General features: G+C 36.0%; 9 protein-coding genes and 1 pseudogene across 15 annotated transcripts in view; 6 read left to right on the top strand and 4 right to left on the bottom strand.

Annotated features, from left to right (window-relative positions):
* Window positions 1–1375, top strand: part of LOC132617984 (nuclear transcription factor Y subunit B-6-like) — a 4197-nt gene extending 2822 nt beyond the window's left edge. The window contains exons 2-3 of the mRNA XM_060333053.1: window positions 260–794; window positions 1020–1375. Coding sequence (XP_060189036.1) covers window positions 260–794; window positions 1020–1125 — 641 coding nt within the window. The 3' untranslated portion in view covers window positions 1126–1375. The remainder of the gene's footprint in view (window positions 1–259; window positions 795–1019) is intronic.
* A 30876-nt stretch (window positions 1376–32251) lies between these two features.
* Window positions 32252–36921, bottom strand: LOC132618316 (nicotinamide/nicotinic acid mononucleotide adenylyltransferase). 2 transcript variants are annotated; one of them, XM_060333383.1, is made up of 10 exons: window positions 36687–36921; window positions 35854–35938; window positions 35223–35296; window positions 34709–34794; window positions 34301–34384; window positions 33965–34049; window positions 33060–33139; window positions 32833–32934; window positions 32619–32677; window positions 32252–32527 (listed from the first exon to the last, which is right to left on the bottom strand). In XM_060333383.1, the coding sequence occupies exons 1-10, from the start codon at window positions 36691–36693 to the stop codon at window positions 32434–32436; spliced, it is 756 nt and encodes a 251-aa protein (XP_060189366.1). In that variant the 5' UTR covers window positions 36694–36921; the 3' UTR covers window positions 32252–32433. The 2 variants fall into 2 exon arrangements, with proteins under 2 accessions (XP_060189366.1, XP_060189367.1); XM_060333384.1 differs by lacking the exon at window positions 36687–36921 and adding an exon at window positions 36302–36342.
* A 3715-nt stretch (window positions 36922–40636) lies between these two features.
* On the top strand, window positions 40637–52833 carry LOC132617040 (uncharacterized). 2 transcript variants are annotated; one of them, XM_060331906.1, is made up of 11 exons: window positions 40637–40965; window positions 41776–43910; window positions 45056–45739; window positions 46180–46746; window positions 47327–48659; window positions 49622–49971; window positions 50058–50255; window positions 51628–51782; window positions 51968–52059; window positions 52141–52247; window positions 52570–52833. In XM_060331906.1, exons 1-10 carry the CDS (start codon window positions 40800–40802, stop codon window positions 52182–52184), a joined length of 5724 nt encoding a protein of 1907 aa, XP_060187889.1. In that variant the 5' UTR covers window positions 40637–40799; the 3' UTR covers window positions 52185–52247; window positions 52570–52833. The 2 variants fall into 2 exon arrangements, with proteins under 2 accessions (XP_060187889.1, XP_060187888.1); XM_060331905.1 differs by having other exon boundaries at window positions 46060–46746.
* Window positions 52834–56566: 3733 nt separating this feature from the next.
* Window positions 56567–58998, top strand: LOC132618575 (probable L-type lectin-domain containing receptor kinase S.7). Its single transcript, XM_060333602.1, has one exon. It carries the CDS (start codon window positions 56752–56754, stop codon window positions 58774–58776), a length of 2025 nt encoding a protein of 674 aa, XP_060189585.1. The 5' UTR covers window positions 56567–56751; the 3' UTR covers window positions 58777–58998.
* A 2686-nt stretch (window positions 58999–61684) lies between these two features.
* Window positions 61685–67439, bottom strand: LOC132617054 (poly(A)-specific ribonuclease PARN). Of its 3 annotated transcripts, XM_060331924.1 has the most exons (7): window positions 66951–67438; window positions 65843–65973; window positions 64327–64655; window positions 63917–64030; window positions 63444–63570; window positions 63096–63366; window positions 61685–62703 (listed from the first exon to the last, which is right to left on the bottom strand). In XM_060331924.1, the coding sequence occupies exons 1-7, from the start codon at window positions 67307–67309 to the stop codon at window positions 61899–61901; spliced, it is 2136 nt and encodes a 711-aa protein (XP_060187907.1). In that variant the 5' UTR covers window positions 67310–67438; the 3' UTR covers window positions 61685–61898. The 3 variants fall into 3 exon arrangements, with proteins under 3 accessions (XP_060187907.1, XP_060187908.1, XP_060187909.1); XM_060331925.1 differs by lacking the exon at window positions 63917–64030 and having other exon boundaries at window positions 66951–67439; XM_060331926.1 differs by lacking the exon at window positions 66951–67438 and having other exon boundaries at window positions 64327–64636.
* Window positions 67440–69659: 2220 nt separating this feature from the next.
* LOC132616848 (E3 ubiquitin-protein ligase UPL1-like) lies at window positions 69660–90092 on the top strand. 3 transcript variants are annotated; one of them, XR_009573426.1, is made up of 16 exons: window positions 69661–69927; window positions 74611–74706; window positions 74812–75018; window positions 76246–84177; window positions 84265–84582; window positions 84755–84956; window positions 85035–85321; window positions 85420–85757; window positions 85941–87078; window positions 87173–87319; window positions 87409–87489; window positions 87629–87854; window positions 87941–88080; window positions 88497–88603; window positions 88735–88907; window positions 89583–90092. XR_009573426.1 is itself a non-coding variant. In XM_060331577.1 (15 exons), exons 1-15 carry the CDS (start codon window positions 69895–69897, stop codon window positions 88835–88837), a joined length of 11355 nt encoding a protein of 3784 aa, XP_060187560.1. In that variant the 5' UTR covers window positions 69660–69894; the 3' UTR covers window positions 88838–88912. The 3 variants fall into 3 exon arrangements, 1 of the variants encoding a protein (XP_060187560.1); XR_009573427.1 differs by having other exon boundaries at window positions 89531–90092; XM_060331577.1 differs by lacking the exon at window positions 89583–90092 and having other exon boundaries at window positions 69660–69927; window positions 88735–88912.
* A 2175-nt stretch (window positions 90093–92267) lies between these two features.
* LOC132617924 (protein NOI4) lies at window positions 92268–97886 on the top strand. The gene is made up of 3 exons (XM_060332986.1): window positions 92268–92424; window positions 94730–94912; window positions 97559–97886. Exons 1-3 carry the CDS (start codon window positions 92419–92421, stop codon window positions 97601–97603), a joined length of 234 nt encoding a protein of 77 aa, XP_060188969.1. The 5' UTR covers window positions 92268–92418; the 3' UTR covers window positions 97604–97886.
* Window positions 97887–98602: 716 nt separating this feature from the next.
* LOC132616545 (cellulose synthase-like protein E1) lies at window positions 98603–110162 on the bottom strand. The gene is made up of 12 exons (XM_060331019.1): window positions 109775–110162; window positions 109060–109372; window positions 107744–107884; window positions 107449–107580; window positions 107158–107367; window positions 106840–107064; window positions 106392–106739; window positions 105220–105723; window positions 102151–102360; window positions 100105–100291; window positions 99921–100028; window positions 98603–98953 (listed from the first exon to the last, which is right to left on the bottom strand). The coding sequence occupies exons 1-12, from the start codon at window positions 110044–110046 to the stop codon at window positions 98820–98822; spliced, it is 2784 nt and encodes a 927-aa protein (XP_060187002.1). The 5' UTR covers window positions 110047–110162; the 3' UTR covers window positions 98603–98819.
* Window positions 110163–127233: 17071 nt separating this feature from the next.
* LOC132619262 (cellulose synthase-like protein E1) lies at window positions 127234–136855 on the bottom strand (annotated as a pseudogene).
* Window positions 131353–132489, top strand: LOC132618217 (uncharacterized). Its single transcript, XM_060333276.1, has 2 exons — window positions 131353–131828; window positions 131923–132489. Exons 1-2 carry the CDS (start codon window positions 131625–131627, stop codon window positions 132370–132372), a joined length of 654 nt encoding a protein of 217 aa, XP_060189259.1. The 5' UTR covers window positions 131353–131624; the 3' UTR covers window positions 132373–132489.
* Window positions 136856–144179: the final 7324 nt, after the last annotated feature.

Here is a 144179-nt window from a genome sequence, read left to right as displayed (position 1 = left end):
AAGTACGTTTATTTGAAGCTTATATGTAGCTACAATCTTTATAATCAATAAGAGTCTTAAACATAGTTTAAGTTTTTATGTTTGGAAACTAAAACTATTTGGTCTAAGATAGCAAACTAAAGTACGTAATTGTATCTACACAAGCCACACATTTCATACTACTTAGCTTATTAAACTAGCGGTGGATCCGGATTAATTTAGAATTCGTGTTTATATATGCTTATTTTAAAAAAAAAAAAATCATTTATATGTATGTAAGGTCCGAGTAACACTGGCACTAGCACGGAGGTGGACGAGCAACTAGCCAAGCGCCTGCAGGATTTGCACCTCCCCGTCGCCAGCGTGACGAGAATCATGCGCCGAAATCTTCCGCAACACGCAAAAGTCACCATGGCCACGAAAGAGACAGTCCAAAAATTAGTGACCCGTTTTATCAACCACATCACTAAAAAAGCTAACAAACGCTGCCAAAGGGAGCAAAGGAAGACTGTGACAGCTGAGGATCTTCTTTGGGCCATGAACGAACTGGGGTTGACTAACTATGTTGATCCTCTCACCTTGTACCTCTACAAGTATCGTGAACAGGAGGAAGCTGATAGTTCTTTGAACTCACACAGGTCCAATATTGTGAAGCCCAATTTTGAACTTGCGCTTGCACCACCTACTGCGCCAGCCCAAATTTTACCAATAAATTTTGCGCCGACACCAGAGTATTCGTACCCCCATTATCCTCCTAATGGGTTGTTCTTTGATCTTGCTGCACCAGCCATGATGACTGGCAACATGACTTTCAGGTAAAGATAGGAAATGGGTTAGTTCGTTCAAACATGAACGGGTCAAATAACGGATCATAACTTAACCTCTGCAACATGGCCCAACTTCTCATGCTTTTTATTTTTATTGTATTTTTATTTTTCTTAAAATGGTTTTGGTTGCATTTGACCCATTAGATCACTATTTTGACCGAGTTAAACAGATTACTAAAATATAAGTTGATTTTACCGCATCTAAATTTACAGGAATAGAAGGCTGACAAATGATGACGGTCCTGCTGAGTCATCCAATTCAAGTTCTACTAACTATGGTTTGCATGGGGTTAAAGATCCATATGAACAATGGAAATGATGATGAGTACAAGAAGATGACGTAGCATGTAATATCCCAGGAATAATGCTTTGTGACTGTATCTTTTAATTTCTTATTTTCTTTTCAAGTTTGTGTGCTTTTTCCTTGTTAAGAACTCTATGTTGTGTAGTGTGTACTAATAAGCTACCTGTATAATAAATTAGTTGGGAGACCAAAGACTTTAACGGAAATATTATTTATATTTTGTGGCATATGTACTTTGCAAACTTAACCAGCAATAAAAAAGATGACTATTACAGCAGTAATTCATAGCATAATTCTATTTCTAATTCACATTCTCATTCTCCACAAATTAGCTAAATTAAACATACCAGTATTATAAGACAACAATTAAGGATCTACTCTCAAATTATCATAATATTATAATAGTTCTTTCTAAATCTCTCCAGCCATGCAACACAAATTCAATATCTAATTACTATGAATCATTTATGCTTTTTTTACTGAATGCTTTTTTGATTTCTTCGCAAATTAAAACAAGAACTAAAAATCCAAAACAATGATCTTTCAGGCAGTTTATTCATCAATTGAAGCTAACTGCAGTTTATTGTTTTGGTGCAGAAAATTCCTTAACACGATGTACATTATTTCTTTAATTTACCTATTCTGCAAAATATTTACGTACATAATTTAGTACTCGTAAGGTCAAACTAAAATACATAGATATAGAATAAGGGAGTTGTTGCAAATGTATAGTCGAAATTATTTTGGAAATAACGTCCATATAAACGATAAATTTTAAGAAGGATACAGATAGGTACCTAAGATGGAGCAAAAAAGTAGTTTCTTTAGATTTCGCCAAGATTTCTCTCCCTAAAATACAAATCATTAAAGCTCTCTCCTTCCGAGGAACTTAAATGGCAGATTTAATTCCACCCTCCCCAAACCACCGGATCCAGACCAAAACATTTCAACTTCCAAAAGAGTTACTTCATCTTTCAAAGAAAAATAACTAACAAACACCTATGAGGAAAACAAAATCCTCCAAGAAAACTTCATCACCGACACCCAGATGGAGGCGGTGCAATCGGAGTGCGAGACCCGCGACGAGGAAAATTCAAAGTACCAAATAGTTCTCTCCAACGAGGATTGCCACAGGATCTACTAGGGGCGTCAATGGTACAGTTCGGACGGTTATTTTATAAAATTTATACCATATCAATTTTTCAGTTATTTCATTTTGTAGAATCAAAATTAGGCTTTTTGAAACCGTCCCATCATCTCGGTTTCTCTTCGGTATCGATACGGTTCGAGTAATTTTCGGATTTTTTTATTTGAAAAAGAACATTATGTTATATTCACTAATGAAAGTTTAGATACGAGAAGAAAACATGAAAGACGACAATAATAAAAATTGATTCCACTATTTTACGGTAGTGTAAAAATAATGTTGAACAAAAACCAGAAGTATAGATTAGATGACACAAGGGGGAAAGTCAATCGAGATGAGACTCAAGAGCTATATCTACTAAGATTAAGTATTCACTAAGAGATATTTGCAAGAGGAAAGATACCTAATACTTTGTAGGCTTCTATCCAAGATCATTGGAATACCTTGTATCTTACAAGCTAGTTACTACTCGAGATGCTAGAACTAATTTAATTTCGAAAGTAGTAAAAAAAAGGTTAAGCGTTGGAACTTTAGGTGTTAATTATGTTGCCGGCTTATAGTTCATTTTTATCATCACAACCCAAGGCCAAAATTTTAATATTTTATTATATTTAAATTTAATATAAAATATATTTACACATCTAAACTTATTCGGTACCGTTCGGGTTTTTTTCGGTTTATTTTTATAAAATTAAAAATCAATCTAATTATTCGGTATGGTTCGAAATTTATATAAAAATCGTCGGTTTTATTAAAAGAAACCTAAAAATCGGTTCGATACGGTTCGATCGGTTAAGTCGATTTTTAGAAAACCATTGACACCCCTAGGATCTACCATCCATGCAGATATTCCTTTATTGTTAAATAACAAGGAAAGAGGATCTCACATCACCTTCTTAAGTAAAAAATTCAAGATATGTGGAAAACAACATAAAATTTCCCATTAATAGATCTAGGGGAAGATTACTATATTGTCAAGTTCGAGAAAGAGGGAAACATGGTCAGAGCTTTACAAATTGGACCTTGGTTCATCTTTGGGCACTTTCTGTCGGTGCAAAAATGGAAACCTAGTTTTGTGGCCTCCGAGGCAGTACAAAACCTAACGGCGATTTGGAAGTATCCATGAAAAATCTTGTTTTACCATATGTGTTCATCGGGTCCTACAAACAAAGCATACTTTACAAAGAGGACAAATTCCTATGTAAAGCTTGCGGGAGATTAGGGCATTCTTCTAGTACTTTTGTTCGAAATCCTCCACCTCATACCCAAAAAACACATGTTCAAATGAATTTCCAAATCAGCAACTCTAAAAGAGACAAGACGAAAGGTAAATGGCAAATTGTGACTTTTCCAAAAAAGAAAAAAGCCACATTGGACTCTGGTAACATTAACTCGAAAGTTCTGCCTGACTCAGGTATCAATGTTAAGATTTATGCTGCTGATACAGGTAAGTATCTTAATAATCAAAAACTTAAATATTAGACTCGTGTGTCTAATGATATTGTTCCTAAAAATTTGGATCCTCAGAAGGCGAGACAAGGAAACCACCTCTCTTCCTTGGTCCGCACAAAAAACCACTTTTTGGCTCTTCAAAACCTGCCTCTGGTTTTGAAAAATTCTAAAGATTTTTCTGAAAAATTGGAAAATCATAAAATTACTTTAAAAAAAAATATCCAAATTTGCATGAATGATAACTATTCTACTACCAACACGTTAGCTACAAACATGTCACAATACCAAGAACAAATTTCCCAATAGTACCCTTGAATTAATGGATAATGACTCTTAATTATACCAACATGCAGAATCATGATAATTTTAAATGACACCCTAATAATATTCTTAATTCTGATCCTTGTAACCTTCCTAGTTACCACCAACATTTTCCCCCTAATTACCATCCTTCTACTAATAACTTATCTCAATAAGTGTCCACTCCTACTCACCACGTGTATAATGAAAAATCAAGTATGGATCTTCCTATAAAGAATACGCTTACCCATTCGAACTCCATGCAAACTGACAACCACATCATTAGCTCTACTTCTACTACTACTAGTTCTTCACTAGAACCATCCACTAGTATTACTACTATAAATCATATAGCTTCCACTCAAAATGCCAAGACTTCCATTCACCCTTCAGAGGAGATACAAACTAATTCGGCTCATAAGACACCAAAGGGTACATTCAATGGAAAATCTACCACCCCTACATCCCAGTTACCAAACCAACCACTGATCGTCACATACCCTCCCCTGCCACAAAACCATCAACCATTATCTTGGGTCAAAATGGGGTTGATGGGTCATGCATGCTTATTCAATCTAGTGATCAATGGGCAAGAAATAATGGTGATTATCCAGAATCCTCACTATCTTGCACAACTGATCAGCGAGGGAATGAGGATTACCATGAACAATTACTTCAATCAACATTGGATACAGAATACCCTGCACCATCTAGCCCCAAACACGAACAACAACTTTGTTCAGTTGATGGGTCAGCAATGGAACATGCATCAACCTATGAACTTGAACATGTAAGCCAATCGATTGATGGACCTGCCCTTCTTTCCACCAGAAGAAATATCTACTACTTGTCATACCCCATTTAAACCGGGTTGAAATAGAAGTACAACATATTGGTGATTCCTATTTTTGTTTATTTTAAGGAATTCATTAAAGTTGAGGAGTCGCCACCTAATTATTTATGGTGAATTAGGACACCTAAAGTTTATTAAAGTTATTTTTAAAGTTAGCGTTGTTTAAGGTCTGCGAAACTTAAGATTCTAGGTAAGGGTTCAATTAGTCTAAATGGAAGGTATTAGGCATCCTTTAAGACCCATTAACAATGGTTAACCGACCGGACTTATGTTAATTAATCAAGGCTAAAATTTAAATGTAATATTTAAATATTTAAGAAAGTATCTTATAAGTATTGCTAAAGTTATTTAAAGTAAAACTTGTAGAAAATAATAGTTGCATAAAAGAGTTTAATTAAAAAAATAAACTAAAAGAAGCGGGACATGTAATGTTTATATGTATTTGGAGAAAATGACTAACAAAAATAAAATTTTAAAGGCTTTATGGAAAGACTATTAGTTTATTGTATATTGTTAAGGTTGTTTCAAATATGTATTTCAAGTGTTGGAAAAGAAACTAAAGTGAAAGAATTATCTGTTGAAACTAGTTTGCCTTTTATTTCTTAGAATAAGCTAAAGTCAGTGTAAAATTTGTGACGTTTTAAACTTCTAAGATAGTAAGCATAAATTATGATTCCTTTAGTCAAAATATGTAGTCATGTTATTTTGAGTGTCAATTGTTCTAATAATGTCATAGATACTATAAATAGTTTAGAAAATAGAAGTGAATGTAATTTGCGAAATTAACTACCCATTACTAAACTAAACTCTTAACGCCATTGAGGTTTATCTAAATTAGCAAACAAAATGTTAGTCATACAATACACGTTAAATACACACAAAAAATAAAAATAGAGGGGTAGATATAATGTAAATGGGCTTGGCCCATTTGGACTACTATGATCCGTTGGCAGCTATTGGGGCTTCGACCCAGATTTTGTTCTCTAATCTGGCTGCGAACAGGGGTGACTCGAGAAGGAGATTTTGTTGGGCTTTGGCCCAACACCGAATGCAGAGAATGACGAGTCCCTTGGACACGTATGTGATGGTCATGCATAAAACGAAAGAAAAAGATTAGTATGTAATCAATGAATAACGTTAAACTTACAAAATATGAACTTTTTGCAATATACAAGCAAGACAGCCTTTAGACATAGGCAGAAAGCAGTATATGACCACTAAAAAATGAGACAGGCCAGAAAACAGTAATAGGCCGAATACAAATGAGCAGATGAGCAGACCTTGAAATCCCCCTTTTGAACAAATGATACAGACATGCATTACACACAATTGATTTAAAACAACTTTCCCGTAAAAGTACAGACAGATCTACATAGGTGTTGCATGGTATATTTCGATCACATTTCAAACAAAATAAGACCCCCAACATGTACAAGTTCCTCAGATTATCCAATGAAGTTCATAGATACCATGTTTTGTATTGAAAGAAAACAAACTCTAAAACCCTCCATCTACATTCTAAGACCCAGAATTCCGGACTAGTTAGCAAGATTATAAACATACTGCCCAGCCCAAAACAGAATCACACAGAGGTCTTGGTAAAGTACTATGTAATGACTAAATGCACGTGAAGAGTCATTTCAGATGAGGTATTGTACAAATAGGCAAATAGGCAAGTGTTCAAAATCTGATCCTTATATGAAAGTTTAGATTGCTTGCCACATTCAGGGTCATCATACTATTTAGATGATGCATATTTTGAAAGAACAATCCTACAGACCAAAAGCAGGACCAAAAAGGGCAAGGATATTGCCTAAAATACTTTTCAAGCAGATACGGATCTCCAAACAGATGCAGAGAAGGATTAATCACACCTAAGCATAAGTAAATTACTAATCATTGCAAATTTGGCATAGTTTGAGGCAGACACATTCATGTAATCAGTTGAACTTCATCAATCTAATAGCCATACAATAGGTACCTTATAGGATGTCATGTTGGTCTAAGCTACTTTCATCTCACAACCCTTTAGAACATATGTGATTTAACACTAATCTAAAACATGCTTGTACAGTAAACTGTGATTAATATGTTGACAGAACATTCACAACACATCCATGGGCAACCAAACAGCAGACTTAACTAACAACTAAGTGGACATGGACAAACATAGAGAAAAATAGTCACCAATTGTTCCAAGTATAAGTATGTATCAGACCACACAGAGATTTTGGAAAGAACTAGGAAATATGCAAATGACATAAAGGAATTGACTTAGCATATGATTAATTGACAAGAGAATGACAGTCTCCACTTAGCGAAAGGATTCCAACAGGTATAAGGTCAGGCATTTAGAGTTAAAACCTGTATGTGGATCTAAGCACATGACCACATAAACATGTTTATTGATCAACAAAAGAGTAGGGAAGGGATAAGCCAATGCGAACAGATTCAAAATGTGCAGAGAGATAGAAGAAAACTCATGGTTCATACAATGCTCATAATTAAACTTAACATATTCAACTCAACAGGGAGTGATCATATAGCATACCGTTAGCATGTTTTATCAATAGGGAACCTCAAATATACTTTCAGAATTCAGCAGAGTCCCTAGCATATATTTGAAGATACTGAAGCTGAATCTAAAATGTTGTTCAGCCTTATTAACATGTTCTAAATTTGTAATATTGATACTAACAGCACATTAATGGAAAAGGCTTCATGGTTTGAGCATGAGTCATTCGGATAAACACACAAGTAGTCCTTTTACTTAAAGTACCAGGTCAATGTCATTCTAATCCTAATGAATGCAGTTTAGGCCCTATTTTCATGAACCAAACAGGATTGAATGTCTCGACCCAAGCTCCAATATATGACACTGAAACTAAACCCAAAGCTAACCTGTTTACCACATTTTCATGGAACAGAACTGAAACCAAAGATGAAAAGGAAAGAAATTTGAGCTAGGCATCAGGGAGTAAGGGGGAAACACACCTATACAAACATTGCCACTTCCCTATATAACTAAATTCAGGCAACCAAACACACCACAAGTTAAAAGCCAAGATTACTGATTTGGATTAAACGAGGGACCATTATGAATTAAACTAGTCGCAAATAAACCACATGAGGGCACTCAGATTTTACACTCACATACACAACCAAACTGACACATACTAACCTATCGCAAAATAATTGTCGTTAGTCTAAATCTGATTTTTTGCCAACTTAAATCCAACCATTGCATACTAACACAGATGGATAAATTGGAACAAAACTAACTTATATGCTAGTCCACAGCAAAGCCAAATTAATCAACTAATTTATGACCTATATCTATATGAAAACTTCACAAGCCTAATCCAAACAGAAACCAACTCAACATCTATTATCAACGACTATTAGACTAGTCCATCAGCTAACTAATAAGTACACAAACATATAAAACACATAAGATAACATGACATATTTAATTCGCCGATAGATACATAAAGTAGAGATGTTTACTGACCTTTTGTTGGTGCAGTGAATCGGGGGCGTTGAGGCCTCGAATCTAATCTCGTTGGGAACAGATTAGGACTCGATACAAATGAGTCCAAAATCTCTGTCGGGGTCAAAGTCCACCAAGACAGAGCGAATGTTTAACGGTCTTAAAGTTAGAACGATAATCGAACGAATGAAAGTTGTAAAATCTAAGGATTTCTGGAAAATTTGAGGCGATTAGAACTTGTGTTTTGTAGGGGAATTTTGGGGTTCCAGATCTTGTGATTATCCAGTCTGTTCTTCCCTTTTTAGTTGATTTCGGGTTCCATGTCCCTTAAAACCATTGAAAATCCCCCCCCCCCCCCCTTCGACTGAATCATTCTTCTTCATTTATAGAGTGAGGATGAAGAGGAGCGTATGAGAGAGAGGAGCGGGGGACAGAGGAGACAAAGGAGACAGAGGCGTGGGGGGACAAGGGGAAGTGGAGAGAGCGTAGGAGAGAGGAAAGGGAAGGGGGAGCGGCGGTGAGTTGAAGAAGAGAGAGAGAGACGTTGGGGTGAAGGGGGTGCGGGTGAATGGAGAAAAAAATTAGGGCAGATGATTATTTTTTGTAAAAGGGTGGGCCAGTCGGGTCGGGTGGAAGGAATGGGCTGGTCCGTTGGGAAATAGGTAATGGGCTGGTCCGCTTGGGCCATTAATTGGCTGAAAAATATTGATCTTTTCTCCTCTATTTCAATTATTTTTTGGGTTTTTAATTTAATAACTAGTACCATGTATACTAATTTAGTGATAATATGTAAAAATAAAGTATAATTAATTTTAACGAATACCAAATCCAAAAAATAAAAATAATGACGAACCATTTAAAATTTGTGATAAAGTAATACTAGTAATGTTGATAGTAAAATAGTGAAAATTAATAATACTGAACATAAAGTGTTTAGCTTGTCAATAAATTTAGATGCCCGAGTAAATAAATTGAAATAAAGGAGGGACAAAATTGAGTGTCAACACTACTTTTAATCCTATCTTTTCCCCTTTTGAGGAATCAGAATCCACCACCACCTCCTCAAAACCCCCCTCCCATGAACAACCACGTGGCTCCAATGCCATAAGAAGAACCACAGGTGCAAAATCTAGATAACCAAGAGGATCTCCTAAACCTAGGGAACGAATTCTTGGTGGAATTCTCAAACCTAAACGAGGTAAAAGTTTTTCTCTTCGAGGAAATACAGGAGAAGATGCATGTGCTCAATTGTCCATTTGCACTGTTCAAGTGCACAACGAACATGAGGCCACCTCAGGATCCAACAGTAGGAACCCATGCAATGATACTAGTTCCATCTCTGAGAAGGAACCCTACTGCCAGGATGGAGAGAATGGAGAATGGAGATCTTCTAAACCCAACATTGATCATGAATAGGCCCACTAGTTACATAATATGGAATGTGAAGGGAGCAAACAATGATATATTTAGGAGGAATTTAAGGGAAATGATAGACACTAATCAATTTTGCCTAGTCACTCTTATAGAAACTAGAATGGTTAATCACTTAGGGTTGCTGCATGACTTTGGGTTTACAGAAATGATAGAAATTTTTACTAATGGTCAGGCTGGTGGAATGGTGGTAATGTGGAATCACAATATAGTGACTGTCAAGAATTTCATTAGAAGGAACCAGGAAATACATGTTGACATTGAGGTTAGGCCAAACTGTTTTTCTTGGTTATTTTGTGCAGTTTATGCTAGCACCATTAATAGTAATAGGGATGTTTTATGGAATAATTTAAAAAATATATATGTTTCTCATAAGGGGCCATGGCTCTTAGGAGGAGACTTCAATGATGTTATGTTTTCCAATGAGAAATTTGGAGGAAACTTCTTAACCCTAGAAGAGTTACTAAGTTGTGGTCTTACCCTAATAGTTGTCATTTAATAGACCTAGGGTTTAAAGGTTGTAAATTCACTTGGTCAAACCATAGAGCTAGAAAAAGGGGGTTAGTCGTGGAAAGATTAGATAAAATATTTGCAAATGAGTTCTGGATTAGACAGTTTCGTCATGCTTCTATCACTCATCTTCCAAAAATTTATTCTGACTATATTCCCTTATTGATTGAAATCCTACCTAGAATGAATCTTCCTTACAACAAACTCTTTAGACGGGAATCCTTTTGGTGTACCCACCCTGATTTTAAAAATTTACTTTCTAGGTGTTGGAACAATAATGATTATATAACTGCTACTAGTAAGTTTCATTCTGACATTACTAATTGGAAGTCCATTCACTTTGGTAATATTTTTATGAAAAAAAAGAAGAGAATATTGGCTATGTTTCAGGGATTCAAATGTGTCCTCGGTTTCCTTATGGCTCTTTTCTCCAAACTCATGAAAACCAACTTAGGAAAGAATATAATGTTCTCCTTAGATTAGAAGAAGGTTATTGGAAGCTAAGGTCTAGAGTTATATGGATAAATTATGGAGATGCAAATACATACTAGATTTTTTCACTTAACTGCTACAAATAGGAGAAGGAGAAATAGGATCAATTATTTCCAAGATAATAATGGAAATTAGATTCATCACCCGAGCTATCATAGAGCACACTTTTAACTATCAGACCATGTTTACTTCTTCCCATACTTTTACAACCTGGAATAGTTATAACACAAAAGGTGCTTGCCTTAAACATATTGATGTTGATATATTAGACAAACCCCTTACTGACACTGAGGTTACTCCAGCCTTATTTTCCTTCAAGCCCACTAAGTCTCTAGGATCAGATGGACTACACCTTTTTTTCTATAAAAAAAATATTGGCACATCATTGGTCCCTCCTTGATTCAACTTTGTTAAAAGGTTTTTGTCACTGGCACGCTTCCCCCAAACCTCAATCACACATATTGTTACGCGGCACCTTCCTGCGACGTCTTGAAAGGCGGATGTAAGGCTAAGCAACCGATACTTCTAAAGTTACTATCTGCCAACTGGGGTCCTCTCCGTACGCTAGACGAGACTGTCAGTGTCGTACGGGAAAACCAATGTCAAGAGCAATTGAGACAACAGAAAAGTGAGTGAGAATGAGAAAGAAAGAAAGCTTGATTGCATTAATGAAAGTTATTACAACGAGAGCAAGTTGTGTCGAGGGGGAGAGACACCAGTACAGATAATTGATTGCTTGCTTGAAAGTTTTTGATTGCTTGATCCCCCCTATATATAATTTAAAAAGAAAAACCAAAGTTACAGGACTAGAAATAACTTTGCTAGAGAACTACAAAATACAGAAATTAAAATACTCTATATTTACATCAAAAGGGACCTAAACTAGAGCAGGTCCATGGGCACCCTCGGGTCATGAAACTGTCGTGCGTGCAGGGACCCAGGCACTGTAGCTGGAAGCTGGGCACGCGTTGGGGCACGGCCATTATAGGGACGCTAGCGAGGGACATCAATGGGGTGACATAGGCAGAAGCAACATTGTCACTTGGCGCAACCAAGACCACCAGGTCGTCCATGGTGCTAGGAGCTGAGAGGCTTGCCATGGCGCCATGGGGCGCATCCAAAGGGTCATAAGGCATGGCTGGAAAGCCGCCCATGACATTCTTCCCCACCTGAGTTGGCGACGTCCTCGGCGCCTTACTTGCAAGATACTCATCAATTAGGTGCTTGTAAGCTTTGAGGCTGGTACCTCTCTCCCATGTATTCTCTTCTGCGTCACATCCCTGTCATTTCACCAGGAATTCTTGGTGATATTTCCTTGACGCATGTATGACTCGATCATTAATGATGGCTTCTGCTACGCTTTTTCCAGTTGTTTGTGGACCTCGAATACTGGGTATTGTAAGCTGGCTTCGTGATGGGTCTTCTATGTCTTCTCGGAAAGGCTTTAGAATACTGACATGGAAAATAGGATGAATCTTCCACCAAGCTGGGGTATCCACCCGGTATGCTACCTTCCTAATGCGTCTCTTAATGGATAGAGGTCCAATGTATTTTTGCAATAGGCGTGGGTCATGGACCCCTACAAATAGGTATCTCTTTGGGATCTTCACCATCACCTTGCCCCTAACCCCCAACCTGATATTCCACAAAGCGACGATTTTGATCTGCATATCTCTTCATCCGTTTTTGTGCCTTCACAAGATAGCTCTGCACTATCTCCAAATTTTGCTTCTATTCTTTCGAGAAGCTAGCTACTCTTGGAGGATTTGATATATTTGGAGCATTCACAGTGTATAGGAGTAGTGGTTATTGTCCGATAACAATTTCAAAAGCGCTCTTGTTTGTGCTAGAGCTCTTTTGTGAATTGAAACACAGTTGAGCTGCATCCAATAGCTTCACCCAATTCTTCTGTGATCCGGTAACAAAATGCCAAAGATATTACTCCAATATACCATTGAACCGCTCCGTCTGGCCATCGGATTATGGGTGGAAACTTAAGTTGTGACTCAACTTGGACCCTAGGCACTTAAAGAGCTAGGTCCAAAAGTTGCTAGTGAAGCGAGAGTCGCGATCACTAACGATGTCCTTGGGCAGACCCCAGTACTTGACAACATGGGTGAAGAAGAGTCGAGTTGTGTCTTCTGTTGATATACTTTGGGGCCGCAATAAACGTAGCATACTTAGGGAACCGATCGACCACAACCAAGATAGTCGTGAGATCTCCAACCTTGGGCAAGCCAGTGATGAAATCCAATGAAACGCTTTCCCAAGGCCTCTTTGGGATCAGTAATGGCTCCAACAGGCCCGCTTGTGTTAAGCAGTCAAACTTGTTTTTCTGGCATACTAGGCAAGTCTTCACATACTGAGCAACATCATCTGCCATCTGAGGCCAATAATGAGCATGGCGTAGCAGTTCCATGGTACGTTCCTCTCATGGGTGGCCCACCTATAAAGTATCGTGGCATTCCATCAGAAGAACCCTTCATAGATCCCCTCCTTTGGGAACATAAAGTCGGCTCCCTTTTGCCTTCGGGAACCCATCTTTCATGTAGAACTGGAAAGTTTTCCCTTGACCTGCTAGGTCGACCAAGTACTGTGTAGAAGGATCCTTGATGAGGAGGTCCTGGATTTGATATTTTATGGTGGTGGCCAGGGGCGGAGCCAGGATTTCCGCCGAGGGGGTTCAAAATATAAAAAAGTAAACATATGAAGAAGCCTAAGGGGGTTCAACATCTACTATATATACATAAAAAATAATTTTAACCTTGTAAAAACAGTATTTTTTTCCGCCGAGGGGGTTCGGATGAACACCCTCGGCATAGTGTGGCTCCGCCACTGGTGGTGGCCACCTCACTCCCCCTAAGGGTAGCAAGTAGGCACACCGATGCTAGATCAGCCTTTCGACTTAGTGCATCCGCAACGTGATTGGTCTTCCCACTTCGGTATTCCAGGTTGAAGTGAAATTCTACTAGGAGTTCCTGTCATCTGGCCTGACGACCATTTAGCTTTGGCTGGGTCATAAAATGACTGACAGCAGTGTTGTCCGTCTTCACCACGAACGGGGTCCCTAGAAGATAGTGCCTCCAAAGGCGTAAGCAATGGACGACAACCAACAATTGCTTTTTCGTGGGCGGCATAGCGCCGTTCCGCATCCTTCAACTTTCGGCTGTCATATGCAACCAAGTGCCCATCTTGTAGTAAGACTCCGCCTAATGCATAGTCAGAGGCATCCGTTTGTATTTCAAACGGTTTGGTCAAGTCAGGCAAAGCCAAGACGGGGCTACTAGACATAGCTTCAGTGAGTTAAAGGCTTCTGCTCTCTATGGCGCCCAATCCCAAGGTGTGATCTTCTTTAGGAGTTCTATCAGCGACAATGCAGTGAGAGAGTAGTTCTTGACGAACCGTCGATAAAAGTTGCATAGGCCAAGGAACGCCCTCAAAGCGTGGATATCCTTGGTTGGCAGCCAGTCTGTGACAGCCTGGATCTTTTGTTGGTCCATCTTGATACGCCCTTCTTCGATAACATGTCTGAGGAAGTCAATCTGTTTTTGGGCAAAGGAGCATTTAGATAACTTTACATATAATTCATGCTCCCGCAACCAAGTTAGGACTTTCCTCAGGTGCTCCAGGTGTTCACCCAGCGTTTTGCTATACACCATAATGTCATCCAGGTAGACCACCACAAATTCATCAATGTATTCCCGAAAGACTTGGTTCATTAGAGTGCAAAACGTAGCTGGAGCATTGGTCGAGCCGAACGACATGACCAAGAAGCCATACAACCCATATCTTGTCACACATCTCGTCTTGGATTCGTCTCCCTCTGCAATACGTAATTACCAATAACCTGTCTTCAGGTCTATTTTGGTAAACAATGTGGCACCGCCCAATCTGTCAAACAAGTCTTCCATTAGTGGTATAGGGTGTTGCACCCTATGTTTACCAAAGGCTAAACAAAGCACAACTTATGGAGCTCTGAAATAATTAATTATGTACAGAGTCGCCACCTAGCATTTAAGGTATACTAGGGTACCTATAAATTATTAATATATGCAGCTTAATATGGTCTACGAAAATAAGTGAGATTCTAGGTAAGGGTTCAAATTATTCCGAAGGGAAGGTGTTAGGCATCCTTCAGAATCCACAAATGTGGTTCCCGGCTGGACCAATTTAACTATACGAGGGATGTGTAAAAAGGCTTGATTATTATTTACAAAAATTAATAGAATTTAGACTAAAGAATAACCAATATGACTATTCACATAAATAATCATGCAATACGTATTTTATACATATGTGATATAATAATTATTAAAAAAAAGTTATGTGCAACTTAGAAGCTTGGGTATGTGAAAAGGGTATAAAGAATGGACATGAAATTACTCAAGGTGAGTTAACTAATTTAACTAGCTAAGTATGTACGCCTAATCAATTAATTACGAGAGTACATTCTAAAGCCTAATATTGAGGCAAATCACCCTATTTTTTCACTTAAGTGTGCTAAGCTATTGAATTAAAACTCGAGCGAAACATGATAACTATAAGAATATTAGCTACAAAAATGATAACTGCCTAATATTAATTTGTCTAAAACACATAAAATTTAAATCACCTAAGCAGATCATAAATAAATACCACCAACCTGCACCCTAAAAAGTAAAGTTTCACTATATTTTATGCTTGTATAATTTAAGACTGTAAAAAAAAATATATATATAAACAGAGAATTTAAGAAGCTATTTGAACTTCTTTTGAGTGTCATCTTCAAAAAGTAACTCCGAATACCTGCATGAGACTTAATAAAAATGTTAGTAAGAGAATAAATAACTATCGGATGAATTAAAGAAATAATGAATAAACTTAAAATAAAAACCCGTCTTTGTACATGGAAGGCCTTGGAAATCGACGGAAATTTCTTCATCGGCCAAGTATAGAAAACAAAGTTTTATTAATTAAGATAAAAAATTTTAGTAGGCTAAGTAGCCATTTTGTCACATAAGAGCAAAAGAAATGAAAACAGTAAAAAAAAAAAGAAGAAAAAATGAAAGGAAAAAAAAACATGAAAACAGTAGGTCCAACCTATCAGTGTCATCTAAAGATGATTTTATAACGTGAAAAAATATGTAGACTAAGTATGCAACTCCGGGCCAAAGAAACGACGTAATGATTTTTTTATTTTATTTTTTAAAAAGAAGCCTAAACAAAGAAAAGTCCAAGATCAACAGTAAGGAATCAAAACAATACATCAGCTATAGAGAAGGACCAAACCAATTCACAAAATACCACATGAATATACATGCACAAAATGTAAGGAAATCAGTAAGAGGCACTGCAGAGAAGATAAACATAACAGGCAACCAATAGCAACAACAACCAGTAAGATGGAGCGGCTCCGCCAACACAGAGGTCACCGGAAAACTCTCACAAACAGTCCAACAATGGTAGTAGCGGAATGGAGCAGTAACGCTAAACACAAAATAGTTATAAACCTGCAAATATATACAGATAATATTAATGCAGAAGCAACAGGGGGCAAGAAGCAGCAAAATTGAGGGAGTTCGTCGTCGTCGTGGTGTTTCGTCAGAGATGGGTTTCGTGGAGGAAGGTAGTGTCGCTGTTGGCTGCTCCGATTCACCGGAGCAGTGATGAAGAAGTAGCAGTGAAACATTAGTCAACAAATTGTAGTGTCAATGGAAAAGTAAAGGCATCATAGGGGATCTGTACAAGTGGGTTAGGGAAAACACTACTTAGCAAATAAAATCAAAAGACAGCAACAAGAAGGTAGTCAAATAGGAAAATACAACAGCCATGGTAGACGTCGGATAACACCTAGTCGCCGGAGCACAACGACTCCGACCAGATCTGAACTGAAAAAGAAAATGCACACATACACATAAAAAAAAATCGTGAGATGAGGAAGGGAAGTAGCAGCGAATGGTGGTGTCGTTTGGTTGTTGGTTGTTTCGCGGTGGTTAGTGGCGGAGTTATTGTTCGCTGCTCCGGTTCATCGGAGTTCGGAGCTCCTCGCCGGAGCAGTAACGAGGAAAAAAAAGGGCTGTTGTGTGGTGATTTCTGGTGGAAAGCAAAGGGACAGTGGTGGTGAGAAGTCCACCGGAGCTCGGAGCTCCGGTGTGAAGAGTGGGCGGCGACTGTGGTTGAAGAGGAGGAGAGGGAAAAAATGTTTAGGGTTTCTTAGAATAGAGAGAGGGGATGGACCAAATCTGAAAATGTGCTTGTCTCTCTGGAATAATGAGGAGAGAGAGTTTTTAGGGGGAAAGAAATGGAAGAAAATTCAAATGGTAGAAAACATGTGGGGCCTGCAGAAAAGGGGAAAGGAATAAAATCTGGAAAATGAGATGTGTTGTCTGTGTAAGTGTGTGTTTGTGTATAGAATGAAGACAAAGGATGAAAAAAAAAAAATTTAACCCCACCCTTTCTTATAATATCAATGAACACCCTCTTTTGTCCAAAAAATGAAAGAATGCACCCCTTTGTCCCCTCAATGCTTATTTTAATCCCTTTTTTAAAAAAAGTGATGAAACCTTGACTTGATCGGATTTTACTTTGCGTTCAAAAATTAATTACTCCGATTTTCCCTGCACTGTCAGACTGTACTAAAATATAGTTAATTAATACATGTATAAATAATAACGCAAGTATAAAATATAAACATTAATGTCTATGATATGAAAAAATGTATTGCTATAAAATTAAGAAACAATTATTAATTGCACAAAAAATTGTAGTATTACGCTGTACATGTGCAAAATAATGATTCTTGAAAAAATGACAATAAATTGAGAAAATTCCTAAAATAAGGATAATCATCAATAAATTGTTGAAAAAAATGTAAAAAATGTGTAAAAAATGTATTTCGTGCTCTTTAACGAATCAGGGCTCCCCAAAACGTTAATTTTAAACACGTCGAGCCAAAATTAGGTGTCAACAACTTGTCCCTCTTCGACCGGAGACGATGAAAGAGTTTTCGGACGAAGACGTTGACATGTAGCCTATTTTGGCTCGACAAAGAATTGTTAAAAGGATATGTACGGAGAAAGAGGCCAGACGTTGGTAGAGCTTTGACAATACTCTCAGTCTGTAGGTAGGGTTGCAATGAAAAGAAAAATGATAAAACGGGAAGGATTGTTCAGGGCCGAAAAAAATGTTCGCATACCCACGTCGTCTCTTCCAAAATTTCCCCAGTATCGAGCTACGAGATACTGGGAAGGTGCAAGATTGTGTACTTGCTGGGGAAAGAATGATTCTCACCCTGATGTGACCGAACTCTGCATAGAGCTTCCTACATATCTCGTCAATCACGAGAATCAGGTCAATGTAGTTCGAAAGGTGATAACTAATGGACGTTTTTTTTTAAGGCATGGTGCAATGCGTTTGAAGGGTATCTGAAAGTGATAATGCAATGCATGTGCAGTGTGTTTGCGAGCATTCACAAAGTAATGATGCAATGTATGTGCAGTGCATTTGCGAGCATTCGCAAAGTAATGATGCAATGTATGTGCAGTGCATTTGCGAGCATTCGCAAAGTAATGATGCAATGTATGTGCAGTGCATCTGCGAGCATACGCAGGGCATTTAAAACAAACAAATGCAGGTACGGTGCAATGCGTCTGCGAGCATACGCAGGGGCATTTGAAAACAATAAAACAATGCAGGTGCAGTGCAATGCGGCTGCGAGCATACGCAGGGGCATTAAGAAAATAATAATAAAACAAGGCAGATGCGGTGCGATGTATTATGCAGAAATTTTCAAAGGGCGGTGCGCGGCCCGTGCAACATATGAAAGGCGGTGCTCAGCCTTATGCAGAAATTACAAAAGGGCGGTGCGCAACCTTATGCAGAAATTGAAAGGGCGGTGCACAGCCCAGGCAACATATGAAAGGCGGTGCTCAGCCTTATGCAGAAATTACAAAAGGGCGGTGCGCAGCCCATGCAACATGAAAGGCGGTGCTCAGCCTTATGCAGAAATTACAAAGGGCAGTGCATGGCCCATGTAACATATGAAAGCGATGCAAAGGGCGGTGCGCAGCCCATGCATCATATGAAAGGCGGTTCTCAGCCTTATGCAGAAATTACAAAAGGCGGTGCATGGCCCATGTAACATATGAAAGTGATGTGAAGGGCGGTGCGCAGCCCGTGCATCGTATGAAAGGCGGTGCTCAGCCTTATGCAGAAATTACAAAGGGCGGCGCATGGCCCATGTAACATATGAAAGCGATGCAAAGGGCGGTGCGCAGCCCATGCATCATATAAAAGGCGGTGCTCAGCCTTATGCAGAAATTACAAAGGGCGGTGCATGGCCCATGTAACATATGAAAGCGATGCAAAGGGCGGTGCGCAGCCCATGCATCATATGAAAGACGGTGCTCAGCCTTATGCAGAAATTACAAAGGGCGGTGCATGGCCCATGTAACATATGAAAGGCGGTGAGCAACCTTATGCAGAAATTTAAATGGGTGGTGCGCAGCCCATACAACATGAAAGGCGGTGCTCAGCCTTATGCAGAAATTACAAAGGGCGGTGCATGGCCCATGTAATATATGAAAGCGATGCAAAGGGCGGTGCGCAGCCCATGCATCATATGAAAGGCGGTGCTCAGCCTTATACAGAAATTACAAAGGGCGGTGCATGGCCCATGTAACATATGAAAGCGATGCGAAGGGCGGTGCGCAGCCCGTGCATCATATGAAAGGCGGTGCTCAGCCTTATGCAGAAATTACAAAGGGCGGTGCATGACCCATGTAACATATGAAAGCGATGCGAAGGGCGGTGCGCAGCCCGTGCATCATATGAAAGGCGGTGCTCAGCCTTATGCAGAAATTACAAAGGGCGGTGCATGGCCCATGTAACATATGAAAGCGATGCGAAGGGCGGTGCGCAGCCCGTGCATCATATGAAAGGCGGTGCTCAGCCTTATGCAAAAATTACAAAGGGCGGTGCATGGCCCATGTAATATATGAAAGCGATGCAAAGGGCGGTGCGCAGCCCATGCATCATATGAAAGGCGGTGCTCAGCCTTATGCAAAAATTACAAAGGGCGGTGCATGGCCCATGTAACATATGAAAGGCGGTGAGCAACCTTATGCAGAAATTACAAAGGACGGTGCATGGCCCATGTAATATATGAAAGCGATGCAAAGGGCGGTGCGCAGCCCATGCATCATATGAAAGGCGGTGCACAGCCTTATGCAGAAATTTAAAAGGGCGGTGCATGGCCCAGGCAGTAATAAAAGGCGGTGAGCAATGCAGGTGCAATGCAATGCGGCTGCGAGCATACGCAGAGGCATTTGAAAATAATAAAGCAATGCTGGTGTGGAGGGTAACGCCTTTGCTTCGGCGCGAATGAAGTGCAGAAGGTAAGGTCCTTGGGCCATGAAATGGTGCCTTTAGGCGATGAGAATGATGCCTTTAGACTATGACGCCCTCGATGTCCTGTTGTGGGGCTGGACGAGCCAATGCAGTGTCCTACTGTGGGGCCGGATGAGCCCATGCCTTTTCTCTCAAAATGTGCCATTGGTGGAATTTTTGAGGGCCCCCTCAAAAATTCTGTCCCAGTTTAAACAAACAAAAATTCGTATACTTCCAGCGGAAAGTGATGTGCACTTGTTTTTTTTTTTATTATTATTATTATTATTATTTTTATTTTTTTAAGCTACTCAAAAATGTTCTCCCAATTTCATGCTTCAGCGGAGAAATACGAGGATCTTTCATGGTAAGACCAGATGTCGATACCTCGTAGAGTTAGTAACAACACAACAACATTGAACTATATTTACTGTGCAACGATAAAAAACAAAATTAAGAAAAAAAAATAACAAAATCACGAAAGCAAAATCCAGCAAAATTGTTTTTTTTTTTTTAATAATAACAATGATTGATATAACATGCCCCGACTTCAGTTGGTACCAACAATTAGTATTGTGCATAAGAATTCACCATTATTTATCGTCCAACAAACCAAGATCGACTTATTGGTAATTCCTATAGCTTCAAGTGGTACCTTAGACATACCTAAAGATCGACAAGATTGGTTCATTTTGCTTCAAACAAGGATTATGAACTATACCTATCCTCATGTTTCAAGTGCCCTCACCAGAAAGAAAGTCCTTTTTCACACATATTCAGTATTTTTGAACTTTGAGACATCTAGAGAAGTACACTCAAACTCAGAAAGATGTTCAATGTTTGCAATTGTAATACCATAAGCTTGGTCGTCATGTAAGTATCCACTAATGAGAGAAACCTTAGCATAGAATCACGTAGGGCTTGTTATGGTGTTGTAATGTAGGCTTGGGAAAAGGGTAGGATATTATTTGGGTAAGGAGTGACTAATCCTTCCCTAAGCGTTGCACTATGTCTGTGCTCTGACACTTTGTTTTATTGTCCCTTTTTTTCGTACTTGTGCGACCTCTTTTGCAAGTTAAAGCCCTTTTTTCGTTTTTTTTTTTTTTTTTTTTTTTTTTTGAGTTTAGGGTTGCATGCCCGAAACTCTGTGGGGATTAAGGGAATTGACCTGGGTTGCATGCCCGAGGTCTTGATAGTAATTCCAGGTTGTATGCCTGAGTGTGAAAAAAAAATAACGGGTTGTATGTCCGAGATTCTGAATGACTAAGTTTTTTTTTTTTTTTTTTGTGTGGGCTCTTTCATGCTTTGGTGGTCGTTCTTAGCCTTTGGTTTTCTGGGACGGTTGAATCCCTTTTTTTTTTTTTTTGAAGCTTCAGCTCAGATCTCTATCCGCGGTTGCACGTTTTTAGTGCGCTCAGGGAGGTTGGGCCAAGAGAGAGATAGTGCATGTAAGCACTCAGAAACGGTATAGGCTAATGATATGGTTGTCAAAGATAACGTCATTTGGTAGGCTAGAAAGGCTCAAACGGGTCAAAGAAGGCCTACGATCCTTTTCTATGCTGAGTGTTACTCATAATTTCGCCTCAACAGACATTCAGGCCAAGTTCTAGATCACAATGCAATGCAATTGAACGTTATATAAAGCTCACCACACAATGCACATGAAACAATGAGGTTGGTTTTGTTCTTGTCTTACAAGCATGCAAGAGAATTTTTCAAGTGTCCCTTAAAGTGTGAATGAGAGGTACCAAAAGAATCTATAGTTTTACCACGAAGTCAGTCCTCTCCATTATATTGATTATCACTTGTTTCTTTCATATGCACAACCCTAACTATGTTGGTACCAACCAAGTCAAAGATATGAATCTAAAAAAATATTTTTGTATTTTTGTATTTTTTTTTAATAGGGGTACCGAACCCGAGAAGGGTTGCCTACGTATCTCATCTTAGATGAGAATCAGGTGCGCGTAGTTCGTTGAAATAGGATAGAAAGAAATAAAATATTTTGTGATTTTTTTTTTTCAAAATAAAGGATTTTTTTGTGATTTTTTTTGAATAATAATACCGAACCCAGAAGGGCTGCCTACGTATCTCATCAAAGAAGAGAATCAGGTGTGCGTAGTTCTTGCAAATAGGGTATAAAATGCATGATTGAAGAAAAAATATTTTACAAAATGCAGGGTTCAACGCAAGTCAACTAAAAAATAGTTAGATAAAGTGCTAAGGTAGTGCAAAGCAAATAACAACTATATTTATTTAAAAACAAAACATGTAACAAATAAAGAGTATGTGAAAAATGAAAAAAATGTTCGAAATAAAAGATAAAATTCAACCTAGCTAAAAATAACTGCAAAATGGGATGTACAGTAACCTAGGAATTCTAAGAGTTGGTTTTCCTATGACACAAGGCTCCCGAGCGGACTACTCGAGTGAGAAGGCTACGCGGTCCCCGTTACTCGGGCACCCCGCGCATACGTCAACTCTCCTAAAATTTGGATTCTACGAAAAAAATTCGCTGGTGCGCAAAACACACCTCGCGTGTACGTGTGATAGTGTGAGTTTTCCAGAAGTGGAGGAAATATGAACGGCATGCCATTTTATATAAACCGATAACACATATGAATATTAATATAAAACCACCAAAAGATAGCAATCAAAGAGAAACAGTAAAAGCAAGATGCATAATTTACAATAAAGTAAAAAATGATTATGGTAAATAAAACTTGCTAGTAAAAAAGGCAATAATACAGTGTATGAAATTAAAAGCAGATATGTACGTAAACAAATAAGGGAACAAGGGAAAGGATATACATGACGAATAAATACAGGCAAGTAAAATAAAGAAAAATTCAAATAAAGACAACATACCTCGAATAACAAATTGAGTCCATATGGTTAGAACCTAAGTGTCCCCAGCAGAGTCGCCATGTTGTTGCACCCTATTTTTACCAAAGGCTAAACAAAGCACAACTTATGGAGCTCTGAAATAATTAATTATGTACAGAGTCGCCACCTAGCATTTAAGGTATACTAGGGTACCTATAAATTATTAATATATGCAGCTTAATATGGTCTACGAAAATAAGTGAGATTCTAGGTAAGGGTTCAAATTATTCCGAAGGGAAGGTGTTAGGCATCCTTCAGAATCCACAAATGTGGTTCCCGGCTGGACCAATTTAACTATACGAGGGATGTGTAAAAAGGCTTGATTATTATTTACAAAAATTAATAGAATTTAGACTAAAGAATAACCAATATGACTATTCACATAAATAATCATGCAATACGTATTTTATACATATGTGATATAATAATTATTAAAAAAAAGTTATGTGCAACTTAGAAGCTTGGGTATGTGAAAAGGGTATAAAGAATGGACATGAAATTACTCAAGGTGAGTTAACTAATTTAACTAGCTAAGTATGTACGCCTAATCAATTAATTACGAGAGTACATTCTAAAGCCTAATATTGAGGCAAATCACCCTATTTTTTCACTTAAGTGTGCTAAGCTATTGAATTAAAACTCGAGCGAAACATGATAACTATAAGAATATTAGCTACAAAAATGATAACTGCCTAATATTAATTTGTCTAAAACACATAAAATTTAAATCACCTAAGCAGATCATAAATAAATACCACCAACCTGCACCCTAAAAAGTAAAGTTTCACTATATTTTATGCTTGTATAATTTAAGACTGTAAAAATATATATATATATATATAAACAGAGAATTTAAGAAGCTATTTGAACTTCTTTTGAGTGTCATCTTCAAAAAGTAACTCTGAATACCTGCATGAGACTTAATAAAAATGTTAGTAAGAGAATAAATAACTATCGGATGAATTAAAGAAATAATGAATAAACTTAAAATAAAAACCCGTCTTTGTACATGGAAGGCCTTGGAAATCGACGGAAATTTCTTCATCGGCCAAGTATAGAAAACAAAGTTTTATTAATTAAGATAAAAAATTTTAGTAGGCTAAGTAGCCATTTTGTCACATAAGAGCAAAAGAAATGAAAACAGTAAAAAAAAGAAGAAGAAAAAATGAAAGGAAAAAAAAACATGAAAACAGTAGGTCCAACCTATCAGTGTCATCTAAAGATGATTTTATAACGTGAAAAAATATGTAGACTAAGTATGCAACTCCAGGCCAAAGAAACGACGTAATGATTTTTTTATTTTATTTTTTAAAAAGAAGCCTAAACAAAGAAAAGTCCAAGATCAACAGTAAGGAATCAAAACAATACATCAGCTATAGAGAAGGACCAAACCAATTCACAAAATACCACATGAATATACATGCACAAAATGTAAGGAAATCAGTAAGAGGCACTGCAGAGAAGATAAACATAACAGGCAACCAATAGCAACAACAACCAGTAAGATGGAGCGGCTCCGCCAACACAGAGGTCACCGGAAAACTCTCACAAACAGTCCAACAATGGTAGTAGCGGAATGGAGCAGTAACGCTAAACACAAAATAGTTATAAACCTGCAAATATATACAGATAATATTAATGCAGAAGCAACAGGGGGCAAGAAGCAGCAAAATTGAGGGAGTTCGTCGTCGTCGTGGTGTTTCGTCAGAGATGGGTTTCGTGGAGGAAGGTAGTGTCGCTGTTGGCTGCTCCGATTCACCGGAGCAGTGATGAAGAAGTAGCAGTGAAACATTAGTCAACAAATTGTAGTGTCAATGGAAAAGTAAAGGCATCATAGGGGATTTGTACAAGTGGGTTAGGGAAAACACTACTTAGCAAATAAATTCAAAATATAGCAACAAGAAGGTAGTCAAACAATAGGAAAATACAACAGCCATGGTAGACGTCGGATAACACCTAGTCGCCGGAGCACAACGACTCCGACCAGATCTGAACTGAAAAAAAAAATGCACACATACAGACAAAAAAAAAATCGTGAGATGAGGAAGGGAAGTAGCAGCGAATGGTGGTGTCGTTTGGTTGCTGGTTGTTTCGCGGTGGTTAGTGGCGGAGTTATTGTTCGCTGCTCCGGTTCATCGGAGTTCGGAGCTCCTCGCCGGAGCAGTAACGAGGAAAAAAAAAGGGTTGTTGTGTGGTGATTTCTGGTGGAAAGCAAAGGGACAGTGGTGGTGAGAAGTCCACCGGAGCTCCGAGCTCCGGTGTGAAGAGTGGGCGGCGACTGTGGTTGAAGAGGAGGAGAGGGAAAAAATGTTTAGGGTTTCTTAGAAGAGAGAGAGGGGATGGACCAAATCTGAAAATGTGCTTGTCTCTCTGGAATAATGAGGAGAGAGAGTTTTTAGGGGGAAAGAAATGGAAGAAAATTCAAAAGGTAGAAAACATGTGGGGCCTGCAGAAAAGGGGAAAGGAATAAAATCTGGAAAATGAGATGTGTTGTCTGTGTAAGTGTGTGTTTGTGTATAGAATGAAGACAAAGGATGAAAAAAAAAAAAATTTAACCCCACCCTTTCTTATAATATCAATGAACACCCTCTTTTGTCCAAAAAATGAAAGAATGCACCCCTTTGTCCCCTCAATGCTTATTTTAATCCCTTTTTTAAAAAAAGTGATGAAACCTTGACTTGATCGGATTTTACTCTGCGTTCAAAAATTAATTACTCCGATTTTCCCTGCACTGTCAGACTGTACTAAAATATAGTTAATTAATACATGTATAAATAATAACGCAAGTATAAAATATAAACATTAATGTCTATGATATGAAAAAATGTATTGCTATAAAATTAAGAAACAATTATTAATTGCACAAAAAATTGTAGTATTACGCTGTACATGTGCAAAATAATGATTCTTGAAAAAATGACAATAAATTGAGAAAATTCCTAAAATAAGGATAATCATCAATAAATTGTTGAAAAAAATGTAAAAAATGTGTAAAAAATGTATTTCGTGCTCTTTAACGAATCAGGGGCCCCCAAAACGTTAATTTTAAGCACGTCGAGCCAAAATTAGGTGTCAACATAGGGTACTTATTATTCACGGTGATCTTGTTTAAAGCCCGATAGTCAACACAGAGCCTTAGGCTACTATCGTGTTTCTTTTGGAATAGCACAGATGACCTGTAAGGTGACTTGGAGGGCACAACAATCCCCGTGTCCAGCATCTCCATCAATTATCTCCGAAGCTCGGTGAGTTCGGGTTCTTGTAGGGTGCTCGGGTAGGTGGCTTCGCACCTGGCACCAATTCAATTTTATGATCCGTCGTTCGCCTAGGCGGGAGCCGCTTTGGCATGTCCTGCGGCATGACATCCTCAAAATTCTTTCATGAGCTCCTTCACAGGCGTTGGAATAGGCCCTGAAACACGCTCAATCTCTTCGATACAAAGGGTAGCCAGGAACATGGGTTCTTATCTGTGAACTCCCTTCTTCAGCTACAATGCTGAGATATTTTCTGAGGCCATCTTTACAGTTGTGCATGGGATAATGCAAGTTTTGGCCCCGTTTACTCCCATCATGAGTAGCACACCCGCGTAGGGTACGAGAATGGTGTTAGTTTGTCTCATGAATTCCAATCCCTCTACGCGACCCCTTCCCTTTCCAACAACTAGACCAAGGCGTTCTCCCTCAGTGGAGGCCAAATAGTTGTGCGTAGCGCTTGTGTCTATCATGGCCTTAATAGGTTTTCCATTTACTCGCATGTCTACAAACATCAGGGTCTTCTCCTTTCTAGGAGGAGGCCCCTCGCCTTCCTTTGTCTTTCTCTTCTTGGAAGTTAGGCCTGGGTCCTTCTTCTTGCATATACCGGCACTGGTGCCCTCTAGAGTATCAAAAATGGAACAAACAAGTGCATTGAAGGCACCTATCGGTTATGTCTGATCAGCATCATCCTCATCGTCGTCCGTCTCATCATCCAGAATTTAATAAGCATTCATCTGTTCCTGTGGACATTCATTGTTCCAATGTGGTCCGCCGCAATGACGGCATCCTGAGGGGGGCTTCCTTCCCTGATCATTATTATAAGACGCAGCACTAGTGCTGTCTGAGGAGAAACTCTTGGATTTAGTTGCACTACGATCTCCTCAATTTCTGTTGGGGCCAGCATTGCTAGATTCGTCCCCTTGAATCCCCCATGGATAGGTTGTTGAGGTTTATCCTTTCGAGCTTCCAGTTGGTAGTCACCAAGGCATTCCGCAGCTTAGATAGCTTTGGGCAAAGAATCGACCCTCTGTCTTTGTATTTCCATACAAGCATAGGACTTCAAGCCTTCCATGAATGTGAAAAGCTTGTCTTTGTCGCCCATGTCCCTTATGTTCAGTAGGAGTGCGGAGAACTCGCGCACATAATCTCGGACTGATTTCGTTTGCCTGAGTTCCCGAAACTTGCTCCGTGCATTGTACTCGACGTTCTCGGGGAAGAACTGTAAGCGTATGGCTACTTTTAGTTCTTCCCATGTCCTAAGAGCATCCTCACCAGCCTTGATGGCTTCATACTTTACATGCCACCAGAGTTTGGCATCGCCTTGTAAATACATGGCAGCAGTTGCTACCTTCTTTGGCTCCTCCAATTCTCCCACAGCGTCGAAGTACTGCTCGATGTCAAAGATGAAATTTTCTACTTCTTTGGCATTTTGAGCTCCCTGATATGGCTTTGGTTCAGGAATCTTGAGTTTCTGGGGTGCCGGGGCAAGGTTTGTCGCGCCCCCAATAGGATTGCCTCTTCCTCGGAGTAGGCCTTATAGTGCAGCGTTGACAACATTGAGTTGATTAGTCAAGTTGTCGATGTTTTGCTGCATGGCAGTCACCTTGTCGGCCTCTTGTGCACTGTAGGCTAGATCCTCAGTTCGTTGTGTGGCAGCCATTTGGGCGGCTCATTTGAGTCGCCAGTAATATATACAATGTCTTGCTCGGCCTGCCGCATCCTGCGGTCCAGGTCGTCCAACCTTTAAGTCACGGGCTGTAGTCTGTTAACTGCAGTTTCCAAAAGCAAGAAACGGTCTCCATGGTTCACCATGGTCAGAAAATGATTACAATAGCAATGTGTTCCCTTGTCCGATGTTGAGCTTAGGCTCTAATACCAACTGTTACGCGGCGCCTTCCTTAGACTTCTTGGAAGGGCGACGTAAGGCTAAGTAACCGATGTTTCCAAAGTTACTCTCCATCAACCGGGGTCCCCTCCGTACGCTAGCCGAGACTGTCAGTGCCATACGGGAAAACCAATGTCAAGAGCAATTAAGAGAACAGAAAAGTGAGTGAGAATGAGAAAGAAAGAAAGCTTGATTGCATTAATGAAAGCTATTACGACGAGGGCAAGCGGTGTCGAGGGGGAGAGACATCAGTACTCATAATTGATTGCTTGCTTGAAAGTTTTTGATTGCTTGATCCCCCCTATATATACTTTAAAAAGAAAAACCAAAGTTAAAGGACTAGACATAACTTTGCTAGAGAATCTTACTACAAAATACATAAAGTAAACTACTCTATATTTACATCAAAAGGGACCTAAACTAAAGCAGGTCTATGGGCGCAGGGCGCTGGGTGCGGGCACTGTAGTTGGGCGCTGGGCATGCGTTGGGGCACGGCCAGTATAGGGACACTAGCGAGGGACATCGATGGGGTGACATAGGCAGAAGCAACCTTGTCACTTAGCGCAACTAAGACCACGGGGCCATCCATGGCGCTAGGCGCTGAGAGGCTTGCCATGGCGCCATGGGGTGTATCCAAGGGGTCATGGGGCATGGCTGGAAAGCCGCCCATGACATTATACTTATGCCTCATCCCAAAATTTCCTAATGCAAACAACCTTAAGAATTTCAGGCCTATAGGTCTTTGTAACACTGCTTATAAAGTATTTACTAAAATAATTAGTAACAGAATCAAACCTTTTTTACAACATATCATTAGTCCTTTCCAAAGTAGTTTTAAAAGAACCAAAAAAAAATAGGAGAGCTTGTGGTAATGCTATAGTTATTCATGAAGCCATTGATCTTTTAAACAGATCTAAAAGTCAAAAGCCTAATATGATTCTTAAAATTGACCTTGAAAAGATTTTTGATAGACTTGAATGGTCTTTTATTTATAGAACTTTAAAATATTTTCAGTTTCTTCCCAAGATTACTAGCCTTATCATTATCATGAACTGTGTAACTACTAGTAACATTGCCGTGTTGGTTAATGGTTATTGGTTATTGTACTCCTTATTTTAGCGCAAGTAGGGGCATCAGACAAGGAGATCCCGTGTCACGTATATCTTTATATTGTGTATGGAAATGTTTTCTGGGTTAATAAATTATTATGTTGACATTTGCCTCTGGGATCCTATTAAAATAAAGTCAAATGCTCCTGAACTCTCACATCTCTTTTTTGCGGATGACCTCACATTGATGGGTAAAGCCAATGATAAGACTTGTAACACCCTCATGACTTGTCCCAATTATTTTTGTTCTCAATCAGGGCAATCCATAAATCATTCTAAATCAAGTCTTTTTTTTTCTAAAAACTACCCAAAATCTACTGCTGCTAAATTTGCTAAGCTTATTCAAATCAAGATTGGAGATGATTTTGGGAAATACCTAGGCTTCCCAATTTTGAATCACAAGCCCAAATATTCTGACTACTTTATTCTAGAAAAAATGCAGCATAGGTTACTCTTACAAACTCTACTCTTAACACCACCCCAAATCATAATATGCAATACCCCCTTCTTCCCAAGAAAATACTTAAGGGAACAGACAAGATCCAAAGGAATTTTACATGGGGTAGCACTAATGAGAAGAAGAAACTTCACCTTCTAAACCGGCAAATTTTGGCTAAAAGGAAAGTTGAAGGTGGTTTAGGTGTCTCGGTGTGAGACATGCTAAGTCAAAAAACATAGCTAGCCTCATTAGTCTAACCTGGAGACTTTTGAATAACACAAATGCACCATGGACCAAAATTATCAGGGCTTGTTATGTTGTTAAGTATAATAGCTGTCATAACTCTTTTTTTTGGAACAATATAGTTAGAGGTTGGGAATACTGTAACAAGGGTATACTCTGGCCTTTAATCCCAAATCTAATACCAGCATTTGGTTTAGTAAATGGATTCCCAATATGCCTAGTCTTAGAAGCTGCATTTCTGGTCCTCTATCCAAAAAAGACTACTCCCTTACTTTCAAGGACATCTATTCTAAGAAAAAATGGCATTTGAGTAAACTAGCTTTTGTTTTACCCAGCTTATTGTTGACAAAATAATTAGTATCCACAACCATAAGGAACCCGATAAAATACGCCAACCTTTATGATCCCTTACCAGAAATGGTCTTTTCACTATCAAATCTTGTTATGAGCTTATTGAAGAGAAATCACAATCTGCTAAAGATTTCTTTTGGATATGGAATTTAAAATGCCCTAACAAGATCAAATTTTTTTCTTTGAAAATGCTATCATAGTAGACTTCCTTCTAGGTCTTATCTGCATCACATAGGTATTAATATAGATGTCATTTGTCCTATGTGCAAAAAAGAAAAAGAAACTAATGAGCATATCTTTTGTACTGTAATAGCTAAATCTTTCTGGCATTCTTTGGGTATTGATGTTTCTTGCTTAAATCATGATGCCCATTGGCTTTGTCACATAAGAGATTTCAATATTTCTATCACCATTTGGTCTCTTAAATGGATTGTTGTGTACCCGTATGTGGTTTAGCACCTTTGGATCAGTAGAAACCACAACAATCAAAACAATACTTGCAACAGCCTATACAACAACAACCCAGTGAAATCTCACAACGTGAGGTCTAGGATGGGTAGAGTATACGCAGACCTTACTCCTACCAAGGTAGGACGGCTGTTTCCGAAAGACCCTTGGCTCAATAAAAGCATAAAAAGAGGTCAGATAAGGCTAAGAGATTCAAAGCGATATGGAAATGAAATAACGCAAGCGACACAGATAACATAGGATAGTCAAAGCACAGGAAATAACAGATAATAGCAGAAATCGGAGCACAAGAAATTATACTGCGATAATGCGACTACTAATAAGAAAGGATAACGAGACTATCTACTAGCCTTCTACCCTAATCTGGGTCCTCCAAACCCTCCTATCTAAGGTCATGTCCTCGGTAAGCTATAACTGCGTCATGCCGTGTCTAATTACCTCTCCCCAATACTTCTTCGGCCTACCCTTACCTCGTCTGAAACCATCCATGGCCAACCTCTCACACCTCCGCACTGGGGCATCTGTGTCCTATATAGGCACTTGCAACAGCCTATATATTCTTGATATCCTGAATGCTGCCCTTGAATATAAAACATTTACAGAAAAAGAATCCCACAAAAGTGAATCTGTTGCTATTAATGTTTATTGGAAAAAACCTGTGCAAGGGTGGTATAAGCTTAACATAGATGCTAGCTTTCGCCAAAACACTTTACAATCTGGGAGAGGTGGTCTGATTCGAAATAGCAGTCGGGCATGGGTGATTGGGTTCCAAAGCCGTGGTTATGCTACAATGCTCTACAGGCAGAACTTATTGCATTAAAAGAACGGTTGGATTTGGCAAAGTTACATGGACTCAGCCCTCTTGAGATTGAAACAGATTCAACTGAGGTAATCAAATACCTTTACCAAAACAACCTCATTTATACTGACATCATCCATGAGTGCAGGTAATGAAGTTACCCACTTACTTGCTAAGGAAGCTCTCAGTCAGCCCATAATAAATAAAGTCCAGTACCAGATGCGGCCACCATATTTTGTTGAACCAAAATTAGAAAGAGACCACAACGAAGCTACTACTTTTGTTAAGAATGTAAATGCTACCACCTGTCATGTTCTAGCTATGTATGGTAACGTTAATGTCCTTCGGGACTTGAACTCTTGGATTACGTATGAAGGTAACTCAAGTACTGTTTCTGTGGCAGGCTGCTTACCAAAGTAACCTGGTTGTGATGTAATATTGTCTACTATATACATTCCCAATAAAATATCTATATTTCTTCTATGTTGCTCGGACTTTCCAAAAATATCGCCACACATGTATCAAATCCTCCAAAAACGCATTATTTTTGGAGGATCTGACACGCACCTGGTGGTATTTTTGAAGAGTCCTAGTAACATAGCAATCGAGTAGCCAGTTAACAAAAGAAGGAAGGGGAAGAGAAAGCGAAAAGCAGAGAACATTCACATATCAATCAATAAAGTTTGTCTGCTTCATATATAGATGCAGTTCGTAAGAAATCTTGAGGTTTTTGTGTTCACTTAATCACATGAAACAATGATCTCCCTTAGCAGGCTGGAGAATCTGTCCTTGGCACTTATTTCACACACACACACACAAAACAAAAAAAAACTACTGATTCAGTTGTTAGATCATTGCCCTCTGTAAAGGTTGTGTTGTTTGATATAATTGATCACTTCATCGGCTGTCAAGTACTTCACTGACAAGTCTTTTGAGATGCAGTCCCTGACATGAGAATGAATAGTTAGCTTGTCCACCAAATTTATGCAAGATTCATTTCATATCCTCCTAGCTAGTCAAATGGACGATTTTTTACCTTAGTCCCGTTGAACTGATTCCATTTGGCACTACTTCATCCACAACTCGGATATTCTTCTGCAAATTTACATGTAGTACACTGTATATTACATGTAACCTTCGACCAATAATTTGACGTTCTCTACTGTGTCCACTACTACTAGCCAATCATCTCAGTTGATGAGCTTCAAGAGAACAAGGGAACAAGAGATGGAGTTCCTAATGAAGTTTACCTTATATTCATTCAAAATATCATCACAAGCAATGATCCTTTCAACATCCTGACCACCTCTCCGAACACAAACCAAGCCAAAGTCTCTACATATGCTCCTGACCTAAAAAATCAACGGATGAGCATATCCCATTTCTTCTACACAAAACTTATAATAAGAGCATGACTTCAGTCCAACGTGAAGGAGGAGGTATTTCGCTTCTGATAAACTCTTTTAAATCGACTTACCTGCTCAGGTAACCAAACTCCAGGTGTGCTGAAAGATTCTAGCAGATCAGAACCACATACAAGCATGACCATGAGGTCTTCTGCAAGAAAAATAACCGTTGTTAAAATTAGCATCGAAGTTCGCAATCTAACAATAAAATAAACAAAATTTTCACTTGAATAGATAATACAAATTTTCCCTCCCTTAGGGTTGCATAGCAACTAAGTAATAGTTTATTAGGTAGTAACTAACACGTGCATTGATTTAAGATAAGTCTGACAAGTTAGTTGATAGACTATGGTTGCGCAACTGATCTGGAAAAGTAGGAGTAACTGAACTTGCCATTATATATAGTAAGTGAAAATATTCAATTCTATAAACTGAACATCAAATTGGAAGAATCAAATGGAGAATACAACATTCATTTTGAAGCACACAAAGTACACATCAGTACACAACAAAGCTACCTCCACAACAGAAATGAACTGCGCAGTGATCTATTAACTAAATGATCAAACAAAGATGAAGTTACGGTTCGATACCTAAATTACTTTCTTCTCTTTCCAGTCGGTTTACTTTTGTTCTTTATTTTCTTATATTTGTTTGGTTGGGGAAAAAAGTTTTTTCTTATTCAACTATTAGGTGGTAACAACCAATATATATATATACACACACACACACACACACACACACTAAGCATGCAACAACCCCGAGGTTTTGGAAGGGGTAAATGAAATATTTTCACGAATACACGTCAAGCCTGTGTCAGAAGTATAAACAAATTCGTAGGAACGAAAAAAAATTATCCAAAAGAAAAGCTGGTTTCAGGAGGATTGAAACTTTCTCATGTAACCATTGACCATCAGACCGAATTCCTATCAACACAATTCCAACACAGACTGACATATTCAGCTACGGATCTTACCAGTGGATGCCAAATTTCCACCACTGATGGCGGTTTTTATTCTGGAGAGAACTGTCAATGATCGTTGATAGCTATCCTGACTTGCCTGCAAAATTAATTTCAAGAAAAATCATTGACAGGATGATGGTAACTTAGTTTGTATCGGACTGAGGCAATGGTGTAAAATACATCAAATATAAAAGCAGCCAATAGCAGCAATCATGCCAACTAGGACCCTAATACTACTCACATTATAAAGGGAGGTTTGGGATATTCTTTTTCTGGTGGGGAGAAGCAGGAGAAGACAAATGATATATATATATATATATATATATTTCATATATGAGAGAGAGAGACCTCCCAGGGATCAGTCATAACAAATTCTGAGCTTTTACAGGCTAACTGGCACATTGCAACACGATGCTCAGCAGATATAAGACACTGCAAAAATAAGGAGCAAATACATTAGTAAGATCTTTTTATGTGCATCGGTAACATTGACACAAGATACAAACCATGTTCAATTTCTTAAAAATATATTTGACCTGCAAAAGTGGTAAAGAAACTCATGACTAAGAACAGGACGTGCTAGTATAAAGCAATTTCAGGTCCCAGAACAGAAACAATATAGACTGAGATTCAGAATGCAACATCATGATGATCAGAAGCAAGTGATAATAGCAATGCTAGTTGTAAAAAAATTCTTTTTATTTATGCTGTTACCAGTTACACATTTTGAGCAGTTTCACTGCCTGGACTAGATACCTTTTTCTTATATGCATCATTTACTGGTGACATGTAACCTCCAATCACACAAAACCCTTCTGATGTCAACGCATCTCTTGCCAACTCTGAATCAATATCGCCAAAAGTTTAGCAAAATCCAGTAAATAGATAAAATGAACTTCATAGTTTTTGGAGAAAGAATATGAAGTTGACTCTTACTATCCCCAAAAAAAGGAGCCCGTCCTTGAGAGGACTCAAACTACGACTTATATTTAACTAACCAAAACCACCTCTCCCGTTATTGTTAACGCAATATGTTCAGCTTGCACAAAATGAGCAGCTTATGTGCTTGAAGACTTATGACTATACATGGCTTGTCACTTTCATCTGAATAGAAAAATCATAGAAGATTCTTCTCCTTGGTACACACGCACATACACCTCCTTCAGTCCCACAATCCTCCATCCCTCGCTCCACCGAGGGGGAAATAAAGGGACAAAAAGAAGAAAAGAGGTCAGCGAGAGAAACATTGTAGAGGTTGGACAGTACGTACCAAAACAACGCATGTGCATATAAGTTGGAGGATTGAAACTTCCTGTTGATACAAGAACTACAAATGTCCTTTTCCTAGTAGAAGAGAGAGAGTTAGCAAGTTCCTGCGTAACTAACCGCAGGAAGAAGGGTAAAGAACAAATCATAAAACGAAATCCATAATAAACCTAAATACGCAGGCGAGGTAAGTATATCCAGATCTTGATTCATTTTTTTTCTTTCCCACTTTTTTGTGCATGTCTTTTGATACACCACGGAAGTGTTTCAACACACTCCTACAGTTGTGAGAGTTAACACATTCCGCAGACACAAACTACTTAATTTTGCTTCCTTATAATAAGCTTTTCCACTTTTTTTGGCGTGATTGACCTATATCCCTTTCCAATATAAATAGCATTAGATTTCTGGAAAAAAGTGAAAACTAACATTTTGGAAGCTTTAATAGCAGACCCTATCATAAACAAACATAATTCATAACAATTGTGAATTGGCAGCTGTAACGTAAGATCAAAAGGTAAATGTGCAATCATAAAACAAGTGAGCCAATGTTGATGTGACAATCTACTAGACATTAAATCAGACATTTAAAACTAATGTAGGAATGCAAGCCAATGATCACATGCTAAACTTACTTCCTTTCAGAACTTGTTGGCCCCTCCACTTGCTTTATTAAATCCAAAGACAACTTATCCATCGGTAAAGCAATATCAGTCTTGCCTATGAATTTAAGTAAAATGGTTAGCAAAAACACAACTTCTCGGTTTAGTCAACTAATGCAGACACACATCTGTTAGTCATAGCACATGCTTTCAGAAAAAACATATCTCTATTCAAGATGATGAATGATGAATGAATTCTCTTTTATTCTACTTTATCATCAGTCCAAATATTCAATCTGCCTTCAAAAAAAAAAAAAAAAACTTTTTCTTATCAATGAATGAAAGCTGCTTTAAACTGAAATCTTTTCTCTTTTTTTTTTTTTTTTTTTGGAGCAAAAAGACAGATCTTTGAGTTAGGATCATAAACACACTAGACAAATAAAAATAAATCATGAAACTGCATCAGAGTAACAAAAATCACCTAAATTAAACTCACAAATACTACTCCCTCCGTCCCAATTTATATGAGAGTATTTGACTGGGCACGAAATTTAAGAAAGGAAAAAAATGCTAAAAATTATTTTCTTAAGGGTAAAGTGTAAATTTTAGAGTTAAATTGGTGATAAACATAAAAAGGTGTTAAGTGTGTCACGTAAATTGGCACAGTAAATATTAATTAGCTTTAGGTGAAAGGTCATAAAAGTTATGTCATGAATATTGATGGGATAAATTAAATCACTGTGCCTTTTACAGGCTCGTTAATGATAAAGGGACAAACTATCCTTCATTTTACACAATCTTTTATCAAAATATTCAAACTTGGAAACCTGGGTATTAATTAAAGGCACAGAAAATTGGCTACTTACTAGACATGTTGCTGGTGAAGAGTATTTTCTACCAGTGAGGCTCGATACAAATTGAACACTGGTTGTGTCTTAATAAATATGATTGCTTCCAATAATTGATTAAGTTGCCGAATTGAATTCAAATGAGAGTTTTCGTTATTGGGTTTAGTTTGATAAAGGTCTGGTTTGCAATTAAGAGCAATAAACAAACAGGGAAAGTGAAGTCCATATTTTGGAGGAATATTTTCTCACGTGAATCCTACGTTCCGTTAAAAAAAAAAAAAAAGGCACAGCTTGGATAAGTATCAAAGGCGTCGTTTGGTTTGAACACATGATGTGATTAGTTATGTTGAGATTAGTTATATTGAGATTATTTATATTAAAATTAGTTATCTTAATATTATATCCTATTGATTGTTTGATTAGTTGTATAAAAAGTAATTGGTAACGTGCATAATTTTTAAGAAAAAATTGTTTGCTTATAAAAATACCCTCCACATTATTTAGTAGAAGAAAAAAGGTTTAGGGATCTTAGGGCTATTTTTGTCATTTAGATTATTTTATCCTGGCATAACTAGTCCTGGGATTGTTATTTCACCTTCTGTCAAGGATAACTTATCTCAGTACTATTTTTAATCCTGAGATAACTTATTCAAGGATTGGTAACCAAATAAGGGATATAGTGGGATAGTTTATAAGTTATTATCCTATTACTATTTTTCCTTATTCATCATTCCGAACACCCGTAAAAGCTCGCCAATTATTGGAACATGAAGGATTATTAGTGCCTTCATGTAAAAATAAAGTCATAATACGTAAACGGGCCTTCAAATTTGGCCTCAGCTATCAAATATGCCCTCCAACTTTAGGTGTGCACAAGTAGACATCTCAACTTGTCTCCATTTTGTCAGTTGAACACAACAACTTCCAAAATGATTATTTAAACACCTCCAAAAATTATGTGCCACATCAGTAGTTGTGTTTACGTGTTTTATACAAGTTGATGTGCTACTTGTGCACACCTAAAGTTGGAGAATAAACTTGTCAGCTGAGGCCGAATTTGAGGGCATGTTTATGTATTATCCCAAAAATAAAGAAATTACTTATAAGTCTAAACTCAAAGATAAAGGGCCTTTGAGTTTTTTTTTCTCTACATTATATATTATCCGCATAATAATTATGTATTATTAATATCTATAAACTCGCGAGCCGAGGGTCTATTGGAAAAGGAAAGGGAGCCCGAACAGTGGAATAGCCGGGGGAGACCAGGTCATTTGACGGAAATGGAAGGCTTTTCCTTATTAGAGAAGGCCTTGTGGAGTAAAGGGAAGTGGATGAATTCTTGGAAAAAGAGGGAGCGAGCCTATATAAAATCGAAAATGAAATAAAGAAAATTCCATGAATAGATAGAGTGAACGGTACGACGGATAGCGTTGCCTACACGCGAATTAACAAACCTCCCTACCCCATAAAGATAAGGGGTAGGGAGGTTTGCGTACATCCTACCCTAACCATACCCCATTTATGAGAATACATTGGGTATGTTACTGTTGTTGTACTAATCTCTATATAACAATCCATGTATTAGAACCACAATATAAACTAATACATCAAACCAATTGACCCCAAGAATTTTTGCTCAAGATTCGACTTCCAAATATAAGCAAATTACATATGTATACGAAAAGGGCCAAAAAATACCCCTTGATTATAAGAAATAAAATAAGTTTGTCCTTCGCTGTAGTAATTTACAATATTGACTTTGAAAGTAGATGATATTGAACTTTTAATCTTACTTGTCTTATGGGCAAAACTTCAAGTTTAACAAATTTTGTCATTGACCTTGAAAATTTGTCAACGGGATAAGCGGCTAAAAACTTCAACACTGTCCATTTCCAAGGTGATTGGGTGTACTTTCCCGGCTGAATTTAATCTTAAATATGCCCCTTATCGTTAGTGGACTCGCTCGGATTTATCCCTCAATCATGAAAAATGGAATAAATTATTCTTTTGTTCGAATTTGATCTCAAATATGTCCTTATGGTTGAGGAAACTTACTCAAATTTTGTCCCTCAAAACTAAGGAATCTCTTACATCTTATATTTATCCATTAGACATATTTTATTATTGAGATGGAGTGCCACCTCATAAGACAACAATCTTAACATATAAATTTCCTTGTATACAAAATACACAATAAGTATAATCAAGACCAAATGCAAATGAAGGGAAAATTTGTTTGCTTTCCATAGTTGAGGGGAAAATGTGAGTCAGTCCATTAACAATAAGGACATTTTTAGGACCAAATTCAAACGAATGGCAAACTTATTTTACTTTTATAATTAAGGAGCATTTTTTGCTCTTTTCCCTTGTAGAATGAGCTTATAAATTGACTTATATACGAGTTATTAATCCACTCGCCTATACAACTTATAAATCAGGATTGACACGTGGGACTTATAAATCACCGAAAAATATAAATTCAACTTATAAATGAGTAAATTGTACAATAAAATACCACTTATAAATCGCAACGACAAATGCTATCTATATCGTGTTTGAGGCATGCAACTTATATATTGTGTGTTGCCAAATGAGAATTATTGCGATTAGGGAATGTGATTTATAAATGTTATAAATCACAACTGATAAATACGGCTTATAATTAAGTTTGATAACGGAAAGGTATGCAATCTCTCCCCGTTGGCCTTTGGAGAGAGAGGGGGGTAGAGAAGAAAAGTCTTCTTCGTGCAAGTTTTTTTGCTTGATGCATCCTTACTAGTCAGAAATGGGCTTTTCGACCAAGAAGGCTTTCTAATAAGAAGGCCGACCACTACAAAAGTCGTCATCCGTCAAGGCGAGAAGCAAACTATCTTTCCTTCGCCCCCAATGAGATGGGAATTTGTAACCTTTTATTTAGACCCACCTTGCCATACCACCTATATATGGTCGTCCCACATCCACCCAAAAAGGAACTCCAATGATCCTGAAAGAGATCCTACAACTATAAATAGAATCCCCACAAAAATATCACTAGATCGAGCACCAATTTCGTATTCGGTCCAAGCCAGTTGGAGTGGTACCGATCGAGTAAGACACATTTCTCTCAATCACGTGGTAGATTGAAAAAGAGATTCGCACATTGATCTCTCTTATTGATTCAGGCTAAATCGCGTTAGAAACCGCAACTGATAAATTACGACTTATAATTACGTTTGTTAAACGACTTATAAATAACAGTTGACAAGTACGACTAATTAATCACGATTGTTAAATGCAACTTATAGATCCCTCATTTTCCCATATATAAATCACAATTGCGACTTAAAAACTCAGTTAGTAAATATAGGATATAGTAGCACTCTTGGTTCATTGAGTATGATAATTATGATTTTATTACTTGTGATATTTGGCTAACTCTCTGAATAATCACACGTTTTTTTTTTTGAAGTATTAACTGTTTTGCTAATTAATTATTTGCGTGTTATGTCATGTTTATATTGTTATTTAGTAATTGAAGGTAATATATTTTTAAAAATAGTTTAAATATAACATATTTTCTACATAAAGAGATCAAAATCACAAAGTTTAATTAATTGAAGGTTAAATATATTGAATCGTATATCACAGGGACCAAAATCAGAATTTACCCATAGCTAAAGAACCAATAATCAGAATTCATCCATAAATTTACAAATTGTACAATCAAATAATTAAAAAATATTTTTTCAAAAAATCACCAATTAAATACTAAAAAATAAATAAGAAAAACACGTTACTCTTTAGGTAGACATTTTTACTTCATACTCCATCTGTCGACGATGTTTGACTAGACACAAAATTTAATAAACATGAAAAGATTTTAACCTGTAATCTAAAATAAGTCTTGAATGTTTGTATAGATATAATTCTTAAAAAATTATTTGAAGTCATATAAAAAGGGGCGGGGGAAGTATCAAACACACACATCCTTTGTGATGCTATTTAGTATTACTTTTTGAAGAAACTGAGCCCCTTACGACGTCGTTTGTGGATTCACCAAAATTTGAAAACGCCTAAATCCGCGCTCAACCCAAACTGATCTCTACCGTTCGTTCACAAACCCCTACCTACCGGACGGCGTTTGGATGAACAATGTCGACGACAACGGTAGAGGATCTGTTCGTAGAAATCTTCGATAGAAAGCATAAGATAATTGAATTAGTGAAGCAACATACTGACCGGTATAGTCAACATCTCGCTACTAAATGTAAAATACAAGGAATTAATCCTCCTTCATGGCTCTGCAATTCTCAGCAAGGTAAATTCTTCGTTTCAAGCTTATTTTCTCCAATTTCTGTTGTTATTAAGTGTTTTAGGGTTTCGGTGTAACCTGCAGGTCGACTACTACCTTTGGCTCGACTTCGATATACATAGTTTAGCTAGTGTTTGGCCATAGATTTAGTTAAAACTTCAAAAAGACAAATGAGTTTTTGAAGTTTTGGTTGGACATGCATTTTACTCGGAAAAAAGTTAGAAGATAAATTTGAGTTCTTGAAGTTGTGTTTGGAAATGCATTTTACTTGGAAAAAATTTGAAGTTTTGTGAGTGGAAGTGAAATTTTCTCGACCAGTTTTTGGAATTTGAAAATATTCTGAAGATAATTTTTCAAAATCTGATACAAAATCTATGGCCAAGCGCTAGCTAAGTTAAATATTTCTTAGAAATATGCTTAGTGTGTGCAGTGGTACTCAGCAACCCACTGCACGTGACTGAAAGAGGAAAACTTGCTTGTTTATTTCCATTTACATTCTCATTTATCTGTCAAAGACTGAGATGTTGAAGTTCGAACAACAAAGATTTAAGGATTTTCATGTTTCTTCATTATTCCGCTTTTTCTACTGTCTGATATGGGAAAATGTGCTTGTTTATAACTTTATATACTCTTTGTCATCGCTTGGTTTTCAAACATAACTTTTATCCAAAGGTGTCTTCTTTTTCCCTTAACAAATATAAGTTTGAAGTTTTCAGTTGCCGTTTTCTACACTACGATAATCTTTTCATGTTCTGGCTTTGTTGAAGGAGTGCTTAGATGATATCGTTTCTCTCTCTCTTGTTTTTTTTTTTCCAGAGCTGAACAAAGAACAGCTGATTTCTGAATATTTTCCACGGCCACCTACTGCACGCCATGCTAGTGCTCGTTGCTCATTGAACAAGAGGCCAGTTGTCAGAGATGACAATGAAGATATGTCTCATGGGACGTTCTTGGATGTTCAAGTTTCCAACAGAGGTCTTCACCTCGAAGATGGTACAGTTAATACAGCTGCAGATCCTGATAATAACCAGGAATGTGCTCTGAATACTGTTCCTGAGCCTGATGTAAGTGTTAACTCTCCCCTAGATCAGACAGATGCAAGAGTCCTGAACAATTTTAATGATTTAGACTTGTCGCTAGCTAGAATTCAGAGGTCTAAGTCTAGACAAAAGGCTCTTCAGCTTCGAAATAGTGCACAAGCAGAAGTGACGGGCTGCTCCAGTCAGCAGAAAAAATGTGATGTTGCTCCTATTGGGATTGGTCTTTCTACTTTTGAACAAGTTGATCACAATTATGAGTCACAAAAATGGTCTGAACCTTGTGTAGTTAGTAATAGTAGTGGTGGATTTAGGGAATCAGCTGAAAGAAATCATGAAGAAGAAAAAGTGATTAGTTTACATACTGGTGAAAGTTCTAAGCATAAAGCATCTACCCAGTGTCTTCAGTGTGTGAATTATTATCTGAAAGGGGATAACTTGTCTGATGTTGCTGAGAGAAGTCATACAACAAAAGTGGATAACTCTTTTGCTACAGCTCAGAAAAGCCATTCAACGCACAAACATAGTTGCAATTTTGCTTCTAAAAGTATAAGTTTGTCTGCTTCTCAACTAACTGATGGTTCAGACAAGCCAGACCACCTGGGGGAATCTTTTCCTGTTGGTACTGAAGTCAGCAAATTGAAGGAATTTGTAGAAGTACACCAGCATGAGGGGATTGAAGTAAATAGAGTCAGAAGGTCCAGAAGTAATTGCAAACAAGTGAACTGTATAGATGATTCTCTTAAAGTGGATGGTTCTGCTGGCGTAGTTCAGAAAGATGATCATACCCAAGCACGCTCTGCAGGTTGTGTGTCAGATAGGCCGTTGCAAGTGGCTAATACATCTAGTATTGACAAGCCAACAGTCAAAAGCTACCAAGAGACTAAGAAGAAGAATGGTAATTTTTGTGGTAGAATCACAAGATCCAGGAGTATGGCCCAAAAATTGCCTTGTCTGGATGATGATTCACATGCGTCTATATCCACATTTTCTGATAGGGTGAACACTGGTCTTTTTGCCCCAGCAATTGGTGGATCATCGGAAGTGCTATTTAACAATCTTGATTCTTCGAAAACAGTTAGACCTTCTCTTGGGTTGGACCATAAGAGCCCAATGACACAAAGTAACATGGACAATGAAGTCATAACAGAGCCTGTTGATACTTCCACTGTTGTTGGTTCTGGAGGTGGGGGTTCCATGTCTGCTGATTCAGAGAAGTCTTTGCATGAAGATTACAACACTCATTGTCCAACTGGCAGTAAATCGATCAGTCCTTCCTCTGATAACAATGATGCTCATGATCATCAAGGTAACACTGAAGCTGTGATTGAAAGATCTCCCACCTGTAGGTCTAGAACCAGCAATTCTAAACCAAAAGTGGGAGTGGAACATGTGGTTGCCAATCCTCCGCATGATTATTTTATGCCAATGAAGCCAAAACAACTTGACTTTGATGACAGGGAAGAGTGTAACCTGAAAAGTACCTTTGCTCCTAACTTTGAGGAGAAGAGCTTGAAATCAACAGGTGAAATTTCCAATATCTCACTAGAACCAACTTCAGCAAAGAAGATATCTGGTAGTCCTGTAGATAATAGATTATCTAGGGAACAGTCAACACTTGAGCAAGAAATTTCAAGTAAGTTAGACGAAGTTCCAGGGAGTTCGTTTACTACGAAAATCAGAGAGCCTGCAGGTACCGAAATGAATGGACAGGCATCAGATATGAACGAACATCATGCATCAAGGAATACTAAATATGGGTCAAAGGGCAGACAATGTTCTCGGCAATCTTCTCATCTGCATGATGATGAGACACTGTCAAATGATGTTGGTCGTCATGATGTAGATGCTAATCATTTTGAACTCAACGTAAAGGAATCATATAATTCATCGGTAGAGCTGCAGATTGAAGTGGTATGTTCAGCATATATGTTTGTCTTACATGCATTCTTTTTTGGCTTCACTGTCTATCTTGGTAAAGCTGCATGGCAAAGTAATATGTTCCTCATATCTAGTACGTCTTTATTTTTTACACTTCATTATCTATTTTTAGGATATTGTGGATGGACTGTATTAACAGTTTTTTGTTGTATGGTTCTCTTGATATGGGGTTAATCAGGACGTCCTCATGAAAGGTCTACAAAATAGCTTGACATGTAATCTTTAGTGAAGTTTTAGGTATTCCTAAGTTTGGAGTTCTATGTATTTCAGTAGGCATATATGTTTTACTTTCGAAATTTGGATGCTTGCAGAATCTGAAAAGCTACAAATATCTTTGTTCTTTCTAACCATGGTGTATGGGGAATAGCTTCAAATATTTGATAAAGTAGCTTTAATCATTCTTCTAATAATTTGGAAGAGGATCATCGACTACTTGATAAAGCCTAAAGCTGGTTATTGTGCCAGAAAGTTTTGATAAGTTCGTCATGTCATTGTAACTAAGTTCACTCATGAGACTGTTAGGTTTGTTCCTAATGCAAATGACATACTTAAGATTTGAAAGAGAGTATCTATATCATAATGTGATCAAAACTTACACTCATGCCATATTTCCTGTAGCTGGCTGATACACAAAGTTATGTTATACAACTCATCTTTGAATAGCGGCACTGTCATTATTTTTTGCATTCAGAGTTTTGGGAGGTTCTCCAGTAACTCATAGGAAGGTGATATTCTATTTACTGGCACACCTTGGATCCTTTTCAATAATTAGCCAAGTGAACAAAAGGCAGATGGTTGACCTCTTTCTTTATTTTAGAGGCTGGATGTACCCCCTTTTGGCTGCTACATGAAGAAACCGTTTGAGTTTAGGACCTGCTTTTCTTGCAATACGACCTTCTATTCAGAAGGAAAATCACTAGTGTGTGCTCCTTTATCATGCAAGTTCAATCAATCTATTCCTTCTATGAAATTTTTGGATCTTTATGTAGTCAATTTTTGTCACACCCAGGCAGATCAATGCTCTGCTGACATGTAGCTCAACTTTTACTTTCCAAGAGAAAGTTAAGCATTGCTTTCAAGCTTATTTGAGGCTGAATTTTTTCTCCATGGCTGGACAGGGAGGTAACAGTTGTGACAGGACTGCTCAATGTTTACCAGCATCTTATGTTGCCAACACCAAAATTGCTGCTACACCTCACTTCTCAAGTTCGAGTAAAAAGGTGACTGGAGATTCCCAGGATTGCTTGGCGAAGAACTTTGAAATTGAAGATCCGATTTCCATTTTGCCAGATGCAAAGAGACGGTCTTGCACGCCAAATGATCCAAATTTATCTTCTTTTAATGGTGAAAATGGTCATGCAGATGTATGTGTCAAGTGTGATATGGATAGGGATTCCCATCATAAAGAGAGTGGCATGCTTACATGGAGTCCAGTACAATCTAGACAGAATGATGATCTCAATCTCTCTGTATCTAGCGAAATTGAGAATATAACTGAGCCTGCATTTGATGTAAGATTCAGATCTGTTAAGCTGGATTCATGGCCACAAGTTAAGAGGAAAAAAATTGAAGACAATCAAACTGACTGCGTTTCTGCTTGTCCAAACTCTCAAATGTCAAAGCTTTATCAGATAAAGATGGATGCTGTAAAGTTAAACTTCAGCACAAGTCAAGAGAAAACAGACAATGTTGTGGAACATACACCTTCCAGAACCAAGAGTTCTAGTGGTGGTATATCCAAGAAGAAAAATTGTTATTTGGAAAAAGGAACTGCTTCCTTGCCAAAGCTGCTTAATGAAGTGGTACGTGAAGAAGCACTTTGAGCTTAAAATCTGCTTTCTTGCAAATGGCCTTTTATTGCCGAAGGAAAAGCACTAGCGCGTGCTCTTTTATTATGCAAATTCAATCATTATATTCCTGTATATTCTTTTTTATCTTTTATGTAGTCTATATTTGTTATAACTTATAAGTAGTAAATACTCAGAATCTACACAATTTTAGTGGTATCCAGGCAGAACAATGTTCCGCTGACATATTACTCAACTTTTGCTTACCAATAGAGAGTTATGTATTGCTTTCAAGATTATGTAATGCTGAAACCTTTTTCCCCATGGCTGGACAGGTAGGTAAAAGTTGTGACAGGAATCCTCAATGTCTACCTCCCTCATATGTTGTCAACACTAAAACTGCTGCTACATGTCACATCTCAACTTTGACTGAAAGGGTGACTGGTGATTCCCAGGATTGTTTGGCGAAGGAACTTGAAGACCCGACTTCCATTTCCCCATATGCAAAGAGACAGCCTAGCATGCCAAATGATCCAAATTTATCTTGTTTGGATGGTGAAAATAGTCATGGAGATGCGTGTGGCAAGCACAATATGGATAGGCATTCCCATCAGAAAGAGGATGACATGCTTACGCGGAGTCCCCAGCAATCTGGATACAATGATGAAGAGAATCTCGATCTTTCCATATCAAGTGAAACTGAAAATCCAAGGGAGTCCTCATTGTTTAATGGCAGATTCAGATCTGTTAAGCTGGATTCGTGGCCACAAGTTAAGAGGAAAAGAGTTGAAGATAAGCAAACTAACTGCTTTTCTCTTCGTCCAAGCTCTCAAATGTCAAAGCTTTATCACATACAGAGAGATGCTATAAGCTTCAACTCCAACACCATTCAAGAGAAATCAGGCAATGTTGTGGAGCATGCACCTATCCGAGCCAAGAGTTCTAATATGGGTATATCTGAGAAGAAAATTTGTCCTTTGGAAGAAGGAATTGATTCCTTGCTGAAGCTGCAAAACAAAGTGGTACAGTACTTAAGATATGAATTTATTTCTTTGCATATTCAAAATGATGCGCAGAATACTTTTGTGCACACAAGTAGACTTCATCGGTGTATACAATAATTTAATGTGACAAGGCTTAGGGGTAAGAATTTCCTATTACACTAATCTTATACCATTTGTTTAGCGGGGAAACATAAATCATTTTTTCGCAAGTCCCATTTCACACTAATGGAACTATTGCAAAGATTTGTCCATTACCATATACTGCTACATGATCGCTCTGCTTTCTGGATATAGCTGTGACTCTTTCACAATAGGCAGACCTATATCAATAGATTTTTGCATGCATTTCTTTACCTTGTTTAGACCTATATCAAGCATGCATTTCTTTACCTTATTTACTGCTTTTTGTCTAAAGCACATGGTTACTTTGATTGCTGATAATAGCCGTGACTCTTCCAAGTAAACATTTCTTTTGTGGTTATACTGGTATTTTATTGTTTGGAAAACCTGCATATTGTTTTGAAATTTGCTTAATGACTCCAGCTGGCTCACTTAACTTCATCTAGGACATAATTTCTGCCATGTCACTTATCTGCAGGATTCAATATATTTTGAAAAGCAATACAACAGCACCGAGTCTGTTTCCTCTTCTGATGAAGACCTGTTACGTGTATCCCATGTCTCAAGTTTGTCTAAAGAACCAGTTGATAAGGAACTGGAAACAGGAGAAGAACATGAATTCCTGTCCAATGCTGAGAAGTTCTCTGATGAACAAGGTATTCCAGACTTACTGCACCTTGAAAAGAATGTTGAGTTGGATCATCCTGAAAACTTGACCTGTTTGGAGAGAAAATCTCATATTGGAGAACAGAGCCTATATTCCCAATCTTTTGTTTGCTCTTCTCCACAAAATAGAGATTTGGATATCATTGATGCTGATCAATCTGAGCCCGTGCTCGAGGGTTTCATTATTGATGCCTCAACAGCAGATGGAGAATTAGATATTGCCCAACTTGAGATCAACTATGAGACAACAATTCAACGTGCTAGCATTCTGGAGCAGATCTGCAAATCAGCAAGCGCACATACACCCTTATCTCCTTTCACGTCTTCTTTTGAATTTGACCACACTCAAAATCTATATCAATCTTTACCTAATGGCCTTCTTGAGCGCCTGGATCTGAGCACCTTCTTGTCAGAGGATGATGTCAACAAACAGCTTAGGGCAAGTTATAGCTGTGTGGATGAAGTGAAAGATTCTAAACTGGAGATGCCTTGTTCTGATTATCAACCTTCTTACGGATGTCAATTTGGAGGGAGGTCGGGAAACCAATACCAGTCTCCTGTTGGAAAGTTTTGGGAAAGGATCCCGTCACATTCTAGCAGTTCAGAGAAGGGTTTGAACTTAAACCCGGAGCTCATGTGTTTCCCAATTGAGGAGGATCCCAATAGTAGTGAGGAGAATGAGACTGCAGATGTGGCTGGTAAAATCCGTGATGAATTTGATTCCACGGTAGTGAGTAGTCATGCCAATGGACTACCACTTGCTGATATAACTAACTCATGTCTGAATCCTCCTACTTCAGTCTCTGCAGCTGAGAGGTCTCATGCAAGGGGAACTTTGGATTCTGCCAATACAGATGTTAGCTGCACTGGGTATCGTAATAAAGCCAAGAGAAAGCTTGGAAGTAGCTTCAGAAATATGAGTGCGGCAAAGGTAAAACAAACTTTTTCAATGGGTGCAAAAGGAATTAAACAAGGTAAGGAATCCTTCAGGAGGTCTAGCAGGCAAAAATTATCAGCTGAGTCCAGTTTTAAGAGAGAGAGACAGAAACTTTCAGAAAAAGGGCCAAGTCATAAGAACATTGTCTCAAATATGACTTCATTTATACCACTAGTCCAACAGAAACAAGCAGCTGCTGCGTGTACAGGTAATTTTTCCTTTTTTTCTTTTATAGCAAAATTTGGAACTATATTTCTGTTTTTTTTTTTTTTTAAAAAAAAAGAGAAAAAAAAGGATTTGGAACAGTCTTGATGATCTTTTGTGGCAGGACTGCTTGTTAGCATCAAATGGTATCCGTTAGTCTTGGTAGAACTTTGCAGAGTAGGATATTGATACAAGTAAATTAAGTTTTCTGTTAACTTGGTATTTACTCGATTAACTATGGTGGTGTTTTGTATCGATAAATCTGATATCCCTGGACTTCGATTTTGAGAGTTAGAAACATCAGCGTTCTTTTTTTCCCTGGAAAAAGTACAGTGCTATTAGCCAATTAGCCTTTGGTTGTCATTGTAGCATCTCCAGTGTTCTTCTATTGAGTATCATGCTTCTATTATGCCTTGAGCATGTTATACATGAGCTTTGAGGTTTTGAAGTTTGAAGCTTTTGTGGCTCTTTCAGACGTATTCAACGGCAATATTTAATTTGCCTTTTGATTATGCTATAATAGCACCTCCTTTTTTCTGCATGCTTACTTTATGTCCAATGTTTTCTAGGAGACTCTGATTCCTAATAGAAACATATAGTTGGAATTTTTGGTTTTATTTTTATTTTAGATAATATTGGACCGAGATGAGTTTAGATGGAGCGACATGAAAATTCATATACCCGAGCCTAAGCGGCCCCAACCTGCCTGCAGTTGAGGCATAGTTGTTTTCTTTCACTGAATTGGAATCCCTTGTGATGATATGTTACAAGCCAAAGAAAAATCAATTTTGAAGGTTCAACTGTTATATCCCACGCCTTTGCATAGTTGATCAGTAAAACAAACTTTTCCCACCCAGCTTTTCTCCTGAATGCTAATTCTGATTATGCAAAATGAAGCTTGTATGATCAAGGGCTGCCTTTTGATAGTTACTGGTGTAATTACTATTTTTTCCTGTTTGTCCACAGGAAAGAGAGATGTCAAAGTGAAGGCTCTGGAAGCTGCTGAAGCTGCAAAACGCCTGGAAGAGAAAAGAGAGAACGAGCGTAAGATGAGGAAGGAAGCAATGAAGCATGAGCGGGCACGATTAGAGCAAGAAAATTCAAAACAATTGGAATTTCACAAGAAAAAGAAGGAAGAGGAAAAGAAGAAAAAGGAAGCTGATGCAATAGCAAGGAAAAGACTGAGGGAAGAGGAAGAGAAAAATGAGAGGGAAAGGAAAAGAAAGCGAGTAGAAGAAGCACGGCGACAGCAGAGAGAGCAGGACGATAAAACTCATGCTAAAAGAGCGGAGAAAGATAAAGGACTTCCCACAAATGTATGCACTATTCTGCTTACTTAGCATTCACTTTTCTGCTTCTATTTGACTGTGCTGGTACTAATTATTGATTACTTTTTCTGTAGGATGAAAAGACGATGGCTAAAAAGAAATGTAATAGTGACGTGGAAAAGTGTCAAAAAGAAAAAGAAAGAGTTGGAAAGACCTTCAAGAAGCAAGAGAGTGAACCCAAACCAACTGAAACTTTGAGAAATGATTCATTCCAAGCAACGCCATCACCAGGAAGACGTCGCATTTCTGATACCTCTACTGATCATGAAAAGGTGATGCATCCAAGTCATAATTGATAGGTGAACAACACCTAAGTTCATTATAAGTTCTGATTGTCCACACAGGCACTAGCTTTTCTCCACAGCATCAATAAATTCCCCCCCCCCCCCCCCCCCCCACACACACACACACACAAGAAAATGTTATGATTGACTGCGATCCGGTGGAAGTAGGCTATCTACAGCTCGTAACCCCGTTTGCATAGGCTAGTTTAAGATTTGAGTTTCAAAATCCCAGGGGACTTTATTTTGCCATGTCTTGTCTCACTATTGCTTTGAGCTCCCATTCCTTCAATAGGCACTCTCAAAACATCGGCTGTGCCTCTAGCGTAGCATTTCCTGCAGAAACGTCAACAATACATCCACTGTGCTGGTAAAGGTCTCCTGTAATAGCAGTGTAACTACTACCAAATGAAAACAACCGTTACATAACTCATTCTCAAAATTCTAGAATTTGTCCAGGTGTTTTTTCCCCACTACTTTTTGAGTATTTACTCCTCTATTTGTCTAAGCCATATATAAGTTTCTCTAGTGGAACCAGACTTTATCTCTATTTCTTCAAATCCAGCATGACTTTCGTCAAGAAGCAACCTAGCAAAGCATAGTTAGAAAAAGAGAGAAACACTAACCAAAGAGACAGTCTTGCTTCATCGAATAGTCATTCAGAAAATATTATGTATGAAATGCATATGCAATTCACATAAATTATTCTATTCTGAAAAGTGAAGTTAGTTGACATAAGAAGGGTCTGATATTGTTCAGCAAGGAGTGTACTTAGGTCCAAAGCCGGTTCTTTAATATATGCTGGAAAATTGGTTGACATTCTATTTTATTGTGCCACGAGAAAACTACCCGCTTGTGATGCAAGTGGTCTGGGGCCTGCTACTGCCCAAACGAGTCCTACTCATTTAATTGTATTCTTTGAACTCTTAGGCCTACCCTTTTTCCATATCCTATTTTCTTCGGAAACCTGCATAGAAGAAAGATGAGAGATGATGCATCCCCATGGCAAGGTCATATTATAGTTGAAGAATGGGCCAATGGATATGCTGTTTCTGCCAGGAGAATTGTGACAGTTCAATATTGTGCCAAATATAAAGAATTTACCTGCTTGAGATACAAACAAGCGCTGTGCTGCTACTGCTCAAACCTCTCCTAGCCTCTTTATCATATTCTCATAACTCTTATGCCTGCTCTGTTCTTCCAGTTTCTTCAGAATTTTGAAGCTGTTAGGTCACAGTCCATCTGAAACTTGCCTGACAAATTTTGTACCTAACTAGTTATAGATAGAAGGCTTGTTTTGCATTTTCCGATCAAATGTTGCTTTCAGTCCTCATACTGGCATGTATTTTATTTATTTGCACAGGCAACATGTGTATTGGGTAAACCTAATGCAAACACTGAGTGTGCCAAGAGAAGTCGAGAGAAATCATACGAGATCTCACCTTATCAGTGCTCTGATGATGAAGAGGATGAGGATGAAGATCCAGCCATCCGAAAATTTATTCCCTCATGGGCCAGGTGATCAAATCAATTCTTTATAGCACCCGGAGCATTAAGTCTTCAGGCCTTCCGTTACAATATACATTGCGTGCAGACTATTGTGTTTATAGTTTACTAAATAAAGAAAAAAAGATCACCTTAACATTTTTTAGCTTGTTATTGCCTGTTAACATTTTTCTCATCTGAAATTGGGTTTTCTGCAGCAAACCCAATGTGGCTAGTGTTCTACCTCTGCAGCAAGGAATTGACCCTGATTCCATATTCCCCCCCGAAAGTTTCTGCAGTATGGACGAAGGTATCTTTTTCCACCTTTTGTCTAACAACAAATGGAATTGCTTTGAATGTTTTTTGAATTTGCAACTTTCTTTCTTTTTAGTACTTGTGCCCAGGAAGGTTCAGCAGAGACCTGCACCAATCTGATTAATTTTTCCTAGACTTCAAGAAGTTGTTAATACAAGGCTAGTGCTTCTGCTCGAAGACAAGGTTGTCTCTTCTTTCCCATATTAACTTTTCATCTGTAGTTTCTTGTTTATGCTTGTGACATCCATATACTAGAAATCTATGTTACTCGGACTCTTCAAAAATGCCACCAGGTGCTTGTTGGATCCTCCTAAAGTAGTGCATTTTGGAGGATCCGACAACATTTTTGGAGAGTGCGGAGCAGCATAGATTAGAATTGATTTCTGGTGTGAATTTCGATAAGTTACCTTCTACTGCTTGCCATACACTTTATATGTTAACGATATCATCGGTTTCCTTAACACCCGCCAATTTATGAATTCAACTTTTTATTATTTTCCTGCAGGACTGTATACATAAACTGTACATATGGGAAGGTGAGTTTTGCTATGCAACCTCGGCAAAACAAGTGTTAACGGCTGTGCATGCTGTCGTTTTTATTCTTTCACTTCTAATACCAGTGATTCAAAAACCATTCCAATGTAAATACACATGAGGCTTTCTGTAATATGCCAAGCAGTTCGGCACATCTTAACTTGAGGTGATTAGAAAATAGATCAACAGTCATAATACTATTTGGCTGTCTTTTATAAGATTTAAATATTTTTTTGACATATTTGATCGAAACAAAAAGATAAAATGGCTAAGAGACCATAGTGGAAAATTCATCTAAGGGCTCAAGGCAGTGGTAGATATATCGAAAGTTGTGCGTACACAATCAAAGGATATGTTGCACCATCTCTAATAGCAAACTCTTACTTTGTCTTTGTCACAACTTTGGTGCTTTTTTATCCCTAGTTGCTACGGAAAACAAAGGACGAAATAGAATCGAGTCATCCATTTAAGTAGTTTTCGCTTCTGTTATTCCTGTTCCTAACTCCTCCTGGGATAATTCCCAATGTTTGGCACCTGCGACGCTACATGAATTGAGAAGCTAGCAAATTACGTGTAGAAGATTAGGAGCATGTGAGGTGTGAATAGGGTGATGGAAAGTAATTAAATAACAGGAGGATAGGCAAAAGGAGGTAGGCAATATTGTGTTAATGCTGTTGCTTTCAGCTTAATACCTTCAATTGGTGATTGTATTTGTTCAGTTCATTATTGATCCAAACTTGTGTTATTTCAGTAGCGCTCCTTGCATTGTGTTGTTTGGATAACCATCGTCGCACAAGTGCTTCCTCCGGCTCAAATTATCTGTTGTGCTTCTCTTTTACACTCTTTAACAAAATATAAATTAGGAGATTTTTTACTATTTTACCCTAAGTTATGTTTTAAGATATAATATCTTTTTCATTAAAATACTTACTCTAGTTTGTATTCTTCAAGTACAATTACTACTAAGGATAAAATTGAGAAAAAAAATACTCTATTACTTTTGTCTTAAACTTCTAAAATGACAAATAATTGATACAAATTTTTAGAAATCGAGATGGATAATTTGAGAGCGAGAGAGTAATATTTTATCAATAAAGTGAAATTATTTCATCCCAAAAAGTGGTGCGAGAGCTCAATGAAAGTGTCTCAATACTCCTTTCATTTTTGCACAAATCGAATATGGGAGTTTTTTTTAATTCATTCCACGTGTTGAACTAATGGAAAAGATCATTGAATTGAACCCCAACGGCTCTAGTGCATCTACTACTATAGGCTTTTTAGATTAAACAAAGTGGAAAGTCGACCCAATAATCACATGGTATTCAGTGTCATTGTTGTTTATCGAGGCCATTGATCCCTTTTGGTGATTCTCTTACACAACTTTCTAGTTTGGCAGAACAATTGCTGCGTTATTCGAAATCTGAATCATGTTGGAATTCAATTATAATACGAATTTATTGAGTACATTTGTTTAAAAATTAGTAAAAACAGTAGGAATACATAGAATTAAAATGATAAACTGTGGATATCAATATGTTAACATGTATATTTTATTAAGGTTCATGATTTCATTATAAAATTAAACTAAAACTAATAGAAGCCATTTGCTAAAACAAAAAGTTAAAATTTTAAAAGTGTAGCTATAAAAGCTATGCACAAAATTTTGCTTTTGTTTACGCTTAACCTAAAATCTAACTATTTAAAAATAATTCAAGATGATAAAGGGTAAAAAACTTAACTATATCATGTGTTTATATTAAATAAATAGATGCATAATATGGAGTCCGGAGCCTGCCATAAATTTGCTACAAAAAAACCAAAAGGAGTTGCCCTTTCCACGATAAACCGAAAGGGTTTTATCGTGGAGGGAGCAATGTTTTACAAAAAAGAAACTGTCAGACCGAAATTTAAAAAAAAATAAAAAATTGTCAAGTAAAACGTTGGTCACCCAACATTTTACAAACTAAAGTTTTTTTTTTTATGTTTTGTTTTGTTTATGAAGATGAGGTACCTTTTGATTTTTCCCTTTCAAAATTTCAGTGAAGCTTTTTTTTTAATTCAAACATACACCACAAGTCATATAATAATTAATTCAAACAAATATTCTAACTCTAACCTTTCATACAATAATTAAAAATGTGTTTTCTAATATGTGAACATAAAAAAAAATACTAAAAATATAAGTTAAATAAACGTCACATTATCGGAATAGTAAATGTTAAATTAAATACGTAATTAAACACCACAAGAGATATTATATATTTATTATAATAAAGACAACAACATATTCTTGGAAGATTACATAAGGAAACAATTTTTTTTTGTAAAACGTTGCTCCCGTCACGATAAACCCCTTTTGATTTATCGTGGAAAGGGCAACCCCTTTTGGTTTTTTTGTGGCAAATTTATGCCATTTAGGCTCCGGACTCGCATAATATGTGTTTTGCATATAAACTTCTAACACTTAATTATGTGTTTTTAATTCGAATTTTTACTTTGTTAATTAAATTATTTAAACACGGCTAATTGAATTGATTTTTGTGTAAATATTATGGATAAGTATTTATTTACCATAATAAAGCTCCTTGACCTTTCCTCGAGGTTAAGTTTCAACCAAATTCCTTTTCCTCAATACACAAAAGACAATAAGTAATTGAATAACTATGCTTGCAATTCATTACTTCCTCCGGATCAAAAAAAGAGTCCGCTTAGTCTTTTTTTCTTGGATTAAAAAAAGAGTTCACTTAGCAAATCAAGAAAGAATTAACCTTGTTTTTTCATATTTGCTCCTATTAAGTGTTATATGATCAAATCTCAATACCTATTTAATTAGGGGTAGTTTAGTCAAATTACCTATTTTTGTCTAGGAGTTAATATTTTCTTAAGGGGTGTGTAAATGACTAAGCGGACTCTTTTTTTTTACCCGGAGGGAGTATTATATAGGTGTATAGTAGGCACTAATAATTGGTCAAACAAAATGAAAGAATTGGTCCAAACTTTCTCGTACAACGGCTTGTTTTGAGTTTCATGAGTACTCAGTACCAATGATGGAGGTCATTGGGACCTTAGATTCACTTTGAGTAAATACAATTGTGGGCTGTGTATTATTACAAACATACATAATCTTTATTTATTATATGGAGTATTCATTAGGGGCCCCCAACAAGTTGGACTTCCAAATTAGCCTGCGTGTCTACTGTCTATATTACCGTTATAAGCTCTATTATATTCCTCTCTACATTATTAATATGCTTTTTCTCTTTCTTACTTTTTGAGATAATAGCATTGTGGTCCCTCTATTATAGATAAATTTTAATTTTTTCTTGTAACATATAATTTACCATATATTTTTTTTTATATACATTTTAATTCTTTTATATAGAAAATATGTTATATTTATACTGTTTAAAGAAGCATATTGCCTTCAATATGAAGCGACAATATAGGCACGATACATGTATTGGTGAATGAAAGAGCTGATGCGGCATCATCGCGATTATAAGCATTTTATCTAGTTTAGGGATTTAAGAATTAGATCTATTCAGGAACTGAAATGAGTCATCTAAGTCTTAGTATGCCGAATATGTTTTTTGACCCAACCTCAAATCGACAAATTTTAAGTAGCGAATGTTCTTTTGAGCGAGCTGCGGAGTTACTTTTTTATTTTTTCATTTCATACAAGCTTAATGTAACACATGACTAATTAAATAACGAAAGCGTTAACAATTCATGAAATTTGTGATTATTCACAAGCAAAAAGATTTACTTATTTCGTAATTAAAAATTTATTTAGCCAGGTATCACAAGAGCTTAAATAAATAAAAAACAAATCAATAATTAAAGGATCAAAAGTACTACTATTAAATCTACTTAAATTATTTTTAAAATTTCATTAAATTCTTATCTATGTTTCTTCAAAGTTAAGAGAACCGACCAAAGGCGCCTATTTTCATAACCGTTTATACCCCACTCTTTTTTTCCCATTCACATTCCCACCATCTCCACTAATTCCATCACTTTTCTCCTATCTTTTTTCCAACCCCATGTCTAAATTCAATAATAATTCATCTACTAGTAATTCATACTCACTTCTCTATTTCTAAAAAAAAAAAAAAATATCACTTCACTATTTTCAGAGAGCCAAAAATTCACCATGTTTGTTTTTCCTACCTCACAATTCTTGATTTTCATCAGCTTCTTTTTATACTATACAGTGTTTGTATCATCACAAAATTGCAGTTTTGATTTGCAATCATTTACACTTAGAAATTTCACACTTCTTGGTGATTCATATCTACGTAATGGTGTTGTTGGTCTTACTAGAGAGCTTCAAGTTCCATCATCAAGTTCAGGTTCACTCATTTACAACAACCCCATTTCATTTTTTGATCAAGAAACCAAGAAAACAGTGTCATTTTCAACAAGATTTGCTTTTTCTGTTAATAACATTAACCCCACTTCATTTGGTGATGGTTTGGCTTTTTTTCTTTCACCTGATAATCAAACTTTAGGTAGTCCAGGTGGATTTTTGGGTTTGGTTAATTCTTCACAGTTAACTAAGAACAAGTTTGTTGCTATTGAGTTTGATACTAGGCAAGATTTGCATTTTAATGATCCTGATGATAACCATGTTGGTCTTGATATTGATAGTCTTATTTCAATCAAGACTGCAAATGTGAAGTTAGCTGGTGTTGATTTAAAAAGTAGGAATATAATTAGTTCTTGGATTGATTACAAGAGTGAAGAGAGGAAATTGTTAGTGTTCTTGAGTTACTCAAGTTCAAAGCCTAAAAAACCAATCTTGAATGTTGATATTGACCTGTCTGATTATCTAAAAGAGTTTATGTATGTGGGGTTTGCTGCTTCTACTGAGGGTAGTACTGAATTGCATTGTATTGAGAATTGGAGTTTTCAAACTTTTGGATTTACCCCTATGAGTCCAAGGAAAAAACATAATCCACATAATGTTTCTGATAATTCTGTGCTTATGAACCCGAAAATTCAAGATTCTAGCCATGACAAGCATCGTAAGAGGTTAGGTTTGGGTCTTGGAATTGCTGGTCCAGCTTTCTTCTGTGCTGTTTTAGTAGCTTTTGGTTGGATTTCTTTCAAGAAATGGAGGGGACTTAACACAGAGAAGAATTTTAAAGCGGAGCTTGTTACTGGACCGAGGCAGTTTAGTTACAAGGAGTTGAGGTCAGCTACAAGAGGATTTCATTCCAGTAGGATTATTGGAAATGGCGCGTTTGGTACTGTTTACAAAGCGTTTTTCATGGATTCGAGTTCTATTGCTGCAGTGAAAAGATCTAAGCATAGTCACGAGAGTAAAACTGAGTTTGGTGCTGAGCTGTCGATCATAGCGTGTTTAAGGCACAAGAATTTAGTTCAGTTACAAGGGTGGTGCATTGAGAAGGGAGAATTACTTCTTGTGTATGACTTTATGTCTAATGGGAGTCTTGATAAGGTGCTATACCAGGAATCCCAGCATGGGAATCCGCTGAAATGGCCTTACAGGTACAATATAGCAGTTGGGTTGGCATCTGTTCTGACTTATTTGCATCAAGAATGTGAGCAGCAGGTGATTCACAGAGACATAAAAGCCAGCAATATTATGCTTGATGGGAGCTACAATGCGAGGCTTGGCGATTTCGGGCTGGCAAGACTTATGGATCATGACAAGAGTCCAGTCTCGACGCTTACAGCTGGAACGATGGGATACCTTGCTCCTGAGTACCTTCAGTACGGAAAAGCAACCGAGAAAACCGATGTTTTTAGCTATGGTGTGGTTATACTAGAATTGTCTTGTGGGAGGAGACCAATTGAGGATGGTCATGAAATGGTGAATTTGGTTGATTGGGTTTGGAGACTGTACTCTGAAAGTAGGATAATTGAAGCAGCGGACAAAAGGCTTAACGGTGACTTCAAAGAGGAAGAGATGAAAAAGCTGCTACTTGTTGGATTAAGCTGTGCAAATCCTGATAGCAATGAAAGGCCTTGTATGAGGAGAGTATTTCAGATACTCAACAATGAGGCAGAGCCTATAGTTGTTCCGAAAGTGAAACCAACTCTAACCTTCTCCACCAGTATCCCACTCAGTATTGATGACATCTTCTCAGACAGCGAAGAAAGTGAGGCACCAGAAGATGAGTTCGAAATCAGAGTAGATCTATTGAAGTAATAGTCTTGTGAATTTTCTGCAATATGTATAGCTAGAAATTCTTTCATTTTTTTGTTGTGCAATTTTAGTGTGAGCTGATATACTGTAGTTTTTGACTATGTTTGAAATGAAGAAAGTTTACTAGCCTGAGTTCAAAGCATATATTGAACTCTATGCTATTGTCTGTTGTCCTGAACATTTCAAAGTTGTACATCTAATACGATTAACATGTCATTTGTTTCATCTTCTGCAATTCCTTTTATTTCAGTTACACCTTCTACGATTAGCACCATTTGAAAGCATCTGCTTATTCTGACTTCTGAGAAAGCTGTCCATCTGGACAGATAAGTAGTGAGTAATTTGGATGACATTTGACTTGTGAACTGGTAAGTTTAAGGCATCTTCCCTTTTGACAATTCTTGGTAAATTAATATACTGAATAAGTGAAGCTATCTGATCCTGAGACCTCATTAAGGGAATAACTTTCATTTCATCATTGTTTACCAGAAAATCCCAATCAGAAGATATACAGGACATGTATGAAATAGTATAACTAACTTGTTTCTCCTCAAAGAGTCAAGACAGAAATTATGCCCACAGAATAAATCAAGTTGAAATTCTACTTTTCTTTGGATAACAATAATATATTTACACTATAATTGCTGAATAATATGAGTAGAGGAATTTGATACATGGATGTTTATGCAATGAAGACATGTCGATGGTGCATATTTTCCAGCTCCTTAAGGCCTGCGACAAGGTTCCAAACCTTCCCTGTTGATTTTAGTTGATGAAGAAATACTCGAGAGGGAACGTTTAAGCTTACAGTTGAGTATATATCTCTAAACCACCATAGAAACTTGAATTAAAATTAAAGCCAGATGTCTTTTCAGCGAGACTTTGAGCAGGCCATGGAAGGATGAACAGAAATAGATGGAGTTGTTGGACAAGGATAGAGAAAAGCCACCATGATTTTCTTTTCTCTTGTTTAGATTAGAATGCAAAGAGAAACAGAATGACAATATAAAATAAAAGGAAAAATTCCCGTTACCACCCTAAAGAAAAGAATTTGTCTATTACTTCCTTTCAATTACAAAACTTGTTTGGACAAACTAGACTATCTTCATTTTGCCTATTAACTCAATCATAAGCCTTCAACACTGGCCTTATTCAGCATCTGCAAATCAATTAAAGATTTTTAACATTTTTTGTATAGTGTGTAGATGTTCAATTTATTTACAGAACATGTATTTAATCTCTAGCAACAAAAACATTTAACATCATTACAGTAATGACTTCTGGCTTGTGTTGTAGTAGGATATCACGAAGTAGTTTGATGTGAACAATCTGAAATATTTTTACTCTAAGCTAATTCCTAAAACAACAACACCAACAACATACCCAGTATAATCCCACAAGTGGGATCTGGGGAGGGTAAGATGTACGCAGACCTTACCTCTACCTTTATGGAGTAGAGAGGCTGTTTCCGATAAGCTAATTCTTAAAACATCAAATTATATTCTTTATGAATATGAAAATATGTATTCTTTGTTGAGGATCCAAAAAAGCTAAATAGTTTCGATTGGCAGAAGCAGAGAGAGCACATTCCAACAAACAGCAATGTTACTTTGCTGATGACAGATTGTGCTCTCTCTCTTCTGTCAACAGAATTTCTTGCTTTGAATCTGCAAAGTTAGTCCTTTCACATTCCTGCTATTCTATCAACTAAATCTTGATTTTGCCAAAATTTAAAGGATGATCAGAGCTTATATATCCAGAGACAAAGTAGTATATAAACGATAGGTTTATTTTCTTGCATGAAAAAGAAAGAAGGTTTAAGTTCTATGCACCAACGGTGTAAAATTTATTTGCACAATCAAGTCGCTTATAACATGTAAACCTCTATGATGAGGATTAACAACCTGATAAAAATGGTGGACTCATCTACTATCACGTATAAACAACTATATTGATAGTGTGAAAAATGTTTACTCCGTTTGGTATGTAACATAAATCCAAAGAAAAAAGAGTTGGTGATGAACATGTGGGATGTAATAAAATAAAGAAATGAGGAAAATTGAAGAAACACAAAGGAAGAAAGGGAATAAAATAAAGAAATGAGGAAGGTTGGAGAAACACAAAGGAAGAAAGGGAAGAAGCTAAGTATAACAGCAGCTGGAGAGTAGTGAGGGGCATGAAGATGATGAGTTACATATAGTCAATTTATAGAGAAGATGAGAAGACTTGTAAGAGCCTAAGAAGGGCAAAAGATTTTAATATATTTGAAAGCTACTTTGGACTTGGAGAATCTGCTAATAAAGGCAAAAAGAAGTGAAGTTCCTTTTCATGTGTATTTATCACAGCTTAGCTTATGGCGTTGGACAGAAGTAACCTGTAATATACTGAATATACATGGAATTAGTGTTGATGATAATGAACCTCCAAAGCCAGAATTGATGTCATACTTATCTATTTCTAGTGTTAAAGATAATGACTTGCTGTGACACTCTGCTATACAAGCATCCAAGGTCTGGACAGAGACAGCTTTTCTGTTCTCAACATCAAGTTTATGTGTCTGAAAAAAAAGAATATTTGAATTTTCGAAAAAAGTATTTAGATGTTGAAATAAAAAATTCCTGTACTTAGACTGGGGATAGTTGAAAAAGAAGAGCATATTTGAAAATGCATGCATCTAGTTAAATCAATTCTAGGAGCTAATATGTTGTACTCCAGCACTTGATGTTGGTGATTTTTCACATTTTAGGAACAATATATGGTTCTAATACATTTACACGATAGCAATTAAAGATTCTTATAGTATCTCCTTTAGATTTATTTTGACTTATATGCAAAATTAAGTCGTATTATGGAATACACATTTGTTGCTGCAAAACTGTAAAGGCCGAAGATAAATGAAGCGGCAAATAGATTGATGTCTGCTCATGAAGAAGCATTAGAATGATTAATTGATCTTTAGCTTTTTTTGATAATCTAAGTTACAACCTCACTATACATGTTACAAAATTTTCAGCAAAAATACAGCAGCATGAAAGCTGTATGTATTGGAAAGCAACTCTCTATATCTGGCCAACAATGATGTAGATATACATGATTTCGACTAAATAAATTAGGAATAACTACTCCTATTTGCTAGCCAGAACTTCATCTAGATAAAAAGACTCTGCCGATCTATCTGTTTCAGAGGAGCCATATGGTGGACTCATCAGATCATCTACTTGCTCATCGAACACCCTAACTTCGTTTTCTTTGTCAAATACAAGGTTTCCCTTTTTTCCCCGTTCTGCCCTGGATGACACTGTTTTGTTTTTGATACCAACAGCTTCAGCCTGATCTGCGAATAATTTCTTTGAGATGGATGAACTGCATATTCGTCTATATACATCATAGGTAGCTGCGTGAGTGTGTTCCCCGTTCAGAATATTTGAAAGAGGATGCAACACTGAAATAGGATCACTGTTCCTACTTAGAGTTTCCTTCATTTCAAGAAACTTAGAAACCAGCTCTGGCTTGCTAAACTGAATAAAAACTGCGCTTTCATCCAAATGGTAGACAGAGGAAACAGAAGTTGGGCCAAAAGCTTGTAATATACAAACTTTGATCTCCCTTGCTTTTAGTTTAGATGGCAAACCCCACAACAAAATGATGCTAGGAAATGAAATCTCCTGGTACCGACTTTTGAGTTTACTAGAAGCTGACGAGTCTGTTGTACATGTCCCAGTACTTAGATCAATGATGTCTCCACTAACCCAGCTAAGATAAAGACGATTGATATAATTCTGAAGCTTCGTATCCTTGGCTAAATCTCCAGCAAGCACATGGAGGGTGAAATCAATGCCTAGATGATTGCACGCCTGTGCAAAAATGCATCCAGTCATGAATGCATCATAGCCAGCTTCATGCTTGGCTCCTGAGTTCCAGTTCGAGGATCTGCAAATCAACTAAAATTAGTGACAAGGATTATTCACATTGTTCATTTTGATCTTATAAATTGAGATATAGAGCAATAGATTTATTTTTTTATCAAGTAAAATGCTGCTAATAAGATATAAAGCGATAGATTTAAGCTATAGGAGTGCTGAAAAAGGCGAAAGATTTTCGTCACAAGCTAATCAAATATACCTAAGAGGCAAAGCAAACACAGTTGAGACACACATAACATCAGTGTCAAATGCATAAGAATTCCAACAGGAGAAAAGGAAAGATATGCATAAAAGATGTAAATCAAAATCAATTGTCAAGCTAGAAACAGCCAGGCAAATGGTAAGCACATAAAGTATCAAAATAGCATAATGTGGAGTTGAGTAGAAATGGTGGTAAACCTTTTTTCATCTACTTGAACCTCCACCTCTACACATGGTCTATCAGCCAAACCAGAAGTTTTGACACCTAAAGCAATTTGAGGACAGATAGAGACAAATGCTTTGGATAGTGATGTGCTGCTTTTATTCACCATCTTTTGAAAAACACCGTTTGCGTTCAAGAGTATTTTGGTGTCAATTATGAAAGGGAAGTACTTCTGAATGGAAGATACATAATCCTCAGCGGTCGAAGGTAGTGGGCCAATGAATTTACTGTATATATGTGCCATATCTGCATTCATTGTATAAAATGTTGAGCAAAACTTGAAATAGATAAGCCTCTCTATAAATCAAATAAGATATATTTACCAAGAAAGCAATTGTGACCGACAATCAACTTCCGCTCCGAGGAAAGAAGATCAATAACATGTCGAAATCCAACAGCAGATTTGACCTTTAGTTCCGCTTCTTTATGAAGGCCGTCCTTCACCTCTTTCTACTTGATTTTAAGACATGCTTTGATCAGATATACAGTCAAGGTACTGATCAGACAAGGAATCACTTATTTTCTTTTTCTCTCATCATTATAAGCTTTATCGTAATGCACAATATATAATGGAACTAGAACTTACAGGTTTTCACTTAATTACTCATCCTATTCAGATAAGTTACCATAAATGGCTACTGAAGTGAATAGATCTCATATTGGAAAAAGCTCATTACTAGTACTTATAGGCTCTTAAAAACTGGAAACTACAGCAACGGTCACAAAATTGTAATCATTATGTCCATATTATGTTTCAGCAACAATTTTCTTTTATAATCAACGCCTTAGGCCTTACCATCAGTAGATCCCTGTCATCGTTGGAATCTGTATAGACAATCAATTGCTGCAGAGATGTTGCTTCACCAGCTACTCGGATATAGGCAAGATCTTTGAAATGCTTTCTGGTGACCTGGATTTTCCAGTTCACCAAGTCAATCATCTCAGGTAACAATATTGTATCAGCAACTATACACTTTAGCACTTCTCTTACTTCTGGCGAATTGCGAGGAACTAAGAAAAGGTATAACTGATACCTATTACCGTGTAAGTGATTACCTCATGCTTAAATAGAAAGAGTACATCCTCTTATACAGACTTTTTGACAAAATGTATAACACCAGCAAACATTGGATAAAGAAGATGCTCTCACAGTCTCAAATCAATTGATCATAGTACAAACAGAAAAGAATGAAATTAGCTCGTTACCGCTTTAATCACCCTTAGTTGGCGAGAAGTAAACCCACTTAGGGAAAGCGCTGGACGGGTCTTGAAGAAAACCATTTGAAATCTCTGATTTGGATCAGTTGATATTTGTTTACTTTCAGAGCTACTGCTTCTCTTACTTAACAAACTATCATACCATTCCCTGATTGTGTTCTTCATTCTCTCAGCAAATAGAACATCTGCCATCCTAACCAATGGGAACTCTGCATCTTCTCTCAAGCGAAACACGGAATCTGATGATTGATCCATGTATATTGAACTTATACGTTCCAGTGCTTCCTCTTCTTGGCTTCTGGATAAATAAGAGATTCCTGAGATTGCATAACATCTCAAAAATGAAAGAAATGAAGATATAATTGAGCTAGTGAAATTGAAACTCAATGTGTACATAACTCTTATATAAATATGAATGGTGACTAAGTCCGAAAATTTAAAATACAAAATGCTCCAAACTCAACAAAGTATAATACCTCACCAACCAAAACCATCCAAGTTTTTTTTTTCTGATAACCAAAAAGAAAAGAACCATCCAAGTTTGACAGCACATATGTTCCAACTTGGAGATGAAGCTAATGATATTTGCAGCATCACAGTTACGGTGGTAACTAAGAGACTCAAATGTAAAACTTTCTATTTGATAAAGCCAATTCAGAATATCGGGATAAGGTCTGCGTACACTCCACCATCCCCAGACCTCACTTGTGGGATCACACTAGGTATGTTGTTGTTGCTATAATTCAGAATATAGAATGCTTCCAGTGGAGGATCTAACATAAAGTATCCAAAGTATAAGAGAAAAATCAATGTGATTCAAAGAGACTGCCCATCATAGGTAAGTCAAACTACTACAACAGCATACCCAGTATAGTCCCACAAGTGGGGTCTGGAGAGGTGGGGTGTACGCAGACCTTACCTCTACCTTTGTGGGGTAGAGAGGTTGTTTCTAATAGACTCTGGGCTCAAGAGAATCATTTTCCAGAACATGGTTTAACAGAAATGCTAGAGTAAAAGCTATGATGAAAATATTGAAGAAAGAAAAATTCTGACAGTATGCATCAAACATAGCTAAGGATGCATCATAGGAACTTCATTCGAATAGATGAATTCTACATTTTTTTCTTCTGGGTAAAAATACCCATTCATGGTAGCATTTGAAAAAGTTGACATGGGTTTGCTCGCATTCATGATTTCATGGTTTGAACCTTTCTTTTAAATTCCAGTCAATGGAAAGCTTGGTAAGATGAGAAAGTTAAAACCCAAAAGATAGCTAAGACCTAATCTGATTTGGAATACCAATATCTCAGGATTACCATCGCAACTTCAGTTGTAGATCATAGCCGAGTTCTGCCAGAGTTGGACCCATCTCATATGACTCGGACAAGCCGATGCAGACACATTTAGACTGAAACTAGCAGTTGATATAAAGTTGCCAAATCTTAAACATGCTATGGTCTCATTAACTTGTCTAAGAGAACAAAACAAGGTGTTAAGGAGTTACCTTCACGTACGCACAAATTGAAATCAAACTGGTATTTTGCCAAGAAATCAAGTGAAGTTGTCTGGCAAAGGAACTCATAGGATTGGTTGGTACCAGGAATTTCTTGCCGTGGGAATATATAAAAGTTATGTCTGCCAAAGAGAAATCAGAGTATCAGATTTGAGAACTCGGAATGTAAAATTAACTGATGAAGACAACAATGCTGCTTTTTCCTTAAAAGAGCACATTATTCTACCCGTATTAAAATGTACAGCCAAACAGAGCGGAATTACTCTAAGACAAATAAAGTAGGTAGCTGCTCAATTAGGTGATAATTTGTATTTCAACAAAAGTGAAAGAAACAAACTTTGCCTTCTGAAGAAGACACTGAAATGCTCACTTGAGCTCACTATGGGTGCACACAGGTTCAATCCAGACGTTTCTTATACATAACGAGAAATTTTTACTCTCATTTAACAGAGTCTGATAGTACTTAAACAAATGACTTGGACAAAACCCATATCAATCAATCAATTAACTATGCATCAAATCCAAATTAGTTGCAGTGGACTATAAGAATCCCTTGTATCCTTCAGACAAACATGAGAAGGTCAGTTCTAAATTAGTTGAGTGGACTGTATGAAATCTCTGTATCCTTCACAGGACAAAGACAAGAAGGCATGAAATACTCCCACAGTATCAATTTATTCGTCTTAATTTCCTTTTCAGTCTATTTAAAAAAGAATGCCTCTTTTCTTTTTTGACAACTCTTTAAATCCAACATACCACCTGGCATATTTAACGCCACGAGTTTAATGGGCATTTTGATATATTATACGTATCTTTAGTTTAAGACCACAACATACAAAACTTATTTACTTTCTTAAACTTTGCGCCCAGTTAAACTAAGTGTGTGTTTGGTATGACGGAAAATGTTTTCCAGATCAATCAAAACACACTAATGCATCCCAACCCACTCCCGCACTATCCACCCACCCCCACCCACACTGACCCCTCACCTGCCGCCTTACCTCCACCGCGCCTACCTGCCTACCCCAACCCACCCGCACCCGCCCTACACCCCCACCCCACGCCTAAACCCACCTAAAAAAAAAAGAATGTTACTTACGGATGGGCAATAAAGGAGTGCTTGTTGGAGTCCCAACGAAAAGGACAAACACCAAACTGAACCACAGCAAACTTCTCAGCTGAATCCTTAACTTTAAGGTACCGAATATCACTTCGATCAAAATCAAACGATTCTCTCCAAGGAGCACTAGTTACTCCCGTCATTTCCAAATCAACCGCTACGAAATCGGAGTCCCGTATAATACCCCGTAACTCCTTAACAACTGATTCGAAGTTTGATTTCGTAACATTCTTAATATCGAATGATGAAGATGAAGATGAAGTGAGCTTGCGGTGGCGCGTGCTTAAAACGGCGGCCGGCGCGTGAGATAATTGTTTCAATATACACAGTTTCTTCATCGCCTTTCCAAACAATCAAGGGTTTTTTCAAGTTTTGTTTTGTTGTTATTTTTTGGGAGAAAATTGTCAAAATGGTCCTTAGAGTATGAACTTTAGTTTTATTTAACTCTTAAATAATTATATTAGAAATAGTTTTTAATATATTTTTAAAAGTAGTCAGTGTGGTTTTAAATTATACACGTAAAGATAATTGAAATTTGTGTTATCAAATTCCCCGTATACAATCTACTTTTTTAAGCTTCTTTTCCTATTCCATTAGACATGTGTATAAAATTATAATTTTTGTCATATTTTACTTCATAGTGAAAGTTTTCTCATGGCTTTTTTAAGTTAAGGTGAGGATTTTTGAATTGGATTAATCGATACATAAGGTGTCTTTGTTTGTAGTTTATCGGCTTATGTGAAGTGCAAACGTTGAGAGTAGTAGATGCATATTGAACAAAGAAAGAAATAATAAAATTTTCTGAGAATTTAAATGTGTAGTTAAAAATTGGAGAGAAGTCACGAGCAGATGTTCTCAATTTATAATAAGAACATTTCAATAACTTGTCCATTATTTATTTGCTTTGTTGGTTGGATCTATTTTCGTGTCAACGCCATTGCGTCATCCTCATGTGCACCTAATAGCCTGTTTGGTCAAGCTTCTAAAATCAGATTATTTTAAAAAACACTTTTAAAGTACTTTTGACGAAAAGTAGTTTGTATTTGATCAATTAATTTTAAAAACACTTTTGAGCAACAATTAGTATTTGACCAAGTTTTTAAAAAATATTTTTAAGTGTATTTTTCTCAAAAGTGCTTTTCAAAAAGGTAATTTTGGGCAAAAACAATTTTTTTTATCTTCTGAAAAAACTGCTTCTGCTGTTCTCCCTGAGCATTTATTTTCTCCCAAAAATTTGGCCAAAAACCTCTTTTTTTTTAAAAAATAAGCGCTTGTTGGAAATAAATAAATATTTTTAGGGAAAAATAAGCTTGGCCAAACAAACTAGATATTCGTAATAGTAATTTATTAATTGTAAAGCATTGATAAGTCTGTACCATACTCAATTTTGCGATAATTATATTTATGTCTTAGAGCCTGTTTGGATCTAACTTATTTTTTTTGGCTTATAAGCTGCTTTAGATAAGCTAAGAGCCTGTTTGGATAGGCAATTGGCTTATAAGCTAAAAAAAATAAGTTGGGTAGTCTAACTTATTTTTTTTGGCTTATAAGCTGCTTTAGATAAGTTAAGTCAAATGGGCCCAATTATTTTTTTGAGCTTATTTTAAGCACAAAATGACTTTAAGCTGGCCAACCAAACACTCAAAAAAATCTGAAAACAGCTTATAAGCAACTTATAAGCCAATCCAAACGGGCTCTAAGTCAAATGAGCCCAATTATTTTTTTGAGTTTATTTTAAGCACAAAATGACTTTAAGCTGACCAGCCAAACACTCAAAAAAGCTGAAAACAGCTTATAGCCAATCCAAACGGGCTCTTTAGTATATTTCTATTTCTAGTTTATTATTGTTTAGTAAAGGGATCACATAGCAATATTTAAAACTTTTATTACCAAAAGATTATGTAATCTCATTATTTGACATGAATACCTCCATTTGAAGGTAAAGGGATCATAATTATTCTTTCAACACAAACCATTAAGTAGTAGAGCATCTTGCATTGTTTTAAAATTGTTTTAAGAGTGACTCTTTCATTGACCAAACTACTTAACCATTAAGCAATTCCTCAACGCCATTCCTTACGCGTGAAGCCATGATATGGTAAGTGACTTTGATTAGACAATACAAGCAAAATGTAAAAAAATTGTATCCAATAGATTTTACAACTATAAGATTTATATTGAATCCAAAAAATGGCTAAACCAACATAATATTTTTAGGTAAATTCTACAACAATATTATAATTCAAGCAAAAAACTTATATAGTATAATATAATAGATTTTGTGGTATTTTTATTAAATTATTAGTATATAAAAATCTAAATATCACTTATTTTTAAACTAAACTTTTCTACTCATTCCCATAAGTTATCATAAAATGATAAGTATTCCTTCGTAAGGAATATTTCGGGTTAGAGAGTTTTAGTATGAGCCATTATTGATGGAAAAACATCTTGTGGTATTTATATTAAATTATTAGTATATGAAAATCAAAATCGAGAGAAAAATAAAAATAAAAATATTTTCTATCCCTCTAATTTAATATTTCCCAGATTCTATCCGCATTCATTTCACCTGAAATACAAAATAAAATAAAATAAAATTTGTTTTCCCTTTATGCAAAAAAATCCCTAATTTATCTCAAAAAAAAATCCTTTTGGAATTCCTATATATATACAGATTGCAAGTGACGACACTCCACAGCTTCTATCTTTCCTTGTTTTTTTCTTCAATCTCTCCTTAGTTACCAAGTAAACCCTTTTGAAAAAACCCTAGATATCCAAACCCGATACGATCTTCATAAAAACCTCAATCTAAAATCACTTTTTGATTGTTCTTAACCCTCAATTTATCGAATTTATTATTGGATCGATTAATTAATCGGTTAGTTTTAACTAATGGTTTCATCACTTGGTTGATTTCGACATGAAGTTAAAGCGAAGGAGGGCCGTCGAAGTGGTTAGTTTTATATATTTTTTTTGTGTTTTAATTTCTGATCATACTAATTTGACCTAAATTTATTGGAATTAGTGATGTTTTCGAGTTTTTTTTTTTTATGGTTGTTTTGGTGTTAGTTTATAAAGTTGATGTTTTTAGACATCACGAGTTGAATTTTGTTAATAATTCGTTTAATTTAACTAGAAATGTCCTTAGAATTATTTGATTATATGTTATTAAGTTTTTATGGAATGGGCCGTAGAAGTGGTTAGTGATATATGTATCTGTGTGTCTTATGTTTTAATTTCTGACCTGAATTGATTGGAATTGGTGTATTTTTCGAGTTTTTTTATGGTTGTTTTGGTGTTAGTTTATAAAGTTGATGTTTAGTTTATAAAGTTGATGTTTTTTAGACATCACAAGTTGATTTTTGTTAAGAATTTATTTAATTTAATAACTAGACATGTCCTAGAACTTTTAAATAACATGTTTGTCTATGTTTTAATTTCTGATCATACTAATTCGACCTAAATTGATTCGAACCGTGATAATTCGAGTGTTTTTTTTATTTTTATTTTTTTGTGGCTGTTTTGGTGTTAGCTTATAAAGTTTTTTAGACATCACGACTTGAATTTTGTTAATTTATTAATTTAACGCGATTTTTTATGTTTTTGTCGGTGTTAGCTTGTAAAGTTGATGCTTTTTAGACATCACGACTTGAATTTTGTTAATCAATTTATTAATTTAACGCTATTTTTTATGTTTTTGTTGGTGTTAGCTTATAAAGTTGATGTTTTTTTAAGACATAACGAGTTGAATTTTGATGATTAATCTAATAGACATGTCCTTGGAATTTTTTGATTATATTTTATTTAGCTTTTATGGAGTGGGGCGAGAATATATCGAATAGATATAGACATTTCATACTAATTCGACTTAAATTGATTGGAAGCACGATTACTGGTGATTTTTTTGGTGTTAAGCTTATCTCGCAAGGAAACTATCTCTCATGTTTATAAAGGTGACGTTTTTAATTCAACTTCTCCAATTTAATTTGATCGAATTTGATCGGTTAGTTTCAACCATTGTTTTAAAAGGCAGTGTCAGGACTCGCCCCGGGGCTCGCCACGGGGCAGGGCAGTGGCAAAACGTCCTGGGGCTAACGTGCGGGGCTTAGTTCCTATGAGGCTTATGCCCTAAGCGCCTAACCTTACGCCCTAAACACGCCTAACGCCCAACGCCCAGGGCTCGCCTAACAGTTCTTACACAAATTTTATTTTAAATTCCTTAATTAAAATCATTCACCCTCATAATTGTTTAACAAAATAATGATACTTAATAGTTTTTCATCTATAGAAATAGAAGATTGGGTGTAACTCATATAACAAGTCGTAGTATTGGATAATTACTATTTGAGAACGTCGTGAGGGTGAATATCACTTATTCTTTTTAAAAAAAAACACATAGCGGAATTGTACATTTTCACTTGTCATTGGTCATATATGTATCAGAATTATCATATAATTTTATTTTTTGTTCATGAAGAAGTTATGTTTTAATTGTAATACTGATAAATTTTATTGATTATTTGCTTATAGGGAGATAAAATGAATAGTATGATAGTAATAGTGTTTTAAGAAACTGTGTTTTTTTCCGTGTTTGAAAGTTAAAATGTTAGAATTGTTTTGCATTTCATAATAGCTTTTATTTCATTGTATTGTTTATACTTGTAAAATTATGTTATATATAATTACAAGTTATAAGTGGTGTATAATGGGCTTTGATCATTTTTTTGTGAGGATCAAGCGCGCGCGCGCGCACACACACACACACATATATATATATATATATATATATATATATATATACACACACACATATACAATAAATATTTTTAAATAGGTAAAATTACATAAAAAAATAAAGGAAAACTGTAAATAAATGAAATGTATATATATATATATACATTTCATTTATTTACAGTTTTCCTTTATTAATATACATTTCATTTATTTACAGTTTTCCTTTATTTTTTTATGTAATTTTACCTATTTAAAAATATTTATTGTATATGTGTGTGTGTATATATATATATATATATATATATACATTTCATTTATTTACAGTTTTCCTTTATTTTTTTATGTAATTTTACCTATTTAAAAATATTTATTGTAATTATATTATTTTAAGAAATACTAAAAATTGAATACCCATGGGGCTTACGGCCCGTGCCTCGAGGCTTACGCCTCGTCGAGGCGTATGTAAAACGCCCCGCCTTACACCTCTGCCTTTGAAAACACTGGTTTCAACCAATGGTTTATCTGTGTTTTAATTTCTGATCATACTAATTTGATGTAAATTGATTGGAAGCGCGATTTGTTTTCAAGTTTTCTTATAAAGTTGATGTTTTTTAGACATCACGAGTTGAATTCTGTGAATAATTTTATTTAATCTAACTATACATGTCATTAGAGTATTTTGATCATATGTTTTAAGCTTTATGGAATGGGCTGAGAATATATCGGATAGATATATTACATTTCATATAGCTGGGCCTAAATTGATTGGAAGCGCGATTACTTGGTAGGTTTTTCGAGTTTTTTCTTAGGGTTGTTTTAATGTTAGCTTATTTCGTTTATAAAATTGATGGTTTTATAGATATCAGGAGTTGAATTTTGTGAATAATTTTATTTAACCTAACTAGACTTGTCCTTAGAGCCTTTTAATTATATGTTATTAAGCTTTATGGAATGGGCCGTAGAAGTGGTTAGTGATATATGTATATGCGTGTCTGTTTTAATTTCTGATCATACTAATTCGACCTAAATTGATTGGCAACGGGATTACTTGGTGATTTTTCTTATAAAATTGATGTGGTTTAGACATCAGGAGTTGAATTTTGTTAATAATCTAATTAATCTAACTAGACATGTCCTTTGAATCTTTTCATTATACGTTTTTAAGCTTTTATGATATACTAATTCGGCATAAATTGATTGGAAGCGTGATTATTTTCGAGTTTTTATTTTTATTTTTATATTTTTATGGTTGTTTTGGTGTTAGCTGATCTCGTTTATAAAGTTGATGAGACATCATGAGTTGAATTTGTTAATAATTTATTTAATCTAACTAGACATGTCCCTAGAATTTTTTGATTATATGTTATTAAGCTTTTCTGATGTACTAATTAGATGTAAATTGATGGGAAGATTACTTGGTGAATTTTTTGGTGTTAGCTTATCTCGTTTATAAAGTTGATGTTTTTATAGATATCATGAGTTGAATTTTGTTAGAAGTTTAATTGAATCTGACTAGACATGTGCTTAGAATTTTTTGATTGTGTGTTATCAAGCTTTAGGGAATGGGATGTGAATAGATTGAATAGATAGACATTTCATATAGCATTTTTTCCGAGTTTTTTTGTTTTGATGTTAGCTTATCTCGTAACAAAGTTATCTCATGTTTATATAGGTGACGTTTTTAAGACATCATGACTTGAATTTTGTTAACTAATTTATTTAATCTAGCTAGTAGACATGTCCTCAGAATTTTTTGATTAAGTTAAGCTTTAAGGAATGGGCCGAGAATGGATTGAATGTCTATATAGGCATTTCATATATAGCTGAGCTCAAAAGGTTTGCTATCGAGGAGTAGTTGATTGATTGATTGTTACAAGCTTTTTTAGACATCACGAGCTGAATTTTGTAAATAATTTATTTGATCCAACTAACTAGACATGTCCTTGGAATTTTTCGATTATATGTTATTAAGCTTTATGGAATGTGCCAGGAATGTAACGAATAGATATAGACATTTCATATAGCTGGCCCAAAATGTTTTGCTATCGAGGAGTAGTTGATTGATTGATATGTTATAAGTTATGCTTATAAAGTTGATGCTTTCTTTTGACATCACGAGTTGAATTTTGTTAATAATTTAGTTAATATGACTAGACATGTCCTTAGAACTTTTTGATTACATGTGATTAAGCTTTATGGAATGGGCGGGAATATACCGACTAGATATAGACATTCCATATAGCTGGCCCCAAATGTTTTGCTGTCGAGGAGTAGTGGATTGATTGATATGTTATAAGTTTATGGTTTTCCGGAGTTGAAACTGAACTTCTCAACTGGTTGGAGCGCAAGGGGTTTTCTGTTAGGCATGCATCCCGATACTCACATGGCGGTTAATCGAGGTTGAATACCATATTTTTCTTGACGAGAGTCACATTTTATATGTGGATTTAGTAATTTGAACATCATTCCCTTTTCTTTTCAAATCACAGCAAGTCTCGGATTTTGATTTGTTGTGATTGCTTATAAGGTTATAGATATCTGCATTTTGAACTTCTTCAAAAAAAAAAAATGACCGGTGCAATTTACTAATCGTAGAAGTTGCTTTGTCAGGCTCGTCAGGCTGATATGTTTTTGACTTGACATCCCAAAATCTTCTTTTATCTATAGTTTACAAAATACAGTTTATTGGTGTTTGCTCATTAATTTACTCCAATCAGGCTTATTATCAAAGTTCCAAAATTTAGTTGAGTAATTTATTGAAAGACATCCTCTTGAAGCAAAATATTCCATGGCTGGTTTCGTGATGTTTGTTTGAAAGGTGCCGGCGTTATGTTTAACTTCTACTGCTTAAAAGAAATTTAAATGTGCACTGATCACTTTGTTTTTGCCTTTCCTTTTTCAGCCTCCAAAGATCCGATCATTTATCAGTAGCGTCACTGCTACTCCATTAGAGAACATAGAAGAACCCTTGAAAAGTTTTGTTTGGGAGTTTGATAAGGTACCTATACAGATTTCATGTTGACGATGTTAATATTATTCCCCCCTCATGCACGTCTTCTCCTTTCTTAACTTATTTTCCCTTTTCTTACTCATGTGTATGCAGGGAGATTTTTATCATTGGGTTGATCTCTTTAATCACTTTGATACATTTTTTGAGAAATACATTAAGACTAGGAAGGATTTGCAATTTGATGACCACTTTTTGGAATCTGATCCTCAATTCCCAAGGGAAGCTGTCCTCCAGGTCCTTCGTGTTATAAGGATAATATTGGAGAACTGCACAAATAAGCATTTCTACAGCTCATATGAGGTACTGAAGATGCCTAAAGCGGCTCTTTTCATTTTGTTGCTCCTGATTTTAATAATTCTAAAAGAATATAATTAGCTTTCTGTGTGACTGCATATTGCCCTGTTCTTTGTGATTTGAAGTTAGCATGCTTCCTTAGTACCACAGGTTATTTCTTTTTAGCTGGTAGGGACCCTTGGCATAAAGAAATTTATTCTGTAGTGTTAGAGACTTCCCTAAAAAAAAAGTAAATAGAAGAAAGGACTATTTGTTGAGGTGATGGTCGTTGTACTGAGCTTGTTTGCCAAGATACCAATTCTGATCTTCTTGCAAAGCTTGATTACTGCTGAATCATTATTTCTTCCTCTAGTGTAAAATGCTCGGCATTTTTTTTTTTTTTTGGACAATGGTATGATATGCTCAGCATTATTCTAGTTCTATGGTCATAAAAGATTTTACAATTTTTAAATAAAGAAAAAATATTGGTCCTCCGATTTCACTATTGAAATGAAACAAGGCGGTTTAGAGGAGGATGCTTTTGGAGAATAGCAGATATGGAGTCTCTAGGATCTTTTACAACGATAGCAAATATGTGATTTGGTAAATAAAAATGGAGTTAAATCATGCGATGGTGTAATACAAGGGTATAAGCTGTAAAATTTAAAATCGTTTACCTTATAATAAAATAAGCTGTGAAGTTTAAAGACATTAGCAAGCCAATTAGTTCCTTCTAGTCATCAATAGGAATAAACTACAGAATGTAATGTTTCCAGGCTCTATTTCCTTGGGAGGTGCATGTCTTGTTGTATTCTGGTTTCTTTTTGAAGACAGTTTTGTATCCTTCCTAGCTTTAAGTTGGCGGAGTTATTATAAGTTCCTTTTCTTTATTATGTAACATGTGAACAGTGGATGCAAAGATAAGGGGTTTTAAAGCTTCTCGTCTTATGCTTAGCAAAGTAAAGTGGCTTTACATGGGTTAGAAGTGATACATCTTGAGGTGGTATTGTTGATAAACTTGTATGCCTAAGGGGGAATAATTCAGTTTAGTTTCTGAACTGACTCTCAGATGTAGAAAGTACCTATCTACTCTGAATAAAATAATGTATATTAATGTCTTAGAACTGTTTCCGTCTCCATCTTTGCTCTTGATCTGGTAAAAAATGTAGGTGTTTTCAATAGCGTCCCCAACACACATCACGAAATTTTTATATTATTTTGAATTTGATTTTTTTTGTTTTTTGGGTTGTGCAGCATCACTTGTCAGCGTTGCTTGCTTCCACTGATGCGGATGTGGTTGAGGCGTGTTTGCAAACTTTGGCTGCCTTTTTGAAGAAAACAATAGGGAAATATGTCATTAGAGATGCTTCTCTTAATTCAAAGCTGTTCGCTCTTGCACAGGGTTGGGGAGGAAAAGAAGAAGGCCTTGGGTTAATTGCGTGTGCTCTGCAGGACAGCTCTGATGCAAGTGCTAATGAGTTAGGTTGCACCTTACATTTTGAATTCTATGCAACTGAATCTTCAGATGAGCCCACTGCTCCCATTGGTTTACAGATCATCCATTTGCCTAACATTGACAACAGAAAAGAGTCCGATCTTGAACTTTTGAACAATTTAATCTTACAATACAAGGTTCCTCCTAGTTTGAGATTTCCTCTTTTGACAAGATTGCGGTATGCTAGGGCATTCAGTTCCCCAGCTTCTCGACAACAGTACACTTGCATACGCCTCTATGCATTTATAGCTCTTGTTCAAGCATGCAGTGATTCAGATGATTTGGTTTCGTTCTTCAACAGTGAACCAGAGTTCATTAATGAGCTGGTTACCTTATTGAGCCATGAAGACGCGGTTCCCGAGAAGATTAGAATTTTGGCTCTTGTTTCCTTGGTTGCTCTCTGTCAAGATCGGTCACGCCAGCCAAGTGTTTTGACAGCTGTAACATCTGGGGGGCATCGTGGCATTCTTTCCAGCCTTATGCAAAAGGCCATTGATTCCATTGTTAGTAACTCCTCAAAATGGTCTGTCCTTTTCGCTGAGGCTTTGTTATCTCTTGTTACCATTTTGGTCTCATCTTCATCTGGTTGCTCAGCCATGCGAGAAGCAGGGTTCATCCCTACACTTCTACCGTTACTTAAAGATTCGGATCCTCAACACTTGCATTTAGTTAGCATGGCTGTTCATGTTCTAGAGGCATTCATGGACTATAGTAATCCAGCTGCTGCTCTATTCAGAGATTTGGGAGGTTTGGATGACACCATAGCACGCCTTAATGTAGAAGTTTCTCGTGTTGAAAATGGTGTAAAGCTGCCAACTGCTAGTAGTGATCTCGAAAGTTCTGACTTTAATAGTTCGCAGATTGTTGCTGGTACTTCTTCCGAGCTAGACAGTATGCAGGCTCTTTATTCTGATGTGTTGGTTGCTTATCATCGGCGATTACTGATGAAAGCTTTACTACGTGCCATATCTCTGGGAACCTATGCTCCTGGAACCACTTCTCGTATTTATGGTTCAGAGGAGAGCTTGTTGCCTCAATGCTTGAGCATAATCTTCAGAAGAGCTAAGGATTTTGGTGGTGGAGTGTTTCATCTTGCTGCAACTGTGATGAGTGATCTTATTCACAAAGATCCCACCTGCTTCCCTGTATTGGAAGCAGCTGGTCTTCCTTCTGCCTTCATTGATGCCATTATGGATGGGGTTGTTGGCTCTGCAGAAGCTATCAGTTGCATACCTCAGTGTTTAGATGCGTTGTGCTTGAATAACAATGGCCTTCAGGCTGTGAAAGATCGCAATGCTTTGAGGTGTTTTGTAAAAATTTTCACTTCAAAAACATATGTCAGAGCCCTTAGTGGAGATACCACTGGATCTTTGTCTAGTGGCCTGGATGAACTAATGCGGCACACCGCATCATTGCGCGGACCTGGAGTGGAAACTATGATTGAGATCTTGGAGGAGATTGCAAAACTTGGATCTGTTCCAGAAGCTATTTCACCCTCAGCCGACAGTCCTAGTTCTTCTAACCCTGTTCCAATGGAAACTGAAGGTGAGGATAGGGGTGTGGTTTTGCCTGAGCAAGACTCACAAAAGGCTAAAGGTTTGGAGCATGTCGAACCGTCTTATGATTCTTTGGTACCAAACATCGAGTCTTTTCTTCCTGAATGTATAGGCAATGCTGCTCGTCTGCTTGAAACAATTCTTCAGAATTCTGATACATGCCGTATTTTTGTTGAGAAGAAAGGAATTGAAGCTGTTCTGCAGCTGTTCACTTTGCCTGCCTTGCCACTATCTGTTTCTGTGGGTCAGACCTTATCTGTTGCATTTAAGAATTTCTCTCCACAGCATTCTGCTTCTCTTGCTCGTGCAGTCTGTTCATTTTTAAGTGAACATTTGAAGTTAACGAATGAACTTATAGTTCAAATTCGAGGATCTCAGCTTGTAAAGGTGGAATCTGCTAAGAGGATAACTGTGTTGAAGAACCTTTCAAGTCTTGAAGGTATTTTATCTCTCTCCAATTCTTTGTTGAAGGGAAGTACTACTGTGGTTTCTGAGTTAGGAACTACGGATGCTGATGTCTTAAAGGATCTTGGGAGAGCGTATAAGGAAGTACTTTGGCAAATCTCCTTGTGTTGTGATTCTAAGGTGGATGAGAAACAGAACGTGGAAGTAGAGCCTCAAAATGTAGAAGCAGGTTCTTCCAATATAGGAGCTAGAGACAGTGATGAGGAGACTAATATTCCTTCAGTTAGATACATGAATCCTGTTTCTATCAGGAATAGTTCTCACTCTCAATGGGGGGTAGAACGTGAGTTTCTTTCTGTAATTCGTTCAAGTGAAGGTTTTAATCGTCGTAGTAGACATGGTTTAGCACGAATTCGTGGTGGAAGGACCGGTAGGCATTTGGAAAGTTTACAAGTTGATTCTGAAGTTGCTCCCAGTGTTGTGGAGAGTACAATCCAGGAGGTGAAGAAAAAAACTCCCAGTGTTCTGGTTTTAGAAATTCTGAACAAGCTTGCTTCTAGCATGCGTTCTTTCTTTATGGCTCTTGTTAAAGGATTTACATCTCCAAATCGTCGGAGAACTGAAACAGGATCTCTAAGTTCAGCTTCAAAGAGCATAGGAACTGCCTTGGCCAAAGTTTTTCTCGAGGCTCTTGGTTTCTCAGGATATCCAGATGCTGCTGCGCTTGATATACCACCTTCTGTCAAGTGTCGATATCTTGGTAAGGTTGTGGATGATATGCTGACCCTAACATTTGATGCCAGGCGGCGTACCTGTTATGCATCCATGATTAACAATTTCTATGCCCAAGGAACCTTTAAGGAGCTTCTAACAACATTTGAAGCAACCAGTCAGTTGTTGTGGACACTTCCCTATTCTGTACTGACATCTGGAATGGTTCCTGAAAATAGTGGTGAGGAAAACAGGTTATCTCACAGTTCGTGGCTTCTTAGTACTCTGCAGAGCTATTGCCGTTTGCTTGAATATTTTGTCAATTCAGCTTTGCTGTTGTCTCCAACCTCAACATCCCAAGCGCAGCTCCTTGTTCAGCCAGTTGCTGTCGGTTTGTCTATTGGGTTGTTTCCTGTTCCAAGAGACCCAGAAGTGTTTGTCCGTATGCTGCAGTCTCAGGTTCTAGATGTTGTACTTCCCATTTGGAACCATCAGATGTTCCCCAGTTGTAATCCCGGGTTTATTAATTCTATCATTATGCTTATAACTTACATCTACTGTGGTGTTGGGGATGTGAAACGAAATCGCAGTGGGTCATCAAGTTCTGCAAACCCACGTGCAGTGGCTCCTCCACCTGATGAGGCTACTATTTCTACCATTGTTGATATGGGCTTTTCAAGAGCAAGAGCTGAGGAGGCATTAAGACGAGTTGAAACGAATAGTGTGGAGATGGCTATGGAGTGGTTGTTTAGTCATGCTGACGATCCTGCTCAAGAAGAAGATGAGTTGGCTCGTGCACTAGCTTTGTCACTTGGGAATTCATCAGACTCTTCTAAAGCTGAAAACGTTGATAGATCGGTAGAGGTTCTATCTGAAGAACAACAAACGAAGCCACCACCTGTTGAAGATGTCCTTGCTGCAACAATTAAGCTGTTTCAGAGCACAGACTCAATTGCTTTTCCGTTAATGGATTTACTTGTGACTCTTTGCAGTCGGAACAAAGGAGAAGATCGTGCAAAAGTGATTTCATATCTGATTCACCAGTTGAAAGATTGCCAGCTGGAATTTTCCAGGGACTCTGGTGCCTTATGTATGATAACACATACTTTGGCATTGCTTCTATCTGAAGATGAAAATATACGGGAAATTGCAGCAAAGAATGAAATTGTCTCTGTAGTACTTGAAATATTGATGAAGTTCAAGGCTGGAGCTGAAAATGAGATTAGGGTTCCTAGATGCATCAGTGCACTGCTGCTAATCTTATTTAATCTGTTGCAAACCAGGCCTAAAATCTCTGGTGATGAAACTGAAAGAGTCATAGCTGCATCTTTACCAGAATCTTTAGAAGAGCATCTCCCATCCCAAGATGCTGAAGCAGTTACTGAGAAGAAGTCAACTCTAGTCTCCCAGGATGATGAATCGTCCACTGGTTTTGAGAAAATATTTGGGAAACCTACAGGTTTTTTGAGCATAGAGGAGAGTCGTAGGGTGCTTGATTTTGCTTGTGACTTGGTTAAACAACATGCACCAGCCATGGTTATGCAGGCTGCTCTACAGCTTTGTGCACGTTTGACAAAAACACATGCTTTTGCCATTCAGTTTCTTGAAAATGGAGGAATGGCTTCTCTTTTTGATCTCCCAAGATCTTGTTACTTCCCCGGATATGACACCTTGGCATCTGCCATTGTTAGACATCTTCTTGAAGATCCTCAGACCCTGCAAACAGCCATGGAGATGGAGATACGGCAGACCCTTAGTGGAAGTCGTCATGCTGGTCGCACTTCTGTTAAAACATTTTTAACTTCAATGGCACCTGTGATATGTCGAGACCCTGGAGTCTTCGTGAAAGCTGCAGGTGCAGTTTGCCAGCTCGAATCATCTGGAGGGAGATCTATCATTGTCTTATCAAAAGAGAGAGACAAGGAGAGAGAGAAAGATAAAGGTAAAACATCTGTCGAGTTTGGACCTTCTAACGAGTGTGTGCGAATTTCTGAAAATAAAGCCCATGATGGATCAGGAAAGTGTTCTAAAGGCCACAAAAAGATCCCTGCAAATATTTCTCAGGTAATTGATCATCTTCTTGAAATAGTAGCAGCATTTCCTACACAGGGATTGGGAGAAGATTGTATGGGAAGCGCCTGTGCTATGGAGGTTGATGAGCCCATAGTCAAAGTAAAGGGGAAATCAAAGGTTGATGAGGTGCGGGAGGTTCAGTCTGACAATGTATCAGAGAAATCAGCAGGGCTTGCTAAAGTTACTTTTGTACTCAAATTATTGAGTGACATTCTTATGATGTATGTACATGCTCTTGGGGTTATCCTGAGAAGGGATCTGGAGATGTGTCAACTTCGGGGATCCCATCAGCCGGAGAATACTGGTCATGGTGGTATTATCCATCATGTTTTGCAACGGCTTCTTCCCCTTTCAATCGATAAATCTGCAGGCCCTGATGAATGGAGAGATAAGCTGTCCGAAAAAGCTTCATGGTTTCTGGTAGTTTTGTCTGGCAGATCTAGTGAAGGTCGTAGGAGGGTTATTAATGAACTTGTGAAAGCCTTGTCTTCATTTGTAAAGTCTGAAAGCAACTCTGCTTGTAGCAGCTTATTGCCAGATAAAAAGGTCCGTGCTTTTGTTGATCTGGCATACTCCATTTTGTCCAAGAACTCATCCTCAGGCGACCTACCCGGTTCTGGTTGTTCTCCAGACATAGCCAAAAGCATGATAGATGGAGGCTTGGTCCAGTGCTTATCTGGTGTCCTTCAAGCAATTGATTTGGATCACCCTGATGCTCCGAAAGTTGTGAATCTGATTCTTAAAACACTGGAAAGCCTAACAAGGGCTGCCAATGCTAGTGAGCAACTTTTTAAAACTGATTCTGTGAACAAGAAAAAGTCAACTGCCCTTAATGGTAGGTCGGATAATCAGGTGAATACAATATCAGCCTTTCCAAATATTGAGGCCAGTGGAGATGGAAACGGCCAGCAGGAGGTTCCTAATTCAAATGCAGGGCAACTGCCGGCTAGTGCTTCTCAGAATCACAGCAATGAGAATGTGACTACAAACCCGTCCATGGAGCAAGAAATGAGAACTGAGCAAGAAGAAGCAAATGCAGGCAATCCTCCTCTCGAGCTTGGGTTGGATTACATGCGTGATGAGATGGAAGACAACGGTGTTTTGAACGACACAGAGCAAATTGGCATGGGTTTCCATGTTGAGAATAGGGGACATCATGAAATGGGTGAAGAAGATGATGATATGGGAGATGACGGCGAGGATGACGAGGATGATGATGAGGGTGAGGATGAGGATGAAGATATAGCTGAAGATGGCACTGGCTTGATGTCTCTGGCTGATACAGATGGGGAAGAGCATGATGATGCTGGCCTGGGAGGTGAATACAATGATGACATGGTTGATGAAGAGGATGATGAGTTTCATGAAAATCGCGTTATTGAGGTTAGGTGGAGGGAAGCCTTGGACGGCCTTGACCATTTACAAGTTTTAGGGCAACCTGGAACAGGTGGTGGCCTTATTAATGTTGGAGGTGAGACAATTGAAGGGTGGAATGTTGATGACCTCTTTGGTCTTCGCAGGACCTTTGGCTTTGAGCGCCGCCGCCAAACAACTAGAAATTCCTTGGAACAATCTGTTACTGAAGTTACTGGTCTGCAACATCCTCTTCTCTCGAGGCCATCACAGTCTGGTGACTCTGCTCCTGTCTGGTCATCTCTTGGGAACTCGTCCAGAGATTCAGAAGCCTTATCTGCTGGTAGACTGGATGTAGCTCGTTTTTACACTTTTGATTCTCCAGTACTCCCATTTGATAGTGCGCCGTCTAGCCTTTTCAGTGACAGGCTCAGTGGTGCAGCACCCCCACCTTTGGTTGACTTATCTGTTGGTTTGGAGTCTCTACATTTTCCAGGTCGGAGGCCTGGTGATGGTAGGTGGACTGATGATGGTCAACCCCAAGCGGGCGGTCAGTCTGCTGCTATTGCACAGATGGTTGAGGAGCAGTTCATTTCTCAACTAAGCAGAATTGCTCCAGCTACTAATCCTGCTGTTGGATTACTGGAGAGAGAGCAGGACATACCTGTAGTTGGTGAGAATCAACAGCAGATGGAGGGTGATAGCACTGCTGGCCAACAAAATGATGATCGCCATAACAGTAGTGGGCAAGAATCCAATCAACCAGTTGAAGTTCAGTCTTGTGAAAGGGAACACAATCCGGAGGTTGTCGCTGATCAGGTAGGTGAATTTCCGGAAGCTATTGATCCGATGGAAGATGTACTCTTGGACAGGTCAAACAATGGTCATGGCAGCATGGTGATTGGAGAGGGAAATGCAAATCCAAGTGATAACATAGAGAGAACTGCAGATTATGCTGTATCATCTATACAAGGCGAAGGCAACGCGATGCATGATAGGACTGCTGATGGGGATGTAAACATATGCAATATGACCTCGACTGATGTACGCAATGACACAGCCACGTTAACAGACAGTCATGCCACTGATGAGCCACTGCTAATTTCTGGGGAAGCAATGCTGGATTCCAGTGCTCATCATCTTTCTGTAGGTCAGGAGGATACTGATATACATATGCACGGTGTAGAAACAGAAAGGGAGAGTGACCAACCATTACCTATTCTGCCTGAGGAACCATCAGTGACTCAGAACCTTCAGGAAGTTCAAGACGCTAGTCAAACTGATGAAACTAGCTTAAATAATGAAGCTTCTACTCCAAACGCTATCGATCCAACCTTTTTAGAGGCACTACCTGAAGATCTTCGGGCGGAGGTTCTTGCATCGCAGCAGGCTCAGGCTCAACCTCCAACTTATACAGCACCGACAGCTGAAGATATCGATCCAGAGTTTTTAGCTGCTCTCCCTCCAGATATTCAAGCAGAAGTTCTTGCCCAACAACGGGCTCAGAGAGTCGTACAGCAGACTGAAGGTCAGCCTGTGGAAATGGATAATGCTTCAATCATAGCCACATTTCCAGCTGATCTGCGTGAAGAGGTCGGTACCTGGAGTGTTTTTTGCCCTTTCCTCTGAATGTTTTAATGTTTTAACATTTTATTTATGCTTATTTTGGGTGTTTGTCAGGTTTTGTTAACGTCATCAGAAGCTGTTTTGTCAGCATTGCCATCTCCATTACTCGCTGAAGCGCAAATGCTTCGGGACAGAGCTATGAGTCATTACCAAGCACGTAGCTTGTTTGGAGGCAGCCACAGGCTTCATGGTCGTAGAAATGGGCTGGGATTTGACAGACAGACAGTTATGGACAGGGGCGTGGGTGTTACAATCGGCCGGAGGGCTTCATCCTCTTTTTCAGAGAGTTTGAAGTTGAAGGAACTTGAAGGCGAGCCACTTTTAGATGCTAATGGCTTGAAAGCGTTGATCCGCCTCTTGCGATTAGCGCAGGTAAATTGCTTCACATCAATCGAGCAAATGGCTTTGAAATGAAAATGCTTCTACCATCAAACAATAGGCTTGCTTCTGTAGAGTTGTAGTTGGTGTTGTAATATTTTGGTCATTTATATTTTATGATCTGTGCTCAACATATTGAACTGAGACATTCAATATTTGTTTTCAGCCTCTTGGGAAAGGTCTATTGCAGAGACTCTTGTTGAATTTGTGTGCGCATAGCAGCACAAGAGCAGTTCTAGTCCACCTTCTTCTTGAAGCTATCAAGCCCGAGACTGGAGGGGCAGTTGGTGGTTTAACAACCATTAACTCACAGAGACTTTATGGCTGTCAGTCGAGTATTGTTTATGGCCGATCACAACTATTTGATGGTAGCTGTCTCTTCTAAAGTGACGTTGTAGGTCTCTGTTTACATATGGTCTTTTGCTAACCATTAAGTCATTTCCCAGGACTTCCTCCATTGGTATTGCGTCGGATTCTGGAGATCTTAACTTACCTCGCCAACAACCACTCTGCGGTTGCCAGTCTTCTTTTCTACTTTGAGCTCTCGCTTATTCCAGAGTGGTCAGATTTGAAGTGTTTGGAAACCAAGAGGGACAAAGGCAAGGAAAAAATTGTTGGAGGAGATTCCTCAAATGCTTTTGGAAGCTCTAACAAGAGGGATATTCCATTGGTTTTATTTCTCAAGCTCTTGAACCAACCACTTTTTTTGCGCAGCATAGCACATCTTGAACAGGTAGGTTATGCTCAAATGCTTTGATACTACTGAAATATTAGGTCTTTGGAGATAGTTGGCTCAGATATATTTGTTGTTTCCTTACATGTACCGTGTAGGTCATGGGCCTCCTTCAAGTAGTTGTCTATAATGCAGCTTCCAAGATGGAGTGTGAGTCTCATTCTGAAGAAACAGTGGACCGTTCTAGTAATGAAACAGTAGACCGTTCTCATAATGAAACAGTAGATGGTTCTCATAATCCTGTTGGCAATGAAACTATGAGTGATATACAGAAAGATCCTGGATTGCCAGACATAAAGTCCCCTCAAGATGATAGCGGCACTGGTTCTGCCAACCCTGCATCTGATGCCAATGGAAGCCCAAACATTCGTGACATCTTCTTGCAGCTGCCACAGTCTGACTTGCACAATCTTTGCTGTCTTCTTGGTCATGAAGGGTATTTTTCTATTTAAAATTTCTGTACCTTGATTTGCCTAAATATTTTATGTTTCTATTTGTTCGTGGTTTGAGATCTTTCATTTCCTGTTCCTCGATTTCCCCTTTTGTTTATCTTTCCTTTTCACTCCTGAAAGTTAAATGCTGTGCTGCAACTATTTGACCTCTAGTGTATATCTTTTAGGCTTTCAGACAAAGTTTACATGCTTGCGGGCGAGGTGTTGAAGAAGCTAGCCTCAGTTGCTGCTCCCCATCGGAAGTTCTTCATTTCAGAACTTTCAGAGTTGACTCAAAGGCTGAGCAATTCAGCTGTCGAAGAGCTTATCACACTTAAGAATACACACATGCTGGGATTGAGTGCTGGATCTATGGCTGGAGCTGCAGTCCTTCGAGTACTGCAAACACTTAGTTCACTAAGTACAGCTTGTGCTGATGGCAATACTGACACATCTATGGAGGAGGAGCATGATGAGCATAACATCATGTGGAAGTTAAATGTTGCACTAGAACCTTTATGGGAAGAGCTGAGTGAATGCATAGGCGCCATGGAGTTGGAGCTCACGCAGAGCACTTCTGCTTCAGTTATGCCAAGTACTAATACCGGGGAGCATATACATGAAGCTGGTTCTTCATCTGTATCTTCTCCATTGCCTCCTGGAACTCAGCGGCTGTTACCTTTTATCGAGGCTTTCTTTGTTCTGTGTGAGAAGCTTCAAGCAAACATCTCTATTATGCAGCAAGATCATATCAATGCAACTGCAAGAGAAGTGAAAGAATTAGCCGGTACTTCACTCAAGTTGTCCTCCAAGTCTATTGGGGATTCACATAAAAGGGTAGATGGCGCTGTAACATTTGTAAGATTCGCGGAAAAGCATCGGCGCTTGCTTAATGCTTTTGTCAGGCAGAACCCTGGCTTACTGGAGAAATCACTTTGTGTGATGCTGAAAGCCCCGCGGCTCATTGATTTTGACAATAAAAGAGCTTATTTTCGCTCCAGAATAAGGCAGCAGCATGAACATCACCTCTCAGGTCCTCTGCGAATTAGTGTTCGGCGGGCTTATGTGTTGGAGGATTCTTATAATCAGTTGCGTATGCGACCCAAAGAAGACCTGAAAGGACGGTTAAATGTGCATTTTCAAGGTGAAGAGGGTATTGATGCTGGTGGTTTGACAAGAGAGTGGTATCAATTGCTATCAAGGGTCATATTTGACAAAGGAGCTTTGCTGTTTACGACCGTTGGGAATAATGCAACTTTCCAGCCTAACCCGAATTCCGTTTATCAAACTGAACATCTCTCATACTTCAAATTTGTAGGCCGCGTGGTAGGACTTCTGGAACTCTTTTTTAAATCCAAGCTACGACTTTATCCTTATTTCACATCTTAATCTCAAGCCTTTGACGTGATACTCTTTATAGGTTGCCAAAGCACTATTTGATGGGCAGTTGCTGGATGTTTATTTTACCCGGTCATTCTACAAACATATGCTTGGTGTAAAGGTCACATATCATGATATAGAGGCTGTCGATCCTGATTACTATAAGAACTTGAAGTGGATGCTTGAGGTGAGATTTTATAAACGTGCAGTAATTTGTTAACTGATCTAGAATTTCACCCATGGAACTTCTGATGGTTTCTTGGTTTCCTGTACCAGAATGATGTGAGTGATATACCAGATTTGACTTTTAGCATGGACGCGGATGAGGAAAAACTCATTCTTTATGAGAAAACAGAGGTTAGTATGCATAAATTTTTGAACCCCTCCTTCCAGAGAAAAAAAAAAAAAAAAAGAGAGAGAAGTTAAATGAGAAAGTCAGATTACTCTGTTAAGGTGATATCTAAAGTTTTTTTTTTTTTAATCTTGCATGTGTAAGGTTACTGATTATGAGCTTAAACCTGGAGGAAGAAATATAAGGGTCACAGAAGAGACAAAGCACGAGTATGTTGATCTCGTTGCTGACCATATTCTGACAAATGCTATTCGCCCTCAAATAACTGCGTTCCTTGAAGGTTTCAATGAATTGGTACCAGGCGAACTTATCTCCATTTTCAATGATAAAGAGCTTGAACTTTTGATAAGTGGTCTTCCAGAAATTGATAGTAAGTGGACATGCTTCTCCACCATTGCTTTGTGTATACACCCTATTTGTTTCCTATGAAGCTTCTTAACATGATTCTGTATACAGTGGAAGATCTGAAGGCCAACACTGAATATACTGGATATACAGCAGCATCTACTGCTGTTCAGTGGTTTTGGGAGGTTGTTAAAGGCTTTAGCAAGGAAGACATGGCAAGATTTCTGCAATTTGTGACCGGCACATCCAAGGTTAGTAGATACCATTGTGTACTAGCAGAGGTTTTTTCGTCACATATAGAATCTGCTAAGAGGCGATAGAATTTGTTTCTATTGATGTGGAACTAAACCTACAGAACCCCTTCCTCCCTCCTTTCCCACCCAAGTACAGGTGAATTTTATACCAAAGTCAATTTTTCTTGAGATAAGAGCCTCTTTTTTTTGCAAACCAAATATATTCAGGTGCTCTAATGTGTGATTGCTGATTGATGTTTGTTTCCCCTGTATATCTGCTATTCTATCTGTAAAAAAAGACCCTACTTTCCCCTTTTGTTCGGTGGTTCAGGATTCTGTATGCCCGTTGAATGTTTTACAGAGTGCATGCACATTCCCTTTAAATGTCTCTGGATTTCTTCTTTGGGATTAATTGTGGGTGCTGTTGGCCTTAGGTTCCTTTGGAGGGTTTCAAGGCATTGCAAGGGATTTCTGGCCCTCAGAGATTTCAGATTCACAAAGCTTATGGAGCTCCTGAGAGGCTTCCATCTGCACATACCTGGTCGGTGCTTGTATATCAGACTTATTATAGGCTTATCAGTAGTTCACTCATCATCAAGTAGTTGCAATCTGGGTGGTAGTTTATAGCAAGCTATAGTGGCCCTTACAGTCACTTTTGCCTTTTCCTTTCAGCTTCAACCAACTTGACCTTCCGGAGTATACTTCCAAGGAACAGCTTCAAGAACGTTTGCTTTTGGCTATCCATGAGGCTAGTGAAGGATTTGGTTTTGGTTGAGAGAAGCTTCCCTTATGCAGCTTTCCTGAAAATTACATATATTTGATCACCCTGTGCTTGCCATGTAAATGTAAGTATGTCCTACTCTTTTAATTTTTCTTCTCTTGGCTGTCTTGGGGTGCCTATTCCATAGTTCTGCTTTCTCTGTCTTTGCTTGTGTAGGTTGGTAACTGAAACCATTCACTTGTTCACTTCCTTGTCTAGTGATGAGAATTCTGTGCTTTGATCTGTCGAAATTTGTTTCCTTCACCTTCTTCAGATGAGTTTGTTAGAAAGGTTCTTAGAGTACCATTAGTTCTGTCTATTTGTTGAGTGCTTAAAGCTTGCTATTTGATGGCATATATGATTTGCACTTTTGTGGTGTCTCTGCGGTTTCCTCTAGATGCCCTATGGTAAGCATGTCTTCTATATTTCAGGGAATGCTGTAAAAGTTTCCATAGATTGTTAAATAAGTTGATTGACGAAATCTATGTGACTATCTGTTTTCTCATTTTCTACTTTCCCTAGTTGGTGTGTGTTCTAGTTGCTCTCCTGTCCTTGTGCCTGCTCCACTCAAGTATTAATCAAACATATAATTACTGAACCATTGTCATGCATGCCTTATTTACATGAACTGGATGATTCAAGTAGTCTAGTTTAAGACTTAATGGTTTCCTGCTTAGTTGATTTACTGGTCAATTAACTCAAATTCAGCAAAGAAAAATGAAGACGACCCTCAGCTTGCTGATCACTTTCTCCTGTACAGACTGGATGATCGACATCAACTGCACAACATAGATTGGGGAGTTATTGCTTACAGATTTGAGTCAATACACAGCATGCCTCAAGGATGACGGGGTAATGGCCACACCACTTTGGTCATGTACATGGCAGTTTAGTATCATGAGGTAGTGAGTTATGCATTACGAGTGGTAGTCTTCTTGCAGTGTGGCGAGGAGCTCTGTTATTTTGTTGTTCCTTCCATTGCAACAGATTTAGAGCACACTCCTACGGCCTTAATATCCCCGTGTAGATAAGTCATTTTCTTTTTGGTAGGGGGTTTAGTGTAGGAGGTCTACATTTATTTTGGGTAATGGGTAGGTTGGCTAATTCTTTCATGCTTTAGAATTTAATTTATTACCTATCGTTACCGATTGGCATCAGATCAACTCTTAGATCAGCTTATAATGCTATACTGGATCTGGTATTTATTTTGGAAATGACGAACATGCTCGCCCTTCAAATTATTTAATCTTATTTCTCAATTTGATTAAAATCCTCTTAACAGCTACTGTGAATCATGAAATCCGTTGAGTTGCTACTTGTACCTTTCCATAAGCCTAAACTAATAATGTCATTTACTCTAATTAGGTTGTGTGACTCCCTTGACATCATCACGAACGACATAATTTTTCGTCCACAATATGTCCAATTATCAAATATAAAAATGATTTGTTGGTTATGTCATTGTCCACGAGAAATTATAGCACTGCGGCTGGTGAACTAAGTTTTGATTCTGCTACTTTATGATTCGTAGAAATGGTTTAATTATGCGTGTTTTTTTGTTCTACCAATTAAATAAAACTATAATTAATTGAAAAGTCAAATCTTGGCTTTCATAGCACGACAAAATCAAGTAAGGGCTAATAATTGAGTAATGTTCATAGGACTACTGGAGGAAGGAAGCACACTCAACACCCACAAAGGGAGAAAAATAACCATGAATAGTTTCCTTAATCCTTTTTGCTTGTATGATGGATTATACACGGATCAATCCAGATTTTAGGGAACATATAATTATGATTATGAGGCTATAATTGAGAAATTTTCGAGGGTCACTGACCTAAGGTTCGAAATTCGGTGAATATAATGGGTTTGTCACTCTATCCTTATTCACGCAATCAGGTTTTTGTCTATAAAGAATGTCAAAGTTCAAATTCACGACCTGTGTTTAATCTACACATCGGAGAATAATGGAGGAGTCACAATTGATAAAGGCAATAAGGAGAATCTTAATGATTAAAAGGTCACAATCAACTTATAATGCTATCTAACTTCAATAGTCTTCTGTCTTGTTCATTTAAACTTTCATATACATTTGAAGAAAATGGGGGACACTATAAATAGTCAGAATATTCTCAGTCTTGCTGTTTGATGCTCAAAATTGACCCAATGTCTACTTAAGTCGAGAGTATGCAAATTGGTTTACAAATCCACATGGGGGTGGTCCACAAAAAGTGAGGCAATAAAAATCTATAAAACATATTTGTCATTTGATTATAGTTATAGGAAAAACATATTTTATTTTATTTTTAATGAGGAAATGACAAAAATGGTCCCGTAGAATCAAAATAGTCACTTAGTATCACTTGCGTAATTTTGATCTTTGAAGTTTGTCAAAAGCAAGCACTTTTAATCTCCGTAAAATATTTATTCAAGTCTTATTATTACATTTAACCGGAATTTTGAAAACAGAAAATATTTAACGGGAACTTAGATTTGAAAGTACAATTTTGTAGTTTATTGTTTTTTAATCTATTTCAAGAGTCTGATACAATTTTTTGAGGTGCAACTTCTATTTTCTTTAATTTTTTGAGATGCAACTTTTACTATATAGTTTCGGGTAATTTTAGCAATCAGAGTTTGATAAATATTTGTAGACCAAATATGTTCACTTTTGACAAACTTAAAGACTAAACTGCTCAGGTGATACTTAAGAGACTATTTTGAAACCGTTTTTGTCATTTTCTCTACGAAAAAGGCTCAAATATGCCATTGAACTATCGGAAATGGCTCATTTATGCCACTCGTCAATAGTTTGGCTCAGTTATGCCATCGAACTATCAGAAATGGCTCATCCATGCAATTTTTCATTAACGAAAGTTTTAAAATATCAAATATGACACTTGGCCTCCAATTAGAGGTCCATGCTGTTTAATTAAACTAGCACAAATTTGTGGGTCGAGTTTTAATTTAATTTAGGATTTAATTTGTGTTGGTTTAATTAAACGACGTAGACCTCTAATTGGTGGCCAAGTGTCATATATGGTATTGTAAAACCGATTTTATAGAAAAATGGCATGGATGAGCCATTTCTGATAGTTCGGTGGCATAACTGAACTAAACTATTGACGAGTGACATAAATGAGTCATTTTAGTTGGATGACATATTTGAGCCTTTTCAGTTTTCTCTATTTTTAATTACTAAACTTAAATTAATTGATTTGACATAAGCATTACGTTGTCTAATTATCTTTATTGTCATAAAGAGTATATATAATACTATGAGCCCGTTTCGATTGACTTATAAGTTGTTTATAAGTTGTTTTCAGCTTTTTTGAGTGTTTGGTTGATCAACTTAAAGTCATTTTATGCTTAAAACAAGTCAAAAAAAATAAGTTAAACTACCCATTTTTTTTTTTTTTAGCTTATAAGCTATTTGTAGCTTATAACATAAGCCCATCCAAACAGGCTCTACGTTGTCTTATTTCCATATATAAATCGTCCATTTCCCAAAATACACCTTTTCATACCTTTCTCTCTCACAAATTCGCTCTGTGTTACAGTGAGGAAAAAATCTCATTTTTTCTATTTTGGGATTCATGTCGGTATGTTAATTTTGCCCTAAAATTGACTTTTTTTTACTTGTTTCTGTTCACTGGATTTCAATTATGTTAGCTGATGATGTTATATGTGTTGATCATCATCTATATTTATATGAATAAATGATTATGTTATGTTAGTTTTTGGGGTTTCTTGTTTAATGGGTTTTCATTGATTTGCTGATTTTACTCTCTAGTGTGTGTGTGTGTGTGTTTTTTTGAGTTTGATCGAAAATCTTGACTTTCAGGCAGATCCTATATAGAGCTTATTTTTGTTGAATTTTGTGCAAAAGAAAAATATTTTGGTCAAAAACACACCTGAACTATCATTTTTTCCTGAGTTTCACACCCTGACTATTAGTTTTTCCCTTTTCCTACCTGAACTATCACCATCTATGTATTGAAACACACCTAGTTGAGTAGATGTTGATAGTTCAGGTAGGAAAAGGGAACAACTGATAGTTGGCCGAGGTGAGTTTTAATACATAGGAAAAGGGAACAACTGATAGTTGGCCGATGTGTGTTTTAATACATAGATGGTGATAGTTCAGGTAGGAAAAGGGAACAACGGGGGAACAACGGAACAACTGATAGTTGGCCGATGTGTGTTTTAATACATAGATGGTGATAGTTTAGGTAGGAAAAGGGAACAACTGATAGTTGGCCGAGGTGAGTTTTAATACATAGATGGTGATAGTTCAGTTAGGAAAAGGGAACAACTGATAGTTGGGTAGTTCTTGATGTGATGGTTATCTAAAGATGATTTAACACCATAGCTGCAATTCCCCCAAGGGGCAGTCTACCTTTTGCAAAATATACACCTAGCTCAGTTGCTTATCTAACATGTATGCCCCTATGCATAATTATGTTCCAAATGGGAGTTTATGTTTGCTGTCTCTACGGCGACCATATGGGGATATTCAAGTTTAGAATTTCTTGGATGCACTAACTAGATAGGATCTTTCCTACCAGTAGTGATAAGTTTTTGCATTCTATATAAAGTGTTTGAATGTGTTAAGTTGATTATTTGTTTTTTTTTATTTTTTATATATATATAAAAATTTCTGATTAGCGTAAAGTTGATGTTCGCATTGTTGCCTCTTGTGTGGATTTCATACTTCTTGTCAATGTATAGATTACTAGTCTTTTCTTTTCTTCTTGTAATGCTTCGATCTCCTATTTGCATGCATCAAATGATGGAAAGGTATATATCTCCAGTTGGAGTTAAGTTGAGTGGTTTTAGACAGGTAGTGGACACTATGATGGTTTTGTTATGACCATTAGAGCATATGACCTTCGTCGTGATGTCAAAACCCTTCTAATGGTATTAACTTAAATCATGGTGGTTTAAGAACCTTTGAGGGGCAATATGCTAGCAATATCAGGGTACAATTTCTGGAATCAGTTTTGATATGAAGTATAGTTGATTTAAGAACAGTGTTATCAAAAGCGAAAAGCGCAAAAAAGCTCTATGGTAAGCTGGGGCTTTAAGCGCAAAGCGCAAATAAAGCGGGGGCTTTACTGAAAAAAGGCGCAATGGCGCAAAAATACAAATATATATTATAATCATGAATAACAAATATATGGACAAAGAAATTGTAAAAACATTACGATAAAGTGAAATATCAATTATCTAGTGTCATCCCTTCAAAAGAGGCTCATTGGCAAGGAAAAGTATGTCTTAGAGCCTTGATGATGACACTAAAGCGCAAATAAAGCGAGGCCAAGCGCTCAACATGTTTTGACCCTCGCATCAGGGCTTAAGCGCGCCTTTGACAACACTGTTTAAGAAGAATAGAATTAACATTTTGTGGATGCATATTGTAGTTTGCCAATTGTTGGAGGACATAATAATTTTGAATGTAAGCAGTTCTGTATATTTAAGCATGAACTCCAAGCAGTTCTTTTTTCTAATTATTAAGTTTTTTGGACATCGTCTACATCCTTCTGCACTACGCATAATTATGAGCTTTTGGTAATGTCAAAGGAATTTCAGAATTGTCCTTCAGGAATTACTTTGTGCATGCTTCCTAATGCACCAACTTCAAATTTTCATGTTGTAGTGTTATACATTTGGAGAATTTTGGCCGCCTTCTTGTGTCCTTTAGTGATTGATGGAGTCATCGATATGCATTCTTGCACTGTGTATTAACAAAATTATGGTGGCATATTGATAAATTTAGCTGCTTTCTCTGAAATAGTATTTGTTCATGATTCATGAAATTACTCACTTGACTATTCAGGCGTATTTTTCTTTTTTTGTCCAATTATTTACCTTTCCTGTTTGGCTTTCACATCTATCTTCGATCAGGAGAAGGGTCGACCACTGCCTAAGTTTGGTGAATGGGACGTTAATGACCCAGCTTCTGCAGAGGGATTTACTGTGATTTTCAACAAGGCTAGGGATGAGAAAAAAACTGGTGGCAAGCCAGAGTCACCAACAAAGGCTGATGGTAATAGAAAGGAAGGAGAAGAACCTTTAAAACCTCAAACTGTAAGTTATTTTGATAACTTTTTGTAGATTCAATGACTTATACGTTATACCCTCTACTTTTTTATGGTTTAATTGTTAACAAATTCTGCCCTTTTCTCTTTACATATTTAAACTGCCATTAGCAGTGTGAATCTGCATCATCACAGATAGAGTTTTTATTTTTTCCATTCAGGGGATAATTCATCTTTCAAATAGGTGAAATCCCATCCTATTCTATGGCCCTTTCAAAACAGTTGAAGGATTTAACTGGCCTAATGATATCCAAGCAACACCAACCAAGCCACTTTCAGCTATCTTCTGCTGTCTCATATGTTCAGAATATTTTGGTTGTAATTTAGTTAATTTTACGAGAAAGGTTATCAAAATAAAACTTCCATCACACTGTATATTGCAAGGTCTCAATGCAAAAGATTGAGCTTAGTTACTTGAAGATCCAGAGCATTAACTTGATCAGCAATAGTTTGAAACACATGGTAGTAGGGTATTCACTAACCTGTACGGTGCAAACAGTAAAGTGGAATCAACTCATCTCTTAGGTCAAGGAATTGCATAGCACTTGAGCTTGTAAGCTCAAAGTTAGCTAATTTTCATTTAAAAGCACCTTGCTCAAAAAAGGGTGGAACATCTATGGTGTTGAGGGCGTGAACTTGGTCTCTATTCCACCGGAAAATGAAGTATCTGTTGGTCAACATCCAGCAATGTGGTCCCCTTTAATTTTGATATCTGGAGAGAGAGATAGCTAAGGCGGTAGCAATTCTTATTGATTCGTGACACCATAAAATTAATTATTCACTTATTATTATACTTCCCTTGAATCCAAGGTGAAAACCTGAAAATTTCAAAAAACCTTGTGTTTTTTTTTTTTGGAAGTGGTGTTGAGAACTAACCTCCTGCTGTGAGCATCGGTAATTCTTAATGGACTGTGGTCAGACCATATATCCTGGTTGCATTGGACAGGGGTTCTAGAGTTGTGTTTTATTTTTGGGTAAAGTGAAGTGTGTATTGGAATCCATATAAATAGGAAACTAGTAGTATATACTAACCCATAAATCGTAATTACTTGCTCTTCTGCCTATCGTCAGGTCAAAGTTTTAACTCCAAGTGGAACCTTCCCATATAAGCATAGGACTAACACCAAGATTAGGGAACTCATGTAAATTATTTGCTATTATCACATTTCCCTTCTAGCCAACTACCTAGAGGAAAAAAATATGTGAGGCAGTGTTTATCAGGACTCCTCTGGGATTTTCTAGGTGTGATGTAGGCTTCTAAACCCACGAGGGCGACCATGAAGAGCAAAAGTCTTATAGGGCTAACACCTGACATGTGGAGCTTTCGTCCTGTGCGTACTGTTCATATTGGTTGTCCACCTCATATGTCACTGGAACGTCAAGTGCACACTTTACAACTTTGATTCTTCATCTTGTACGTACTAAGACATTAGCTTAGCTTTTCTTTCTAAATGTTTGACTATAATTTTTAGAAGTAATGTTTGCTCCATAGCTTAGAATTTGATGATGCAGTATATATCTTTTTATATAATTTACTTATCAGAAAAAGAAGTAATTTGAAAAATTATTATTGACAAAATATTAAATTTGCTTTTGTACATTTTTTTAGTTTTGAATTTAACAATTTTAAATGTATTTTCACGATATAAAATTAAAAAAATTAAGGGGTCGAACCTACTCCCTGCCTCTACTTTTAAAGCATTGAACAGAAGAACCTAGCTTTTCTTACTAAGGATGGCTGGTTGTTCCCAATGTGATAGTTGAGTGGTTGAGGCATAGAATAAACAACCTAGAGATCGAAGTTTTGAATTCGAGTTACAGAACTCAGTGTGGGCTCACCTGACAACGTTGGTGGCACCTATGCTTGTGCTCTGTAGCAAGACTGCCCGATGAATTAGTTGACCTGCTCGCAAGCTTGCTATGGTACCAGCGTCTTCGGAAAATGATTGATATTCAGCATTTTGATTTCTACACTCTCGTCGAAGTGAACTTCAATAGTTGCAACCTATTTTTACTTAATATTGAAGGAATTAGAGAGCAAGACTAGTTATGTCATTGTTGGAATGGTGTTTCCTTCACATAGTTGTTTTGAGGAAAAGAAAATACTTGTCAGGTTACCTAAGTAGTTGACCAGCTGCATTTCTTTTTTGAATGACATGAGAACCCGCAGCCGCTACCCTTCAAGTGCGCACAGGGTAAACCCAGCTCATGTGCAATAGCTCGCAAACCACACAGGAGAGATAGCCCGCACTAGGCAAGCCCCATGCGACGAGCTCGACCCCGAAGGCAAATCCCTTGCTGTTGCAGGCAGGAGGTTTCGAACCTGAGACCTCCATTATGAAAGCCCCATGCTCAACGAGCTGCATTTCTTTTCTTTTATGTTCTTTTTCTTAATGAGTAAGAGTAGTTGACCTGCTCCATCGTGGCTTAGGTTAGGAAGAGCTGTCCTCCATTTTCAAACTTAGTTTTGGAACCGTGTGCATACTACAATTATGAGACTGCTTTCTGATGTAATGACGGATAAACTTGTCCGGTGACCCATCTGAATATACTTTTCATAGATGCTTACTTCTCTCATTATACTTTGAAGCATTCTTATTTCTTAGAATCTGACCAATATTTTGCCGTTTTGCAGAAAAAATGGTTTTGCTGTATGCAGAGCCCTCATGCAGAATCTTGACAAGGGTCTCTGTAAAAGTTGAATATAGGATGCATATTCATAATGAACCCTGCAACTTCTTTTGGATTGGTGGTGGAGACTGAGGCATTACTCAAGTCCCCTTTTGTCTTGTAAACTTGTGTTATATTGTGGGGGGGACAAAAATGTGAGAGACAAAATGTTTGATGTACCTATATGTTGTATCTTTTATTTTATCTTTTAGCAGACAAGCAGTCTGCTTGATTTCACATAGTGTGTTTTGTAAAGCACCTTTCAATCGTAAATTTTTCTGTTAATTTCTGGAGATTCTTTGTTTTTGCCTGATAAGTAGAAATTGCTTAAAATCACCCACTGTTTCGTTGGAAATTCCTATTTATGTGTTTGTTTACTGAAAATCCAGGCACTGTCTCGGATAGAGGCTCGGTGAATTAGACACGTATGTGAACATGCGCATTAGAGTTTTGAGGCCAAATTAGAGGCCAAGTGCATAGCTTGGGTAATTTGATGATCTTCCTTCATGCCAAATTCTACAGTTTTAAATCACTTAGTTTTCTGGTCTGGTCTCTTGTAAGTGTTTGTTTACAAGCACTTGATTACATTCACTTATTTGTTCAAACTTTCCAAAGCTAATACAAATTTTTCTAGAGTCTATTTATTTTTGTTAAGTGGCATATAATTGTTATGTTGCATTCACCAAGGCAATAACACTTCTAGGATATTATTTGAGAAACTCTCTTAACTTTCAGAAAACTACAACTTACATAGGAAAGCACAAAATACACAAAGCAAACTAAAATACTATGTTTTTGGACAAAGGCATTCCACATTGAGGTCGCCGTCACATGTGCCCAAAGAGGCACGGCCAAGTCCAAGACGAGCATGACATCATTGAAGCAACTGAAATATAATGAGACTGAATGCAAATGTAAATTCAGGATCAAGCTTGTTAAAGGGAAGAAATGTGACAAACAAAGAAAATTTTAAAGAACTTGGAGAAATCTTCAATCATAGATTAGGATAAAGTTAGAATAAAACTTTTTATCGTCTACCATCTTTATTCTTTCATTTAAATTATAGAGCCTTGAACATCCAACCAAAGGAACTGTAATAACTTAATCTCTGGCGAAAATCATTCATTCTATTTTTACAGTACCTGCCTTCTGGAAGGAATACAAAAAGCCAATACATTTAAAGTTCAAGGATTCTGCAGTATAAATATCCTGTGCTCAGTCAAAACCTAAACTCTGGACTGCCCCAGCTTTCGTTCGAAAAGATGCTTTAGAAGGTAGACTTGCAGAACGCTAACGCCGATGAGAGCAGAACACTCGAACAAAGCTTTGTACATTGCTCTTTTGCTCATTATTTCATTCACTGCATAAAATAGAAATGATATCACCATATTAGAAAGACGAGGTTTGGAGTATGCAAACTATTACATGATTCTAGCGGATTTGTGTACACGGCTTTTGTCATTAGTATAAAAGATTAAGATGGCACGAGAAACAGATAATATGGAAATAAATGATATTCTCACCTTGTTAGTGAACAGAAAAGGGACACTGCATGTGAATATCGGAACCACTAAGTCGTGGATATATAGGTATCCTTATCCAAAGAACACAACATATGAAGTGCCTAAAGCTAAGAGGTTCAAACGTTACAACATAAGCAAATAAAGAACAACCTCGCACTTTTTTAGCATTACCAAGATTTTAAGCTTTTTTCCCAATGAATCTTTTAAAAAACAAGATTTTGAGCTTAAATGGTCATACGCTAAAGGTCATAATCATTCACATATTCAAGATGAAGGAGAAGTATGCATCCTCAGGCTTGCAAAATTGAACAAAGAAACTGAAATCTATATAAAATAACCGAAACTGAAACGATAAAAAACATTTCACTGGATCTAAGACTAACATCGTGCGAAAAAGTGAGGAGAATTATCTAATTGAAGCGTACGCTAAAGGGAAAAGAGGGCTGTTTCTACTATAAAAATGGTACTCCCTCCGTCCCATATAACTTGGCCACATTACTAAAAATATATGTCCCTAATTACTTGTTCATATACAAAACCAAGATAAAATTAATTAAATCTTTTCCATCTTACCCTTAGTATTAAATGTTCTTGAAAATAGTCAATATTGATTAGAATGTATTTATTGGAGAGAGATAGGGGTAAGGTAGTAAGATACATCTTTTATTTATGATTTCTTAAGGGGCGTGCAAAAGGGAAAGTGGCCAAGTAATATGGGATGGAGGGAGTAAGTGATTGGTAAAATTTTGATTTGCTGAAATGTGGGAGATTCATATAAGAAATATGCAAAAGCTTTACTAATACCTATTGCTTGCCGGTCTGTCTGGGCCTCGAGCCAATGCTGCTCAAACTGAATATTGTATAAAGCTTCCTCTAGTTGTCCAATGTTCTCAAACAATGGTTTGAAATGCTCTGCAGCATTATAATGAAAAGTAAGATCTCTTCTAAAAGCGCCAAAAAGTAAGATGAGGAAAAGTGACACGCTAACCGTCTTTTGCATGCTCGTCATGGTACGCAAAGTGGGCAGCGTGAAGATCAAAGTCTATGGTTTCATGATAGGGCGACTTGTTGGTGAAACAGAAACGATAAACTCCTTCGTGATGGGCCACAAACTCAGTCTTCTCACTTATTTTGTCACGAAAATCATGAATTTGTTCCCCAGAAGGTCCCTTCACCTAATTTCCACCAACGTAGAAACATCAATTGAATAATCCACCAGAGAATGGATAAAAAGACACTTTTCTCTAGTCGAGTGTAAAATATGGCTATGTAAGCTTTTCTTCTAGATAGCATAAAGAACCAATTGTGACAAAGTGAAAAACCAATGCCAAAGGTTTTGGTCTAGTAGAATGAGTGCAGCACGCGATGTGTAGTTAGGCGCACATCACGGGTTCGAACACTGGTGTAGACAAAACCTTGATATTTAATTAAAGTTTTGAAGAAGGTTAGAGCTTTGAACCGTGGGCCATAGGCCCTCAGAGACTTCTCGGTTATGAAAAAAGGCAAAAACTAAAATGAATTGACAAGAAAAGCCGACTGAAGTAATCCTTATGTGGATTTAAAAAAGCTCATCAATCTACAGCCCCAAGATTCAAACTTTCTTGAACATGAACCCATGTAATTCTAATTCTCATAGTTGGGACTCAATTCCCCCATCCCACAAGGTAAAAGGAGAAAAAAAGTGATAAACTTTCCTCCTACCACCCACCAAACCAAATTGCAATTTATGGTGTCCAGGATTGAAGTTACAAAAGACACAAGAAGAGAGACAAGTAAAAGTAAGGAAAAGATACTGTTAGTTTGTTGTCAACAATTTGACCTTCTAATGAAGCTCAAAATCAAAGTCAACACAAATTTGAAAAACAAAACAACAAAGCTCGGACAATTCAAGCTTCTAATGAAGCTTACAATCAAAGTCCACACAAATTTGAAAAACAAAATAAGAAAGCTTGGAAAATTCGAGCTTGCTTAAAATCAAAGTCAACACAAACTCGTAAAACAAAACAACAAAGCTTGAATTCCGAAACCCCACTTGCATTATTAACAGTTCAGAAATCACAGCAACAAGATATACAATTAACTTTACAACTACTATATCGCCTCTCATCTCAATAAAGACGAAATTTTCACAATTTTCAATCAGCAGAAATCACAATAAACAAAACGACAAAGCTTGAATTACTCCAAACCCGACTTGTATTATTAACAGTTCAGAACCACAGCAACAAGATATACAGTCAATCCGAAAACTACAATATCGCCTTTCATCTCAATAAATCAGATGAAATTTTTACAATTTTCAATCAACAGAAATCACCAAAAAAACCCTGAATTTTTCCAAACCCCACTTGCATTATTAACAGTTCAGAATCACAGCAACAAGATATAAAATTGATAGGAAAACTACTCTATCACCTTTCTCCTCAATAACATCAAAGATGAAATTTTTACAAGTTTCAATCAGCAGAAATCACAAAAACAAAAACCAAAACCTGCAAATTACATACCTATATACAAGCTAAAAAACAGAGAAACAAAATTAACATAAAACACAAACAGAAAGAAAGAGAAAAATTGAAAGTAATTTTGGTTAACACAAGTTCAACACCCTCTTCACTGTAATGCCAAGAACCCTCTGATCACTCCGATAACTACTATATCGCCTTTCATCTCAATAAATCAACGAAAATTCTTACAATATTAATGACAACATAAGCTAATAAACAGAGAAAAAAGAATTAAACAAGAACAACGACATACACAGTGTAATCCCACAAGTGGGGTTTGGGGAGAGTAGGATGTACACAGACCTTACCCCTACCTTTGTGGGGTAGAGAGGTTGTTTCCGATAGACCCTCGGCTCAAAAGAAATGTATCCAATGCAGGATTGTACGAAAAACAAAACAGCAACATAGCAAGATACAATACAAGTGCAGCAACATATAATAATACACACATTGAAAAATAAGAAACTACGCGATAACATAAAACACAAACAGAAAGAAAGAGAAAAACTGAAGTAAATTTTGGTTACCACAAGGTCAACACCCTCTTCATTGTAATGCCAAGAACCTTCTGATTTGATAACAACAAATGAAACATGAACTGTTTCTCCCATTTCAACTTTATGTGAAAAACATTCTTCTCTATCTATCACAAATCTAATCCCATAAACCTCTCCACAACTCCATGCTGCCACCAATATTGTCACCAAGATCCAACCTTTCAATGACCCAATTCTCATCTGCAATCAAAAAAAATAAAAAAAAATAAAAAAAGCATCAAAAAGGGATTTTGAGACTAGGGTTTACCTTTTCTTGAGAAAATTTTGGGATTTGGACAGCAAAGTTGAAATTGATACGATATTTGTGTTTGACTAAGTTAAAGAATACACGACTTTGTTTTGTCTTAAAAGTTTGATGAACTAAACTTGTACTTAAAAGTTTTCGGGTTAACCGTACCCGAAAACCCATTATTAGTTTTTTTTTTTTTTAAGTTTAATACATGACGACCCTTTAAATTTGCCGGCAAATTTCATTTAGGTACTTGAACTACAACTTATTTTAATTAAACATATGAAACATAACAAAGTGTTCATGTTAAAAACTTCATATTTTGATTTTAATTTTTTTATCGTGTGTTCTCAAATGCAATAAGTTAACTACTTAAAATATATCACATTCTTTAATTATGCGAATTAGTCTCAATAAGCTATAAAACCTCGGACATATATCAATTGAGGATGATGTGTATAATTGAAGGAGATGACACATTTTACGTGCGTAACTTATTTACATATATAATGGGCATTCGAGATCACGCGTAAAAAAATAAAAAAAAAATTAAACTGAATATGTCTAATAGACACTCGTTATCACTTACATGTGTTCATATGTTTAATTAAAATAAATTATAATTTGGATATCTAAATGAAATTTGTTGGTAACTTTGAGAAGCTATCAATATAACTTAGTTTTTTTCCCTTTCGAAAGCTCCATAATTAGGTGGAATTGGGTAATCGGGAAGTCAAATAGTTGACTTGAGAACGTGGTCGAATCACGAAGAATAAATATGTTTACTACAAGGTCAACCGAGTACAAAGGTGTTTTTACTTTTATTTATAAAAATTAGAAATTATATGAAGTTAAGCAGTTACAATTATTATTTAGGGAAAATAACATGGTATGCCATTTTGGGTAACCTATTTACCCGAAATGGCCATACTTTTTTTTTTTTTTTACATTTTGCAGCCTCTATCCCATGTTGAAAAACTTTTATTTACCCGAGATTCCCCCCCCCCCCCCCCCCCCCCCCGCTCCCCCTCCCTTATCAAACTCCAAGATGCTATTTTTCCCTTCCAAATCTCTTTCTAATGTTGGTTTTTTTTTTAGGGTATAGTGTGTATAAAACACATACATTATGTTATATTTTTAACATTTGTATAAACACTGTATAAACTGTATACAATGTATAAACATTGTATAACACCCTATAAACCCCTTTAATGTATAAACATCTCCTGTAGCAGTGTGTATAAACACGTTCTTTATACATTATTATACAAGGTTTATACATTATCTACAGTAGGTGTATAAAGCTGTATATTGTTGTATAATGTTGTATATACAAGCTGGGGCCATAATTTGTTGGGTCATGGGTTTGTAATTTAAAAATATGACTATGCAAATGTAATTTTATGTGCTAAATTGTACATTACTGAAATTTCCCCTAACTATCACTTTTTTTCATAAAAGTCACTTCGCTATCGTTTCTAACACAAAAGTCACTTAATTTTTTTTCCCCCACAAAAGTCACTTAACTATAGTTTCTAATACAAAAGTCACTTAATATCATTTTTTTTTTCACAAAAATCACTTAACTATCGTTTCTAACACAAAAGTCACTAAATCACTTTCCGATGTCACTAAACCACTTTACGGTGAATAACTCATCTTTTACTCTCCTTTTTTAAAAAAAAAAATCTAATAAATTAAAAATTACTTAAAAAGGTTCAACCCGTCCAAAAAAATTTACTCCCTCTGTCCCATTTTATGTAGCACCTTTCGGATTTCGAGATTCAAACAAGTGTTTCTTTGACTGTAATTTTGTCATATATCTTTTAAATATTTTGAATTCAAGTATCGTGACTTATAGTATTTTTTACGTAGTTTCCAAATATGTACCTTTTTTTCAAACATTTAAAGATCACGTGCCCAAGTTCACGGTCAAAATTAAACTGTTTTGACTTAAAATTCGAACCGTGTCATATGAATTGGGACTGAGGGAGTAATAATTAATTTTGGATTGGGTCGGGTTGAACCTTTTTAAGTAATTTTTAATTTATTAGATTTTTTATAAAAGAAAAAAAAAGCGTAAAAGATGAGTTATTCACCATAAAGTGGCTTAGTGACACCGGAAAATAGTTTAGTGACTTTTGTGTTAGTATACTCAAAGTTAAGTGACTTTTGTGTTAGAAATGATAGTTAAGTGACTTTGTGAAAAAAAGTGATAGTTAAGTAACTTTTGTTTCAGAAACGATAGTTAAGTGACTTTTGTGAAAAAAGTGATAATTAAGTGACCATCTGTGAAATTTACCCTAAACACTAGCAGCGTAGTTTAACTTGTATTGATAGCAGGTAATGATCGTTTTTACAAAGTTACCAAATAATCCTTATCATAGAGATCTTGTAATTACCTACACTTCACACACCATCAGCAAACTTGGCTTGCTCACATTGCAGGTCTCAAGCCCGGATAAAAGAAAAAGGGTAGTAGGTTGATAACCAGCGCAAAACTTACCAATTCATGATAATACACCATCAATAAATAAAACTTAAACTCGGTAAGGATTTGATGCAGTAGCATATATTTTCTCTCATGATTCCATGATTACACATTGTTCCTAAAAAGATCCAACATTTACAACAACAACAACAACAACATATCCAGTGTAGTCCCACAAGTGAAATTTGAGGAGGGTAGGATATACACAGACCTTACCCCTACCTTTAAGGGGCAGAGAGGAACATTTCCATTTACAGTACTACTAATACAAATATGAAATACATGTGCAAACAGAAAGTGCAAAAACCACTGACTGAACTGTAGTGGAACTAGGTATTTTCCCCTTATCTTGTCTAAAGAAGAGAGCATTATACAAAGGCAAGTTAACAAAAACCAGAATCCCACAAAGCAAAACTTGCAAAACCATAGTTTCAAATACATATTTCAATCCCAATTCTCTTGTTAATATCAGTTCTTTCACTAACCCCACAAGGCAAAAAAGATTGAGCATTGCCAGTGTTGACAAAATTGTAAGCATAGGTGAAGCACTTCCAAATTCCATTTTCTCTTGTTTGTATCTCAACAACACATCATCATCAGTGACTTTTGGAGTGACTATGAATGTTGTATTGGAAGAACCAAATAACTTCAACATTGTATCAAGAAAGGCAAATATGTAGGAGCTTGTTCTCTTGTAAAGCCAAATTCTTTGTTCATTCCACCATCCAAGAATCGTTCCACCGCTATAGAGGAATTCGGCGAAACTGTATATTAGTTCCGCGATTATCACGTAAACAAATGGCAAGAACCATTTGCTTGAGACCTGAAATTTGAGAACAAAAGAAGACTGTGTAAAGTTCTTTTGAATGCCAGTGATTTTTGCTCCACCATTTGCTTTTAGTGCCAGTTTTATATTTGCTCGGACTCTTCAAAAAAAAGGGGGGCTGGGTGCGTGTCAGATCCTCCAAAAGCAATGTATCTTTGGAGGATCAGGCACGGGTGAGACAACATTTTTTGGGAGTCAGAGCAACATAGGTTTTAACCCTTTTCTGCCAATTATTACTAAAATTGCATTTTCTGGTGTAAAGTTTGATCGTTCTTTGTTTGTATGTGTCAAACCATAACAGAAAGTAGATTTAATAGAACGAAATTCACAAATGTATGCATATTCATTGACAGCATAATTACCACTGATGGGATAACTTCAATTTCGACATATTTAAGCCTTTAAGGTAAGGTTCTTTAAAGTGGAATTCTGGTATTCTTATTGACTCAAAAGAGGCTATAATATTTTTCTTCAGCAATCAACTTGTGGAGTAAATTAGACAGGATTGTTGATGATTCTATTTTAGCTCTAAAGTAAGTTGAGTTCACACTAAACAAAAAAGGAATAAGTTTCTAATTTCCTAATTTATCTTAGCTAAACCTATAGAATTAAAGCTTTAGTATGACGTTGTTAAGAAAATGGCGATAATTAAGGGGCGAAAATACCTGTGGAAACAAGGAAATTCCTTTGAGTAGATAAAGCGAAGGGACGATAGAATAGTACAGAGTCGCCAAGAAATTCGGAGACCATAGGCAGTAAGTGAGATACCCAAGCATATGGCAAAAATTGAGCTTTCCAAGTCCATACCGAATAGGGCTATACTTCGAAAGCAGAATATTTAAGTCGCCCTCGGACCATCTCTTATGCTGCACTAGTATCTGATCCAAAGTTGTTGCAGTAAGCCCTAAAAATGCCTTCCTTTTAGGACGATAATAAACGGATTTCCAACCTTTACACTGAATTGTCAACCCGGTCAATACATCTTCGACTGGGCACCCGTACTTCAAACCAATCTGCCATGTTAATGAAGTTCACAACGAGTTAGTTATTAAAAGTGTGTGACTATCTCATCTAAGATTTTAAGCTTTGTCTTCAACATCAGATTGAACATACCTCATTTCCCCATTGAGTGTTTTGCTCGTACGTGGAACTCGCTAATCTTTCTAGTCTTTCTTCCAACTCATGCACGTCTTTTTCTGTCTTTTCAGGACATGCACTCTTCAAATCAATCTTAGCTTCCTTGCTGAACTCTCTACCATAAAGGGTATCTCTCCTATGAAAGCAGCCAGTTCCAGTATACAATGGACCACCGTTACCATCCACACCATGGAATTCCACCTTAAGATGATGTAAAAGTAATGGAAGGAAAATTTTATTCATCAACACACATTGAATGATTAGGAAGGTAAAACAAACTAGAGATGTACTGACCTCATCAATTACTCTTAGAGAACCATAAACTTCATTTTTAGTGGTATTTTCAAAAGATTGTGGAAATTGCACGAATGCAATATCATGACTTCTTTCTTCATCCATAAAGAAGCAAAGAACCTCTTGAATCGAGTTTGAGTTGTTCGAATACATATCACAATCTACACTCAGAATTACTGGCGCATTGCTGATCTCCGAGGACACCCTGATCTGAAAGTTTCAGTTAAAAAATTATTCACAGTTTTTTATCCAAGATTACATAAAGAAAAATAATCATCTTGCTAGACTTACCAATGCATTCATTGCCCCAGCTTTGAAATTATGGAAGTGCTGAGGATGCTTCTCCCGAGCCACGTAGACTAAAGTTGGCAGTGTTACCCCATCAATGTCTTTTGTATCTTCGTCTCTGCTGTCGATTAGTATCTAGTACGCGGATGAAAGCAGACATAGATAAGATCATATATGTAAAGTTGCATTTATTAAATCCATATGTGTGTACATAAATTGTTGAATCTCCTTAACATGATAAACGAGAACATGGCCTAACTTGCACTAGTACTTTTGATATTCTTTTTCTTTTTTATACCTGCAAGATAGCAGCATGGTTTTTCTTGGATGAATATGAATCCCATTTAGAAAATCCTGTGTATTCTAATTTTGCTTGATCTGAGACTTTTTCAGTCTTGCACGCATCGTCAATTCTGTTTGCCATGTCCTCGTATAATCTCTGCAGCATTAAGAAAAGATGTTGGCTATCAACCGTATATATACCTCAACATTTTATCGATATCATCTACTAGCTGTCTGGTCGTAAGATTTATGCTTGAAATTTACTCGACATTCAACAGTTTTATGGTAAATAATAGAGTAACAGGAACAGAATTCGAAGATAAAATCAATGGTGCTTACTTGATAAAAAAAATACATAATTGATGGTGCTTGTTACATACAAAATCAGAAGCATAAAAAGAACAGATTGTCACTCCTATGATAGTTTTGCTTATAATGGGCAGCTATTTAATTTAATCAAACTAGCTTAAAACCTTTTACCTATGTTGCTCGGACTCTTCAAAAATGTTGCTGGTGCGTGTCGGATCCTCCAAAACGCATTTTGGAAGATCCGACATGAGTGCAGCAACATTTTTGGAGAGTTCGAGCACATAGCCTTTTGCAGAGATAGCATATAATTGTGAACTTTTCATATGCAGCCTCATCATCAAGTAGTAGGTAATGGATAAAAGGAAAAAGAAAAGTGAAGCACATGCAGAGTCCTCAAGGTGGTTGGCAGAATCATTCACCTACTTTATTGCATTTGTTATATTAAATAATTGAGAAGTTTAACAACTTAATCGTTTGGATCAATAACTTTCAACAGAACAAAACAATTTTTTAAATAATTCCATCGTCAATGAAGTACATACAGATTCCTCAAGGTGGTTGGCAGAATCATTCACCTACTTTGTTGCGTTTGTTATATTAAATAACTGAAAAGTTTAACAACTTTATTATCTGGATCAATAACTTTCAATAAAGGGAGCCCGGTGCACTAAGCTCCCGCTATGCGGGAGGTCCGGGGAAGGGCCGGACCACAATAAAACTGAAAAATTCTTTGAACACTTACCATCCTCCAGGATAGCCAAAGAACAGGCTAATCCTAAAACAAGAGTATTTGATTGGACACGGAATTTAAGAAAGAAAGATGGAGTTTTGGCACATACCAAAAGCATCTTTAGAATTTAAGGTCTTAAACATGTCATGACATTTCTATGACTATAAGAGCCACTAAGGATAAAACATGAAGTGCAAATCTAAAGAGTTTCCAAAAATACAAACGCATCATTCTTTCTGAAACAGACCAAAAAAAAAAAGTTAACGCCATATAAATTGGATCGGAGGAAGTACCTTTATTTCGGAAAAATCTGCATTCGATTGATCTGATAGAGACGAAGATGTAAAATAGGCAGCAGGGGATCTCGGCTCAACGTTGAATTTCTTGCAATAGGGAAGCCAATGCTTTGAGAAACGAGAAGCTTCTAGCAAGGCGTAAAATGTAAGCTCAGAGCCAGCATCATCCGAGAGATAAACACTGAGTTTTTCTGGTGGATAATTGTATGCGATGACTGATAAAACCGTATTGATCACCATAATTGGTGGCTCTATTGCAGGATCAGCAGTGCACACAAATACATCTACTCTTGGCAACTCATCCTCATACCTGTTCCATGGACAACAATAAATGATTAAGTAAATAAAATCTACTCTCTCTAACCGTTTAAACTTTTAGACGATATGATCACACAGTTCAATATGATATCAAAACAGGCAGTGGTTCTGAGTTCAAATTCCACCTCCACCTTAATCAAAAACAAAAAAAAACTTTTCCGCACTTGAGACATATAACTATGAGGCCCTTATATGAGGGGGATCTGAAAATATAATTAAATGAATAAACGAGTGATCTGCTCAATAAATAACAAGTACTATGTTTCAGTCCCAAACAAGTTGAGTCAGCTATATAAATCTTCACTGTTTCATTGCAGCACAACTCATGTCATCATATGAACGAGTGTTTTGTTCAATCTAACAGATAAAACTTTTAGATGAGATTGTCACGTACCTTTGTAAGAGCCTGTCTCGAAATGTGTGACGATGAACTCTGTTCCAACGAAGAGATTGGGTGAGGAGCCAGTAAAAACCGAACCATAGTTCAGCTCCAAGCATTCCAATCCAACCATATCTACCATTTTCACCTGGTTTTGGTATATTACATAGTCTATAAATCCAAATCAAGATAATCCCACAAAACATAGAACTTGCAAATAGCCTATATAATATCCTCCCCTTTGCTTTCTTGGTCTCGAATAAAGGCTCATACTTCAACTTTCCCATACCTATAGACTTTTGAGATTTGAGTCTCTCTTTGAGGATTATCTTCCTCTATACATATAGTATTATATAGTATACTAGTTTCAACAGACGTATCTCGTATTTTTACCTTATTTATATTATTATTGTTTTGACATAAACAAGGAGAATTCTTGCGTTTGTGGTGACGTTTTAGTGATTCTGATAGACTTCAACTATAGCAGCGGAGATGAAATAGTAAATTATTAGATAATGTAGGAGCTGAGATAGTGATAGCTAATATAATAACGTAGCTGCTTAAAAACTTTAAAGAAATTTAAAGAAATGGGGCAGCTTCAAAATTTATTTAGCTGGGCCCATGTGGCCATGGTTGATGGTGTGATTTTCGGAATTTTTTACCAAAGTAAGTCATTATTTCAGCCAATTCATCAAAATAATATATTTTTTTGAAAATTTACAGAAGTAGAATAAACGTATTCCGCAGTAACGTATTATGCATTATTTTATTCAAAAAATTCAATGGGCAAAAAAGTTAAAGGTTAACGATGTTAAAGGATAATTCGTTACTGTGAATAACGTTTTATGGTTAATACGTTACTGTGAGTAACGTTTTATGGTTGATTAATCCACTGATTTGAGTTCTTTATTTTATCCTAGCTAATTTGAGTGCTTTATTTTATGGAGTATATATGATTCACTAAGGTCTCTTAGTCTACAACTTGATGGAAACCATTCTTAGCTGCCGTTTTGATTTATACAAATTTAGTTCCAGCGAAGTGAATTAAAAAATCAAATTTAGTTGTTGTTTTGCTTCTAGAAGATGAAGTATTTTTCGTTAAGTAGTAGATATGAAAGATGGTTGGTTCTTAATTTTCATATATGAAAAGACTGTGATATATAAGCATTAATTACTAGTAGTTATTGTTTTAAACTTAAGACATTGTTTCTTTAATTTCTTTTGGGTCTTAACCATCTTACACTTTAAAATGTATAAGAAAATGTTGAAAGGGAGAATTAACCAACTTTTGCTCATATAATTTCCCACTGCTGGTGTTGTTTTGAAATTGAAAAATTATTACTTTATTTAGCTAATCAATACTTTTTTTTATAAGGCTAATCAATATTTTTTTAATACTAATCAATTTTTTTAAGGCTAATCAGTATCTTTTTGTAAGGCTGATCGATACTTTTTTTTAAGGTAATCAATATTGTCAGTAAAGTTTTATAATTACATCAATCAGAAGGGTTCGTAATTTGAAGAATTCTTTGCAGGATTTAACTGCTCGTGTCTGGATTCTGTAGAAACGTTACTGTCAGTTACGTTTTAGCCTGAAGTTGTAACTCTGAGTTACGACTTTAAGATCAATCAATGTCAGATTTTGTATTCTTTAGAGTCGTTACTCACAGTAACGTATTAACCATAAAACGTTACTCACAGTAACGAATTACCCTTTAATACCGTTAACCTTTAACTTTTTTGCCCGTTGAATTTTTTGAATAAAATAATGTCTAATACGTTACTGTGAAATATGTTTATTCTAGTTCTGTAAATTTTCAAAAAAATATATTATTTTGGTGAATTGGCTGAAATAATAGCTTATTTTGGTCAAAGAGTCTGATTTTCGAGTCCTTTGCACGATTGTCCTTCAAAGGTTTTGCCCCTCAAATTGGTGGTTTTAATTTTTATCCTTCGCCTAATACTCGTAATTCTGGGTTCAAATCTCGGCTCAACAAAAAAAAAGAATTTTGCAAAGCAGAGTTTCATAGCAAAATTAGGCCTACTCGGGCAAAAGTTAGGTCTTAAGGCAGAGTTTTTATAAAATTTCAACTGAAATAAAAAAAATTATCTTAATGCAAACCTCTGCCTTAAGGTAGAGTTTTGCATTCAGGTATTAAGGTAAAGTTTTGCCTTCAGGTATAAAGCAAAACTCTGTCTTAAGGCAGAGTTTCAAACGGTGCCTTACTGCCTAAAGGTAGCAAAACTCTGTCTGATCAGGTAGAGTTTGAGGCAAAACTTTGCCTGACGAATCCAAACTCTACCTTGCGAATGTTTTTAAATTTTTTACTAAATGGGAGTTTGAACCCGGAACCAAGGAGTTTTTAGCGAAAGACAAAAATTAAAGACCATCAATTTGAGGGGCAAAAATTAAAGACTAATGCCTTGGAAGGGCATTCCGCACAAAAGAAATGATGATTTTTCACCAAAGTGGTAGTAGTTGCCTTTTAACTTTTGTTTGCCATTTCCGGAAAGACCACCTATTTGTTCGTTTACTGGGTCAGCACGAAATCATAAACAAGCTCTCTCTAAAATTGTCAAGCAAAATAAACCACATTGTGAAAGAACATCTAGTTCCTCATTTAGTTCCGGAAAACGATATCTCATTAAGGGTTTGTTTGGTATGACGGAAAATGTTTTTCGAAAAATATTTTTCTATTTTTTCTTGTACTAAATATCTTCCTCAAAATAGGAGAAAATGGAGGAACCGAATCAATAGAAAAACCCCTAGGAATCCCCAACCCCCAACCCCAAAGTTGCACTGCAAATTCAAAAAATTCATAGTGATTTGCTTTGAATATATGCAAATGCTTTTAAAATGATATTTTTCAACTTACGTACCAAGCATATTTTCCGAGAAAATATTTACTTGACCAACATTTTCCGACGCACCAAACACAGCTGCATTTGTTAAAAGTTTTTTTTCTCATACCTTAGAAAGCGCTTTGATATGTACAATAGTTTTTCTTTATAATCTCAGTCTTTAGACTCGCTTCCGTCACACCTGTTTAATTTCATGAGATATATATACTGCATGATCAGTTTTTGTGCGCACCTTAATTAATTTCATGATATACTTGCTACCTTTAGAGATGAGCATCCTTAAAAAAAAATTAAAAAAAAAATCCTACTATTCAATAATATTATCAGAGCTCACAGATCTAGAGTTCAGGCTAATTGTTTATTACTTTAAATAAATAAATAGGGAGGACACCTTTTTTGCAATGGAAAGAAAATTATATGCGACTTCAAGGGTAATAAGTACTAAGGTAGCTGAATCACGAGTTTATCTAAGCATTACAACAGCCAAAAAATAAAACAAATCCAATTGAGTTAATCACAACTAAATGGACGGCTAATCAGAACATAATTATTAGTACTAAACTTCATCGCGATATTTGGGTAGAAAATTGGTTATCCGGAATTTTAAGAACGAATTCAAAATTGTTTTTAAGTTTATGCTTAGGACAGAACAACAACCAATTCATGATAGGTTACTTATACATATTAAACGTTTTTCCTAACCCAAATAAGAAAGCTAGGCCAAAGCAATTGGATTTGCTGAATCTAAATTCAACAGTAGACCCGTCCCTTAACGACATAAGAGGGTGTTTACGGAAAACCGAATCAAACCAAATCGAGCAAAAAAACGGACACTTTTTGGTTTGATTTGGTTTTGATTTTCAATTTTAAAAACCGACAAAATCTGGTATGGGTTTAAAATTAATAATTGCACCTATATATATATATTATTTTAAAAGCATGAATATAAATATTGGTAGAGCGAAATATCCTTCAAATATTGAACGACTTTTAAACCATTTAAAGATAAATTGAGTCTTAATAAAATAAGTCTATAATGGATAAAATTGTAAATTTAATAACTTCTCCTAATATGAATTCGCATAAACTTCTAATCTTAATCAAACATCGCCTATAGGATCCTTCAAATTCTACTTCCAATGTGCATGATATAGGATATAATCTTATTTGTTTATGGACATCAAAGACTATAGTAGACTGAAAAATTGATTTCCCATCCTTTTTCAATTTGAACCTTACATTTTAATTTGATATGAGCCTATTGTATGAATTGATTTAAAAACGAAGGAGCCAAACAATTTTATTATTTTTCTACAAATTTTCAAAGATGAAAGTTTAAGGACTAATTACACTATTAAACATCAATGAAATATGACTCAGTTCAGTATCCCCGTATTTTAAATTTAAACACTAACACCTCCTATATTATGGAATTCCTATTACACCCCACTATGATGTATATATTCAAAATTGGGTGTATCAAAACTGGGTACTACTACTACTACTTTTGATTGAGTAAAACGAATAATAATGTTGGTTGTGTTATAAATATCCTAAGTAGTGGATATCCATTAAGTTATAAATATCCCAAAATATTCCAAAATATCTCAAAATATCCCATGTCCTGTTGCTCCTATAAATAGGATGCACAGATGCAATGTTGAAAGAGCAGAAGTAATATAATCTGATATCCCTCTACATATTCTCTCTACATATTTCCTCTGTGTATTTACTTAATAGTTTTATTTTATAACACGTTATCAGCACGAGCCTCAGCCATCTTGAGCAAATACTTTGAAAGCCTCGAAGGTGCAATTCTTGGAATTACACTGAGTACAAGTCGTTGCCTCACTGGAGATAAAGTAAAGGACTTGCAGTACTTATTTAGTCTAAACAGTTCAAGTAACATGTTCCAAGTATTTTTCTATCTTTGTTTTGATGGTTGATTGTTGTTGACTTTAACAACTACGAAAATTTTAAACTGATTTTTGGGAGAAGCTCACCATCAACGTAGTAAGAAACATGGCCTTTCTTTTTTTAAATATTACTATGGAATATAACACTTCGGCCTCTTTTTGCCAAAATATCTTGAAACCAAAGTTGCTGAAGGCCTTATGCCAATATTCTACTGGAAGGTTAGTTCGCAAATATGAAATGATTAAATGAGTTTATATCCGTGAACACTAGAAGAGGTAATATTTTTACGGGCTTATTGTGTTTATGATTGAAGATGTGTTAGAGAAAAATTCTCCACATTAAATGTATGCCTCGATTTGCTCCTGAAGTAGCAATATCTTAAAAGAGGCTATAAGCTATCACGATTTGATATGCTTAAGGCGCGTTCAGATAATTATGTTTTATTCCTGAAGAATTAAAACTTTTGATAAATGTTATAAATATAGATCCAATCCCTGAAGTGAATGTGATAATATGTGGTAAAGCCTATAAATATAAACGTGCATTTGATTGTGAAAATATCATGATCCATCTCCAGAAGAGGTAGAATAATTGAGAAGAAATATTCTGAATATTATATGCTTTTCTCCCGAAGTACTAAACTCATAATTTTGCTCCACGAGTAGCAAACTTTGAATTCTACTCCAGAAGTAGTAAGCCTATGTATTTTACTCCTGAAGTAGTAAGGTTTTTAATTCTACTCCTGAAACAACTCTGAAATCTACTCCCGAAGTAGTAGAATTCAGAAATTTACTCCTGAATTAGTCAACCTTTAAACTTTACTCCTGAAGTGGTAAAACTTGAAACTTTACTCCCGAAGCAGTAAAACTCTGAAACTTTACTCCTGAAGCAGAAAGAATTACCAAAATATCTGAGAAATACTTTGAAGCAATGTTTTCTTGTGTTTGAGCAAAATAACGAGTTATTGATGAGCGTCGTATTTCAAGCACATTTAAATAATCAGGTTTCATTCCCCGAAGTGAATGAACAAATACCACAACTTATCTCCTGGAGGGATAAAATACAAGGAATGTAGATGTTATATTCTGGTGGTATGAAATTCAGACATTGCTACATGTACCTGTCGTACGTCGAAACATATTTCTAAGGCAAAAGGAAGTAGAGTAGAATGTTTTCTCCTATAACCACATTAATACATTATGGTTAGTTGTTATTGATTTCCTTGAAGGAAATAACAATTAATATATTTCTTTATGAAGGATTTGATTATTATGTGTTTGAGCTTAGATACAAAATACTCAGTTAATGATGAATCTCCCTGAAGGAGATGTTTGAAATATTGAAGTTTAGAATTCAATGTTTATTTCGTGACATCAGTAGTGTCGAAATTTGCTTTAATGGTACCAGAAGTATTTAAGAAATATTTGGTAATAGAAATTAATGATCAAAGGCTCCAGAAGAGCTAATTATTTATTTACAAGTATCATGACACTAGCAGTGTCCAAATAATATATGATTAAGGTGAACAAATTGATGTCTCTCGAAGAGCTTATTTATGATAGTACCATTCATCTCAGATCATAATTATTTCGATCGGAAAATAAATTATAGTAAACCTGAAGTTTACTAGCGAGAAAAATGATCATCATATTGAGACTACAGATGATTGGAAGATTGAATATCTCCAACTTATTACGGGTAGGGACACGTGTGTAAAGCGTTACCCGAGCATGATGAGATCGCATGTCACAATAAACCAGAAGTTTTGACATAAAATTTCATGCAATAGTAAACCAGAAGTTTATTAAAAGAAATAGCACTCATCATAGTAAACTTGAAGTTTACGGGTACAGATAATTTTATCAGTTGACAAGACCATTTTGATCGTCCTGATTTAAATATGATGTGCTAATTGAGTATTAAAAACATATTGAAGAACTAGAAGATTTTTCAAGAATTTGTTTGTGTTGCTTGTTCTCATGATAAATTGATTACACCAGCTAATGTTGGGACTGAATCCTCAAAATTCTGAAAAATATAAAAGGTGAATGTGGGCCCCTTCACCTGCAATGTGATGTCTTAAATAGATGCATCTATTTAAGACAGTCACATGTATGTTTATTGTCAACTGGCAGTTTGACATTTACAAAGTTGCTTGCTCAAAATAATTGAGTTGGAAGCACAATTTTCAGAATATGTAATCAAGACAATCATCTTGATAATGCTGGTTTATATCTAAGTTGGTTTGGCATTGGATGCCTCCATAATACAGCTAAACCATTGCTTATGAGAACAGAGTTTCAGATGTTGGTCTGAGATATGATATATTGCATACAACAGCACTTGTATGCTTCAAATCAATAAATTTTGATAAATTCTCCCCTCATATTTGGTTCAGGGTCAGGAACTAGATATTTCCATCTTTTAGCATTTGATGTGCGGTACATGATTAATGGATATACCATGATGCACACAGATGGATTTTCCCAAAGAAAATGGGGACATATGTCATTAAAATAAGGGGGAGAGAATAAGCAGCTAAGAAATATGTTGTGAATTATCATCAGTATGATCCTCAGATAATTCAAGTCAAATGCTGGAAGCATTTGCTGACCCAACTATTTCATATTTCATCTGCAAAATGCTCTTAATGTCCCTGAAGGACAAAATCTACAGCGTGCATGGAGCATGGTAGACCAATCGGTTCCAAATATAATAATCCTTGAAAAAGGGAGGAGCAAATGATCATAATAAGAAGGCAATGTGCTCTTGAAGAGCTACGACATAACACTTCATAAACCTTATGGGAGGTTCAGGTACCTGAAAATAATGAAGTGATGAGATCTCAGTAAGTTATGTCGAATTGCGAACCGATACAACATGATATCTTGTCGACAATATACAATATAGCGCACAATATTGTATAAGGTTGTGAGGATTTGATTTCTACGTCTCTTAAAGCATGTTGACGTAGAATAATTACCAAGTAAAATGATCCATCTTGGTAAACGTAATGTTTATTGGGCCAGCAGTCCAAACAACAGAAGATGTCACATTATTTATACTGATGGATGCTGTCACGGCCTATGTGGCTTACTTGATGAAATTTAAATGAAAATTCCTGAAGGATATAAAATGCCTGAAGCATTTGGTTTAAAGTCTCGGGAAATGTATTCAATCAGATTACAAAGATCATTATATGGTTTAAAACAATCAGGGCGTATGTGGTATAATCGCCTAAATGAGTACTTGATAAATGATGCCATTTGTCCATGTGTTTTTATTAAGAAAACAAAATCAGGGTTCATTATACTTGCTGTTTATGTTGATGACATAAACCTCATTGGAACTCCAGAAGAGCTCCAAAAGGCGATTGAATATTTGAAGTAAGAATTTGAGATGAAAGATCTCGGAAAGACAAAACTCTGTCTTGGTCTGCAAATTGAACATTTCGCAAAAGTGATCTTTATACATCAATCTGCCTATACTGAGAAAGTTTTAAATCAGTTTTACATGGACAATGCGCATCCTTTAAGTACTCCTATGGTTGTTCGCTCACTTGAAGTGAACAAAGATCCGTTCCGACCTCAGGAAGAAAACGAAGAGCTACTTGGTCCTGAAGTACCATATCTTAGTGCAATAGGTGCACTTATGTATCTTGCTAATGCTACAAGACCTGACATAGCATTTTCTGTTAATTTGCTAGCAAGATATAGCTCTTCTCCTACACGGAGGCATTAGAACGGGATTAAGCATATATTGCGATATCTGAAGGGAACTAGCGATATGGGTCTGTTTTATACTAACAAAGGTAGTACAGATCTTGTTGGTTATGCAGATGCAGGTTATTTATCTGATCCACATAAAGCTCGATCTCAAACGGGCTATCTGTTTACATGCGGAGGTACTGCTATATCATGGAGATCGACCAAGCAGTCCATTGTTGCTACTTCTTCAAATCATGCTGAGATAATCGCTATTCATGAAGCAAGTAGAGAATGTGTGTGGTTGAGATCAGTGATACATTTCATCAGAGAAAGATGTGGCTTGAAGTGTGATACAAAAATACCCACAGTATTATATGAAGATAATGCTGCATGCATAGCTCAATTAAAAGGAGGTTTCATAAAAGGAGATAGAACAAAGCACATTTCACCAAAGTTATTTTTCACACATGATCTCCAGAAGAATGGTGATATTGATGTGCAACAAATCCGTTCAAGTGACAATCCTGCAGATTTGTTCACTAAATCTTTGCCAACTTCAACTCTTGAGAAGATGATATTCAAGATTGGAATGCGAAGACTCCGACATCTGAATCTTGGTCTTCGTCAGGGGGAGTGAAATACGCGTTGTATTCTTTTTTCCTTAACCAAGTTTTGTCCCATTGGGTTTTCTTGGTAAGGTTTTTAATGAGGCAGCTCTCAAAGCGTATTTCTAGATATGTGCACTCTTTTTCCTTCATTAGGACTTTTTCCCACAGGGTTTTTTTTTTAATAAGATTTTAACGAGGTACATCATCTATTAATGGACATCCAAGGGGGAGTGTTATAAATATCCTAAGTAGTGGATATCCATTAAGTTATAAATATCCCAAAATATTCCAAAATATCTCAAAATATCCCATGTCCTGTTGCTCCTATAAATAGGATGCACAGATGCAATGTTGAAAGAGCAGAAGTAATATAATCTGATATCCCTCTACATATTCTCTCTACATATTTCTTCTGTGTATTTACTTAATAGTTTTATTTTATAACAGGTTGATCTTTATATTCTTTATTAATTAAATTATCTCTATAACGTTAATGAACAAAAAAGTAAAAATATTTCATTTATAGAGTCCAAGTTAAAATATAGAGAGAGGGTCCAAGACCAACGTGTTGAGAATGATTAGAAAATAAATATGCTAGAACGTAATAGGTACGATAGTAGTCCTATACCCATGTGGCTTCTATTAAAGACAACATAGTGTATTAAATAAGTCAATGAAGAATCCACGTTAGGAGAGTCTTCTCTTTCCTTTTTTTTTTTTTTTTTGGTCATAATTATGAATTTTGATATATCTCATGTCCTAGATATTCACATGGTTAAAAGATAATGTAAGATTAGAAATATTTGTATTTAGTTTTTTATGGCAAACATTATCGGAACGTTTAACCTAAAATCTAGATTAAAGATTAACAATTGAATTTATAAAATAAGGTCACAGATAAGTGAAGTATCTAATTTTAATTAATCTCTAGACAGTGGTTGCCACGTATCGGCTTTATAGTTACTTAATCTTTAATATTGAATTATTTTAGTTGTAACATGATTTCTATATGAGTAAAAAGAAGAAAAAGGTAAATACCAGCAACATCAATTTCAAAGAAGTATTAAGTAGATACAATCCTATACTATTATTTTTGTAACTCATTAAATAAATATATATAATTATAAATAATATTATCTAATATCTTTTACTATGGTTGAGATTGACTTGAAAAAACGTGCAACTGCACGTTCATAATTATTTTAAAAGCATGAATATAAATGTTGGTAGACTAAAATAGCCTTTAAATTTTAAACGACTTTTATACCCTTTTAGTCTAATTCTACTATACATCAATTGACTATTTTGGTAAATATAAAAAGAGTCACAACTAAAATTAGAGTTTAAAGCAAATACTACTTCTAATTTTCGATTTCGAATCAAATTAGTTAAAGAGCTGCTATCACATTCAGATTAGGAAGTATCAAATGGATGTCCTTATTTTCCTTAGTGTAATTGTGTGATTGAAAGTTATTTGTGCACGTTAGAATTTGAAGTCTAACAAATAAACTTATTAGGTAATTATTAGACCATGATTTGATAGGGTTAGGTATTTTTAGATGACTTTATTTGTGTGGTCTTAAAAGATAGAATAAGAATCGTTAAACTAAAGTAACGTATTAATTTCAAGACAATGAGTAACGTAAATGTTGAATAAAATTATAATCTTAAACATTTTATCCAATATTTAGGTCTTTGAATTCAATTAATAATAAAATATCATTAAATTAATTACTCCTTTTGGAGAAATTAAGGTGCGTTTAAGGAACTAATTATTTAAGTTTCTATTTTTAATAGGTTAAAAGAGACGGAAGGGAGTTCTTAAATATTTGGAAATCAATGAGAAAAAAAATTGCAGTTGAACGTTTACATTTTAGGCACGCAATTCGTAAAGCATATATAGAGACTACTAGCAGATCAATTTTTGTTTGTTTAGTTATTCTACAAATTTGATAATCTGCATTGTGTAGGATATGGTATGAGTTTCTTTTTCCCATATCTATTTTTTGTGGTTTATTAATTACGTTAACTTATTTTTCATGAGGTGCTAATTCGTGAATTGATATTTATATTTATTTATGGATTGGTCGGATGAATTTTTTATGTATTACTTGAATTTTTAATATAAAATATTATTATACCTTATTTTAGTGATCACTTAATTTTTAAGTTATTAACTACATAATTTTAAAATTGATTGATATTCTTGTAATGTAATTTTGTTTAGTAATGATTTTCAACACCTTTGTATTAATAAATGACAATAAACAAATATATGGTCACTTATTCTCTAATATTGTATTATCTTAGTCGTGACATGTTTTCTATATGGGGAAAGAAGAAAAAAATAAATACTGAGAACATCAATTTCAACGAAGTATAACGTAGATATAATCCTAAATCATATACTACAGTAACATTTTTGTAACTCATAAAATAAGTTTATATAATTACAAATAATGTTATCTAATAATTTTTTATTATGATTGAGATTGATTGGGAATAACGTGCAACTGCACGTTTGAGAAGTACTAAGTGGATACAACCAAATAATATTTTTAATGGAGAATCAATATAAGCTTATCCCTTTTCCTTTTTGTTAACCAATTATGATCTTTAGCTGTTATTTCAATACTTTCTTTAGACCTATTTGCTATTTTAGTCAATCATAGCAGTATACAAATTAAAAAGTATCCGGTGCTAACAAATGATATTATAAAGCTACCGATTTTAACGTTATTGGCTTTATAACTTTGAAACACCAAATTAAGTTGCATTCATAATGGGAAGATTATAATTACTATTACTATAAATATAAAAGCTAAAAAATCCACACTTGAAAGAACTAAAATTCTTTTCAAATGGATAATAATTTTTTTAATTAAATACAACTATTGGCTTATTGGAAAAAAAAATACTATATATTGCAAGAGTCCCATTTCTGGATGGGTCATTCTGACATAATTATCTATTTATCCAATTACATAATTGTTGCACCCTATTTTTACCAAAGGCTAAACAAAGCACAACTTATGGAGCTCTGAAATAATTAATTATGTACAGAGTCGCCACCTAGCATTTAAGGTATACTAGGGTACCTATAAATTATTAATATATGCAGCTTAACATGATCTACGAAAATAAGTGAGATTCTAGGTAAGGGTTCAAATTATTCCGAAGGGAAGGTGTTAGGCATCCTTCAGAATCCACAAATGTGGTTTCCGGCCGGACCAATTTAACTATACGAGGGATGTGTAAAAGGCTTTATTATTTACAAAAATTAATAGAATTTAGACTAAAGAATAATATGAATATTCACATAAATAATCATGCAATACGTATTTTATACATATGTGTTATAATAATTAAAAAAAAGTTATGTGCAACTTAGAAGCTTGAGTATGTGACAAAGGTGTAAAAAATGGGCATGAAATTATTTTGCACTCGAAGTGAGTTAACTAATTTAACTAGCTAAGTATGTACGCCTAATCAATTAATTATGAGAGTATATTCTAAAGCCTAAATATTGAGGCAAATCGCCCTATTTATTCACTTAAGTATGCTAAGCTATTGAATTAAAACTCTAGCAAAACGTGATAACTATAAGAATATTAGCTATAAAAATAATAACTGTCTAATATTAATTTGTCTAAAGCACATGAAATTTAAATCACCTAAGCAGATCATAAATAAATACCACTAACCTACACCCTAAAAAGTAAAGTTTCACTATATTTTATGCTTGCATAATTTAAGAATGTAAAAAAAAAATATATAAACAAAGAATTTAAGAAGCTATTTGAACTTCTTTTGAGTGTCATCTTCAAAAAAATAACTTCCATACTTGCATGAGACTTAATAAAAAATGTCAGTAAGAGAATAAATAATTATCGGATGAATTAAAAATAATGAATAAACTTAAAATAAAAATCCGTCTTTGTACATGGAAGGCCTTGGAAATCGACGGAAATTTCTTCATCGGCCACGTAGAGATCCAGTATTGAGCTGTTTTGAACATGCTATACAAGTCAACATTCTTGAATTTATAGCCTTAATCTCCGAGCAAGATACCCACTGAGAAGAAATATCCTTTCCAGCAAAGCAGAGTAAAAGACAAGCCCGTGCCAAACAGAGTGCAGCAGAGGCCTAATGGTATATACTAGACATTAACTTAACCTAAAAATCCGTGCCATTAATACATGTTAGAATTAAAAAAAAACAGCATTGAAGACAGATTTAAATCTGAAACCAAACAAGCAAATGCAAATGCTAGGCTTCAAAACAACAGCTGAATTCGAATAAGCAATGGAAAAGAAAGAGAGATTGGGTTTGTGAAAAGAAAGAGTAGAATAGTGAGGAGGTAGCGACTAGAGGGAAGGTCATGTGGAGGTGTGGTGGCGTTTGGTGGTACTGGGTGGTGGTCAGAGAACGGAGGAGAAGAGCAAAAAAAAAAAAAAAATGGTGAAGGGTGGTGCGGTTGCTCGCTAGCTGCTCCGGTTCACCGGAGCTTGAAGCTCCTCGCCGGAGCAGCGAAGAAGATGAAGCGGGGAGTTCACAGCTGGTGGTCTTGACGGAGAAAAGGATGGTTTTTTTTTGTGGTGGTGGGCAGCGGTGGTATGGTGGTTGTGGAGCTCGTCGGAGCTCTGGTGGGAGTTTATCGGCAGTGGAGCTCGCTGGTTGCAGCGATGGAGAAAAGGGAAGAGAGAGGAAATTGTGTTTTCTGTTTGTAGGGGTTATGGTGGTTTCGCGGTGGTCGGCGGAGGAAAACGAAGGGTGGAGAAGAAGAGCGGTGATGTTGGCGCGTCGCCGGAGCTCCGAGCTCCGGCGGGGAGGCGGCGGCGGCTGTGGAAAAAAAAAACGAGAGGGAAAATAAAGTGTTTAGGGTTTGGTTTTGTTGGAAGAGAAAGAGTTCAAATCTGAAAATTAAGTTTGTGGTGTATTATGTAGAAGATGAATACCCCCTTCTTTTCTTATAATGTAAAATGGCCCCTGTTTTGTCCAAAGAATAGAAGATTGCACCCTTTTGTCTCCTCAATGCTTACCTTAATCCCCTTTTTTTAAAAAAAAAAATGATGAAACCTTGACTTGATCGGATTTTACTCTGCGTTGAAAAAAAATTAATTACTCCGATTTTCTCTGCACTGTCAGACTGTACTAACATATAGTTAATTAATACATGTATAAATATAATAACGCAAATATAAAATATAAACCTTAATGTCTATGATATGAAAATGTATTGCTATAAAATTAAGAAACAATTATTAATTGCACAAAAATGATAATATTACGCTGTACATGTGCAAAATAATGATTCTTGAAAAAATGACAATAAATTGAGAAAATTCCTAAAATAAGGATAAACATCAATAAATTGTTGAAAAAAATGTAAAAATGTGTAAAAAAATGTATTTCGTGCTCTTTAACGAATCAGGGCCCCCCAAAACGTTAATTTTAAGCACGTCGAGCCAAAATTAGGTGTCAACAATAATACTAAAGAAAACCTAAAATTTGCTTGAAAAGACAACGGTGAACTAAAATTTCGAGGGAGAAGTTGAAATGGAATAACACACTGGGCGAGGAAAAAACGTATATTGTAACTCTGATAATTATTATTATTATTTTACTCTTCTAGCTTTTCTTTTTTGGTATTTAATTTTTGTGTTAAAAGTTTGAATGAGTGCCAAAGAAAACGAGTTTACAATGATTAAGGAGCAAGTTAACTTCCTCTAATTGAGTAATTTGGTTAATATGCAAATTATTACAATTTTTTTTTCTTTTTCTATGCAACTTTTCAATGATTGACGTGTTATTCGTAGAAATAAGTATTTTTAGCATTATTATAAATACACGAATAACAATGCCGAACGATAAAAATATTTGAATAAATATTGATCGACTTATATATCCTTTTAATCTAAATCTACCATATTTCTATTGGATATTTAGTAAATATAAAAAAATATCACATTGTCTACTTAATTAATTGAGTTTCAGTCTATCACCATGAATTTGATTCCAATTCAAATTGAATATGGAAACGCCTTTATTAGAATTTAGAAACACATAACTACTCTAACTTCTACCATATATTAAACAAAAGCATGCACATACCATATTTAAATTTTCTTAAATAAATAATTAAATATTCTTAAAACTGATTTTTTTTAATTATTTTTTATTATATAGGGGGTAGGGGAAAGGGAAATGGGTGAGGGGATTACAACATGGGGATTCGAACCCTCACCAACAAGGTGAAAGTTCAGGTAGCCAAACAACTGAGCTACTAGATTCCTACTTCTTAAAACTGATTGATATTCTTATAACGTACTTTTGTTTAGTAACGATTTTCAACAATTTTGTATTTGTAAATGGCAATAAATAAATATGGTCACTTAATATCTAATATTGAATTATCTTAGTCATAACATGTTTTGTATATGGGGAAAAAAGAAGAAAAAAATTAAATACGGGAGAACATCAATTTCAAAGATGTATTAAGTGGATACTATTTCTATACAATATATAGTAACAATTTTGTAACTCATAAAATAAATGTATATTATTAGAATATTATCTAATATTTTTTACTATTATTAAGACTGACTGGGAATAACGGGCAACTGCACGTTTATAGAGACTAGTATATATATATATATATATATATATATATATATATATATATATATATATATATATATATATATATATATATATATATATATATATATATGTATGTATGTATGTATATTTTTATGTAAAATATTATGGTATATATTAATCTTTGCACTCTTGGTTCATAATCTAGGTGTTTACCTTTATAGTAATTCAATTTTTTTTACCTCTACTTTCTAGTTTGATTTGTAATCTTTATTTTGATCATTCTAAGAATCTATTTCATGTCCAAAATATCTTGTCTTTGAGTCCTTTAAATATTAATCATTGTTTAATTTAATTATTGTCAAATATCCTACTAAAACACAACTCTTTAATTGTTTGCACAAAAAAAGTTCATTGTAAGAAGTTTTTAAGTTCCTTTGAAAATATATACGATTTTCTCGAGGAAGCTACGTATATAATTTGGTTACATATATAGTTTCTTCTTGTCTTAAAGAACAACTAATTTGGAAGTGTTATATTGGAATATAGTCAATTTAATATATGCTTGGAAGTATATTTTATTAAAAAAAAAGGTAAAAACCAAATTAACCGACAAAAACGGAGGCACGAAAAATCGACTTAATTGATTTGATTTCAATATTTGAAAAACCGACTTAATTGGTTTGATTTTCTTTTAGAGAAAAACCGACTTGAACCGAAACATGAACACCCCTTCACATAACTTCCATGGCTGCCACAGTATTACTACATCAACTTAACAATCCATTGCTTCGATTCAATGAAAACGAAGATTGTATAGTGGAGCACAAAGGAAATAAAAACAACATAGATTCAAACTCTAAACTCCAAAAGCTAATCTTCAAAGGTAAAACAGCGGTTGATTTCTTAGATGGTCACTCAACTGATAGTTATTATCTCAGAAAGTCATCCTTCTTCTTGATTACAATATTTTTTAACAAAATGCCGAGTTTTTTTTTTTTTTTTTTTTTGTTAAATTAGCGTTATGGACATGTTTATGTGAAGAAAGTCTCACATCAAATACTGTATGTCTTTTGCGCTAAAATCACAATTTGACTACACGAACACATATTCAGATTCAAACTCCTCTACTTATATAACTAACTCAATAAGTTCCTCTATTAGTTGTTTTGTGTGTCCTTATCTTTTTGTGCCTTTGGCTAAATTAGTAGATTGCTGCATTTCAACCTAAAAGTTCTGTATCTCTAAGGTAAATATTTGTCCATCTTATTAAGTAACAAGATACTGAGACAACCTCTTAATTTTTATATAGCATTCAGATTTCATTTGTCTTTTTTGCACGGATTGCCCTTCAAATGCACCGGTCTTTAATTTTTGTCCCTTATATCCGTGGTCTTTAATTTTTATCCCTCATGTCTTGGTCTTTAATTTTTGTCCTTGCTGCTTATTTAATAAAAATATCTAGATATGCTTCGCTCGGCATAAGTTTTGTATCATTTTTATCATCGGAGACTGAACTTTTCCCTAGCTCGGCACAAGTTCGGTAGGAATTAAGTTATTCGGCATAAGTTGTGTAGTATTTTTCAGATTATGTTGAGTGTTGAAAGTTTTGCCTTTTCCGGCATAACTTGTGTGGATGTGATGATTCATATGCCGAAGCTAAACACTAATTATGTCGAGTGAAATCTAAACTTATGCCTTTTTTCATATTATGTTGAATGTTGAAAGATTTGTTTTTTCCGGCATAACTTGTGGAATGTTATGACACATATTCCGAAGCTGAACGCTAACTATGCCGACCAATATTTAGTTTATGCCGCGCCAAAAGTTCTAAAGGTATGTTGGCAACCAGCATAAAACTTATCAATTCAATACCAGCAGTACATAAAACTTAAACTCTGTAGACTGTAAGGATCTAAACAAGGAGCATTTCATCTCATGATCCCAAAATTATACATTGTTCCTGAAAAGATCCAAAATTTATAGTACTACTAATACATATATGCAATACACGTGCAAACAGAAAGTGCAAAAACAACTGACTGAACTGCAGTCGAGCTAGGTATTTTCCCCTTGTCTTGCCTAAAGAAGAGACCATTATACAAAGGCAAGTTAACAAAAACCAGAACCCCATAAAGCAAAATTTGCAAAGCCAAAGTTTCAAATGAAAATTTCAATCCCACTTCTCTTGTTTTTATCAGTTCTTTCACTAACCCCACAAGGCAAAAAAGATTGAGCATTGCAAGTGTTGACAAAATCGTAAGCATAGGTGAAGCACTTCCAAATTCCTTTTTCTCTTGTTGGTATCTCAACAACACATCTTCAGCAGTGACTTTTGGAGTTACTATGAATGTTGTATTGGAAGAACCAAATAACTTCAACATTGTATCAAGAAAGGCAAATATGTAGGAGCTTGTTGTCTGGTAAAGCCACATTCTTTGTTCATTCCACCATCCCAAAATAGTTCCGCCGCTCCATAGAAACTCAATGAAAGTATATATTAGTTCTGTAATTATCATGTAAGCAAATGGCACGAACCATTTACTGGAGACCTGAAAGTTGAGAGCAACAGGAGAATTCATAAAGTTCTTTTCAAGGCCAATGATTTTGCTCCACCGTGTGCTTTTAGTGCCAATTTATGTTTGCTCGGACTCCTCAAAAAATGGGGCCGAGTGCATGTCAGATCCTCCAAAAGTAGTGTATCTTTGGAGGATCAGATACTAGTGTGGCAACACTTTTGGAGGGTCCGAGCAGCATAGGTTTTAACCCCTTTCTGCGAATTGTTTCTAGAATTGCATTTTCTGCTGTAAAGTTTGCTTCTTCTTTTTTTTTTAGTATTTGTCAAACCATAATGGCCAGTAAGTTTAGTAGGACAAAATCATTACCGCTAATGAGATAACTTCAATTTCGACATATTTAAGGTAAGGTTCTTTAAAGTGGAATTCTGGTATTCTTATAGACTCAGCGAGGCTATGACATTTTCTTAAGCAATCAACTTGTAGAGCAAATTAGACAGGTACTGTTGATGATTCTATGTTAGCTCTAAAGTAAGTTCAGTTCGCACCAAACAGAAAATGAATAATTTTCTAATACCCGAAGTGGTCTTAGCTAAACCTATAGAATTAAAGCTTAAGTATGATATTATTGTCAAAAAATAAGATGATTAAGGGGAAAAAATACCTCTGGAAACAAGGATTCCTTTGAGTAGATAAAGCGAAGGGACAGTAGAGTAGTAGAGCGTCGCCAAGCAATTCGGAGACCATAGGCAGTAAGTGAGATACCCGAGCACAAGGCCGTGATTGAGCTTTCCAAGTCCATGCCGAACAGGGCTATACTTCAAAAGCAGAATCATTAAGCCCTCGGACCATCTCTTATGCTGCACTAATATCTGATCCAAAGTTGTTGCAGTAAGCCCTAAAAAAGCCTTCCTTTGCGGACGATAATAAACGGATTTCCAACCTTTACACTGAATTGTCAACCCGGTACCCGTACTTCAATCCAATCTGCCATGTTCATAAGTTCACAATGAGTCAGTTATTAAAGTGTATGACTATCTCATCTAAAATTTTAACCTTTTAGGGTGTGATCGGTATGGAGGAAAACACTTTTTCTAATTTTCTCATGTTCAGTTGATCAAATTTTTTGGAACACATTTTTTCTAGGAAAATAAGTTCTTTAAATGAGGAAAATGACTTCCCTAATGGAAGTATGGAAATAAGTTCCACAAGTGGTAATCCACATTAATTGTGTCCTCCCCACCCTGCAAAATACCTCATCTTTACCCCCACCCGCGTAGCCCCCATCCCTACACCCCTACCCCACTCACCCCTACTCCCATAATATATGTCTAGATTATATACAAATGCTTTTACGATAATATATTTTGCTTGCGTATTGAACACAAGAAAATAAGCAAGAAATCTACTTAGAGCCCGTTTGGATGGGCTTATAAGTTAGTCAAACCAACTTATAAGCCCTTTTTAGCTTATTGTGGTGTTTGGGTATCAACTTAAAATGCCAAATTTAAGTCAGAAAGTTCTTAAAGTCACCCAAAAATGAAAAGTTGGAAATCCTAACTTTTTTTTTTTGGATGGCTTAAAGCCAGTTTCGTTGACCATGGAAATTACTTTTATATCCCTTATATTTTATTTTAATTCCCAAAGTGCCCTCACAGCTAAAGCCCTAAAATTCACCCTCATTTTTTCACCAACAACGCAGCCTCCACATCTCTGTTCATCATCATCTACAACAACGCATCATCATCATCCACGATCTCTGTTCCTAAAAAAGCTTCATCTGATTACTTTGCTTGGATTGCTAAACAGATTTTCAATCTTGGTGACTATTTGAGTAAGTTTTTTTAGCACCCTTTTTGGTTTTTGTTATTTCTTGATTGATGGGTCTCGTCAAATCTGTATGGAACTTCTATTATTTGATACTCTAATTAACTTTTCCTAATGTTGCTGAGTTTTTGAGCAGTTTTAGGGAGAGAGATAGCCGGATGATTTTTTTTTTTTTTGGATAAAGATTGCTCCTTTTTTGGATTATTATGATTGGTGGAGCTGAATCTGCTTCTGATTTTTTTTTTTTTTTTTTTGAAATCAAGATTACTCCTTTTTGGATTATTATGATTGGTGGAGTTGAATCTGCTTGTGCATTTTGAGGAGATAGACTTGTTAATAAAACTTATAATCTTGGCTATTAATAAAACCTGGAGCTACTAGACATCATCTAAATAGTGACCAATTATCAAGGTTTAGGAAAGACGTCAGAAGATTCAGGAGTCGGGCATCAACCTAGTTAGTTTTTTGTTCTGACATCCCCTGCGAAATGAAATTAGCACTCATCATTATCCTATGTTTTAAGCAATTGCTTTTAGACTTTCTTGTGATCAATGATGATTTAAAGGGAGAGACACTTATCATTTTTCAGTGGATAGAGGTGCAAGTGAGTGGTCCCTAGACTTAATTGTTAAGTTGACCATATTATGCCTCCATATCAGACTGAATGTCATATCCTCCAACTAAAGTAGAATAATTACCACTTAATATTGTAAGTGATATTGAATGTTATTTGTTCCCATTTTGATTCTATATGCCACTTTGCGGTTTATTTGCTCCCCTTTTTCAGTAACATATACCATGAGTGAACTAGTAATTTTCATTCCGCTATTATGGTTATAGCTGGTGAATTGACTCCTTGACAGATGACTCTTTATGCCTTAAATAATCACCATGATGATGAATATTCCAAGTAAAATGTCATTATGATCATGTTATATCCAATCTGTTATTGCAATGGATTACTTGAAGAGTTGCTGCCTATATTTTCATAATGCACCAGTAGACAGCAACTGTGTTTTGTTTCCGACATAGGAGAGCTTTTATGTAATTTTTTCTGATTGAGGCATTTAATAATGATAAACTAAATTCTGTTGGCACCATCATTTTGTGATTTCCTTGTTGTGCAAGTTCCAATCTAATATACACTTTGCATGTTAGTGATGAAGGTATTGCTGCATTTCTTCCATCGTATGCAGGTTCAACTGGGGTGGTTCCAGAAATGAATGGACCAAAAAACTAATAGCTGGCAGATTTTAAGATGTCACCATCCGTTTTTCAGTCTTGTGTCAACCCACCATGCTGAGCACTTTAGATGTTGTAGTTGCTATTAGCTTAAGGTCTTTCAATTATGGTGATGTGTTTTATTTTTATTTCTGAGTTTGGAACTTGACTGCTGAAACTTATTGTTATCTTCTTTCTGAGGTGGACTTAAAATTATAAAACATTTCAGAATTTCGATATTACAAATGCACTTGTGCTGATCACTGTGTTTCCCTTGTCTCTTATTTAAATGATTCCTCATGTCAAAACTTGCTGGTTCCAGCCTCTTCTGAAGCTTCTGGCTGCTGCTGCTGCTGCTGTTGCTGCTGCGGCGGCTGCTGCTGCTGCTGTTGCTGCTGCGGCTGCGACTTCCACTTCTTCTTTTGATGTTGCAGAGTTCATGAACGTTTATTTCTCCTTTCTTCAGATTGTTTACATTCAATCATGCCGGAAACTAGTAAAGCACGAAGTAATGCTAAGTGGGATGATGATGCCAACATTAAATTTATAGATTTGTGTGAAAATGAGATTAGACAAGGATGTAGACCACACACTCATTTAAATAGAGATGGATGGAACAATGTTGTTGAAGAATTCAATAGAACCATGGGAAGAAACTATGATAAAAAAACAAATGAAAAATCATTGGGATAACATGAAAAAAGATTGGATTCTTTTTAAGAAGTTGATGAGAGGGGAGACAGGTTTAGGATGGGATGCCACGAAAAATACAATTATGGCAGATGATGATTGGTGGGAGCGAAAAATTAAGGTACATCTCTCACATTTTTCTATATGTCTTTCTTTTTTCTTTCATTGCTAAATTGCTTGGTTAGTTTAAAGTAGTTTTGATTTTTTTGTTACAGGAGGATGATCGATACAATAAGTTCAGGAAAATAGATCTTTCACTTATATGGTATCGCTATAATGCGTTGTTTTCTGATATTGTTGCTACTGGAGAAAGAGCACGTGCAGCGAATCAAGAACAAATGTCTGGCATTCGAGTAGAGCGCACACTTGGCGTTTGGAAAGCAAGATGGTCTATTTTGAGAGACATGCCATACTATCACGTTGACACACAAAGGGACATCGTGCTTGCTACTATGGCCATTCACAATTATATTAGAAAGAAATGCAATGTGGATGATGCATTCCAAACAGCCGAGAATGAGAGCTATATTCCATTGGTTGATTCTAATGATATTGGCATAACTTCAAGAGCTAACAATGTAGATGTCGAAGATGTAGGAGAACAAAATGATGTCTATTGGATGGAGTTTCGTGATATGATTGCTAGTGACATTTGTAATGCTTGATGCTTGTATTATATGAATATTTTCCACTTCTTCTATTTATAGTGGAGTGTTTTCGGTTGTATTAGCACTTTTATTTTGTGTCAAATTCTCCATCTTTGACACCCGTGCTTTATTAGATGCTAGTTATGTTGTGTATAGGCTTTAGTCAATAGTAGAGTAATATGGTTAAATAGTATGACAACCTTAGTCATTTGTTGAAAATTTTGCAGATGGTTGCCAGTGGAGAAAATGTGGTCAGAAAATGGCAAAAGAGAATTCATATTCACGAGCTTATTGTTTTTGCACAGGGCTGCTGGAAGAATAAGAAAAAAACACATGTCTGAAATTATTCAATTTCATCGTGGAAATTACCGTTTATTGGATAAATATATAGGAATTGGTCAGCAATTTCTGGATTGTAATGAACACTTTGGCAATATTTATAACGTGTTAAATTCACTAATAGTTTTTTTTTTTTAAAATCACACTGCTATAAATTTTTTAAAGACTATACACAAGAAGGACATTTTTATAAATGAACATTTTTTATAATTAGTTCTACAGAATTGCCTTCACAAGAATTTATAAATGAACATCTTTTAAATCAACTTATTATGGTGTTAACAGCTTTAAGGGCATTTCAGTCATTTTGACATAAAATAAGTGCTTAACAGCACTTATTTACCAAACACATCAACAACTTATTTTCAGCATAAGTACTTTTATCCAAACACTCAACTGCTTATTTATAAAAATAATTTTCAGCACTTAAAAGTTCTAAAAGCACTTCATACATAAAAGTCACTTTTTTTAAGCCCATCCAAACGGGCTCTTACTTTCCTAGAAAATATTTCCATGGAAAGCATTTTCCTTCATACCGAACACACCCTTAGAGATAGCACACTTTTATTTACTCATTCAACGTCAGTATGAACAATTACAAATTGGAAAGCATATGGGCATACCTCATTTCCCCATTGAGTGTTTTGCTCGTACGTGGAACTCGCTAATCTTTCTAGTCTTTCTTCCAACTCGTGCACATTTTTTTCTGTCTTTTCAGGACATGCACTCTTCAAATCAATCCTAGCTTCCTTGCTAAACTCTCTACCATAAAGGGTATCTCTCCTATGAAAGCAGGCAGTTCCAGTATACAAAGAGCCTCCGTAACCATCCACACCATGGAATTCGACCTTAAGTTTATGTAAATAATGGAACGGAAATTCTTTAAACGACACTAGAAATGAGTAGTCGTCAAGACACATTGAATAACTAGAGATTCACTGACCTCATCAATTACTCGTAGAGAACCATAAACTTCGTTTTAGTGGTATTTTCGAAAGATTGTGGAAATTGCACGAATGCAATTTCATGACTTCTTTCTTCATCCATAAAGAAGCAAAGAGCATCTTGAATCGAGCTTGAGTTGTTCGAGTACATATCACAATCTACATTCAGAATTACTGGCCCATTGCTGATCTCTGAGGACACCCTGATCTGAAAGTTTTTTGACAAAATTATTCACAATTTTTATCCAAGATTACAAATAGAAAAAATGAAACATCTTGCTAGACTTACCAATGCATTCATTGCCCCGGCTTTGAAATTATGGAAGTGCTGAGGATGCTTCTCCTGAGCCAAGTAGACCAAAGTTGGCAGTCTTACCCCGTCAATGTTCTTTGTCTCTTCGTCTCTGCTGCCAATTAGTATCTGGTTCGTGAACGAAACAAAAAATAGACAAGATCAGATAACTAAAGTTACCCTTAATTCAATAGAATCACCTTCATCGGAAAATTACACTGAACAAAGGGTAAAAACAATTTTTTATGTATATATAAATTGTTGAATCTCTCTTAACATAAGAAACGAGTACATGGCCTAACTTGCACCTTGATATTTTGTTTGATTTCTTTTTTATACCTGCAAGATAGCAGCATGGTTTTTCTTGGATGAATAGGAACCCCGTTTGGAAAATCCTGTGTATTCTAATTTTGCTTGATCTGAGACTGTTCCAACCCTGCATGCGACTTCAATTCTGTTTGCCAGGTCCTCGTATAGCCTCTGCTGTATTAAGAGAAGATGTTGGCTATCAAACCGTATATATACCTAAGCATTTTATCGATTTCACCTACTAATTACTGGCTAGTCGTAAGATTTATGCTTGAAATTTACTCCACATTCAATAGTTTTATGGTAAACAATGTAACGGGAACAGAATACGAAGATTAAATCGATGGTGCTTATTACATATAAATCAGAAGCATAAAAAGAAGAGACTGTCACTCCTATAATAGCTTTGCATGTAATGGGAAGCTATTTAATTGAATCAAACTAGATTAACACCTTTTACCTATGTTGCTCTCTTCAAAAATGTCACCGGTGCACGTTAGATCTCCAAAAGTAGGACATTTTTGGAAGATCCGACACAGGTGCGGAAACGTTTTTGGAGAGTCCGAGCAACATAGCATTTTGCAGATAGAGCAGTAAATGTAAACTTTTCATATGCAGCCTCTTCATCAAGTAGTAGGTAATGGACAAAAGAAAAACAATGAAGTATATACAGATCCCTCAAGGTGGTTGGCAGAACCATTCACCTAGTTTGTTGCATTTGGTATATTAATAATTGAGAAGTTAAACAAGTTAATTATTTGAGATTAAATTAATAATTGAGAAGTTTAACAACTTAATCATTTGACTCAATTACTTCCAATTAAACAAAACAAAAAAGTTCTTTAAGCACTTCCATCCTCCAGGATAGTAAAGAACAGGCAAATCCTAAAACAACTATTCCAGCTGAACATAAAATAAAAACTACACTTCCTATCTCTGTGTCATATTATACGAGAGTGTTTGATCGGACACGGAGTGTAAGAAAGAAAGACAGACGTTTGACACATACCAAAAGTATCCTTAGAACATGTGGCCTTCAACATGTCAATGACATTTCTATGGCTATAAGAGTATGTCATAAAGGTAAAATATGAAGTTTACAGTCGAAGAGTTTCCAAGAATATAAACGCATCAATCTTTTTGAAACAGACTAAAACGAAGTAAACACCATATAAACTGGAACGGAGGGAGTACCTTTATTTCGGAAAAATCTGCATCGGATTGATCCGATACAGACAAAGACGTAAAATAGGCAGCAGGGGATCTCGGCTCAACGTTGAATTTCTTGCAATAAGGAAGCCAATGCTTTGCTAAGCGAGAAGCTTCTAGCAAGGCGTAAAAGGTAAGCTCAGAGCCAGCATCATCTGAGAAATAAACATTGAGCTTTTCTGGTGGAAAAATTGTATGCCATGGCTGATAAAACTGTATTTATCACCATAATTGGTGGCTCTATTGCAGGATCAGCTGTGCACACAAATACATCTACTCTTGGCAACTCGTTCTCATACCTGTTCCATGGACAACACTAAATGATCAAGTAAATAAGATGTACTTTGTCTAACAGTTTAAACATTTTGACGAGATGATCACACAATTCGACATGACATTAGAACAGTAGTGGTTCTCAGAGGGTGTTTGGCTAAGCTTATAAGTTGGTCAAACTAGCTTATAAGGACTTTGGCTTATCTACGCATTTGGTAAACACCGGAAGTGCTTATAACCCAACAACAACAACATCACCAGTGAAATCCCACAATATGGGGTCTGGGGAGGGTAACGTGTACCCAGACCTTACCCCTACCTTCCAATATAGAGGTTGTTTCCGGAAGTACTTATAAGCCAAATTAGTCAAAAGTCACCAGTGGTCATCCCTAACTTATGCTTTATAGCATATAATTTTGGTTTGACCAAACTTTTTATGATTTTATCGCTAGTTTCTTTTGTAATATCCGAAATACTATCTTTCTATTCTATTTTCGTCAGTCGTCATTCGGCCTTTTTTTTTTAAATGTAAAAATACTTTTAAATATATTAATTTCTTGCTGTAATTATGAGGACATTGCATAAAAAGTGCTCATCAACACCTTTTTATTATGCACACTAACTACTAAATATCAGTTTAAGTGGATGAGGGGCGAGTTAAAAATATAATCAAATGAATAAACGAGTGCTCTGCTCAATTTAACAGATTAAACTTTTAGATGAGATTGTCACGTACCTTTGTAAGAGCCTGTCTTGAAATGTGTGACGATGAACTCTATTCCAACGAAGAGACTGAGTGAGGAGCCAGTAAAAACCGAACCATATTTCAGCTCCAAACATTCCAATCCAACCATATCTACCATTTTCACCTGGTTTTGGTATATTACATAGTCTATAAATCCAAATCAAAATAATCCCACAGAAAAGAGAAGTTGCAAATATCCTACTATATAATATCCCGCCCTTTGCTTTCTTGGTCTCGAATAAAGGCTCATACTTCAACTTTCCCATATCTATACACTTTTGAGTTTCTCTTTGAGGATTATCTTCCCCTCTCTCTATATATAGAGTATATATATAGTACTGGTTTCCACAAACGTATCTCATATTTTTTTTCTTATTTATATTATATTTTTGCATAAATAAGGAGAACTCTTGCGTTTGTGGTGACGTTTTAGTGATTCAACTAAAACGCAAGAGTAGTTTAATTTTGCAGGAATTCAACTATGAAACTGGAGATACATCATATATTATTAAGTATATCCTACGACCAATACTCAGGTTTGCTAAATTTCTGAAAAATCAAAAGTAGAAATACTATTTTAGAGATTTAAAGTGTTTGACTAGCTTAAAAAAGTACAAATACTCTTGCGTTTGTGGTGACATTTTAGTGATTTTGCACGAATTCAACTGTGGCAACTCGAGATATGACATAAACTGTTAAGTATATCCTACGAACAATAGTCAGGTTGGCCAAATTTTTGAAAAAACATAAGGACAAATACTTATTTTAGAGATTTCAAGTCTTTGACAAGCTTCAAAAAGTACAAAACTCTTGCGTTTGTGGTGACGCTTTAGTGATTTTGCAGGAATTTAACTATGGCAACTGGAGATAGAGCATATATTATTAAGTATATCCTACGACCAATACTCAGGTTTGCTGAAAAACCAAAAGTAGAAATACTATTTTAGAGATTTAAAGTGTTTGACTAGCTTAAAAAAGTACAAATACTCTTGCGTTTGTGGTGACATTTTAGTGATTTTGCACGAATTCAACTGTGGCAACTCGAGATATGACATAAACTGTTAAGTATATCCTACGAACAATAGTCAGGTTGGCCAAATTTCTGAAAACCAAAAGTACAAATACTTATTTTAGAGATTTCAAGTCTTGACAAGCTTAAAAAAGTACAAATATTCTTGCGTTTGTGGTGACATTTTAGTAATTTTGTAGGAATTTAACTATGGTAACTGGAAAAAATATAACATACATTATCAAATATATCCTACGAACAATAGTCAGGTTGGCCAAATTTCTAAAAAACCAAAAAGTACAAATACTTATTTTAGAGATTTCAAGTCTTGACAAGCTTAAGAAAGTACAAATACTTTTGCGTTGTGGGTGGTGACGTTTTACTGATTTTGCAGGAATTCATTATGGCAACTGGAGGTTTCTATTTCTATAGAAGTGAACAAGGATAGGACGAACCCGGCAATTCCAATTTGTACGTGCTGCCTTATCTGTATGTACAATTTGACCAGAAATAGCTTTCTTTTGAACAATTATATTCAAACCCTTCAATCTCAACTACCGAACACGTGTGTTCTACGTGTCATGATTCACAGTGCTGGTTTGATATTTGGAATCTGCTGATTGTGTAAATAGGCACAGTCTAATGTTTGTTGCCATGAAATCAGCCGAACTTGAGGTCATATGCCCAATTTTCAATAGTGTTATGTGAAATGTATTCATGCATGCATGCATACTTGTGCTCAGTTTTATGTAACTGGTCAACTTAAAAGATGCATTACAGTTTGAGATTCAAGGTTGAAATCACATATTCAAGATTGAAATCACATTATTAGACACTTTATACAAGGTTTACAGTAAGGATATGATGTTGTATAATGTTGTATATCGTGTGTATACACACAGTTGCAAATAAAAACAATTGGCTATGTGAATGTAAATTAAAAATATGATTACGTGAATGTAATATTTTATGCTGGATTGTATGTTATTGAAATTATCCCTTTTTATTTATTTGGTGCTACGTGTTTAGGATCTTCAGGTCCATTGTGGTGATGAGAAGGTAAAACAATCTCATCATAAGGTGATACCATTTGGCAGAGAGCAGGAATTAGATTTTATTCTTGATATATAACTGGCTGATACTGAATTCCTTTGATGAACTTAAATACAAGTTGCTTAGAAGAAATTTTGTCAGAGATACAAGTAAGCGTGGCAACCGGTTTGGCCTTACCGGTTTTAACCGGTAACCGGACCGGTTAACCGTGTAATGGTTTACCGGGCCGGTTCCAATATTTTAGAAACCGGAACCGGACCGGTTAAACCGGTAAAAATTTTAAAAAAAAAAAAAACGAAAGAGTCGTTGGGCTTAATGGACCGTTGGCAACGGTCCATTTGCAAAAATGGTCGTTGCCAAACGGTCAGTTTTTTAATTTTTGGCCCCCAATTTTTTTTTTTTTTTAACACTTTAACCCATCCCCACCCCTATATAAACCCTTCTTCATTTTCATTTTGATGCACATCAACTCACTCTTCTTCATCTTTCTCTCAAATCTCAATCTCTCAATTATAGTTACTTTGCAATAATTAGCCACAAAGTCTTATTATAATTTCAACTTTCAATTATTAATTTTGCAATTATAATATTGTTGGTAGAGTTGGTGATTTTGCAATAATCCGAAGTAGCTTTGGTGGATTTGCAATTCTAGCCGCCTTCACTTTGTTGGAAATTAATCCAGCAATTTGGTACCTTCGTTCCAACTCTATCTTTATTTTTCGCAATTTAATTCTAGCAATTTATTTTTCGCAATTTAATTCTAGCAATTTAATTTGTTGTAATTTATTTTCTTGTGATTTATTTGATTGTGATTTAAATTAATTCTATTTAATAATGTCAAAGAGATTAAGACGTGGTGCCGGTAGTAGTAGTCGTACTGTTAGGGGTGCGCTTAATGAGGAAACATTTGTGGAAGAAACACCTAATTTAGGTATTGATGTTGGTGGAAATAATCCACTTTTAGGTCATGAGGCAATGCAACAACATTTTACCGACACTTTTAATGAAGACTTAGATGATGATGATGATGATGATGAAACACAATCCCCCGAAAATCCCATTGGAGATACATGTCCTGCACAATCACATACACAAGACAAACCGCCTAGAACTCGTAAGCCAACAGCTAAAGTTTGGAAATTTATGACTAAGAATAGGGAAAACCAAACAGCTACGTGTACCCTATGTGGACAAGTATTTAGTTTTAAGCAAGGAACTGGTAAGGATGGTGGAACGGGTACACTAAATGGTCATATGAGAACCAAACATGTGGATATTTGGGGAGAACAAACGGGTTCAAATGTGGGGGGGATTCAAATGACGATAGACCCACGAACCGGTAGAAATTTTAAGTATGACAAGAAAAAAGAACGCGTAGAAATAGCTAAAATGGTAGCTTATGATTGTTTACCATTTTCCTTTCCCTCGGGTTTGGGGTTTGTTACTTACATTCAACGTTGTTATAACCCGTTATTTGAGGGTATTCCTAGAAGTACTTGTAGAGCCAATGTTATAGATTTGTTTAAAAAATATAGATTTTATTTGCTCCATGTATTTAATTCTTTAAATTGTAATGTTTGTCTTACCGCTGATTTAGGTCTTAGTATTAACCATTTAGATTTTTTTGCTATTACATGTCATTGGGTTGATGACAACTGAGTTATGCAAAAAAGAATTATAGCTTTTTTATATGACGAAGGAAAAGGTCGTCACGATGGAAAATTTTTAGCCGATTCAATGTCTACTATAATGAGATTTTTTAACATTTATAGAAAAACACTTTGTATTGCTTTAGATAATGCTTCTAATAATACAAGGGCAATTGGTCTTTTAAAAAGAGAAATAAACCCTCCTCTAAGAAATATTTTTCATGTAAGATGTAGTTGTCACATTTTAAATTTAATTGTTAAAGATGGTCTTGTGCATTTTGATGATTCTGTTCAAAAAGTTAGAAATGCTGTTGCGTTTCTTTTTTGTAATGCTAATAGGGGAAGAATTAGAGATTTTAAGAATGCTTGTGTGGAAAATAACCTTAGACCTAGGAAAATTCAAGTAGAAATTGAGACTAGGTGGAACTACACTTACATTATGCTACAACAAGCATATGAGTATAGGATTCCCATACAACAAGTTCACAACAAATATAATACTGATAGTGAGGATTGGTTAACTTTTAGGCATTGGGAAGATGTTAAAGAATGTATTGAACTCTTAGAAAATTTTTATAATGCAACTCTTGCTTTTTCTAGACAATTTTATCCCACGGTAACCGGAATTTTAGCCTACTTAGCGGAAATAGCTAGAGTTTTACAAGAGTATAAATATAAACCTGATTATCAAGTGGCTATTTTTGAAATGATAATCAAATTTAAGAAGTATTTTTTTCCCATCCCAACTTTATTTATATTGGGTTCCCTTTTAAATCCTTGTTTAAAAGTGTCTTATACTAAAAATTTGGTTAGTCAAATTTATACATTTTTAGAAATTGAAGAGGGAGTTCAACCATCTTTAGCTGAAGCCGATCTCGCTATTGATGATGAGTTTAGAAAAGTTTTTACTCATTATTCTAGTTTGGAAGAACGTGCTACACCCGTTGCTCCACGCCCTACTATTTCTTAGAGTAGCAAAAAGGGCTTGTCGGGTTTAAAATTTTTACATTCACAGCCAACTTCTTCTTCTACTGCAAACTTTGATGAATATAACTTTTATTTGATGCAGCCAAATGTGGATATCAAGGAACTGGATGAGTTGGACGTCTTAGCATGATGGAAGAAGTACAAGGCAAGCTATCTGGTACTTTCAAGAATGGCTCGAGATATCCTTACGGTTCAAGTATCAACCGTGGCTTCGGAGAGCGCATTTAGCCAAGGAAGACAGCAAATTGGAGATCATAGACATTCATTATCCGGCTTTAGCTTGCAAGTACTAGTGTGCATTCGAGATTGGATTAGATCGGAGCGACGCAACCAAAACTCAGAAGCGGAGCAAGGCGAAGAGGAAGAAATTGAAGATTTGATAGCTAGTGGACCGGACCAAATGGAAGACTTTGAAGATATTTCCATGAACGAATATGATGTGGGGGAAATTAACGAAATGGTTCAAAATTGGTGATTTTATTATTCTACTATTTTTGTATAACTCATGTATTATTTGCAAGTTAAAAAAAATACAACTTGCAAATAAATGTTATCCAAGAATGAATAAAACATATGGCTCATTGAGCTTTCTTCTATTTACTTGTGTTCATATTTTTACTTTTATTAAGTTATGAATATACCTAAAATATACTAAGAATATACTTATAAGTATATTAAGTTATATAGTATACTTAAACATATATAAGAGTATATAAGTAAGTATATATAGTATATATAGAAAAAATAGTATATAAGTATATATAGTATATAAGTAAGTATATATAGTATATAGTACATATATATAAGTATATATAGTATATATATTAAGTTATACATATATTTAGTATATATATATTAAGTTATACATATATATAAGTATATGTAAGTTATACATATATATGTATACGAAAAACACTATTCTGTATTGCTGACTTGCTGTTAGGCTGTTAGTCAGTAAATATTTAAACTTTAATTATAAAGTTGTATAACATATGAAAATATAGCTACAATATACAAATAAATACTATAATATATATATATATATATATATATAATACAAAAAACAAAAAAAAAAAACATTTTAAGCAATCCAAACCGGACCGGTTCCGGTTTGGACTTTAAAACCGGTAAACCGGAACCGGTTAGGCGGTTCCGGTTTTGGAACCGGAACTGGCCGGTTTCCTAACCGGTTCCCGGTCCGGTTCCGGTTGGAACCGGTTAACAGGTCTAGATACAAGTACATAAATAAAAGTACAATATATTTAACAATTTATATTTTAAAAGGAAATGATTAAACAATTCAATACTTCCTCCGTCTCAAATCAATTGTCTTATTTCGCTTTTTGATAGTCAATTGAATTAATTTTTGAAACTATATCGGATTAGATCTGCACAATATTTTAAAATCAAAATTTATATATTGAAAAAATATACGAGAAAGTACTACAAGTTGTAATTTTTCACGTGTGATGAAACAAATACGACAGTAACATGTGACTTCAAGGGGAATAAGTACTAAGGTAGCTGAATCAGTAGTTTAACTAAGCTTTACAACAGAATAATAATTAAAAAATAAAATAAAAAAAGGAACACGTCCAATTAAGCTAATCACAACTAAATAAACGGCTGATCATAAAAAATCACTAGTACTAAACTTTATCGCGATATTTGGTACTTATAATACAGCCAGAGGTAAATTAAAAAATTTAAAAACGAATTCAAGATTTTAAATTTATTTATGAGTGTAAACTCTAAATGGGTGTTCTAATATAATAGGATCTATCAGTGCAAGTCAGCAAGATAACAATTAGTGTAATAATTGCAGGGTAGATTTTTCAGATTAATTTTATTCCATGTCTGATTTGGGGTATTAATTAACACCGAAATAACTTTTACACTAAAATGGTGGAAATTAGTTATCTCATATAGAAGGTGTGATAATTGATCCCATGGAATATCCACCCATGGGATATCTCATAATATCTCACCATTGTAGCAAACGGTCCCTAATACCTTACATAACCGTGTGAAGTTTGGATAAATTTATTGCTATGCGCTCAGTCTCAACTTATTTGTCGTGGTTACTACAAAATTGTCTCAAATTATTTATCACTTTAGAAGTTCAATGCAAAATTAATTATTATTTCCTCATTTTATCCTTAGCAAATTTTGTTATTAATGGAGATGACACTTAAATAGAATGAATATTTAATAGAGATTATAAATTGACATAAATAAAAGTACATTAATTAAAAATATCTCCTAATTACTAATCATTGAGAGGCGTATCACATGTAAAAAAAAAAAAAGGATAATTTGGGACGGAAGGATTACTTTTCGGGAAAATAACACTCATGTGCAGAAGATGAAAGTTGCGGAATTAAGAATGTTGCGGAGGATGTGTGGGCACACTAGGAGAGATAGGATTAGGAATGAAGACATCTGGGACAAGGTGAGAGTGACATCGGTGGAAGACAAGATGCGGGAAGCGGAGCTGAGATGGTTTGGGCATGTGAAGAGGAGAGACACAAATGCCCCAATGCGGAGGTGTGAGAAGTTGGCTATGGACGGTTTCAGGAGAGGTAGAGGTAGGCCAAAGAAGTATTGGGGAGAGGTCATTAGACAGGACATGACACAGTTCCAGCTTACCGAGGACATGACCTTAGATAGAAGGTTGTGGATGACTCATATTAGGATAGAAGGATATAAGGCTAGTAGGTAGTCTCACTTATTCTTTCGCACTGGTGGTCGTAGTTTTGCTCTATCGTTTATTGCCCTTTGATTTCTGCTTATATTTGTTGGGTCTTGTCTTTTCGGGTTGTTTTCTCATGACTTCTTTGCTCTTGTTATTTCTCATTGCCCTGATATGCTTGTCCTTATATGACTCTTTTGTCTTGTTTTCTCTTGAGCTGAGGGTCTTTCGGAAACAACCTCCCTGCCTCCCAAGATAGAGATAAGGTCTGCGTACACTTTACCCTTCCCAAACCCCACATTGTGGAATTTCACTGGGTATGTT

Source organism: Lycium barbarum, chromosome 11 (genome assembly GCF_019175385.1).
Source record: "Lycium barbarum isolate Lr01 chromosome 11, ASM1917538v2, whole genome shotgun sequence".
NCBI lineage: Eukaryota > Viridiplantae > Streptophyta > Magnoliopsida > Solanales > Solanaceae > Lycium > Lycium barbarum.
The sequence above is the reverse complement of the archived record's forward strand: the minus strand, read 5'-3'. Positions and strand labels throughout refer to the sequence as shown.

Coding starts and splice junctions, on each gene's coding strand:
- LOC132618316 (XM_060333383.1), bottom strand. Junction 34,385..34,708: donor ATGATGCATATAAGAAAAAG/GTATCTAGTCCA, acceptor TTATTTTTGCAG/TGTCTTATATCTGCTGAGCA. Junction 34,050..34,300: donor TTATGACTGATCCCTGGGAG/GTCTCTCTCTCT, acceptor TTAATTTTGCAG/GCAAGTCAGGATAGCTATCA.
- LOC132617040 (XM_060331905.1), top strand. CDS start 40,800: ATGTCGACGACAACGGTAGAGGATCTGTTCGTAGAAATCTTCGATAGA. Junction 40,966..41,775: donor GCTCTGCAATTCTCAGCAAG/GTAAATTCTTCG, acceptor TTTTTTTTCCAG/AGCTGAACAAAGAACAGCTG. Junction 52,060..52,140: donor TTTCTGCAGTATGGACGAAG/GTATCTTTTTCC, acceptor CTTTCTTTTTAG/TACTTGTGCCCAGGAAGGTT.
- LOC132618575 (XM_060333602.1), top strand. CDS start 56,752: ATGTTTGTTTTTCCTACCTCACAATTCTTGATTTTCATCAGCTTCTTT.
- LOC132617054 (XM_060331924.1), bottom strand. CDS start 67,309: ATGAAGAAACTGTGTATATTGAAACAATTATCTCACGCGCCGGCCGCC. Junction 65,974..66,950: donor CACTCCTTTATTGCCCATCC/GTAAGTAACATT, acceptor TCTCTTTGGCAG/ACATAACTTTTATATATTCC. Junction 64,656..65,842: donor CAATTTGTGCGTACGTGAAG/GTAACTCCTTAA, acceptor ATGCAATCTCAG/GAATCTCTTATTTATCCAGA.
- LOC132616848 (XM_060331577.1), top strand. CDS start 69,895: ATGAAGTTAAAGCGAAGGAGGGCCGTCGAAGTG. Junction 74,707..74,811: donor TTGTTTGGGAGTTTGATAAG/GTACCTATACAG, acceptor ATGTGTATGCAG/GGAGATTTTTATCATTGGGT. Junction 84,178..84,264: donor CAGCTGATCTGCGTGAAGAG/GTCGGTACCTGG, acceptor GGTGTTTGTCAG/GTTTTGTTAACGTCATCAGA.
- LOC132617924 (XM_060332986.1), top strand. Junction 94,913..97,558: donor AACCTTTAAAACCTCAAACT/GTAAGTTATTTT, acceptor GCCGTTTTGCAG/AAAAAATGGTTTTGCTGTAT.
- LOC132616545 (XM_060331019.1), bottom strand. CDS start 110,046: ATGGGAAAGTTGAAGTATGAGCCTTTATTCGAGACCAAGAAAGCAAAG. Junction 107,065..107,157: donor CTCTAAGAGTAATTGATGAG/GTCAGTACATCT, acceptor CATCATCTTAAG/GTGGAATTCCATGGTGTGGA. Junction 105,724..106,391: donor GAATTTCCTTGTTTCCACAG/GTATTTTCGCCC, acceptor CTCAAATTTCAG/GTCTCAAGCAAATGGTTCTT.
- LOC132618217 (XM_060333276.1), top strand. CDS start 131,625: ATGGATGGAACAATGTTGTTGAAGAATTCAATAGAACCATGGGAAGAA. Junction 131,829..131,922: donor GGTGGGAGCGAAAAATTAAG/GTACATCTCTCA, acceptor TTTTTGTTACAG/GAGGATGATCGATACAATAA.